The following is a 144,179-nucleotide window of genomic DNA, read 5'->3' as shown; positions in this document are numbered from 1 at the left end:
GAAAACCAAGGGCTGCCAGTAGACATTTACAAGGCAGCATCCCACAAATTGCCATTCATTATGCAAATTAACTGCTCAATTTCACTGGTGGCATTTCTCCTAAAGGCTCAATGAGGTTACTGGCTTTTAAAATTCATGGATTTACTTGGAGATTGAAAGTTGCTGGCTCTCAAAATATATTCTGAGTGTTGTCCTTTGGTTGCACTCCATTGTAGTTACTTTTATAAAGTCTGGATTTAGGATTAATACACCCTTGCATTTCTAAAATAAGAAATGCCCTCACTTAGAAATCAAAAAAAGCAATAATCAGTATGGCTAGTCATTGGTGTTTGAAAATTACTGTGGGCAATTTCCAGTTTAGTTTGGATCTAGTGCATTCTCAGTCAATCTCTATTTCCAGATCAGAGTAAACACACATGCCACTCAATGCAGCTAGAAAAATATAGCTTGAGGTTTATTTATTAGACATTAGAAAACTCCAAAAACAGTTAATTGGCAAAGCAGGACAAAAGGCAGGCAGGCAGGCAGGCAGAGGGAGGGAGGAAGGGAGGGAGGGACAGGCAAGAATCCCAGCTTTAACTCTTTTATGTACATAATGGCAGCAGAATAGGGATGGAAAGGAGAACCCCAAGAGATCTCTCCTCTATTCTTCAGCAGGAAAGAAACAATTTCGTTGATGGGAATGATGTAAACAATAAACTGGAAAAAAAGCAAATTCTGCAGAAATATAGTGTCCAAATGCAATTTGGGGGGTGTACACACACAATTTATAGGGAGTATAGATGGGAGAATTTTGATAGCAATTGGGTTGACTATTATTGGCTATTTTTGATTATTTTATTATTATTGACTATTACAAAAAAGTCATAATATATAGTTATAAGAAGATAGAGAGAGAATAGATTTTTGAATAGACTACTCATACACCTACCACTTCTACAAAAAAGTTGCTATACTCTCTTGCACTACATTATTGCAGATGGAGTATATTTCAGCATGCTTTTGTGTTTCAGATTCTCCCAGATATTTGGAGTTGGAAAACAGTTTTGCATATTATCATTCTGATGCAACAAATTTTAATCCATACCTTGCTGTAGTTATCTAAGAACGTAAGTAGTACCCTGCTGGATCAGATCCTGGCCCATCTAGTCCGTCAGTGTGTTCCCAAGTGGCCAACCAACTGCACAAGGAAGCCCACTATTCTCCTAGCAGATGGCCTTCAGAGGCAGTCACACTGCCATCAAGGCTAATAGCCTCCCTCATTATAAAAGCAGAAATACATATGCTGATATCAGCATGTGGCTACATGTGGCACTGAAACCAAAAGGAGTGAGTTGGGAACCAATGGTGCTTTTTTTGGCCTTATTACATTTCCAGCACTCCTCTACCTTTGTTCACTAAAATATTAGCTGGTTGTCTTAGGGGTGATCTTTCTACAAATAATATAGACAGAACAATTATTATTATTATTATTACTTCTTTTCTTGCCTACAATGCAGTGATCATTGTGATACGGGAACTACTCTGTGGTTTGGCATTTAGATTGTTGGGTCATTTTAGCCTGGTGCATATAGTAAATTATCAGATGTGGGTATTACTGGCATCTCTCAGACATCCTTATAAGGAAAGGCAGTTCCAAAGACACACTACTTAGGCTCGTAGGTAAATATTGTTTGCCATTGGGCTTTCCTATGTTATTCACCTCTAGCCGTGAGATTGCACAAATGGGTATCTCATAAAGGCTCCCCTACATACTGTATTGTGCAGGCTTGAGTTTCTGTACAAACATTACTATACATTGTTATCATAAATAAATACAGTCCTCTACTTAACTGTATCTCAACTCATCATTCCAAAGTATGCTCACCATAAACTCCCAAGTGCTTCACAAACCTTTGCAAATAACTATCATTTGGGGAAAAGTTAACTTTTGCCCCAATAGACCTGTTATATTAGGACTCTCTCAACTCAACACTTGGGTGGACCCAAACTCCAGGAAAGCTTGAGAACAAAGTGAACCACCTTTTCAATTGTATTCCAGATTGCAGCTTGCTTGCATATTCCCCACAGCCCTCTACCTTCATAAAAGCATAGCTTGGATTTCACAAGAATGATTTCTAGATGGTAACAGCATCCTGGAAACTGGTGTTTCATATATATGTAGATTGATAGATAGTTACTTATATCATGTATATGTTATGTAGAGTTGCTCAAGTGGGTATTTTTGGATGTTCATAACCCACAAATGAACAAAACTTAAAGGGAACTTAAGGAACCAAATCAAGTGCAGTTATCATTGACTATAACCCCCATCCTTTTCACAGTTTTACTGAATTTAAAATAACCTTAGCATAACAGAAAACAAAACATTTTTATGTGACAAAATAAAAGCAGAATTAAATTATCCTTTTCCAAGTAAATTATATTGGTCATACTTCCTTCTCAACCTTTTGTTAGAATCCATTTTTTGTAATGTCAGTATGTGCTCTTTTATAGCATCCAGTCCAAGAAATGTTTCAAAGGTCAACTTTGTCAACAGTTACTTGAAGTAGCTCAGCTCAGAATTATTTGTGATATAGCATTTAAGCTGGGCTTCAGAATAAAAAGACTAATCTTTTAGATGGCAATTGAATTATGTATTTATAACAATGTTCCACATTATTCTTAATTAGCAACAATTCTCACAGACAATATGGATTGGAAATTTAGGTATACTCATATATCACCTCAATTATCATACTTCAGACACATTATGCAAAGATCTAGCTCTCTGGAAAAGACTATAATGCTAGGAAAGGTGGAAGGAAATAGAAGACAAGGATGACCAGTAGCAAGGTAGATGAGTTCAGTTACAGTGGCAATGTAACTGTGTCGGAAGTGTACTGTTGGAAGACCTGAAGGACCAAGTTGGGGACAGATCCTTCTGAAGAAAATCCATCTATGTAGTCCCTAAGAGTTGCCACCAACTTGATAGTACATAATCAAAATATGTCATCTCAGGGCACCAATTTACTATTTACTATTTTCCAGATATCTGTACCAGCAGTACATTTCTGATAGATATTAACCACCAGGTTTCCTTCTCTCATCTCCAACTTCCCAGCGAAGGACAGGTTGAGTTAGACTTTTATTCAATGTATAAATCTTGTTGTTGTTGCTGTTGAAAAGCCAAATACTTAACAGACATATCAGAATGGAGTTAATGTGCTAAACTCTGATGGCCACAGAATCCAAATGGGCTGGCAATTATGAGAGTCGAAACCTTCAAATCTCAAGAGCACCCAGGTTGGAAAACTCTGGAATAGAATGTTCCAAATGAAAATTAAATTCACTTGTGGGGTGCTGGAAATCATATTCATAATAGAATATTTTGTTGTAAGTCCCATTTATTATTCCCTAATCAATTTAGCAGTTTACCTTTTTTTTACTATCTCCCTCCATTAACATAGAATTCCATTTTCTTCACCAGTTGTTTTGAACCTTTGTACTCTCCTTTAAGAAAGCATGCTTTTTTCAAATCTGTATTCATAGTATAAAGTTCTGGATTATATCCACACAGAATATACTTTACATTAGTGAATAGGATTATACAGGACAGATTTGGGTAGATAACACTGAATTGAATTTTTGTACTGTATCATCATTCTGCCAAGTGTCCAAGCAGTGATCAGGTGCTCAGGCAATTGGTTCTTTTAGATCCAGAGACAATAAGCATGCCAGTGGATAAAGAAACTTTAAGGTTTATTATAAACTTAAGCAAACAGAGTTAAACAGAAACACAGTTTACACCAGAAACACAGTTTAGGCAGATTAAGGTAAAAGTAAAGGTTTCCCTTGACATTACGTCCAGCTGTGTCCAACTCTAGGGGGCGGTGCTCATCTCCGTTTCAAAGCTGAAGAGCTGGCGTTTGTCCATAGACACCTCCACGGTCATGACTAAATGGAACGCCGTTACCTGCCCGCCGAAGCGGTACCTATTAATCTGCTCATATCTGCATGTTTTCGAATTGCTAAGTTGGCAGGAGCTGGGACTAGTAATGGGAGCTCACCCCATCACGTGGATTTGAACCGCCGACCTTCCAATCGGCAAGCTTAGCAGCTCAGCAGTTTAACCTGCAGCGCCACTGCGTCCCTTTTTAGGGACAGATTAAATTTTTAGGCAGATTAAACCAAAGCATAAAAAGCATAGCATAAAGAATGAAATCATAACATACCTAAGCAAGTTGATACTCAATCCCTTTTATGTTGCCAGGAGCCTCCTGACCAAGGCAACAGGGATGCCCCCAGGGTGGCAAAATGTTCTACAGCACCCAGTGCACTGGATCTGTACAGAAGCTCCCAAACCCCAAAAGCGAGCGCAGGAGTTTTTATCAAAGTCTGGCCCTTAAACCTCGTGACCACGTTTCCATGGTTGCAGGCTATGAGATCTGACCTTGACTAGGAAGCTTCCCAAGGCCCAAAAACACCTGTCTATGACATCATCCAAGAGCCTGGGAAGTCTTACAGATCTTAACAAAACAACCTGGGGGGTTTCCCTTATGTCTCTCCCCACTCCAAACAAAGATATGTTCTGGAGGGCTGTTGGGGGAGTGGACTTACAAACTTTCAGTCTTGTGGTTTTATCTCCCCCCTCCTCATGCCAAGCAGAAATAAAAACAAGCCAATTAAACATCAGCATAACTCAACCTAAACTCTAATCTCCTTTGTGTGAGGGAGAAAATCAACATATGTCACTTAACTCCTCGAAATAACAGTCTTCCTCATTGCCACTACAATCATGTACCTGCTAGTTGTAGTCTCAATTCAGTTTGATTTTTTTTCTTCACTCTCAGAGTTTTCTTCAACACTTTGTATTGACTCTTTAGATTTGGATTTAAATATTTGGCTAAGTATAGTATGGGTTTTTCTAAATTTTGCTAACCTGTAGTAGGACTTGTTCTGTTCAAATATGTGAACTCAGAAGTTGTTTGCAAAATGATCCATGGCTTAGCATGATGAATGAACCCAGTCAATGTAGAATCCTGCATAGTATTTGAATAAAATTAATGCATGGGAAGTTATTGGCATTGTGGGGGCAATCTCCATCCACTGCTATACACATTTATTTGAATGTCAGAAGAGACCTACATGTGTAATCTTCAACAATGCACAAATTCCCTCCCCTAAAGGGCAGATTTCTCTCTCTCTCCCCCCCTCTCTTTCTCTCTGCCCTCAGAAAAGACTGGTACTCTCATAGGATTGCAGTTTAAGTGTATAGCCTCATAAGTAGTGAAAACATGTGTCAGAATTGGTCACAGTACATCTTCAGCTGGGAGCCTATTTCTTATAGCCACATAACTTCCTGGATGGCTACATCCCCAAAGCAATAAATCCATAAATCAATGAAGGACATGGAATATCAGCTTCTCAATAATGGTCTTCCAGAGTGCATCATCTAGACTATCTTTCTCAAAAACGAATGTTATGGTACTCAATCGCCGTCAGCCTATTTAATACATTAATGACTCTATGCTCCACAGACTGGTTGCTGTATCTTATCAGAAGCTTTCTAAGAAATTAATCCTCTCTCATTTCCCCTCTGTTTTTAAACAGCACCAGATAAGGCTGTCCATGACCTTGGAGTACCCTTGCGGTATATCTATATTGCCAAAAAGCTCTTAATTCTTTGTTTTGAAAATACCAGACATAGGGGTGCACATTTAATTGGCATGTATAATTTATCACAAGTAAAATTTGCTGAATTAACACTGTGTAAGTTCCATAGTTACAACCAAAGGGATATCTACATAGGAAATTAAACCAGTGTGAAAGGTTTAAGTGCTTTTTCAAGAAAGAAAGAGAGAAAGTATAATTCAGATTAAAGGCCTAAGATTACCAACAAAGAAACATTTGTACTCCCACAGAGCAAGAATTCCCAAGTTCTCAGGACAATTCATAGCCCTAAACTGTTCTAGGATCAGCAGTAAATATTACATTCTCTAGAAAGTCTGTGTATGGAAGATGAAGCTACCAAATCCTGTTTCCATAACAAGCTGAAGTATGTCACAAAGGAAACTCAGACTTACCAAAATAGCCTATTTTGTTTTATTTTAAACTACCATATCTCACTTGCAAAAATCCCATTGACTACTAAATGCTACTTTCCTATATCTCTTTGCTTCCATCTGGCAGATATCCAGATTGTTGCAGCCCAAATCTGTTATCTCTAGGCAGATTGTTATGGAAATAATCTTCACTGTACATCCTGGCTGTATTTCTATAATGCGTCACTGAGTTAGCCCATTATCTGAATTCACACAATATGTTGAACCATAAATTAAATGAACGGGCTGGGTCTGCACTGTACACTAAGCCGAAAACAACAAACACCAAGCTTAACAAGCTACTAAGGTTAGCAGATCATAGAAATAGGTGTTTAACCTGGATAAGTGAGTTGTGTGATCACATTCCCTGAAACGTTTAGATAAACATGTACATACTATGTAAATATATTTACATATTTATCTGCAAACATTATCCTATGGCAAGTCTGAATGTTTTCAATGAATGCATCATGGTTATGAAGAAAATAAGTTATTTTTCTGCAGCGAAACAATATTTCATGGGGAAGACCTGTTGTTAAAGGTCCCTGGTTCTGTCCTTAACATGTTCAAGTTGCACTGAGAAGCTTGGAGAGCCACTGTCAAAAATGGGATCTCGTATAAAATTATGGGTCATATTTCATCTTCATACCAGGGCTTGCTGTCTTGTAGTGAGACTACAAGATCTGTATGGCCACCCATCTTAAATACATCTCTGGGTGGATCACAAGAATAAAACCAATAACTATAAATTCATAAACCATAAAACCATAAAATCCAAAAACAAAAACTCAGCACCTTAATCATGCCCCACAACCAGCTCCAGATATCCTCATTCTATCCCCTGGTAAAAAGCCAGGTCTTACTGGCCTTCCGAAAGGCCAAAAGGGTGGGGGCTTGCTGAATCACTGGGGGGAGGGTGTTCCATAAGGTTGGGGCAACCACGGAAAAGGCATGCTTCCAAGGCATGCTACCATTCTTTGTTGTGGTTTGTGGGACTGACAAAATTTCAGGGAAGGGACCTAGAGCATGCCTATCCTATCTGATTTGGTAAGATGGGCAGATACTCTCAGGGAGAGGCAGTCCCACAAATAACCTGGTCCCGTGCCATATAGAGCTTTAAGGGGATAACCAGCACCTTGAACTGCACCTGGAAGGAAACTGGGAGCCAGGGCAGCTCGTGCAACAGAGGTGTTACATGGGCGAACCTAGGAACATCCAGTGCTGTCTGCGCTGCTGTGTTCTGGACCAGTTATAGCTAGTTATTCCGAGTGGTCTTCAAGGGCAGCCCCATGTAAAGTTTGTTGAACACAGTGTTCACAGTCATATTGAACACTAACTGGGTTAGAATGTTACACTAAGCTAAAATGTGGATGGTTACTTTGTGACTCAGTGTATCATGCAAATACATTCAATTTGGACCAATAGTGCATCGGAAATTTTGAGAGTCCATAGTAGATCCTCTTACAAAATTACTTCCATGGAGAGGATGGCCAATCACAAAACACATATTTACAAGGTATGCTATGGGGTAGGGTCACTTTACAGCCCCTGAGCATCACACTTCCACTGGCAAAGTCAGAGAACTTGTCTGGAATTAGAAGCCAGGAAAGCAGTCTGTGATGTCACTTCAGTATTGTAATCTGAATTCCTAAATAGAGCTACATGCTTGGTTTTGAAAGGTTTTCCTTATTCTTTTGCTTAAAGTCTGAAGCAACGCAAGGCTAGCTGACTATAGGAAAGGATGGTAATAGTACATTCTCATTTGAGTTCCAGGAGAGAAGTTGCGTGGGTCCAGGGGTCCTGGTAGTGTAGAATCTCCTGTACGGCCTCCTGAGTTATCCTTACAGTCAGACTATTAGGTAGATACTGAACAGTAATACAGCAATATTATTGAGTCCAGGAAAATCAACTTCTCCCAATAAGGATAATCCTCCTCCTCCTCCTCCTCCTCCTCCACCACCACCTTCCAACATTTTTCAAAGATGTGCCAAATTCATGATTAATATCAACAATAGCAACAAAGAATGGTATGATCTTCATCATCCTTCCTGTTATTCCTTCTCTGGGCTAGGGGGTGGAGGACTTCCACTGTGAGCAATTAGGAAAACAAAGACATTTTGATCATTCCAGAACCAGACATGTAAATCGAGACCTATCCTATTAACTATGATCAATCTATTCTATTTCCCTAATCCACTCCTAATTCTTCTGGCATTGGACTTCTACTGTCAGAGAGATAAAGGTCATGGAGCTTTCCATAGGACCAGGAAGGGGATTTCCAAAATTGGTTTTCTCCTGTGGCCTCTGGGAAACATTGTATAGAAATGTATTGTGTGACCGCTGATTTCAGTACATATTTGTGATGCAAAGTGTGTAAGACTTGAATTATAAAATGCAAACAAGGATTGCTGCTGTATGTTACCATAAAGCAGTGTAAATGCCATCCAGTTTGAAGAAAAAGAGGCCAGCTATATCTCAGCTAGAGTGTGAATGCAGTACAAAGTATTAAAGCAAATCTTGAAGATTCCTGTCTTGAACTTTGGAGACTGATAAGACCCAAAGTGATCTATGTGGTTTTCCAAGGCTCCTGTTTAGTCTACCACAAAAGAAAAATTCTGCCTTTAATTTTATGTGTCCCTTTTGTTATTTATAATGAAGTGGTGATACTGAGTTTCAAGACTTGATTCCAACAAAAACAAATAAGCAAAAAGAAATTTGGAATAGAAAATGTGGCTTGGGGCTTGGGTCAGATCAACATTTTTGTAGAAACACTGAAGCCATCTCTTCTCCTTAGATACGATTTATCTTGTGTTCTGTTGGGTTAAATGATTAATGAAGAAACAAGCACAGGAATGAGATAAAAAGAACAGAACAGGTAGGAACAGGTGGTGTGCACTTCTGATGACTATGCAGCAAATTAAAAAACATTTAAAAAACAGATTGAATTTCTTCTAATTTATGATGAAACAGTACATCCATTCTAATATCTTAAATTTAGATCTGAGAAACAGGATTTAGCAATTTGCATGGAACTATTCGGTATAACAGCTTTAAGCAAATTTTGGTTGTGTGGAGAAAGTCTTAGCTTCCTACACTTGATCTTAGCTACAAGGTGGAGAAGCAATTTACATATGCTTCCTACTTTTGAATATATGTTCAAAATTAAATTGCTATGTGTGGGAGAAATCAGTATTTAAACTTTGGGATGTGTGTGTATTAAAGGAGAGAGAGGGGGAGAGAGGGGGAGAGAGAGAGAGATGTCTTGCTCAATTTTCTGATGCACATTCCACATTAAAACTCTAGCTTTCTCAGCCAAATGATTTGGATATCAACTACTGTACACTGGAAGTAAAAGAAGCCAATTCCACTGGTCATTTCTGTGAGCAACAAAAGCAAGGACCTAACAAAATATGTCATTATTTACCAGCTGTTTAAGCTTACAGAACTGGATCGCATTTGGATTCCCTTAATGGTATTTTATGGGAGCCAGTTTGATGTAGTGGTTAAGGCATCAGGCTAGATACCAGAGACCCTGAGTTCTAGCCCTGCCTTAGGCACAAAGCCAGCTGAGTGACTGTGGGCCAGTCACTCTCTCTCAGCCTTAGGAAGGAGGCAATGGCAAATCACTTCTGAAAAGCCTTGCCAAGAAAACTGCAGGGACTTGTCCAGGTGGTCACTAGGAGCTGACATTGACTCAAAGGCACGCGCACACACACACACGTGCACACGGATGCACACACACACAGGCACACAGGCACACATGGTGTTTTAGGTTGCTTTGTAAGCTATATCTAATATTCATACTAGTTAAAATAAAATGTTTGAAGTTAGGAATAATTAGAGAAGACTCTGAGTTTGCAAATAATTGAGATCCAGAGCATATTGTAAAGAAGTGAAAGGGGGGTCCCTCATTTGTCATTTGGGAAACCAAGTAAGTGATATGGGGCATATTGGAAAAACAATTTTTTTTTGCACATGCTAATGGAGTCTATATTGGCTGTGATTGCTAATGAAATATACTCTAGGGTTGTAGTGAAGACAAAAACATCACATTTTTGTAAACTGTCAATAAAATAAGATAATATTTAATGTCCCAAATGTAATTTTAAATGTTCAGGCAAGGATATTTTATTGTTAGAGAACTCAAGTGAGCATTCTCCTGTAATTTACTAATCATGGCCATACAATTTCTATAATCCTGCTAAATTTTACATGAGAAGTATGTGCATGTGCACACACCCACATTCACTGCCCTGCTAGTAGCCTCTAGCTCAAATTTGTGACCAGAAATTTTATGACATAGATTACTGATTTTCAAAATGTGCCCACAACCAAAAGTGCTGAGTATCTGAAGCTCCTGGTGAGCCACAGTGTTATATCAGTGCAAGTGAATGTACAAACCATTAGCTACAACTGAAAAACACAAGTTACGCCTTGACAGAAGTAAAAGGGTTTCAGCTCTAAAAGGCATGTTACCTGAAAATAAATAAAAATGATTGCCGTGATCTGAACTCATCAAAATGTTAGGGGGGAAGGTGTGCTAGAATCTCTTTAAAGCATCATTTTAGCCTTAAAATTGAATGTTAGTGTGCATGAATTGGGAAAGATTTAAATCTAGTGTGAGAAAAAGTGAAAAAGTAAGCTTAGTAATCAGCCTCTCAGGAGCACAGCAATTTTTGTCTAAAGGCGCCAGTGACATATTTCCGTTTGATTCTGAATTTATAGAAAGAAGCTGTAAAAATAAATGATTTTGACTCTCCATCACAGAGGCAGGGTCATGACGTCTGTACCTTCCACACATTCTAGCCACAAGATCAATAAAATGCATTACATGAATTACTTCCCCACACCATATCGAGACAGAATGGCTCCACCATATTTGACTGCATAATGGACAATGCAATCTAGCCATCAAATGAAGGGTGGGGGGGATTTGACTCAGAATTTCCATCCTTAAAAAGGGAGAGGGTAAACGAAAGTAAAAACATAAGGTGTAAAAACTACAAAATTGATGGATTTAGATGTAGTGTTCATTGTTAAAGTGATAATAATCAAAGTGTCAAAGCATGTTAGTAACAAAGTGGCAATGAACAAAAAACAGTTTACTTTAAATTAGTATTGTGTTTTATATAATATGGTAGTGTTTTTTTGCTTTGTCTTTTTTTCTTTTTGAAAGTATTTTTGTATGTACAGCAATAAAATAATACTTTAAAAAAAGAACTAATCTCTTTTTTAGAAAACATAAATATTTCATCTCCCATAAAGAGATCTGTCTGTGCTAGCACTACTCAGGATGGCAGTGAGGTCAAATGCACATATCAAGAACAATGACAGTAACAGCACAAAAACATTTGCTTTAAGAAAATACATTTTACAGGGGAAATAAAAGACCAAATATAGAAGTATATACTACAATATTAGGAAATGAAACCATTTTACCTGAATATTCTGCTAAACGCGTGTGTTTATTGTTCACTGAATTCTATTTGGGGACTCCTCTCATCTCTTAATCATTTCTATTAATCTAATAGTCTATCTTGACAATAATTGTCCTTTAATAAATTACAAATCTCTTTCCTCTTGGCCACCAACTCCCACATATTGATGTGTAAGTGCCTAAAAAAGAGGGTTGTAGAAATGGAAGAGCAATAGATTTGGGGAAGTTACTAGAATTTCTCCCTATTGTTTCCTAATATAAGGCAAAATTGTTCAGAAACAGATTTTCTCCCTTGTGCATGTCAGGGTAAACAAAGGGACGTCTTGAGTGGCTCATATTATTATTATGGTTTATTATGATGGGAGAAAGATACAGTGAACCTCACACGTAAGTCTTGTCTTTATCCTTCCCACTCCTACGTTGATTAACCACCATTTTTAATTTTTATTAATCCTGATGCAGAATGGTTAATGCCTCAGCTATGGTTTCTAGCACACCATCTTCAAATTACAGGTTATGATATGGCTTCCTTTTAACCATTCCTAGTTAAGACTGAATATATTTTAAGGCTTGGGTGTACTACTAAACCATGAGTGATGAAAAAGAGTTTTTAATTTCTTCCCTGGGTGGGGAAGGGGTGAAAGCTTTCTACCTCAAGTGACTGGAAAAATGATGAAACAGCACACAGCTAGTTTTATTAAGAAAACATGCCCAGGGAAAAGTAGTAACTTAGGGAAATAAAATAGTAATTAAAAAAAGTTTCTGCCAGACTTCGAGGCAGCAAATTTCCATTTAGAAGGCAAGTGTCATAACCAACGTATTATTACAGCATTCCTGGTAAAGGGAGAAGACATTAGAAACTATGCTCACCATTGTCTCTGTTGAGAGGATTCCTTTCTCTGCAAAGTAGCCCAATTTACTGTGGAGTCAGCCTGTAATGAAGTAAAATAGACAGGAGTATGTGATGGGGAATAAGGGGAAAGAGTAGTTTAAAACCACAGCAGGAAAATGCATCCAGAGATCACATTTGCAATGGGAAGGGATACAGCAAATGCAAAACAATGTCTTCTATTCCAACTCTCCCAAAATGGTTGCTAGCCCATTCTGACAATGGGTCAACTGGGCAGTGCAATAAGTCCATAGTCACATAGATGAGCCCAGAGATGCCATTGTGAATAATACTTACTAGTTAACTGCTAATTATTACTGTTATAATTAATTCTCTGACCCTTGGATAACTGTGACTTGGGGGTCTTTCCTGCTGCTAAAATCAAGGTCGCTAAGACCACAGGTTTTCACTCTCTTGCACCCAACTGAATTATGAAAAAGCCCAGCATTTAAAATTGGCACAGAATCCTTTTACTTGCTAAATAATGTAGCAACTAAACTACCCTTTAAGTAGGCAAAAAGCTTTAGAATTTGAAGTGCCAAGAAAAATGAGATGAGCATTCTGTCTAGAGTGAGCTTGCTGTTACCTAAACTTTCAGGGGTGTGTGAGCTGAGACCTGTTCTTCAGCAACATAAAAAGGAACATTTCCTTTTCAGGCTTGATGCCTGTGAGTTACATGTTAATTGGACAAAAGTAACTTTTTAATGTTAGTCCTTCATTTTTTGAAAGTTATTGCAGTAAAGGCAGTGCTGAAACAATAACAGCATAATTCAGCCAAACTTTAGCATTAAAGTTCATGAGACTTTTCAGTGTCTGTCTCTAATAGTTCTGTGCTTGCAAATGAACAGCTATAATTTACATGTGTGACATCAAAACACATCTACCTGCTCTCTCACATTAATAGTCTTTTTGTAAGTGTGTGTTAGTTACTCATTTATCGTAGCTCTTTTCTCTTTAAAGAGCATTGTAACAGGAGAACTGATTCTTGGCTTGAGCCAAACAGATCACTTGACAAAGATGAGAACAGTGGCTTTGTAAACAACTCATTTCTATAAAACTCCTTATATATCACTATAACACTACAGTTGCCAAAACGTTTTTGTAGCACTAGACCTTACAAGATAAATCAGAGAGCCACTGAGTATTATTCAAGAAAGGACATAAATATCTGCATGTCATTCTAGAGATATATTGAGGATGTTATAGATGATATAATATTTGCTTGCTGATTTTCTTCCAACTCAATACCCAATATTATCTGAATGATCACAGGAAGGGAGGGAAGAAGAGAGGAAAGAAGGATTAAAATAATAGTACTTAGCACAGGAAGAAAGCACAATATAAATTGTATCAAAGTCACTATCCCAACATAATATGACCGCCCAGAATTCTTCAAATCTAAAATGCCTGTAAGAAAATGAATATCCGTGTAGGTGCCAGGTAAGTTTTTTGGGGGAGGACATTAGCAATTGAGAAGGCTCTATACCTTCCTTGTAGCCCCATCTAATCCCATTCACTGAAGGCATCTGCAGTAGGTACCCTCAGCCATGGAAGCTCAATGGCTGACTTTGGACCAAGTTACCTTGAAGAGTAGTTGAAATGGGGAAAAATAGGAGGTGGGAGGACTATGTGTGCTTCCTTGAGCTCTTGAATGAAAAGCTGCTATAAATTAAATAAATTGAAGTCTGAGGGCATATTTTTTTGGGGGGAGGGCAGGCTCTGTCATGGCACCTGGGTTGTAGAACAGCTTCCCCCCAGGTTATAGAGAGCCCTGACCCTGAACAGAAGGCTATGAAGAGCTGGCTGTTCCCCAGGCGTTGGGGCCAGGATGTTGATGAAAGTCTGGTATAGATGTGGTTTGTTTGAAAAGCTGATAATGTGATGGTGGGGGGAAGGAGTTGACCAAGTTTCTTTTTAATGGAACTAAACAGTTGGTTTGTTTCAGTTTTTGTTTGCTGCCTAGAATTCCTTGGGTAGATGGGTGGCTATATAAATGGGTTAAATAATAAATAAACATTTCTGAAGTAGCAAGAGAGGTATGTTTCTCCCTTCCTCCCCCCCCCCCCCCAAAAAGAGAAAGGATCCAGGGGAAAAAAATATCCCAACTTCTTTCCAGGAAACAGGAATAAATAAGTGAATAAATATATAGGGACAAAGATAACTTAAAGAATGTAAAGTTCTGGGTGTATTCATAAGGTATTTACATAATAAGAATGTATTCATAAGGTATTTACATAACAAGAATGTATAACAAGCGTGTATACAACAACTTCTGCTTGAATATACAAAGTTGGCAAACGTTGGGAAAATAAGTACTTCTTGTATATGAAATCTAGGGTCTGGGATTCAGCTTCTTAAAGCCCTCACATTTGTCCATTTATATTCATCCTTGCTACCAAGAAAGGCCATATTGGCAGGCCACTAATTGCTTAATGGGAAAAAAAATCAAGAAATAAGAGGAAAAGCGGAAGCTGAATAGGGCAGTATTACAAAATTCCATAGAGCTACTACTCAATTTCTTGCTGCGTCCCTAAAAAACCTATAATCGGAAAGACTTAGAAAGATGGAGAAGGGCATAAGAATGAATGGAGGAACAGGCAGTCATATAATTATAGTGATTTGTGAATTGGCTACAACATAATTCTTTCTGTCATCTCTCAGCAGTAAGATAAAAGCAAAGTGTCCTTTGTGTTGAGCTTGACATCTAAGAACTACACGGACACATCCATAGTGCTTTCTTGGCAGCATATGGAAGTGGTCTGCCATTGCTTTCCCAGGATGGTTCTTGTCTACAAAAACCTGAGATTTCCTGGTAGCCTTCTATCCAACTTGGACTCTTCCAAGCTCTTTTGAGATCAGCCAAGATTGGCTATCTACTGCCACCTGCTGTAAACTTCAGAAATAAAGTTGTACAACAACAGTCACTAAAAGAAATTCTAAAGCACCCTTAGATTTTCCTTCTTGAGTGCTTATCCATGGCCCTGATCATGAATTTATCATGGCCCACAAATTCATCTCTCTCTCTCTCTCTGTGTTTGTGTGTGTATGTATATGTGTATGTATATGTATGTATATGTATATAAAGCTAGATCATTTAATCTTTATGACACTGCTTTTCCTCATGGCAACTCTAAAAAGAATGCTACTTGCCTTTTTCCAATCCTGTCAGCTGTTTAAGGCTCAAATACTGGTTTTTCACTCTGAATTCCTGAATTAGATTTGGACAGGATGCTACCTCACGAAAAGGTGTTCAGCAAGATAATTATAGCAGCTAATTGCCCAGCTAATTAAATAAATAAAACACCCCCAAGTCCCTCCCTATCCATTCTGAACTGGTCATTCAAAAGAGGATTGCTTTTCATGGATTGTCATTAATACCAATTGCAGCAGTTGATGAAGAGACCCAAGCACTAGTGATCCACAGTCCAAAATGCAACATCGTCTCTTGGCTGAAATCAACCCTGCAGTCAGAATTCTCATCCTAGAGCGAGAAAATGTGAGAAGGCAGGTTCCCAGAAAGAGAGAGCAGCAGTACCATGCTGACGAAGTCAACCTTCTCAGTCTCCTTCAAAGTAAAAATGCTCACCATTAATTTAACATTGAATTTAATGTGACATCAACTGGACATAGCCTTTGTTCTTTTCCTTCCTATTTGTTAATCAAATATGTACTGATAACACAGGCAAGGGTCCCTGAAGTTTTGAGACAAGGAGGCACATTTGGACATTTGAAACCAACACTGTTGGGACTGATGAAAACAGTTTCTCTGGTCATTAAAAAGGCACCCAATCTCAAAATATCTATTTATCTGAGCACAAACTGGGGAAGGTTCCTCCATAACCCCCTGGAATGCTGGCTCTAGCTTTCTTTTGTTGTTGTTTTAATTCTTGGCAGATGCCATCATTCTGAAAGCATTGGGCAAAGAGCCACCTGTAATTTTATTTCCTAACAAGGCCTATGAACCTTTATGGGTCCAGGGCATTGAAGGAAATATATGACAATGCGGAAACCTGGTGTTTTGTTTCTCTTTACTTTTGTTTTTGTTTAATTTAAAAAAACAAAATTAAAGCCACATGGGGCATGGCAGGCCTCATGGCTGATATTCATGAGCAGCAGTGTTCACACTGGGAAATATAAATTACAATTTTATTTAATGGCTCTATACTTCACGTTTTGCTTATGTAAGCTTTCCAGGCCACTTATAGCAATAACAAAAAATACAAAATATAAACCATGACATTCAAATCAATACAATTAACATTAAAACAAACTGAAATCAATTAACAGTTAAAAGCTTGGCAAAAGTTATGTATTTTTTCCATTTTAAATATGAAGATGTGGGGCCAAGCTCATTAAGGAGAGCATTCCATAGACTGGGATCTTCATAGAAGTGGTTTAGTTTAGGTTAATTACAACGAAAAACAACTCTCAGCAGTTGACATGATCTAAGACACCCCTTAAACATGCACAGTACAGTTAAAACATCTAAAACAGTTATATTATGAACATTCAAAATTGATCAATAAAAATAAAGTGATGGCAAGGTCTCAGCGAGGACAGTTCATGAAATTACTCAGTTTTTGGAATTGTTCTGAATATAAACAGGGAGGGATCCAATCTGATTTTAACTGGGAGACTATGCCTAGGGCTGGCATTGCTACCAAAAAAGCACTGCCTTCTAACGTAGACTCCTTTACTTCCCAGAAGTGGGAGGGTATAAAGTTTCTGCCATGATGATCTTACAGTTTGAACCTATTCTGGTTGGAGTATGTGGTCCTGCATACCAGATAGCTCCAATTCTGGCAGTGGGATGTCTGCAGAAGGGCTTCTGCTGATCTAAGTAACTGGCAAATTCACAGCAGGAAAGGCAATCCCTCCTCATACAATCAGGCCTTAAGCTACTGAAAGCTTTAAAAGTCAAGGTCAAAGTCAACTTCATAAAGTCTGCCCAGTAGGCAATTGGCAGACAATGTAGATTTTTCAGAACAGATTTCATAAGCTCCTTACACTTTGCAGCAGTTGGCAACCTAGCAATCAGGTGGCCTACTAATCTGAATTTTATCATCTTAGGGCACAAGTTCTCAAAATGTTGGTCGCAATCCCCCAGGGGATTGGGAGTAAATTTAGGAGTTGCTTTCTGCATGCAAAGTTTGACTAAGAAAAGCTCAGATGAATTCCAACAGGCCTATTGTTTTGCATGTGCTTGCCCCATGGTCCTATCTCTCTGCACTATATTGTCTAGGGTAAATACCTTCTAGGGAGGACCTGTAAGGTTTGACATACTCTGTGTGCTCCAAAGCAGGAGGTTTTAAAGGCGCAAGTTCCCATTTGTCTGCTTCTCTTTGCTTGTTGCATTAGTAGCTGTGCAGAAATGCAGAGAAGAATGGTGATTCCCAGAAGCAAATCCACTTGGCAACAGAATGAAAGAAAGCTGTTTGAAGCAGTAGCGAAGCCTTCAAGCAGGCTGGAGGAAGAAAGGCAGGCAGGCACGACATTGGCCCAGTGGCATACAGCTCACTTCCCATTCTGGGACCTTGATTTCCTCCCCTTAAGTGTTAAAACAAGTTCCTGTTGTCAGCATGGTTTCCTAGGGAATATCAAACATCTACCACTTGGTGGAGGAATAACCCCATGCTTATAATAATGCCTGGTGCTCTGAGCAATATCCTTCAATCTCAGATCAAAGTCCTGCAGAAAGAGTGCCCCCACGCCACATTCCTGCATCAAAGGAGGTATGTTGCCCAACATAACTGTCAATTATGAAATGGGGGGGGGGGAGAGGAGGATTTAAGCAATGCAGTTTTGTCTTTGTTCAATGGCCAATTGTGGATTTCGTCTCCTAAATTAGAAGATGGTTCGCTCTCATTTTTTCCAGGCACAGACACACACCTTATAAGGCTGTTCAAAGTAGGACTGCCAGAACAAATATCTGAGGTAATGTTTTAGTGTCAATTTGTGCCTTTTTTTCCCATTGGAAGTTGCTGCTGCAAACAATTCAACGAAGGAGAATAGGCAGCGGCCCTTGATTGGCACAGAATAGTGGCTGTAACTGCAGAAGGATGAGCTCTAAATCATACTGTTTGCAGCACTCCCTTAATTTGTGTCTGTGTGGGAGAAAGGAAAAGTAGATTTTCCCCAGCACAATCCTCCAAAGAGGTAAGCTTAGTTAAGATTAATCTAAAATGAAACCCACTGGGGCTTTGGGAAAGGCCCTTAGTGGCAGGCTGGCCTACCTTTTTAAGGCATGCTTTGTAATCCTTCTGCATCCATGGTTTACACTGAATGTACAGTATATAGACAGAGGCCACATTCCCATACATTTTCTGATTTGCAGATTTCTTTGTTTCTAGAATAATGGCAACAACTTGCTCAAACAGGGTAACCTATTAAAGCACTATTTGGAAATGATTATCCAAAATGTAAGAGATCATTCTGATTTCCCCTCTCCAGACAAGAAACCTGACAGGGCTGTCCTGAGCCTGTGCAAACTTCATGGCTTGGTCAGGCAAAAGTACTATCAGAGCAAATGTTTATGCAAGCAAATGCTAGAGTGAGTTCTGATGGGGCTCTAGCTTTTCATGTGCGAGCCTCACAATTTGCACACCCAAAGCTGAATCACTATCAGAATTTGTCCTCCCCTGCCTGGATGAGCTGACTTGTTCAAGCAGAGCAGAGAGCAAAGCCCCAGCTGTAGCCCAGTGGCTTGCTTAAGCAAACCTGGCTTGCTGGCAGGGCTGCCTCCTGCTCTGCCTCCAGAAGCCAGCAGCTGGCTTGTCTGAGCTAGCCCTGAGCTAGGTTTGACAGGGCTCCAGCTTTAGGTTCGCAAGCCTTGTTCGCTTCCAAAACAGGACTGATGTCAGAATTGTTTCCCATTCTGTGAGGACAAACCCACAGCAAATGTGGGATTTTCTACACTGATCAGCAAATACTGATCCTACATAAATGTGAAATAAGAAATGAGAATGGCTGTTTTAAAATAAAACTCAGATTTCAGGAATTACACAGACCTATGCAAGTTCATCCTTCCCATTTAAAAAAGAGAATTTTAGATTTGATAATTTTATTTTTATTACCAGTGAAAAAGATTTATTTTTATAAAATTGCAAGGCTCTATAGTTTTATTTCATACATAGATTAAAAATTAATCATTAAAAGAGAGATACTTATTTCTTACCCAACCCTAATTCATTTACCTGTTTTGGGGGCCACAACCTGCTAAATTTGAAAAACCTTGTCTTAGGATTCGCTCATGAATGAATTTGGGTATATATGGCATATACATATTAAATTTATTAATGCCAAACTGGAGTGCTGATTCATTTAGTCCAGCAACGACCCATTTGATGGTACCTTTTCAAGTTCTCAGATGGAGTTCTCTCCCAGCTGCATTTCCTGAGATCCTTTCACAGGAAATTACTAGTGGGTTTTCTGCATGCAATGAATGTGCTCTTCCACTGAACTTGAATCTCATGCAGTCCTGAACATCATCTGGTGCTCAGTCATATGAAGAAATGGAATGGGTGACCCTGACAATAATGGATAGGTCTGGCAGATGTTTTGCTATGATTATCACAGCACTTTTTTTTTTCCAACTGCCACGACTGCAGGAATTGCTGCCAACGATGATAGTTTCATTGACACATTATTTCTGTTTTTTGCACATATATGCCCAGATGCAAGATTTATATTTTTCTAATAAGCATATTGTTTGAACTATCCCAACAAAGTAAAGTATTTGGCTGATATTATTAGGAAATCTAAATGCATTTTAATGTGTTTGCTTTCATAAATCAAAATAATACGTTTATGTTTGTCTTTTTGATTCTGTTGTGCTCATTTGTGGATCAGGTATTATGCACATCTGGAGTATTTATGAATTGGAGAAGGTATTGCTTCTCATGTGGTTCACTATTCATACCATCTTGCTGGGGGATGCAGAAGAAATGCTGGCAGGCCACAATATTTGTACCCTTGCTTTAAGACAATTGAACACAATATTCTCCAGGAATGGCAACAAACTTTAGAGGAGCCTTATCTTGCAAAACTTACTGGGGATAATTTCTAGTTTAATTTGCATTCAGCCAAGTCCCAGGAACCCCTACATCCAAATCAGAGCAAACACACAGGCCAATCAGTTCAGCTAGCCAAAAAAAAAAAAAGCCCCCTTAACTGCAAAGTGACATAAAAATCAGGTAAAAGCAGGGAGAGAGAGAGACATAAACAACAGGCATGAATTTATGTTAGCTCTGTGTGAAAAGTTTCCAGAGCCACTGTAAACAATTAGTACGAAAGGAAGTGGCCTTTGGTTATCCCAGCCTTAACCCTTTTAAGACAGCAGAATAGAAATATAAAATAAGATACCAAGTGATCTCTCCTCTATTCTGCACATAAAGGGAACAATTTAATGGATGGGGATGATGAATCCAACAAGCATGGTGCTGGTAGTGTTTTCCTTCCATAATTAAATTCTGTCCTACTAGACTGCCCACTATTGTCCAGCTGTGACATGTACCCTACCCCATTCTGATCTGTTATTGCCACACACATCACTAACCTCACTCCAATCAATTTCCCATGCAGCCAGCAATGGCATTTTTAATTGGGAACCAAGAGAGATTTTAGCTCTTTAAGCAGCAGCTTCCACCCACATTGTTTAGCTAAACACAATACTCCATGGTCAAGCATTACTCTGGAGAGAATCAGACACACTTACTGGTTACTTTGAGTCAGAGGTAAAAGCTAATCTGGCTCTCATTTAAAATCACAGCCAGTGCTTCCTATTCAGAAAAACCTGTTTTGCATTAGGAGGGTGAAGTGAGCGTCTGTGGTGACAGGCAGCATTGTGCGTGGATGATAGATCAGATGTTGTAGTTGGATTACATTGACCCAACAGGCAGCTGTTGTGGATGAGAGCCAATTACTGGCCCAGCTCCTATCAAGAGGGTTAGCCTGCCACCTCAGACAAGTTTTTTGGGGGTAGGGGGGATGGAAGCAGTGTTGGGACTAGCCCTTTAGCCAGAGATGTAGTCTTTTCAGGTGAAGGGCTCTGAGTGGCAAGCCAGGGGCTACACACCAAGCAGCAGATGGGGCCAGGACAAGATCTAAATTTGAGTTAAATGAAGTATTCCCAGATTCTGAGAAAATGTCAGGAAAAAAAAAATCAGATTAAGATCAGTTTGCCAGTGGAACCAATTTTTGAAAGAGATGTGAGCTCTTTGCTGGATGCATAGAAACAGAGGCTTGATTGCCATTTGCTAGGGATACTTTAATTTGGATTTAGCGCTAGTAGGGGGTTGGGCTTGAATGCCTACATGGCCCTTTCCTACTCTGGTTTCTGTGACTGCTGCTAGCATTTGGGTCTGCTAGTTTTGCGCTGCACTTGCTTCAGTTCACATATCACTGAAGCTATCAATGCATGATGCAACAAGGGGTTTTGTTTTTCAACTGGCTTGTCACTAAGCCCAATGCTGACGAGAGCTGAAAGGGAGTGACAGGCCCAAAATCATCCAGCCAGCTTCTGTGCCTAAGGGAGGACTAGCACCAAGTAATTACTTTTACATATACATTACTTACTTACGCAAATATATTTTGTGTATTATTCTATTATTTGCTGACTAATTAGAAGATCGTGTGTTTATTTAAAGTTATGAAGTATTATGGTTTGAATAGTTTTGATTACTCTGCTGGGAATAATGGCCATAAAAGAATGAACAATGCTTGTTTGAGTAACCTCATTACTGGGGGGAAAAAATGACAAATTGCATCTGTAAGGAACTAGATCTTCTTGGTGAAAGTGCCAAAAGAAAAGATCCTAACAAGAAAAAAATAAATGGTATTGTCCATCGTATTTTGGGATTGTATTCACTGATTTCAGAATTGCTGTATAATCCATAATCAAACTATCTTAGTTAATTATGTGTCACTGACTTATTTAAGTTGTTTAGTCTTCTGTTTTGCATATCATTTCTATAAACATGACAATGAAATTAATTTAGTAAATCCTAGGACTTTAAAAATTCATTCAATTAAGAAATAGGCCCCCAAATGTGCAATGAATACCCAGTTATACATTTCACCCTTTAAAATAATCATTTATTATTCTTTAAAGAAAATACTATTCTTTTATTGTCATGACTGATAAATTTCTTCTTAAGGTTTATAACTATAATATGTTGTGTTGTTTTGCACTACCTGCTTTTTTTAATTATTAATATCTTTGTTTATTACATGGCTTACTTACTGTTTTTAATTTAAAAGCAATATGTGAATTGAAATTCAGTAATGCTGGAAAATTGGAAAATGTTTAGATGTCTTATTGGAAAATGCCTAGATGACCAAGTGACTTATAAATTACTCACATTACTCACAACACAAACTTATGCAATAATATATCCATTATGGAAGAAATTGCCAGGCAGGGAGAGTGATTTCCATCTAATGTTACTTCTTTCGGACAAGGACCCAAAAAAATCCTCCCAGGTTGCCTAGTTTTGTGCTACCATCTGCACAATATGCTGCACCATCACTTAGATATTGAATTTCTTAACATAGTATTTTATTTCAATTCATTTTAGTAGATTCATTCTTAATTAATTTTGGATTGTATATTAATTGCTTTTGTTTTTGTGTATGTGTGTGTGTGTGTGTGTATATATATATATATTAATGTAAGATTGTTACTATTGTATAGTTTTATTGTGTCTGGCCTTAGGGCTGTAATAAACGTGATGATGAAACTTATGCATGTTGTCATGACCTCGTTGCAAGGCACAAAGAGCCTCACAACGTGGATCATGATCATTAAGGAAAAGGGGGAAGAAGATAATCCAATCAGGGATTAAAACAAGCACCCAAAGACACCCACACCCATGATCCCATCAAAAACTGAAAAGAGAGACGTCAGAGGAGTGAAGATAAGGAGCACATGGTGCCCCGGAGAACTCAACCGTTGCAGGAAGACAAAGAGGACACCGGGGAAAACGCCCACGCAGCCATCAAGGATCCCATCAAGAGGGATCGGGGCATTGAGGGGTGGGGAAGCCCGGGGCAATACAGGAGGGTATAAAAGGGGCACCCCCACACTACCTACCCCGTTCCCGTTTTTCGATCTGTCAGCTATCATTCCAATAAACCAGAAATCCTTAATACCCATTAAGTGAGTCTGTGTCTTATTGCGAAGCGAGGCTGGCCTTGACATAAAAACGGGAACCGCAAAAAAATTTTTTTCCACCTGGTACCTATCCAACACGTTTGTGAGGGACCCAGCCAGGCATGGAGAACCAGGAACCGAGGAGGCGCAACCCTTCGGCGCCCGGCGACGAAGCCCCGCTCTCGCAGGGCGGGATGCAGCTGAGGTCCAGGCGATGCAACGCCCCGGTAAGTATGGGACCCAGCTGGGGGGAAGCAGCGGGGGAGGGACCCACCCCGGCGCCCCGGAGCCCGCGAGGCACCGGGGGCGAGACGAGGGGACCCTCTCCAAGCCTACAGGCAACCCCGGAGGAAGCGCGAGACGAACCGCCACCCTGGGCGCTCGAAGGCGAGGGCGCGCCTGGCACCGCGACGGGATCGAGGGACGATCCGTCCTCTACCACGGCCAACGGCGAGGGCGAGCGGAGCGGCGAAAACCTCGGCGGGAAGCCGGGGACGGCGGAGAGGCTCGACGCGTTGGAGGAAGGGATGCAGGCGGTGCGGCAGATGCTCCAACAGCTGACGGCGGCACAGGGACTCCGCGACGGAGGCGGCGCAGAGGCACCCCCGGTCGAAAGGAGGCAGGGCGAGCGGGGCGGCGGTGACGGCGGAACCCGACCCAAGGAGCCCAACCGACGACCTGAGGCGCACCGGGAGGCGAGACGGGGTGGAGACCCAGCGGACGGCGGCGACCACGGCGGGACCCGACCCCAGGAGGCCACCCAACGAGCGGAGGCACGCCCGGACGTGAGACGGCGGGACAACGGCGGCGGCGGCGTCCGGCCCCAGGAGCCCACCCCACGACGGGAGATGCGCCAGGCTGAGAGGTGGAGGGACGACCCGGCGGGCGGCGACGGCGACGGCAGAGCCTGGATCCAGGAGCCCGACCGAGGGAGAACACCCCGCCCTCCCCCCCGAGCGACGGGACGACGACCTTGCGAGGAGCCCCAGAGAGAGGCACCAATGCCGCAAGAGAACCGGAGACACCCTGACCCGCAGCAGCTCCTGCAGAGCCCGAGGCACGACGCAGAGGGGGCCAGGAGCCAGACCAGGACACCCGCCAAAGACTTTGGCATAAAGTTCGATGGGGACCCCTCGAAACTCTCCTTCTTTTTGACTAACGCGAGGTACTACCTCGAAGAATGGGGTCCCTGCTTCAGAACTGAGCGGGGCAAAATCAATGCCCTGGCCATAAAATTAAAAGGACGGGCCGCCGATTGGTACGTCCAATTGTGCCAATCAGGCGCCCGGGCGCTGCAGGACAGCACTGAATTCCTGCAGGCACTAGAAAGGCACTTCAGGGACCCCCTGGAGCAAGAAAAGGCAAAAAGGGCGCTAGAGACACTTAGACAAAGCCCGCGCTCCGTGGCTGAGTATGCCATGAAGTTCCAAGCCCTAGCCGGAAAAGTGGACACTTGGTCTCAATCGACACTGATTGAGAAGTTCAAACATGGACTCAACTTAAATGTCCTCCGGTGGGCACTTGGCCGCGACAACCCCAGCTCCCTCACGGGGTGGATCCAGCTGGCAGCGGAAGCGGAGAACGCCCACGACACGTTCCTCCACGCAAGGAGGGAAACGCAACAGATGGAGACAGTGAGACCCCCACGCACCAACGCAAGGCAGGTGAGGGCGAGACCCCAACCTTGGAAGGAGGAACGGGACAGACGCTTCGCTAAAGGGCAATGCTTCACGTGCGGCAGGGAAGATCACAAAGCAGCCGCATGCCCCAAAACGACGCCCAGAGAGAGCCCAAGGAGGGCACAAACAGCACCAACCCCAGCGCCAAGAAAGCGACCAGCAGCAAAGGGGGAGTACCGACGCAGACACGGCCCCTACAGTTCAGAGGAGGAGGAAAGCAACCCCGATGAGGCGGCGGGAAACGACAACCACCTGGCCTAAGGGGCGCCGAAGGACAGGTGGAGGACACTGACAGGCGCTTCGACAAAGGGGTGAGTGAGGAATGCCCCACCCTCTACGTCCGTGTCACCCTCACCCATAGAAATAAAACCGAAACGGTCTGGGCACTCATTGATTCGGGTTGCTCCAAAAGCCTCATGCACCCTGACCTGGTAGCCGCACTCGACCTCCGCTGCTATCCACTTCAGCACCACCTGGTGTTCTCGCAGCTCGATGGATCTGCAGCGGGAGGGGGCCCGGTCACCCAATACACCGGAGAAACCACGCTACGGCTCGGCAGCCACGAGGAAAAATTGGCTTTCATCGTGGCACCGGTGGGGCAACCCCGACTCATATTGGGGATCCCATGGCTCGTGCAGCAAAACCCAGTCATCAACTGGAGAACCAGAGAGATTAAGTTTGCTGACGGGCGTTACCAAGCACCTTCAGGGAACAGGGTTCCCCGAGCAGCCATGGGGGGGGCGACGACGACTGTGGAACACAGAGAGACAGCACTGCCAGAGGGACTGCCGACCAAATACGGGGATTTCGCCGACGTTTTCGGTGAGAAAGAGGCGGACAAACTCCCCCCCCCACAGAAAGACGGACTGCACCATTGAACTGGTCCCGGGGGTACCCCTACCCAAACCAAAAATATATGCTATGACCCAGCGAGAGCTAGCTGCATTAAGGGACTTCATAGACAAAAACCTGGCGAGAGGTTTTATCGAGCCAGCAAACTCTCCAGTGGGAGCGCCAGTCCTCTTTTGCGAGAAAAAGGACGGGTCATTGCGGCTCTGTACAGACTACCGCGGATTAAACGCAGCAAGCATTTCAAATAAATACCCCTTACCCTTAATAAAGGACATTTTGTCCCACTTGGTAAAGGGTAAGGTATTCTCCAAACTGGACATAAGGGAAGCCTACTACCGCATACGGATACGGGAGGGGGATGAGTGGAAGACTGCTTTTAATTGCCCATTGGGGGCGTTTCAATATAAAGTACTCCCATTCGGATTGGCAGGAGCACCGGGGGTATTCATGCAGTTAATTAATGAGGTCCTGCGTGACCACCTTTTTAAGGGGGTTTTGGTTTACCTGGATGATGTATTGATCTACACAGAAACAGAACGTGAGCACGAACGCTTGGTAAAAGACGTGCTCAAGAAACTTCGCAAGGCAGAGCTGTTTGTAAAGCTCTCCAAGTGCGAGTTTCACAAAAAACAAATTGACTACCTAGGGTATAGGATTTCTGCTAAAGGGATAGAAATGGACCCCAGCAAGGTCCAAGCCATCCTGGCGTGGGAACGCCCACGCACGAGGAGACAGCTGCAAAGCCTCCTGGGATTCACTAATTTCTACAGGGGGTTCACGCCCAGGCTGGCAGAGACTATATTGCCCCTAACTAACCTGCTAAAGACTAAGGGCTTGGGGGACACGCGCAAATCGAGGAACCCGGGGGCGCTACTGAATTGGACAGCTGACTGTCAAACGGCTTTCGAGAGACTGAAAACCCTCTTCACAGCTGAGCCAGTGTTACAACACCCCGACCCCACCAAGCCTTTTGTGGTGCAGGCAGATGCCTCCGACTTTTCCATCGGAGCCATCCTGCTCCAAAAGGACTCCGACAACCACCTAAAGCCCTGCGCCTACCTTTCCCGCAAATTCTCCGAAACGGAGCGGAGATGGCACGTATGGGAAAAGGAGGCGTTTGCAGTGAAGACAGCCTTGGAAACGTGGCGACACCTGCTGGAGGGGGCCTCCTGCCCCTTCGAGGTCTGGACGGACCACAAGAACCTGGAGGCACTCAGCACACCAAAACGACTCAGCCCGAAGCAGGTGCGATGGGCTCAGTTTTTCAGCCGGTTCAATTTCACGCTGAAATTCATACCGGGCAAGAAAAACTTCTTGGCAGACGCCCTTTCCCGACGGCCACAGGACGACACGCAAGCCTCCGACATCGTAGGAACAGTATGGACCGAGAAACAGCTCGGCTGCCCAGCTGTCACGCGGAGCCAGACAAGGAATCAGCGCACGCCAGCACGAACGGCGGGGAGCGATCGGAGCCGACGCTCAAATTCACCGAACTGGCAACAAAGACTCACACAAGCACTACAGCAAGATACATGGTTGCAGAATAACCAACAACATGTATCTTTCAAAGACAACATCGCCTGGAAAGAGAAAGCCTTGTACGTGCCCGAATCACTGCGGGGGGAAATCTTACACAGAGCGCACGATGACAAATCTGCAGGGCATTTTGGGTTTGTAAAAACCCTCCACCTAACAAGGAGGCAATTTTGGTGGCCAAACCTCAGAAAGGACGTAAAAGACTACGTAGGCAACTGCCCCATATGTGCCACCACCAAACGTAAAGGAGGGAAACCCCACGGGCTGCTACAGGCGGTAGCCAGCCCCTCCCGGCCATGGGAAGAAATTTCCATGGATTTCATTGTGGACCTCCCACCCAGCCAAAGAAAAACTGTGATATGGGTGGTAAAAGACTATTTCTCGAAACAAGCACACTTCATCCCGTGCGCGACTATCCCCTCCGCACAACAGCTGGCACGTTTATTCCTAACACACATATACAGGATCCACGGCGCCCCCTACAGGTTGGTGACCGACAGAGGCACACAATTCACGTCAAAGTTTTGGCGGGAATTTTTAAAACTAATCGGAACCAAGCAAGCACTGTCCACTGCGTGGCATCCAAACACGGACGGATCAACAGAGATCCTAAACTCAACACTTGAACAGTTCCTGAGGGCATTCATAAATTATCAACAGGACAACTGGGTAGACCTACTACCTTTTGCAGAGGTGGCCTATAATAACGCGGTACACCAGAGCACTGGCCACACCCCTTTTAAGGTGGTCTATGGAAGGGACTTTGTACCGATACCAGAATTGCCGCAACCTGAAACCCTGCCCTGCTCACCAGACGATTGGGCGGCACAGCTGGCAACAACCTGGCCAATCATCCAAACGGCCCTAGCAGACGCACAAACAACGTACAAAAAATATGCGGACAACCACAGGGCGGAGGCACCGAACTACAAAGTGGGAGATAGGGTCTACCTCTCCACTAAGTTCATAAAGACCTCGCAACCCTCGAAGAAATTGGCACCGAAATTCATCGGACCTTTTAAAATCATACAGGTAATCAACCCAGTTACGTTCAAACTGGAACTGCCTTACAATTTGAGACGGGTCCACCCAGTGTTTCATTGTGCACTACTGAAACCAACGAGCACATCCAAATGGCATACGGAAGAACCTCCACCCCCACCCATAATGATAGACAACCAACAACATTTTGAAGTAAAAGAAATACTGGACTCAAGAAAGCAAAGAGGAACACTACAATACCTCGTGAGATGGAAACATTTCTCACACCCAGAGTGGGTCCAGGCACGACACGTCATGGCTAGACAACTAACAAGACAGTTCCATGAGGCATACCCAGAGAAACCAGCACCATAGAACATCTTTGGGGGGGCAGCATGTCATGACCTCGTTGCAAGGCACAAAGAGCCTCACAACGTGGATCATGATCATTAAGGAAAAGGGGGAAGAAGATAATCCAATCAGGGATTAAAACAAGCACCCAAAGACACCCACACCCATGATCCCATCAAAAACTGAAAAGAGAGACGTCAGAGGAGTGAAGATAAGGAGCACATGGTGCCCCGGAGAACTCAACCGTTGCAGGAAGACAAAGAGGACACCGGGGAAAACGCCCACGCAGCCATCAAGGATCCCATCAAGAGGGATCGGGGCATTGAGGGGTGGGGAAGCCCGGGGCAATACAGGAGGGTATAAAAGGGGCACCCCCACACTACCTACCCCGTTCCCGTTTTTCGATCTGTCAGCTATCATTCCAATAAACCAGAAATCCTTAATACCCATTAAGTGAGTCTGTGTCTTATTGCGAAGCGAGGCTGGCCTTGACACATGTCTTGTCAGAAGTAAAGGCATCAGAGATCAGTGGGCAACTGTATATACTGTAGGTCTGACCTGCAGCCAAAGATACTCATTTATCAAGATGTTTGCTTCAAACACAAACAGGAAATAAAGCTGCCCATTTGGGGATTCTGTCAGCCCTCACTTGTTAAGTGTAGACAACCATACTGTGAGATGATTGGAGATAGAACTTGTCTATTATGTCCTTGAATTAACTGTGCATAGATCATTCATTCTTCTCCAGCACTATGTTAACAAATGAGGAGCCTCCATTGGAGTCTTATGGGTGCACTGGGTGGAGAAATGCTTGTTTTGGATTTCATAAATTCAAAGGCATCTCTTAAAAAATCCATTGGCTGTCACATTTTCAGTCTAGGTAGCAGTTATCAATGTACATATGTGTTTCTGTCTATAAATATATCTGTTGAAATGCTGGTATCTCTTGATGTTGATCTCTGACAGCCATTCACAAAACCAAACTAGCTTTAATTACTACTTGATAAAATAGGCTTCAGTAAAATGACTCAGGCTTGTAATTAGAGCCCTCTCCACGGAATCACACACAGGGAAGGTATTTAGGGCACAGCCATTCATAAAATTAGCAGTTTATGAAAATATAGGGGAAGCTTCAACTGTAGATAGCAACTGAGAAAGAAACTGATGTGGACAAGGAATCAACTTGAAAACAAAGCCCATGGTCTTAATTTCTTCCCCCCACCTTTTTACATTGTTAATGAGAAATTTCTATTGGGCAAATCATGTTACAGTTGTCATATTTAGTTCCACAGGTTTTTTTTTTCCTTTGTTGTTTGTTTTTTTCCCCAGAAGCCAAAGAAACTGAGTGGCTGATTACCCCAACTTACCCAAAGCTCCTGCATTTTTTGCACAAAACTCTAGGCAGCACAGGGTTTATGAGATTTAACCAAGGAAAAAAGACAATTGTTTTCCCACTTTCTTTTTGTTCCTTTTTCTCATTTAATCAACCTTTCTTTTGTAGATTTTTTAAAAATGAAATACACTATTTCAAACATCTGAATCTGACAGTATAAACATAGCAGCACACTGTGCAATTTGAAAAGCTCTTAGTCTGAGCTGAAAAGAGCTGATAACTTTGGAGCCTGCTTTCTTTTTAAGGCCACAGCTTCAGGCTCTGTCACTTTGTGTCTTTGCTGTCAAATGCAATCCCAAAGCAAGCCATTTCCTCTTGTATATTTCTGAAATTTCTTTGCCTCTGCTTTGCTGCAATCACAGTCTATTACAACTGATGTGATCTAACATGACACATCACTTAAAAAACATTGAACAGAGCTCTTTTTTATTAAAAGACACAGTTTTAAAGCTAGTCATTCTTTTTTTGAAGTAACAAATCCATCAGCAAGCAACATAAATCATGGAGCGATGGTGCTGAGGAATCAGGGTCTACAGTTAAGCTAACTTCGTGCTAGATAATGGTATCTTATTCCATTGACTCATAAGGATATCAATCAAAGGACGGAATTCAGTTTGTCCTAGGTGCTAAATATATATGGGCAAAATAAATAAATAAATAAATAAATACACACAGAGAGAGACACACACACACAACTCTATTTTTGTATGTAAGCAATCATGGTGGATTGATCATTGATTGATCAAGTGCTGTCAATTTGGTTTCAGCTGTTAGCTACCACATAAACAGGCTTTCTCCCAAATGTTCTGTCTTCAACCTGGGCTTTTAGGTCTCTCAGTGGTGCATTCATTGCTACTGTAATTGAGTCCATCCCCTTTGCTGCTGATCACCATCTTTTTTTTTTTCCTTTCTTCCATTTGTTCCAGCATTATGGACTGCTCAAGGGAACTGGGTTTTCATATAATATGTCCAAAATATGAGCCTGGTCACTATGCCTCAAGTGGGAACTCTGGATTAATTTGTTCTCTGATCCATTTGTTTGTTTTTCTGGATACCCATGGAATTCACAAGAGTCTTCCCCAGTATCAAAGTTCAAAAGCATCCATGTTCTTTTCATCCTTCCTTGAAGTCCAGCTTTTGCAACCATGACTATCACAGGGAAAACCATTGTCTGCATGAGTCTAATCTTTATAGATATAAACATGTTACAGCATCTGAATATATTTTCTGAGACTTTTCTTGTTGGCCTACCAAGTGCTAGTCTGTAGCATATTTTCTGACTCTTGGTTCCTTTACTGTTGATAGTCAATCCTAAAAAACAGAAGCTAACTACCACTTCAGAATCTTCATTGTCAGTTCTAAGGTTGGTTGCTTTACCTTTTGTCATTAGTTTGGTCTTCTCTAAACTTAACTGTAGTCCCTTTTTTTTCACTGTAGCCTTGACTTTCATGACTAGAGCTTCCAGATCATTTGCATTTTCAACTATCAGAGTAGTGTCATTAACATAGCACAGGTTATTAATATTTCTTCCTCCAATTTTAAAACTATGCTTATCTTCTTCCAATCCAGCTTCTCTCAATATATATTTAGCATATAGACTGAGCAAATGAGGAGAGTACACAGCCGATCACTACCTTTTGGAAGCATTTTGGAACCAAAAGGCTAATATCACTGAGCAGAATATGCCCAGGGACACAAGAAACAGTCCTCAGTATGGAATGCTCATATGTAATTATATCTGCAAATTGTAAGTTTTACACCAAGAAAAAGGCTAGACTGGAAGTTCCTTCTTTAATATGCCTTCTAAAATATAATGTGCATGTTAAAACATTTAGATTTTGTTAATTGCTGGGAATTTTTTTCTGGGGTGTTTGTGCTTTGTTAACATTACACTATAGGTATCAGGGCATTTCAAAAATCATCTCCTAGTTACTTGAAAATGACATAAAACTGGAAAAGAGTAAACAAAAATCTCATGAGATCTTATTTGACACTATAAAATTATATGAGATCTCATGTGAAATGTCACAATAATTCATGATCTTGCCAAAATCTCATTCAATTTAGCTGGTCTCATATGAGAAATGTCAGGGTTTTTTTTATTGATTTTTGATCATGATAGTGTGCAAGTTCTGTAATGCTAACCAATCCTAGGTTTAATTTCTGCTTGCTTTCTCCCTTCTGCCCTAGTCTACTTGAGGCATTGGTTAGATAACAGTGCCTCCTGAAATCAATTTTAAAAATATATAAATGTTTGGAAAAACAGCAATTAACAAGTTCTAAATGTTTGAACATGCAGATTATACCCTAAAAGGCTTGGAGAACTAATGGACAAGCCGTTATGTGTCATTTCGTGGTTCAACACCTGTGTATTATATTTGGATCTAATGTTGGCAGCAATGACCTTGGTTGTTTGCATAAACTTAGTGCAAGAGATACGCAGTGGCTAAAACCTATCCAAAATATGTGTGTGTGGTTTTTTTTAAGCTAGGTCTTAGGTGGTAAACAGATGATCTGCAATCAAAAAGGGAAGCAGAGAATTCTCAAGTTACCTTTGTGAAATATATAGTCCTATTTGGGCTTGATGAGGGCTCTGGACTTAGCAGGGATAAATCCACCTTCTTGGGTATCAGATGCTGGCTGGGGAATTCTGGGAGTTGAAGTCCACTCAGCTTAAAGTAGCCAAGGTTGAGAAAGGCTGCTCTAGACAAACAAAGCCACAGAGTGATTCAAGGGAAATATGGGCATTGTGGTCCTGAAAAGATGGACTAAGGACTGGGCTGGAGCTGAGGCAGGATTAGGATAGGACAGGGAGTAGTCTTTATTTTATCTCCAGTACTGCTTAAAATTGAGTAAAAAATCATGCTGTTCTTGTGGACAGAGAAAGATGACATGAAACCAAAATTAGAAGAACTGTAAGGTAGAGCTAGGACAGAGGCAAAAGTAAGAAGCACCTAACAAGTAACAAGAGCAAAACTTCTTAGTTGATCAGGCAAATAAATAAGTGATTCTTGAACTTTCAGGAATTAGGGAGTCACCTGGTCTCTCGCTATAGAAAAAGTTTCCATGGCTTGTTCCTCTGACCTTAACTGAGAGTTTTTCCATAGGCTGAATTATACCTTCCTACCATTACTCAAATTGCCAGAAAGAGAGGCATAATCCATTGGACAGAAGATTTCTGGATTACAGTAAGAGAGTTGTTTTTTAAATAAAATATCAGCAAACTAAGCTTCTAAGTTTTCTCAGTGTGAAAACATATGCATGTTTTCTCTGGGGGTGGGGGGGATAATCCAAAAAATTTGACAATTTGATATTCACATTACTAGTTTTTAATGCACAAAAAATCATGAAGAATTTTCTTTGAATCTGAAAACAAAAGAAGACCTCAAAATACAGTTTGAATGGATATATCAAATAGAAAAATATCTCTTTCTGAAGAATCTTCTGGTAGTTGCTTAATATTCCAGAGGAGGAAGTAACCACCTGTGAAATTAAGAGATGGTGTGACGTTTTTGATGAGCTTGCATGAAAGCTGTGGGGATGTTCATTTTATAGTTCCTGTTTATTAATATCAAATCAAATTGCTATAGGTCCAGTTACTGTGGCCTGCTGAAATGAGGTTTAAATTAGCCAGAGGCGGAGGTTATATGTGTTTCTTTTTCAAGCATTCAATCACACTGATATACCAGAACCACAAGAGCAATTTCATTCTTGGCATAATCAGAGGCATTTGTGGCATCCAGGAATCTACCAAGGTAGCAATTTTCTAGATAATCAACTTAATGTCTTCATTCTAAGTGCATTTATACGTGTAAGTTAATTAGGGAAGTTAATTTTCACAAATGGCAGAAAATCTACATTTTCCAGCAGGGCTTTGTCACCGTGCCAATTGCAAGTTCAAGGTAGACAAAGCAACTTGACTTCCCATATATGTTGTAGGAATTTCATCCTAGAATGTAGTTGGAGCACATTAGAGCAATTTAAAAATGTTCAGTTAATACATGGGGAGTGAGAAATTAGAGACCTAGCTTGTTCTACCACCCAACTTCATGCATTAAATTGAATATCTTAGCATAACCTGCATACATAGAGATAGTGGACCAAGTTACCTGGACATATTTCATGTGATGGTAGTCTGTTTATAGATCCAGATAAAACCTGTAAAGTCTAACTTTTTGATGTTGGAAAGCCTGAAAAAACAGAGTGCCATTTACTTGTATGCATCTAAACCTTGATCAGACTCTTAGCTAGCTAGCTAGCTGCATGTGTGGACACCAGGGTATTCTAGTTAGTTAGAATATCTGTGCAGTGCTTAGTTTATTTGACCAGTTTCTGCTTGCTAGCAAAATGGTTTCTTTAGGCTGGTACTTAAACAAAAGACTGCTCTTCCCGCATTAAGCCATATGCATATATGAACTAACAACCCCTGTAAAAGGTATCTCATGCACATTTGTTCTTCAATAGCTCTTCACCAAAATCCATGCTTTTAATTAACTCAATACCAAATGATAATTAAACCCCAAATTGTGTATGTCTGTTTTGTTCCACAAAATCACACAATTGCACTTCACTTGCACTTCTGAAAAGAAAGTGAATTGGGAGGGGGACAGCACAGAGATGGGGCAGTAGTTGGTCCCTACTGCGCATGATCTTAAAATTCTAGATAGTGAATGGAGGGGTTGTCCTATCACCTTTAAGTTTTCTGCAGGTGTTCACAGATGATGCACTCAATATCTGTTCTACTAAATAACTATTGTATCCCTAGACATAAAGCTACCATTGCTCCCCAAATGCTTCTTTTTTGCCCTGTTCAAACTATGAGACAGCCAGGCAGAGCTACTAATAAAATCCTTTATTGAACAAACTATTTACAATCATAAAAGTTCTTGCAATAGATTAGAGCATGTAATTCAGTCAAATCCACCCAGGTGGCAAAGGACATCCAGGCAACACTGCAGAATCAAATGGAGACAAGGCAGCAAGGCAGAACTTGGACAATCCTTGGTTCAAAGTTGCAAGACTGGAAGGAGCTGTGGTGCATGACAAAGGAGGACAGGACAGTCAGGTAGGTGCCCTGGCACACAGGCTAGATCCAGCTGGCGCACAAAAGCTAGAGAATGCTTGGCTGAAGTATCTAGGCAGAGCTTGGTTCTGGAAGCAAGACTGGACTGGACTGGAGCGTTCAAGCAAGGCTGCAAACTGGAGGCAAGGCTGGACTGGACTGGAGCTTTCAAGCAAGGCTGAGGTCTGGAGGCATGCCAGAACGAAGCGATGAGGCTTGGAGCTGGACGCGAAGCTGTGCTCAGCAGGGACGGCAGAGAGAGGCTCTATTGGAGTGACCCATGCAGAAGGAGGTTCCACGAAGGCAGACGGCGCTGGCACTGGTTCCATGCTGGCTATAGGCAAGGCTTCTGAGGCTGGTAAGGATTTTCCCAGGTGCTATGAACTCAAAGGAGCGGTTGTCTCTGGCAGCTTGCTCTTGGTGCACCTGCCTTTTTATTTGCTCCTTTTCGCACTGTTTTCCCTTACTGGCCAATTGCACTTCCTTTTCTTTTGCAAGCTTTTCTGCTCTCCTCTCTTGAGCACTGATTGGAGGCTTCAAATCTCCCTCTGGAGTTTGTCCAATCTTCTCCTGCAATTTCTCCTGCTCTGCTGAGTCACTTCCTGGATTAGATTCCTCAAGTCCTTGCTGATAAGTTTTGTTTTCCCCTTCTGACTCCAAATAAGTTTCATTTTCGAAGTCAGAAGCAGGCTGAAACATCACATTTTTATTGCGATATATTTTTTAAGTAAAGTCTTCCTCAAGATGACTACATGGATATATCCATATTGTTTTTTCTAGGCAACAATCCAGACACAATCCTGATGTTTTTTACTTCCCAATCTAAGCTTCAGTCCTGGTATTTCCCATTCAAGCACTAATTAAGCCCAGTATGGTACTCCCACCTGCTGAGTTGACTCTTTGGTTTTTTTGTTTCTGTTTTGTTTTAAAAAACCTTCCTGGTTCCAAAGCAATCTGTATATTCTGCACTGATTCAGTATTGCTTAACAGCAAATGCATAGCCAAAGGCTTGGCTCAGACAGCCCATCTCATAACCACACTTGGTAATGTCATTACTGTACACCTGCCTTATTCAGGGTACATCACAAAATGCAAAATAAATTCTGGTTTGGATATTACCCAGTTCTAGTTCAGGTTTGAACTAGAGCATACCAATTGCCCTGGAGGAGTGCTAAGCTTACTGTAATTTCTGTCATCTTATAAAACAGACCTTCCCTCACATACAAGTCTTCACTTGAAAGTGATGATATCAGGATAGTCATGAGTGAACATTCAAACCATTCACCAAGAAGGTGAAATGGGCTGTCTAATCATCTCTGTCATCTAGGGCTTTGGAATCTTGCAGACCGACAGGCTGAGAGTTTTGTGGCCATCAAGAGGGATATAATCTACCATAGCTTTCCTGAGGATCAGAAATGGTATGGCCAGTTGGGGACAAATACTCAACACACTGCTTGTAATTCTAACCAGGGTCAGGTTTGCTCTTGGATAAGTAAGAAGAGGCAGTCACTTTGCTTTGCCAGCATTTTCCTATAAAGCCTCTGTGTTTCATTGCAGAGCTGTTTCTTAAGAATAAAGTTGTGGCCTTGGTTAACTCAAAGGCAAATCTCTCTTTTTTTTTTAGATTTTGTTATCCCACCTTTATTATTTTTATAAATAACTCAAGGTGGCGAACATAGCTAATACTCCTTCTTCCTCCTATTTTCCCCACAACAACCACCCTGTGAGGTGAGTTGGGCTGAGAGAGAGTGACTGGCCCAGGGTCACCCAGCCAGCTTTCAAGCCTAAGGAAGGACTGGAACTCTCAGTCTCCTGGTTCCTTAGCCATTAGACCAAACTGAAATCTCTTTCCTCTTCATTCTGAAAGAGAGCACAGTTGAACTTTAGAAGCAGATGCTCACACTGTAATAGCAGGGGAAAATGAAACAGGTACATAAATTGATTAATAAATTATGTTGAGAAATTAGCCATATAGATATATACACACTCACTAAAAAAATATTCTTGTCTGTAAGTTGAGTGAGTATAGGAATATTCTGAAACAAAATACTAAATATGCTATTATACAATATTTTCATAAACCCATCCTTCTCATTCTATGTAAAATGAATCCTTGAAATAACTTCATTTGGCAGTGGAATCAAAGCAGGCTATTCTTTGGTAAAAAAAAACCTTTGGCTCATTGTTACATTGTTTTTGTTTTTGTTTTTTTGCCTTCCTACAATTGACACCAGGGAATATCTCAGTAAGAGTTGATGATCTATTTTCTCTGGCCAGGCAATGTCTTTCAAAGTCCAAGACAAATGTTTGATGTCAAAAAGAAAAATGCCCTGGAAATTAGAAATATAGAATGTGGAGCTGAACCTGCAATGCTGTGCAATATTATGGAAGGAGATGGAAAAGGCTCAGATACTCTTAAACATCTTTTACTATACCTGTGCATTTGAAAGGATTTTTTCCGACAAAGCAGATGATACCATCACTTCCTTGCAAAGGTTTTGAAAAAGTAGATATGCGATAAATGTCAATTGCATGTTGCCCAATGACTAAATCCCTTGGGTTACTTTCAAACCTTTCATTAGACTCATGGAATCATTGAATTGGAAAAAAACTAAAATGTTTAGTTAACATTCTTTTTTATTATAATATTTTAACCCATTGGTTTGCATTCTAGCATCCAAAACCACAAGAAACAAATTTGCTCTGTCATCAGACTGAACTTGAGGAAGGAGCATAGCTCTGTTCATTTCCATGATCCAGGAAGATAACCAGATATACAGCTCAGACTGTTATATGTATCAGTAACAGCTCCCATTCAAGGTGAGCTCACTATTTTTGAGCTTCTGCTTTAATAATTATCATGAAAATAGGAAACAACAACAACCAACCTGAGTTATTGGTACAAAGGGAAAGCTGACGGATCCTCATCATTTTTCCTGCTTATAAAGTCTAGGAAAAGTGATGATAATGGCACACTTTCCCAATGCTGTGACTATGACCGTAGGCTACAGTGTAGAGTACTACATATGTATGGATGTCGTGAGTCCAAGACGTGTAGAAGAATGAAAAACTGGTTGGTTTTTTACAGGGATTAGAAAAGACCAAAACCTACTCTGAAGTTCTAACTTTGGGCAGTAAAACATGGGGTAGGGCAAGAGGAAGGTGTTCACCTTCAAGCAGAACAGAGCTCCAACACTGCCATTTGCAAAGCAGAATCTTCATAATCCCAAATTGCAAATTTGACCTGCACCACAGCTGAGCTAAAAGAAAATTGGTTTGTCTATCCAAGGAAGAAGTATGTGTTCAGAGGGATCCCACGACCATGGTGCCAAATCTCATGATTCTGCCAAATCAAAAATTCAGGCAAAAAATCAAGGTAAGCCTTTTCTGGGAGTTATAAATAGATCTGTGGAAAGCTCTGGATTCAGGTCCCGAAAGTGCTTCAGGGTATGAAGGGGCATGAACATAGACACTTGTCAGTAACTCTTTAAAGCAGCCATGAGTTTCCCTCCCCAGGTTCAGATGGCAGATATGAGGGGAAACTGGATAGACTAAGGAAAAGATGTGACTACTTCTAAAGAGTTGCAGACAGGTGCTAAGTTTGCACTCCTTCATCCTCCCAATCACCTTCTCTAAATCTTTTCCAAAGCACTGCATAACCCTAAGCATATTTCACTGAAATATATCAGCCTGCTCTATGGTTGATAAGAGCAGTGAAGCATATGTATGTTTTCAGTTTTTGCATCTGTGGAATGCCGCAAGGTGGCCTTGTTTAAAATGTCCCAGATCCTATTGGGGAGGACAGGCAGGAAGAATAGTGAACGCAGATGTTTATGAGAGAGTTTCTAGGCATCTGAAGGTTACAATAAGAGCAAGCAATTCCTTGGTCCTCCTGGATGATGCTTCCTCCAAATGTGCCTTGAAGGGTGGGGAAGAGGGAGGAGGTCCACCAAACCTCTTGAGCAGGTGGCTTCAGAGAGAGGAGAGGAGAGGAGAGGACCCTCAGTGTATTAGCAGAAATCTCCCTTTGCAACACTGAATTCCATCCTATAGAATGTGTATTTGAAATGTTCATGTCTTAAAATTGTGATTAGCTTTAGTGCTTTAAAAAAAATGTTAGTACAATTTATCAGTTAAATTTTAAATGAATTTATCAAAACAACAAAGCAGTGTGTGAACTCACTAAATGAGAATAGTTCTAATAATTTTAATGCCGTAAAACATAAAATGCAAGCACAGGAGGCTTCCTGGGAATTTGATGTGATTGTCCTAGAGCAGCTTCTCTTTAAAGAATGAGCAATATATCTTTGTGATTTATCAAAAAACTCAGAGATGAAATTCCAGGAGCAATGCCTGGAACGCTAGCAGAAGCAGACAAACAGTGAACTGACTGACCAGAGATACAAGCCCATGCTGTGAACAAGAAAGCTCAGAGTGTTTCTGATAGCTCTTTTAAATAGTTCAGAAACAACAACTTGTCCTCATTCTATCCTGCTAACTCTCCTACAACAAACAACTTCCTCACAAAAAGGGGAAGAATAAATGACATGAAGAGTTGGCTGGTAACCAGATGACTCATCCAAAAGGCCTATTAATCTCTGAGCATTTGGGGTCAATGGCCCAGAAGATAAGTCCGCTTGTCCTTTGAAAAACAGAGGGCTTTCTCCTTATTGCATCTGCTACAATTGTTCTATCTGGAGGAATTCCATTTAACTGAAGATACGTGAATCACTGGCTTTGTAGGTATAGAGATGAAATCCAAGCATGTATGAAAGCATGCTGTTCGTTTGTTTTCCCAAATGCCTGACTTTATCAATGACTTTGATCCCTCTATTTTTTGTCTGTCACTGTCGTCATCATCATCATCATCATCTGATATGCATGCTGGACATCACAGTAGTTGGAAAAAAAAAATTCACTTATGGATGTGGCAATACCAAATAACTCAAAGTAGCTCAAAAAGAATTGGATTGTAAAATATTGTCAGACCCTCTAGGTAGACCAGACCAGAAAATCAACTCCACAGGAAGACCAGAGCTACACTTTATTGAGAATCTTCCCCTCCTTCTTATTCTGGAGTTAATCAGGGAGACATTTGCCTAAGCCACTTGAGAATATTATCTTGTTTCCCAGGACTTAAAGAATGTTTCAGCCCCCTTTGCCTAGGTAATGGTTCTTGCATGTTTCTGCCAAGGTCACCATCCTAACTCTCTACAGATACTTGAAATACAGCATTTACGGAATAAACTGGCAAAAATCATCATCATCATCTTCCATTAAACTTGTATGCTGCCCGACTCCCAATGTTGTTGGCAGCTCACGACAATCAAAGAAATCATAATAAAATCAATAAAAGATAACATATGGCAAGTGCGACAGACCAGTTGGAATGAAGCGAGGGCTCTCACTGCCTGTTGCCAAAGGCCTGGATGAAAAGCCAGGTATTCACCACTGTTCTGAACAACAGCAGATTGGGAGCCATCTGGACCTCTGGGGGAACCTTATTCCAGTGGGCAGGCATTGTTACAGGCACACTTCTGGGGTCCTGCTAGATGACATTGTTTAACAGAAGGAACCTGGAGGACGGCAACCCTGCTATATCAAAGTGGTCAGGCAGATATTATGAGAGATAGGCAGTCCCTCCAGCAACCAGGCCCTATGCCATGTAGGGTATACTTTATAGGTAACCAGCATCTTGAATCACACCTGGAAGCAAACTGGTAACCAGTGCAGCTTGCAAAGCAGAGGTGTTACATGGGCGTACCAAGGCGTGCCCATTACTGTCCATGCTGCTGCATTCTGAACTAGTTGAAGCTTCCAGATGGTCTTCAGGGGCATCCCCATGTAAAGTGCATTGCAGTAATCAAACCATAAGGTGATTAGGGCATGAGTGAATGTAAAAAGGGCCCCCTGATCTAGGAAATTATTGGAGCATTATGAGCTATAATTTAAAGTTTATAGTTTATGAGTACATTTTGTCAAAACATCCAGAAAAAATATTTGGTTTATAAAAAACTTTTTTGCTCTGAACGATATCTATCATCCATGCATCCATGCATCCATCCATCCATCCATATCTATCTATCTATCTATCTATCTATCTATCTATCTATCAATCTATCAATCTATCAAAGCATTATCCTTAGGTTTGAGATAAAGATTGAATAAAAATTCAAATTACCAGCATTTGCTTAGCATTTCTCAGAAGAATATATATAAAAGCATATACAGTCTACAGGTAGTCCATGCTTAAAGTCTACTCATTCAGCAAGCGTTCAATGTTATGATGGCACTGAACAAGGAGGACTTATGATGGGCCCTCATAGTTGTGGCTGTTGCAGCATCCCCGCAGTCACATAATTATGATTCAGGCACTTGGCAACTAGCTTACAATTCTAACATCACAATGTCCTGCAGTCACATGATTGCCATTTGCAACACTGCCAGCTTCCGACATGCGAAGTCAGCGGGGAAGCTGGTAGGAAGTCGCAAATGGCAATCACATGACTGTGGGAGGCTGTGGCCATGTGGGATTCGCCTAACATTGGCAACTGGGACTGCCATTGTAAGTTGGTGTGGTCACGTGATGTCACACCTCACGATTGCATTGCCTAGTGATGGAGTTCTCAGTCCCAATTACAGTAAGCAAGGACTACCTGTATATGCTTTTAAGATTGCTCATAGAAATGTTTTGAATAGGACTGCTGTAAGAAGTAAGAAGGCTGGGCAAAAAGAACTTCTTGATGTAGAAGACAGATCTTGTCTTCAAGTTCTTCTCTCAATAATACCTCCCCAGAATTCAATTCCCCCTGCTGGAGAGAAGAAAACTGTAACCCTTAGCACCATGAGAGTCAAAACTGTAAGACCTGATGGTAAAAAAGAGTATTAAGCATTCCGTTTCTGCAGTATCCTCTTTATTTATTTAATTTGCAATTTAGGACTTCATTCTTTAATCCAAGCTAGATTACAAGAGTGGTTTATGAGGCAATTAAAATCTCATAAAATGGGGAACCAATAAAATAATTAAAAAAGGAATTAAAGCAGCGCAGCAGAGAATGTATCAGCAGAAGGCAGAAGTAGAATCAACGGAATGGAAAGGACTTGGACAAATCAAGAAAGCTTTTCATTTCAGATGTTAGAATACCTGGAAATCCTCTTCATTTCTTCATAGTGAGTTAGGTAAGTTTTGCAGAAAACAGTCCTTAAGGTATGTCAGTCCTGAACCATTTTAGGACTAATCTTTTGAATTACATCTAGAAATAAACCAGAAGTCTGTGCAGCTGCTTTAAGACTGGAAATACCTATGTTGTCCATCCCCAATCAAGCATCTAACTGCTATAGTTTGAACTGCACATTGTGAATAGTTCTTAACAGTTTACAACTCATTGGAAGAAATTCACAAGGGCGTAGATAATGGTAGTCAGACTGTTCATGAAGAACTTCAGCAAATTAGCTTCTATTTTGTATATTTGGAACTTTAGAAAGATTATGAACCCAGCTGGATAGAAGTGTCTGCAATAGGTGCAACTGAAGCTCAAAGCCCCACCACTTTCTAATATGTCAATATTGTACACATGTGCAAAGGATCATGGCTCCAACCCATGGCTGTGCCCACCAATTTGGCTCCCTGCTTTCCCCCCACTGTGGAAATTCAGCTTGCCTGCTGAAAGCAATTGAACACATTCTTTTAGAAGACGACAACACTGCTTCAACCCACAGAAATTCGGTCTTGTTTTTAGCTTTTTTAATTATTTAACATGTTTTCTTGATCCTGAATATCATTGAGGTATCTTCACAGCTCCACCTAAATTTGGTAAAAAGGAATGGTTTAGATGCCTTTCATAGAATCATAGAATTATGGACCTGGTAGGGATCACAAGGATAAGTGTATCTCCACCTTGGCAACTTTTAGATGGGTAGACTTCAACTCCCAGAATTCTCCAGCCAGCATGCTGGCTAGAGAATTCTGGCAGCTGAAGTTCACCCATCTTCAAGTTACCAAGGTTGAGAAACAATGATCTAGTCTAACTCTTTATAATATGCAGAAAAACCAGTTGAACCATCTTCAAAAGGGGGCTGCCCAAACTTTTTTAAAAACCTCCAGGGTTGGAGAACCCAGAACCTTCATAGTTAGACTGTTCTACTGTTGTACAGTTCTTATTGTTGGGAAGTTGTTGTTTTTTTCCCCCCATTATATTTAAATAAAATCTAGATAGCTGAAACTGACTACCTGAGTTGGTTGGGGTCAGGAGGCATCAAAATTGAATTAAATTATATTATTTCTAGTCCTAGTTTCCCTGGCAATGAAAAATAGTACTTAACCATCTTTTCTATGGCACCATTTCACATATTTGAATATTGATACCATGTCTCACCTCAGTCTACTTCTCTCCTGTTTGAAAATCCCAAGTTCCTTCAGCCTGTGCTTCAGCAAGTCCTTAAGTCTCTGTATCATATTTGTCACCATCCTCTGAACCTGTTCTAATTTGTCAATATCCCTTTGGAAATGTGGTGCCCAGAATCATACACATTCCTCCAGATGTGGTCTCACCAGTGCACAATAGAGGGGAATAAGGACTACATGTGCCTTTGATACAAAGCTTCTGATGCAGCCCCGAATGATATTAGCCTTTCTAGCAGATCTCACACTGCTAATTCACACTTAGCTTATCAATGACCACATCCAGATCCTTCTCAAATATAGTGTTTCCAAGCTATGAATCCCACACCTTGTATGTATCACCGATATTTTTCCTCCATAAACATAATTCCTTACATTTCTCCCTGTTGAAGGACTTCTTGTTCTTCTCAGGCTAGTCTTCCAACTTGTCCTTTAGACTGCAATCTCATTTTGTCTTCCTGGGTATTGAGTAGACCTCCCAATTTTGTGTCATCTGCAAATTTTATAAGCAGCCCATCAACCCTGTTATCTAGGTCATTAATAAATAATACTGGCCCCAAGACAGATTCGCATGGGATCCCACTGGTGACTGTTCTCCAATTTGATGTAGAGGCATTAATGCTGAGTGTGGTTAGCCAGTCAGTTGTGTATTCCCCTTACTCTAGTACCAGTCAAACCATGCTTTAACAATTGTCAGTGAGATGTCATGTCAAAGGCTTTGCTGAAACCAACAGAAACTATCTACACAGCATTCCCCCATCAGCAAAGTAATCATCTTGTCAGAGGAGATGAAATTTGTCTTACATGACCTGTTTTTGATTAAGCCATGCTGACTCTTAGCAATCATGCCAGTGTTGTCTTCAAGATGCTTACAAATAGCCTGCTTTGTTATCTCCTCTAACATCTGTCCAGGTATTGATGTTAGACTCACTAGTCAATGATTACTGGGATCCTCTCCCCCCCCCCCCTCTCCTGAAGAGGGAGATCATATTTGCTGTTCTTCAATCCTCTGGCACTTCCCCAGTTCTCTAGGGGTCCTCAGAGAAAATTTGCAGAGGTCCAAATAATTCTTCATCACATTCTAAATTTTCAGCTAATTTTCATTAGCTTCACTGAAGACAAAATAGAATCCTGCTATGTAGTATGCATGAAGCAGAGCTTCCATATGTAACTAGGACCATAGAATTAGTCAATGACCCTAGTCCCTACCTTGGACAGACAATCTAGAAGGATGCTATCGCTTATTGTAATCTCAGAGTTAGCCTGCTTATTGCTGAGGGATTTATGGATCCATTTAACTCAAAATCATTTACACTGACTTCTGGGATTCAAACAGTAGAATCTTTCCCAACCTTTTCTAGAGATGACATGGATTAAAACTGGAATTACGTTTCAGATAAGGCTTGTGCTCCGCCACTTTGTTATGCTCCTTTTCTGAGAAGACAAGCGGTAGGATGTTCTCTCCAAATATCTTATTCATATGCATAGCAGCTATAAAAGGTAAAGGTTTCCCTTGACGTAAAGTCCAGTCGAATCCGACTCTAGGGGGCGGTGCTCATCTCCGTTTCTAAGCCTTGGAGCCGGCGTTGTCATAGACACTTCCGGGTCATGTGGCCAGCATGACGACTCGGAACGCCGTTACCTTCCCGCCGAAGCGGTACCTATTGATCTACTCACATTTGCATGTTTTCGAACTGCTAGGTGAGCAGGAGCTGGGACGAACAACGGGAGCTCACCCCGCTGCGCGGTTTCGAACCGCCGACCTTCCGATCAGCAGCTCAGCGGTTTAACCCGCAGCGCCACCGCGTCCCTAATAGCTGAACGTTATTCAATTCATATGTTTCAGTGCTTTTTTTTTTTTTTTTTCACCTGCAGTAAACTATAGTTCTCTATTATGGCCATACTGGGAAACTCTTAATGTCATTTCAGATATCATGTGGAATTAGCTTCTTACAAGCCAGAAATAATGCATTGATATGGCTTAGGAGAAGTGAAGGGTAAGGCTGAACAACTGCTCAGCCTTAACACTTTTTTTCATCTTCATAAATCATAACAGTAAACTAGAGTTATTGTTGGAATTGTGCCATTCCCTTGGTTCAAAAGTGGTATCTAATTTTTCATAAACAATTGTCAAACTATCTGAAACCAAATTAGATTGGGGTGTGTGTGTGTACACATGTGTTATTTCAGTCTTTTCCCCTTTTTATTTCCTCTAAAACATCAACAATTCAGTAATCATAAGATTTATAGTGTTCACAATAACTTAACATTAAAAGCCCAATAAAACATAGTAATTACTATAACATTTTTTGCCATAAAACCATGCATTAGAAACAACTATAACAAGTTGTACAAAGATTACAAAATCAACAAAAAATAAAATCATGTAATGAGAATTTCATCCTATATCAAGAAGAGAACTCTGCAAAACAATGTTTGAGGGATTTGGATATTGATAAATGAATATTTTGCTACTGGCAATCCAATACACAAAGGTTGAATCTGTGCTACAAAAGAATGATGGGGAAATTCTGTGAACAAAAGATTATAGCATTTATAACTGAAATAGATGTCTTGTCTTACCAAGTTTTATGGTAGTTATTTGGGGACAGTAACAAAGAAAGAGAACGTATAGCTTCATAAATATCTGCATAACTACCTCCAGTGTTTGTGCCCTCAATTATCCCATTGAACATAAAATGTTTTTGCTAGCAGACAGCCTCAATGTAGCAATCAAAATAGTGTGTCAAACCTGACAATTGAAAAATAGAACTGCTCAAAATGTTAATTATCATTGCCTTGCAGAGAATCCTTTTCTTCATTAACAAAATTACTTTTCTATTGGTTTTTCTTTAAAATGTCTACCTTCAAAAAAGAAAATAAAAATAAATGGGGATTGATTGGTTACTACTCATACTTAACATGGAGAATGGGAGAAGTTATATAATTTCAACAAGTCATAAAGCAGGAAAACACACACAGACACACACACACAGACAGGTCTTTGCCTGAAATTTGACAATAGCCTTGTTGTTGTTATTTCAACTTGTATCTCTCCAATATAGTAAGACAGCAGCTTAGGACAATATAGAAATGCAGTTAAACTATCCAGATAAAGTAAAAGCATGCAAAATGTTTACATAACCAAAACCATAAAGAGTATATAATACCAATGATTCACTTTTCTTTTCCTCCCCATCCTGAAACATGATGACCATTATGGTAGCAAGAAAGGAGAGACAAGTTATTCCCTCACATCCTACTCATTTTCTGCAGCTCTCAGTATATCAAGGAATTATCTTTTGCAGCACAGTGCTTTTTTTTTTTTTGAGCCAAATCTTTTTTGATTTAGAACCCTGATTTTCCAGTACATTTTCTAAAACGTTTAAAGGAGGTCTAAGATAATTTCAATTTTGTATATATATTTTGGAAAGAGAAGGATGGCCAAGAGCAAGATGGGTGGACTCAGTTACAGTGGCAATGGGTGCACCATTGGAAGACCTGAAAGACCAAGCTAGCAACAGGTTGTCATGGAGGAAGTCTTTGAGGTCACTAAGAGTCAACACTGACTTAATGGCATGCGCGCGCGCACACACACACAAACATATATATTAGGAAAGCAAAAAGCAAACCACTAGACACATACTGTACATATATGTATTATACACATTATCCTGGAATGTTTTAATGCAATATTTATTTAAATGGAGTCAGCTTTTTACATCTAGAAAGGGAATTTGAGAGAGTTTTGCTGTGAAAATAAGTAACATGGCAGTGTGAACCTGGACTAAAAGCAAACTTATGTTTCCTAGCATCAAATTGTCAGCTGACTCAGCTAAGAAAGATTACAGATGCTAATAAGCAGTGGTTACAACAGTCAGTGGCATCTGATTAAATATATATTTTTAAAATGCCCTAGGTTACCTTTTAGGAGTGTGCAATGTAACAGGTACAAATTCACAAAGGTGCTTGTGATTCACATGTCTGCTTCAGTCTGAGACAGTACTGGTGAGAAGTGAAAAATAGGCAGAAAAGTGAAATTATTAGACTACAACCTAGTGTTTCATCTTTTTAAGAGAAAAAGTAAGTTATTAATGAACAAGGGCTATATGTATGTATGTATGATTTCCAAATTAAAATGTTTTGGGTTGAGCACTACATTTAATGCAAGATCATTTCTGTGATGAGGAATGGAAATATTTTAGTTAGTATTATTCCATCAGGGCTGCAAAATTCATACGCCCACTAGATGGCAGATAGAAAGAAACTGAAAATAGTAAAATTTTGCTGCTGTCTAGTGGTCTTGGATATTTCTGCAGCCCAGATGTGGTAACCCTAATTTTAGTAAGTGGGAGACTTAACCTTTGTTCCCCATTTCTTATGAGTATTCTCAGCATGCTGAAAAATATTTTTCCAGGTTTTATCATTTCTTTGTGATCATGCTTATTTGTATTGTTTTACACGCTTTTATTTTCTTATTTCAGTTATGTGATGCCATATTCAATCTCCCTCTTTTTTTAAGAAATTGATAGATTTGCCTACATAACTAATCTAATGTAGGAGAAAGTACTGGAACAGCAGAAGCCAGGAAGAGCAATGATTTCAACAGGTTACAAAAAGTGTTATGTCATCAACACTCAGAAGCTGAACTAAGAGTTTTTTATATAAAATTGCAAATTCCTGTTTCCAAAATTATATTCTCTCTTTTCTTTCCAGAACTCAAAGTGATATATTTAGCCCCTACCCATTTTAGTTTCCCACCAATGCTCTGAAATAGGTTAGGTTGAGAAATACTGACCATCCCCAAATCACCCAGGGAGTTTCATGGCTCAATGTGGATTTGTTCACAGGTCTCACCAGTCTTATCCCAATACAGCACATTCACTCTTACAGCACTGTTGAACACTTCAGATCAAGGGTATTAAAAAGGGTATTTAAATTTAGGAAAGGTTGCACTCTTTATATCATGCAGTTCGCAAACTATTTATTCCTACCCACGCTTAAATAGTCTTTGACCAGCTATCATCAACTATACTCAATTTTCCATAGTTGCCTTGAACCTCTGCCTGACAAGAGCTGTCTGTTATGTTCAGTAATTCATGAAGCCAGAAACCAAATGTAGTTTTTTCAGTTGGGGTACACTGCATTGCCTGAGGGATTTTCACCCATTCTTTGTAGTGATGTGTTATCTAATGGATTCTGCCTCCACTTTCTCTTCTGTTTTTCCAGTTTCCAAATTGTGTGGGTGCATGTGTTTATGTCCCTTAGGTTAAGGCTATCCTAACCATCATATGTGGACATATGATGGGAACAAATGTTTCTTTTGTTGGCATAGCCCAATTAATTTAACAGTTAGTTTAGTAATTGCATTGGCCTGGCATTTCCAAAGATCTGTAATCTAATTTAGCTCTGAGAGTTAATGATTTTAATGATTTGTTGTGATCTCAAAACAACTATTAGAAGATAAATCTACATCATTAAACCTATTATAGTGTTTTGCTTCATTTAGCATTTTGTTGTTGTTGTTGTTGCTGTTCAGAAGACACCCACATTTTAAACAAGCAAAGATATTGGTTGCTTAGTGGAAAGGAGCAATTTGTTCCCAACTCTCCTGGAGATTTCAATACATGATATCCTAGGGAAAAGGAACCAAACAGGAAAAAAAAAAACACATCTCATCTTAAATATTCTTTATGGGTTTATAAACATTGTTTACTTTTGAGATCACATCAAATAAAATTTCTGTGAATGCCAAAAGAATCAGGGCTCAGTGAAAGCGAACACTCAGTTGAAGGTAAAGTTCCTTTGATTTACAAACAATGTTCCCAAGCCTGACTCATTTATTGTAGAGTTGGGTGGAAATACCTGGTGTCACACCAGAAGAAATAGGTTCTGAAGGACCTATGGCCCATAAGTCCAGGAGCAAGACCACATTAAAATGCACATTGAATGAACTTCTCCTTCATTCACAACCATATGTTTAAACATATTTGCAATGTGACTCCTGCCTACTTTGTGTCTTGTCCAACCCACTATGTCCCTCATTTGTCTTCAGAAGTGACACATCCCTAAACATTCAGTTTCTCATTCCTGATCTCATATATATGAAGTTGTGAAAATGGTCCTTGGTTGAATTGTTATTAAGCATCTGTTGATGAATGTTTGGCATCTGGGTCACATTGGTATAAAGAAGACTCTAACATTTCTTACTTTTTAGTAAATATATCTTCGGTTAACTAGGTGTGGCAATGGTTAAATTCAGAAATAAACATGTTAAGAAGACTCACTGGAAACGAGTGAAATTTAAATTACATATAATTCACTTAAGTCTATTGATTTTGGTAGGTCTACTAACCTTCATATAACTAAATCTGGATCCAATTGCATGCATGTTGTATCATAGCATAGGGCCTGGTTACCTGAAAGGTTACCTGCCTTTCTCCAACCTTCTCCCATTGTCTCTGCCTAAGATCTGGCAGAATGGGCAAGCTGCAGGTCCTGTCTTTGAAACAATGTCATCTAATGGGTCCAGAGAAGTGTGCCTTCTCTTTTGTGGCACTTGCCCTCTGGAATGGTATTCCCCTAGAAATTTGCATCCCCTGACCAAGTTGTCCTCGAAGACCTAGCTCTTCTTTTAGGGCATCGAATGAGATGTTTTTGTTGAATGTTTTTCATTATCATGTCTTGTGTGTGTAATATTTATTTATTTATTTTCTGGTTTGGCCATCTTGTTATTTTTATCAGTCATATTGGGCACCTCTACAAATTTCATAAAATAATCTTTGTTTTTAGGATGTGATGAAATATCTCTTTCCAGTTGGCCCTGTATACTTGGGAAAAATTGCTTGCTGACCTACATTTTGAGGATTTTATGTCAATGGCTACCACAAAACCGTAAAGAAGGATGTGAAGAGAAGTGAGTGAGGAAGATGGTGTTCTCAGATACCAGGTGATGAAAGATAATAAAATAACCAAAGTTGTTATGGCTGGCAAGAAAGATGACAAGAGTGACAACAGTGAGAAAAAAACCCTGCCAACTTCTCAAATCAAGTTGTCAGCAAGAGCATTTATTGATTCTTCATCTGATCCTGAAGTCTAGCCTTGTCGTTACAATTTCTGCATTTGGGGGGAGATGTTTCTGAGGCACAATTAAAATTGGACATTTTCTTCAAACCAGCTGGATATCCAAAATGATCAGCACCTGAACTCAATACTTCTTCGGTGGATAACACCTGCCCCTCTTCTGGTTCTCTCATTCTCTTGTGGTGGTTACAGTAAAGTATTATTTTATACAATAATCTTATGTATGGGTGAGGTGAATCCATCTGGATTTAACCAGTACCCTTTCCCCCTTCAATAGTTCATTGATTCAAGGGTTTACTGTACATCTACCACAGATAATGCTATTCATCTTGTGAAGTAGCTTCTTGCCTATAGAAGTTATTGCTGTGATAAAGTAGTTATCCTTTAGGGATGCTTTATTTCCTTTACTTCTATAGACTAATAGAGATATACTCCTTTCAGAAGAATAGATGTTAGCCTGTTGCTGTATTTGTTCATTCCAAGAACTTTCATTTAGCGAAAGACAACTTGGAAAGATAAATACCTTCAGACACACAACAATGGTTTCTCAAGTTAGACAAATCATGTATTTTGCAGCTGTAGCATTTTCCTCTATTTTCAGCGCAACATAACAGATCCAACCATTCTTAATGTATCTCTATGAAATTAATAGAAAGGCTGAATCTAGAAATGTGTATCAATACACTGAACTAAACGTGCTGTTATATTCTTCATATAATTGCATGTAATCAAGGGAGATACATATTTTGAATAAAAAAAGGTTAAATAATTTATAGTAACTTCTTGGACTTATCTGATGTATACATTGGTTTCACTATTGCTTCAAGTAGCTTTGATAGTATATTCGGTACTTTTCTCTGTGGCATATCTATTTGTGAATAGGGTTGTGTATGTAAATATACATTGATCATAATTTTGATATATTGACATAGCTCAGAGGTGGAGAACATATTTCATCCCAAAGATTGGGTGTTGAGCTACCATCATCAAGTGAATATAGGCATGGTGCAAAGAAGGTGGGGCACCCAGCTGAAGGCATGGAGTCCCCAAAGGTCTTGTTGCCCAAGCTATCATACACTCACACATTCATATAAAAGTATCCCTCTCTATCAAGGCATACATATATTCATCCCATTTTTAACTACATTGACTTATGGATGCACACACATCAATTACATGGCATGGGACCAGGATATCTGAGAGACCGTCTCATCCCGATTGCATCGATCCACCCCACCCAGTCCTGCAGGGAGGGCGTGTTACGGGCCCCATCTGTAAACGAATTCCATCTAGTGGGGTCTCGGAAGCATGCCTTCTCTGCTGTAGCTCCCACCCTTTGGAACATCCTTCCCCCAGAGGTGAGACAGGCCCCCCACTCCTGGGCTTTTGAAAAAGATTAAAGACCTGGTTTTGTCAGCAGGCTTGGAATGGAAGGGGGAATAGCTGTACTTGGGGATGGCTAGCGCCCTAGAGTGACTTTGGATGGACCTACTACACTCACAGTCTGATAAAGAACTTTTGCCCATCTTGATTCCATTACCTTATTTTTATTGTATTTATAATTGTTTTGGTTTTTAACTCTCTTTTATTGTAAACCACCCAGAGTCCCTCCTTGCGAGGGAGATGGGCAGTGATAAAATTTGATAAATAAATAAAATTTACACATAGTTTCACATACACATACGGTGAAGCTAACTTTTTGGGGAGCTATCACTTCCAGATGCTGAGAATCAAGGATTTGTCGTTACATATTCAACTATACTGTATTTGTCACACACACACACACACACACACACACACACACACACACAGACACACAAAGGATTGATAATCAGCAAAAGAATGAATCATTATTCCTTTGTGAATGCTGAGGCTCAGGATATGGTTCACATTTTAATACTGGATTTGCCTATTCTGAGTGAATATGTGAACCAGAAGAAAAATTATTTGATTTTCATACTTCTCTGAATTGCAGTGCATCCAAAGACAAATTTGTTCATTTCTAAATGAGACCAAATTCTCAGTTTAGTCCAGCATTCTCGTTCAATCAGCACTGCTGTTTCCTGTTGCTCGTTCAGAGTTTATTGGATATACTGGCAGCCTGAGTTATGTTTGCGCATGTTGAATATCATGCTATACACATGCACAAATATGCAGCTGCCATTTTTGGCACAAAACATAATGGCTGCCATTATTTTACCCCTTGATACCAAGTTCCATAGATCTATCAACAGAATGTCTATCTTCAAAGACAATAAGACCTGACTTACATAAATCAGCAACTAGGAGATATTCTACTGATAGATACATCTAGAGATGTTGGAGATACGTTCAGTCTGCATGTTTAAACAAAGTGGCCTATTTTCAGATGAAGATATGAATTGGAACACATTCTATAGATCACACACTTCCCCAAATTGCCATTGTTTGCTTAGAGGTTATATGTGCTTGTAAGAGAGAGAGAAAGAGTGAGAAAATGCATATAGAATTTGCATTTTTCTGCCATCTGACTTTTTATATTTCCAAGCAGGCTCTGATGACTGCCAATGTCTTAAAATTTCTACTGTAGAATGTTAAAGAACATTACTCTGGCTTCTAACCATGTTCTGGGATAGCTCTGAATATCTGTTAATAACGTAGACATTTGGACTGAAATACTTTTCCAGGTTCAGAATCTCGTAACTTTCCTCATTGCCTGTAGATCGGCTCCTGTGTCTGTAAGTTGGTCCTGTTCTCCATGATATGCTCAGTGATACTGCCTACCATATCATGCTACTCACTATAGCCATTCTCTGTTTCAGGTTGCTTCTTCTCAAATATTTTACAATATCTCAGAAAATCTAACTTGACTAGAAAATACAGAAGGTATGAAGATGTTGCTCTGATTTTTAGGATCATTGTACAAAACACTGCATTACAATTCTGTATACAAAAACTAAGCTGAAGGAGAATGGCAAGAATAGAAGGGAAGTTTCAATTCCCCCTACGTATATGTTATGCTATGCGGACTGGAATATAATTGGCACAAAAGCCCACTTCATTAGCTTCTGTCCATTTTCTGTTTACCACCCTCTCCAATTAGTATCGTTCCTTCCCACCACACAGTTACCACACAGTTTCCACTCACCCAACTGGAGGTGAAAAATAGTGGCAGCAAAAAGTTTGTACCAGTTCACCACAGTCTGTGGCTACTCTTCCCATTACAGATTAAACAATAACCAAAAGAAGAGCTGGAGTAACTGAATCATAAACACTTAATATGTTTATAGTTTCATGGAAAAACAATGGCTATTTGAAAAGTCAACTCTGAGTGTGTCTGTCAAATGCCATTTGTTTCACCACATCAGCCTTAGCCACTATGTCTTAGCGTATTGAGATCAGGCATTTGTTAGGTTACAGAAAATCCATCTCGCCTTTCTGTGCTGGAATTCAGTCCAATAAGAAATACAGTATGCTTGTATTTAATGAGAGCTGAACAGTCAAATATTAGTATTCAAGAAAAGCAATACCAAACACAACCAGGCTGCATTCAATGTTTAGGTGAAGGTTCAAGGCAAGCACCAGCTTGTACAAGCCAATTTCTCATTATCAGAGTATTTTTCACAGATCACTATACACAATTCCAGACAAAACACAGCTGGCACTATGGAGTGAGTCCACAGACTAATCAGTACAAAGGCATTGGAAGCAAACACTGTGATTGCTTGAGGACTCTAAATGGATGCAGTGGATTCATGTAGAGATCTAGCTATGTACACTTGTTTACCGTCTGCAAATATATGAGTTATCTCCATTGATTGTTCATTTCAAGATGGGCTAAACTGCTGTGTTTATTTGTTTCTGGCAAAAAAAAAGTATTAAATTCCTTTATACTTTCTGAAAGAAAGGAAAGGAAAGGAAGCTAACTTCCATAATAATTGATAAAAGGTCTTCAGGCCTGAAAGTCTAGGACTCTCTCTAACTGAATTCAACTGAATTTCTTTAATCTTGAGCAGAGTTGGAAAATATGTTGACCTTCTGCTGTTGCCTAACTACATGCCCGGCATTCCTCACTAATGACAGGATCTGCTGGGAGGAAATATATTTCATAATAGGGCTGTGCAGCAATTGAGAAATATTTTGAAAAAAGAGCTTCAGAGCACATGGGAACATAAACTTAGCACCTCTCTGCAATTCTACAAAACAGCTGCATCTTTTCTAGGATCATGCAGCTGTTGCCCTTCACAGCTGCTGCATGTTGCCAGGAAAAATGATGTGACTTCTTTAAAAAGTTGCAGACAGGTGCTACATGTATGCCTTACAAAGTCCAATGCACCTTCTTTAAAAAAAAAAAAAAAAAACAAGGCCAAAGCAATGTACTACCCTACTTTGTAATATATAAAAAGTGGCAGAGAAAATCAACTGAAGCCCCTTCTTTAATTTCTGGGGACTTTTGGCATTTGGTGCCGCACAATAATATATTGATATCTGTCTTCCAGTTTCCTTTCTTGTTTGAAAAGAAGATGCTCCTCCTCCTCCATGTTCAGAGTATTTTAAATTTTTCTTAACTTTTCTTTTGGATTTTGAGTTTACATTATTGCTGCAAAATAGCATGGGCTGTGGCTTTGGGATTTTTCTGTACATATCCAGTCATCACTGTGCAGCCCTGCTGGCTGCCCAGGCTCTCTGATCTGAGAGGAGGGAGAAACCTGGGAGAAGTTCCTCATGATGCAGTCCCCTGGATTTAAGTCAATGGTGGGAAGCCAAATAGGCTGGAGTCATATTATAACAGTGAAAAACAAGATGCCCAACAGACTAACCATATCCTCACCAGTGTAAATGGAAGTACAATGCACCCACCTAGAATTTTTCCAACATCTCTCCATTTGGAAAAAAAAGTGCTGAAGTGCTTTCTTTTCTATGAAAAGGAATGAGAACCAGTTTAACAAATGCAGAGGAAATTTTCAGCATAGCACTAGATGCAATACTCAGGAGGGTCGCTATTTACAGCTCATTAAATGCATGCAAATTTATTCTTTAGTTTATATATTTTTATACTGCCTTCTGTGCAGTCATATCTCAAAGTGGATAACAAAAATAACAGTGTTAAAATACAATCATAAAAGGCAAAAGCTTATAAAAATATATTCCTTTTTAAAAGATGGAAGGAAAATGGAAAGAGAAAAACAAAACAATTCAATTCATCTTTAAGGCCTGTGGGGGGAAAAAAAAATAAATGTCCAACCGGAACATAAAGGATATGAGGTGCTAATGTGATGAGATGTGCTAGAGAGAAATGTTAATTAACTTTGATTTTATTTATTTCATCAAGTTATGAATCCTATTTCAGGACTGAAGATATAGCCAAGGTCTTTCCCCCCATTTTTAACCTTATAACAACTCTGCAGGATAGATTAGATTGCAAGACACTGATTAACCCATGATCAGTGAGCATCGTGTTACAGTGGGTTGGCCTCATCCAAATTTCCACGCTCTAAACCACACTGTCTTTTTGGCAGTGTGATATCTACTGCACAATAGATGATACTTAAGTAAAATTGAAACCCCTCTGAATGCAAGTCTTGTGAATATTGTTCCAGGCACAAGAAATATTCATGAGAACTTACCCATCCTGAGAAAATGTTTCACTATTATGCAGTTCACAGTTCTACTCTCAGCACACTCAGATTTTGACACTCAAAATAGGGATATAATAAAAAACAAAATTTTCCTGACCATTTCATACAGTTAGTTTCCCATACAAGTGCCTCACCAACTCAGCTCGTATAGTACAGGGACCCTCTGTGCAATAAAGGATAAAAAATGAGTATTGTATCTATCTCCAGCCTATAAAGTGGATTTAGTTATAATCTTGGATCCAAAAGATTCTACTTTACAGAGGCTCAGGAAATGCATCTATCTCAGAAACATAAAAGTGCATGTATGATCAGTCTGCTTTCTTTATTACATCTTTCCATATCCCAGAGCTAAGGCAACGAATGAGGTTGCTCTTCATTGTTTAGCAGCTCAGAACATTTGCTTCTGGGCCTTTAAATATGTACTCTAGTTTGGTAAGTATACTTATGCCTCCACGCAGTGAAGTTCAGTAACTTTGCCATTGCAATAAAAAGTTTGATGAAAAGAAATATTTCTATTTGTGAAATACACTGTTTCCTCCCACTCCAGTTCAGAATAGCTTTTGATGCTTATATCCCTAAAATTAGATGCAGTGTCTTCCAGTAGAAAAGCTTGGGAATTTTGCTTTTAACATACTTTTGTTTTCTTAAATGCAAAGCTTTCTTTCTCTGTACTCCAGTGTATAGGAGCTTGCAAGGAGCTTGCTTACTGCTGCGAATTCAGCTCCACTGCATACAGAACTATGTTTTGGAGCACTGCAGAGACATTATTAATCTATAGATTTTGACATTTACTGTGAGCTGCAGCCCTAGGTGTTCCTTATTTGACAATTACATATGGGCTTTCTTAAGAAGTGGGAAAACATATAATAAAAGACCATTTTCTAAAGCTTCTTTTCAAATGACATTTGATTAATTTCAGTGATGGATTTCTAGTTATGTTAAGAGTTCTAAATGTTCTCTCATTTTATAACAGAGAGTAGAGGAGGGAACAAAACCTCCTTTTTCCTGTTCATTTTACACTTTCTTTCCCTAACTGAAATCTTGCAGAATGCAAATGAAGGAACTGAAAATGGAGTCATTCCAGGTTGTAAATGTTTTGCATAATTCTGAGCCACTGTTCAAAGCTCATGTCTAGACATGTCCATTTGGTTAGCCTTGGGACTTGATTACACTTCTCTATACAACCTTACATGTCAGAAAAATAATTCAATCTCCACTGATCCTATTTGATATCTTAAAGGGAAAACGTCATAACCATAAAATAAAATACTCTAAATATAGACCTTTTAAAATTTGTTTTAAATAAATTGGAATAGATCACTATATTTGTATTTATTCACTGAGTGAACTAGCAATTGGACCTGAGGTTCATGTACTTGGAAATTGAAACCCATTATGTTTTATTGTAACCTGGTTCTAAAAGAAAAATGTAACGTTAGAAGAACTCAGCTCCAGGAAAATAGGGATAAAATAAAAAAAAAAATCCTGGCCATTTCATAGAGTTAATTTTCCATACATTTAAGAAGAAGTAGATGGAGAAGGAGACCAATTATGTGTATAGCTCTTAATTTGAGATTTGGACTATCCTGCACAAGAATAGGTCCCTACACTAATTAGATACCCTTAATATTATTGAATGTATTGAATGCAGTTGAACATAATTCATAATGTCCTTGGGATCAGATGGAATTGCTGTTTATGCAACAGCTTCCTGCTGCACTCCTACCTGCACTGCTCAATCCCATGGCCAGGTCAACAATGGAGTTATCCTGGTTTATGGTTCTGGGGGACTTCAGTCTGCAGTCACCAGGCCCAGAGTTAGAGACCACTCAGGACTTCATAGCCACCATGGCAACCCTTGATCTTTTCCATGTTATTGACTGCTTAACTCATTTAGCAAACCAGCAATTGGACTAATTGGGGGAGGGGGGTTTCTCACACATTAGAGCTGTTTTTCCTCTCAGGCCTGGTGACCTGATCTGGAGTTGGGGGATGTCATCAGTCCCCTGCCTTTCAATCAGCCTGCCCATGGACCTGATCAGATTCCAGAGGGAACCTGGGTTAGTGTCAGGGTCAGTCTCGCTTCGCAATAAGTCACGGACTCACTTAATAGGTATTAAGGATTTCCGGTTTATTGGAATGGTGGCTGACAGAACGAAAAACGGGAATGGGGGTGCTGTGGTGATGTGCCCCGTTTATACCCCCTTGCGAGGTCCCGTGCTTCCCCACCCTTCATTGTCCCCATTCCCCTTGATGGGATTATTGATGGCTGTGTGGGCATTTTCCCGGTTGCTGTCCTTGTCTTCTTGGTTCCGGTGTGTCCTCCCAGTCACCAGGTGCGGTTTATCTCTGCTTATCTGAAGTCCTTCTATTCAGCTGCATGTGTGTCCCTGGGTGTGATTGCTTTGGGTGCTTGGATTCAGCTCTGATTTCCTTATCTCTTTCCTCTTTTCTTTAGTGATAATGATCCACTTTGTGAGGCCCTTTGTGCCTTGCAACGGGGTCATGACATGCTGCCCCTCGATGATGTTTTTAGGGTGGTCTCTCTGGGTATGCCTCGTGGAACCTTCTAGTTAGTTGTGTTGCTCTGACATGTTGTGCCTGGACCCACTCTGGGTGTGGGAAATGTTTCCACTTGACGAGGTATTGCATCTTACCTCTTTGCTTTCTTGAGTCCAGTATCTCTTGTACTTCAAAATGCTGTTGGTCGTCTATCATTATGGGTGTGGGCGGGGGTTCTTCTGTATGCCATTTGGATGTGTTTGTCGGTTTCAGTAGGGCGCAATGGAATACCGGGTGGACCCGTCACAAGTTGTGAGGCAGTTCCAGTTTGAATGTGACTGGATTGATTACCTCTGTGATTTTAAAGGGTCCGATGAATTTAGGTGCCAGCTTCTTCGAGGGTTGCGAGGTTTTTATGAACTTAGTGGAGAGGTAGACCCTATCTCCCACTTTGTAGTTCGGTGCCTCCGCCCTGTGGTTGTCTGTGTATTTTTTGTGCGTCGTTTGTGCGTCTGCTAGGGCCGTTTGGATGATTGGCCAGGTTGTTGCCAGCTGTGCTGCCCAGTCGTCTGGTGAGCAGGGGGGGCATCTGGTTGTGGCAGTTCTGGTATCGGTACAAAGTCCCTTCCGTAGACCACCTTAAATGGGGTGTAGCCAGTGCTTTGATGTACCGCGTTATTATAGGCTACCTCTGCAAACGGTAGTAGGTCCACCCAGTTATCCTGTTGGTAATTTATGAATGCCCTCAGGAACTGTTCAAGTGTTGAGTTTAGGATCTCTGTAGATCCGTCCGTGTGTGGATGCCATGCAGTGGACAGTGCTTTAGTCCCGATTAGTTTTAAAAATTCCCTCCAAAACTTTGACATGAACTGTGTGCCCCTATCGGTCACCAACCTGCAGGGGGCGCCGTGGATCCTGTATATGTGTGTCAGGAACAGGTGTGCCAGTTGTTGTGCGAAGGGGATGGTTGCGCACGGAATGAAATGTGCCTGCTTTGAAAAGTAGTCTTTTATCACCCAGATTACTGTTTTTCTTTGGCTGGGTGGGAGGTCCACAATAAAATCCATTGAAATTTCTTCCCATGGGCAGGAGGGACTGGCTACTGGTCGCAGTAGCCCTTGGGGTTTCCCCCTTTCCGTTTGGAGGCTGTGCATGTGGGGCATGTGGCAACATAGTCTTTCACGTCTTTTCTCATGTTTGGCCACCAAAATTGCCTCCTTGTTAGATGAAGGGTTTTTACGAACCCAAAATGTCCCGCAGTTTTGTCATTGTGTGATCTGTTTAAAATTTCCCCCCTCAGTGATTCTGGCACGTACAAGACTTTATCTTTCCAGGCGAGGCTGTCCTTGATAGATACGTGGTGTCGGTTGTTTTGCAACCATGTGTCTGTTTGTAGTGCCTGTGCGAGTCTTTGTTGCCAGTTAGGTGAAATTGAACAGCGGCTCCGTTCGTTCCCTGGCGTTCGTGCTGGCGTGCGCTGGTTCCGTGTCTGGCTGTGCCTGACCGCTGGGCAGCCCAGCTGTTTGTTGGTCCACACCATCCCCACGATGTCTGAGGCTTGCGTGTCGTCCTGTGGCCGTCGGGAGAGGGCATCCGGCAGGAAGTTCTTCCTGCCCGGTATAAATTTCAGCGTGAAATTGAACCAGCTGAAGAACTGAGCCCAGCACACCTGCTTCAGGCTGAGGCGTTTCGGCATGCTGAGTGCCTCCAAGTTCTTGTGGTCCGTCCAGACTTCGAAGGGGCAGGTGGCCCCTTCCAGCAGGTGCCTCCACGTTTCCAGAGCTGCTTTCACTGCGAACGCCTCCTTTTCCCATACATGCCATCTCCGCTCCATTTCGGAGAATTTGCGGGAAAGGTAGGCACAGGGTTTTAGCTGGTTGTCAGAGTCCCTTTGGGGCAGGATAGCTCCGATGGAAAAGTCGGAGGCATCTGCTTGCACCACGAAAGGCTTGGTGGGGTCGGGGTGTTGTAGCACTGGCTCAGCTGTAAAGAGGTTTTTTAGTCTCTCGAATGCCGTTTGACAATCAGCTGTCCAGTTTAATAGCGCCCCCGGGTTTCTTGATTCGCGCGTGTCCCCCAAGCCCTTAGTCTTAAGTAGGTTAGTTAGGGGTAATACGATCTCCGCCAATCCCGGTGTGAACCCCCTGTAAAAATTCGTGAATCCGAGGAGACTTTGGAGTTGTCTCCTCATGCGTGGGCGCTCCCACGCCAGTATGGCTTGGACCTTGCTTGGGTCCATTTCTATTCCTTTAGCGGAAATCCTATATCCTAGGTAGTCAATTTGTTTCTTGTGAAACTCGCACTTGAAGAGTTTGGCAAACAGCTCTGCCTTGCGAAGTTTCTTGAGCACTTCTTTTAACACGCGTTCGTGCTCACGTTCCATTTCAGTGTAGATTAATACATCGTCAAGGTAAACCAAAACCCCCTTAAAATGGTGGCCACGCAGGACCGGTTGCTGTCCTTGTCTTCTTGGTTCCAGTGTGTCCTTCCCGTCACCAGGTGCAGTTTATCTCTGCTTATCTGAAGTCCTTCTATTCAGCTGCATATGTGTCCCTGGGTGTGATTGCTTTGGGTGCTTGGATTCAGCTCTGATTTCCTTATCTCTTTCCTCTTTTCTTTAGTGATAATGATCCACTTTGTGAGGCCCTTTGTGCCTTGCAACGGGGTCATGACAGTTAGTTCCTGAAGCTTTGGTGAATAATCCAACCAAGGCTAAGGCTGCTACTTAGAATGAGGAAGCAATGGTGGCCTTGGATCAGACCACACTTGTGCAGACTCTCTATGCCCTTGGATCCCAGAAAATGGTTTTCAGAGGAACTCCAGCAGATAAAGTGACCTAAGAGGTGCCTCGGTATTGCTGGAGGAATATGAAGAGTGAATCTGATTAAGCACAGCTAAGAGCCTATATTAAGGATTACCGTGTGGTGATAAAGGTAGAAAGATGCACTGATTTCTCCACCCTTATTCCATCTGTGGATACTGCCTGGCAACCCTGTTTCGGTTGACTCAGTCTCTCTTCAATAAGGAGGGCCCAGGGGAACCCTTACTGGGTTCTTGGGAGGAGTTCAAAATGGAGGAGGAGGATTGTGTGTGCATCTGTAAAGAACTGGCAGCTCTTTTTTCATCTTTTATTCTTGTAAATTGTCCCTTTCTTTTCCTTGCTGTGGTGCACACCTATAGATGCGAGGGGAGGAGATTAGAGAACCAAGAAAGAGGTCAGGAAGGGAAAAAATGCCTCCCCCATTTCTCACTGCATTGGGTGATGTGCCTCAATTTTTCCCATCTTAGCACCCATAATTCACCTTTATTCAGCCAGCAGGCTCTTTGGACATGAAATTATGTGCTGAAGTCCAATATATCTGGAGGGCATTAACCTGGTTTTCACATACAGCAGAATAAGATGGTAGAATTATGTTATCATTCAGAGAATGGATAGTATATCACATTTCAGTGTTTCTCTGCATAATTAACTACTTGTAAGCTGGAAGAAAACTGGGGTAGCCTAGTAGATAATTGTTGTTGTTTATTCGTTTAGTCGCTTCCGACTCTTCGTGACTTCATGGACCAGCCCACGCCAGAGCTTCCTGTCGGTCAACACCCCCAGCTCCCCCAGGGACGAGTCCGTCACCTCTAGAATATCATCCATCCATCTTGCCCTTGGTCGGCCCCTCTTCCTTTTGCCCTCCACTCTCCCTAGCATCAGCATCTTCTCCAGGGTGTCCTGTCTTCTCATTATGTGGCCAAAGTATTTCAGTTTTGCCTTTAATATCATTCCCTCAAGTGAGCAGTCTGGCTTTATTTCCTGGAGGATGGACTGGTTTGATCTTCTTGCAGTCCAAGGCACTCTCAGAATTTTCCTCCAACACCACAGTTCAAAAGCATCGATCTTCCTTCGCTCAGCCTTCCTTATGGTCCAGCTCTCGCAGCCATATGTTACTACAGGGAACACCATTGCTTTAACCATGCGGACCTTTGTTGTCAGTGTGATGTCTCTGCTCTTCACTATTTTATCGAGATTTGTCATTGCTCTTCTTCCAAGGATTAAGCGTCTTCTGATTTCCTGACTGCAGTCAGCATCTGCAGTAATCTTTGCACCTAGGAATACAAAGTCTTTCACTGCTTCTACATTTTCTCCCTCTATTTGCCAGTTATCAATCAAGCTGGTTGCCATAATCTTGGTTTTTTTGAGGTTTAGCTGCAAGCCAGCTTTTGCACTTTCTTCTTTCACCTTCATCATAAGGCTCCTCAGTTCCTCTTCGCTTTCAGCCATCAAAGTGGTATCATCTGCATATCTGAGATTGTTAATGTTTCTTCCAGAGATTTTAACTCCAGCCTTGGATTCCTCAAGGCCAGCTTGTCGCATGATGTGTTCTGCATACAAGTTGAATAGGTAGGGTGAGAGTATACAGCCCTGCCGTACTCCTTTCCCAATCTTAAACCAGTCCGTTGTTCCGTGGTCTGTTCTTACTGTTGCTACTTGGTCGTTATACAGATTCTTCAGGAGGCAGACAAGATGACTTGGTATCCCCATACCACTAAGAACTTGCCACAATTTGTTATGGTCCACACAGTCAAAGGCTTTAGAATAGTCAATAAAACAGAAATAGATGTTTTTCTGAAACTCCCTGGCTTTTTCCATTATCCAGCGGATATTGGCAATTTGGTCTCTAGTTCCTCTGCCTTTTCTAAACCCAGCTTGTACATCTGGCAATTCTCGCTCCATGAATTGCTGAAGTCTACCTTGCAGGATCTTGAGCATTACCTTACTGGCATGTGAAATGAGTGCCACTGTTCGATAGTTTGAACATTCTTTAGTGTTTCCCTTTTTTGGTATGGGGATATAAGTTGATTTTTTTCCAGTCTGATGGCCATTCTTGTGTTTTCCAAATTTGCTGGCATATAGCATGCATTACCTTGACAGCATCATCTTGCAAGATTTTGAACAGTTCAGCTGGGATGCCGTCGTCTCCTGTTGCCTTGTTATTAGCAATGCTTCTTAAGGCCCACTCAACCTCACTCTTCAGGATGTCTGGCTCTAGCTCACCGACCACACCGTCAAAGCTATCCCCGATATTGTTATCCTTCCTATACAGGTCTTCTGTATATTCTTGCCACCTTTTCTTGATCTCTTCTTCTTCTGTTAGGTCCTTGCCATCTTTGTTTTTGATCATACCCATTTTGGCCTGGAATTTACCTCCAATGTTTCTAATTTTCTGGAAGAGGTCTCTTGTCCTTCCTATTCTATTGTCTTCTTCCACTTCCGCGCATTGCTTGTTTAAAAATAATTCCTTATCTCTTCTGGCTAACCTCTGGAATTTTGCATTTAATTGGGCATATCTCCCCCTATCACTGTTGCCTTTTGCTTTCCTTCTTTCTTGGGCTACTTCTAGTGTCTCAGCAGACAGCCATTTTGCCTTCTTGGTTTTCTCTTTCTTTGGGATGTATTTTGTTGCCGCCTCCTGAACAATGCTGCCAACTTCTGTCCAGAGTTCTTCCGGGACCCTATCTACTAAGTCCAGTCCCTTAAATCGATTCTTCACCTCCACTGCATATTCCTTAGGAATATTAGTGAGCTCATATCTAGCTGATCTGTGGGTCTTCCCTAATCTCTTTAGTCTGATCCTAAATTGTGCAAGAAGAAGTTCGTGATCTGAACTACAGTCAGCTCCAGGCCTTGTTTTTACCGACTGTACAGATGTCCGCCACCTTTGGCTGCAAAGGATGTAATCAATCTGATTTCGGTGTTGTCCATCTGGTGAAGTCCATGTATAAAGCCGTCTCTTAGGTTGTTGGAAGAGAGTGTTTGTTATGCAGAGTGAATTGTCTTGGCAAAATTCTATCCGCCTGTGTCCTGCTTCGTTTTGTTCTCCCAGGCCATACTTACCTGTAATTCGAGGTGTCATTTGACTGCCCACCTTAGCATTCCAGTCTCCTGTGATGAAAATAACATCTCTTTTAGGCGTGTTGTCCAGTAGTTGCTGCAGATCCTCATAGAACTGCTCTACTTCAGCTTCTTCAGCATTTGTGGTTGGGGCGTATATTTGGATCACTGTGATGTTAGATGGCTTGCCCTGAATTCGAATTGAGATCATTCTGTCATTTTTTGGGTTGTATCCAAGCACTGCTTTAGCCACTTTACTATTAATTATGAAGGCTACTCCATTTCTTCTGTGGTCCTCTTGTCCACAGTAGTAGATCTGGTGGTCATTTGATGTGAAGTGGCCCATTCCAGTCCATTTCAGTTCACTGACGCCCAGAATGTCTATCTTTAATCTTGACATCTCACCAATAACCACATCCAATTTGCCCTGGCTCATAGATCTTACATTCCAGTTTCCAATGGTGTGTTGATCCTTAGAACATCGGATTCGCCGTTCACCACCAGCACCGTCGGCCGCTAGCCGTCCTTTCGGCTTTGAGCTAGCTGCGTCATCACGTCTGGGGCTAGTTGAGCTCATCCTCTGTTCCTCCCCAGTAGCATTTTGACCATCTTCCGACCTGGGGGTCTCATCTTCCGATGGTATACCGACATATCTCTGGTTGTACTGATCCATTTAGTTTTCACGGCAAGAATACTGAGGTGGGTTGCCATTACCTTCCCCAGGGATCGCATTTAGTCTGACCTCTCTGTCATGACCTTCCCGTCTTGGGTGGCCCTTCACGGTTTAGCTTATGGCATCATTGAGGTGCTCAAGCTCCAGCACCACGACAAGGTAACGATCCTTTGCTGAAGAGTAGATAATACATACACCCATTTTTACTGAGAGTATCAGTAAAATGATAATCTCTCACCCATAATTGCAGTGATCATTATGCCTGGTAGAGCAGGTTTATTCTGCATGCATTAGACTTGTGCACTACAGAACTACAGTGTAGGACTAGTGATATTATTTCTTTGGAGAGCTGATTTATCAGAAACAAAATCACAGTGTCCCATAATACTCCCAGGTGAGTATTTTCTCAGAGATCAGTATAAAGAGGAAAAGAAACAACAGAATTGACAAAAGGAACTTCATTTGTGCATAAGGTATGCCTATTACTGAGGGGCAATTGAAACAAATCCCAATGCAAAACCAACAAAGGGGAACTAATTGTCATTCCATAAGCTTGTGCAGCATCCAATTGCAAGGATAATTAAATTACTTTGTATTTTTCTCTTTGTTTAACAAAAGAAGGTGTGTCAAAGAAAGGTCCTTTTCCCCCCTCCTTACAAGCTCTTTGTGTTAAGGACATCCTGCTTTACTGCATTATCTTTGAGAAAACTGCTTCAGTGTATTTCTCTGATTTTCCCAATAGATTGTTTACTTATTGGAATTGAAGTGGCTTGCTTTTCAAGGAAGCCCTGGGTTTCTAATAAATATGTAAATAATACATTTCTCAGCTGTTGCCTGCAGCAGCACTCTGCTTCTGCATTCCCCTCTGCAACAGTTAGTCTGCTGTGAACACACACTCGTTTTAGTTGAAAGAAATGTACATGGTCCCAGCAGAGCCATAGGATGAAATCATCATACTTAACTGGTTTTATGGCTGCTTTTCACCAACAGCTTTATTTAATGCAGCTTTCTTGAACTTGGCTGACTAGATGGCAAGAAAGAGGGAGAAAAAGACTCAGAGTTTTCCCAGAACTAAGAGGATGGGACATTGTGGTCTAATTACTATATGTTTGCATACTTATCAGTGTGTTCAAAACAAAGGAGGTACCATGAATGCCACAAGCTTAATTTTTTCCCATCCTCATGAAGAGTGAAGTATTTCCTATTAATGGGAATGGTCCCAAGCCATGAATTGCTGTAGGCAAATGTTCCATCAGCCTAAGGTTGCAATGCCTTTATAACAATTCATAAATGCTCTTGATAAATGAATCAGTAAATGAAGGAGAGGCCTTCTCTTCCACAATATTCAGTCATCTAGTGAAATTTATTGGTTTGCCTCTCAGCTTTGGCAAGTGAGGCCTCCCTCAAATCTCCTGAAAAATGTGGTGATACTCCTGTTCAGAATACTCCATTCCAGTCCAATTTCCCTCAGCCCATCAGCCAGAGTTTGTTAAAATATAGTTTGCTGCAGCTTCTGGTGAGGATTCATGGTGAACTAGATGTCCCTGAAGGAGCGGGGATGGCATTATGGCAGAGATCAGCAGCCAGATGGCAAGTTCTGGCTGGCAAAGTCTCTCTGGAAAAAGGAGAGATTGTGAGATCACCCACTTGCACTCCAATTGCTGCTCCTCATGAGGAGACTGCAGGAACTGAAGTTTTTGTGGCCTGCTTGTGCGTTGAATGGCTGGGAGTCAAGGGATTTCAGTCAAGCTCACAGCCATAATGCAACCTTGAAACAGGTGGGGGAGAAGGAGGGGAAGGGCAGAGATGTGAATTCGAAGCTCTGCAGTAGCAACAAACAGAGAAAGCAGCCAAATAAAAGGAAGAGGTTATTTTTCACAGAGACTGAAGGGTCCAGAGGAAAGATGAAAAGGCACAGCAAAGCATAGCCCAACGTTGGGAAGGTGCAAATGCTTCAACATGCTGCCCATTAATAAAGAAGAAAAGCTGTAGAAGAAATCCCAGAGAGAGAGAGGATTTAAAATCAGACCAGGGTCTATAATGGTAAAACACTGTTGTATACTAGTAATAGTATTATACTAGTAATAGTAGTAGAAAAGTAATAGTATAGTATAGAAGTAATAGTATAGAGTGTAGTATAGTGATAGTAGTATAACATTGTAAGGTTTCCTTAGTAATAGAGATATAGGATTAGATAATAGCTATAGAAAACATATATATTTGTAAGTTTCATTTTTATATCTTGGATATTTTTTCAAAATAAAATATCTCCCCAACCTTATAGGGACATATAAAAATCCAGCTGTCGAAGGTCCAGTGTTTTGGGGGGATCTTTTGAGTCTGATGCAATTAAAGTGGATATAGTTTTTTAAAAACCCATGACAGGATAGTTATTTTGAAAGATTTGTTTTTGTGTGTGTAAAAGTGCTTTTGAATAAATTGAAATTAAAATAGACAAACCAGACCTTCATGGGAATATTTTTAGTTAGTTAACTGAATCACTTTTTACTAAATTGACAGCTTTTGAAAAAAAATGGATGAAACACTTCTAAAATGAAAGAGGAAATGAAAGAAGAAATTAAGAAGATGGCAGGCTCCATAGGACAAGTGTCTGGAGATGTAAAATAAATTAATGACAAAGTGGAAATTTTGGAGAGTAAGACAGAAGTTATAGGCAAGGAGTTGGAAAGAGAATTAATCTGGCTCTATTGGAATTGAGTGTGAAGGAATTTTGTTCGAGATTTAGAGCAATCCCAGAGGATTCTGGTGAAGATATTAGAGAAAAGATTATTAAAATTTTAGCAATTTTTTGGGATTGGGATGAGGAGGATACAGAGGCAGAAACTAATGTAGTATCAATTGATACTATAAGTAAATGGATAAAGTATATAGAATAAATGCAAGATTAGCAAAAATAAGAAAAGTTCCAAGGGATGTTTTGGTGCACTTTGTCAGGAAGAAGACAAAGGATCAAGTTTTGCAGCAGCATTTTAGTACAAGACGGAAGATTGATAATACAGATGTAATTGTTCTTAAAGCAATTCCTATTGGAATTTTGCATAAGTGAAAAGAGTATTCTTTTTTGACTGAAAGATCAGAAAAGGATCCCATTTGGATGGGATAAATTGAAAGGGGTGATTTTTACTTTTAAACAGCAGAGGTTTTGATTGAATTCTGTCCAGAAGGTAAGGGAATTTCTAGAAAAATCTGAAGAGGAATTGGAGGAGATTCAAATGGAGGTGTCAGAGGAGACTACACAAAAACGCCTACAGGTGTAACAGGAAACAAAGGGTTGATACTGAACTAGCTGCTACAGGTATTGATTTTTTTTTTTCTAAATTTTTGGCCTGATTATGGATTACAAATGCTTCTTACCTATAAATGAAGCAAATGCTCCTCAAAAGAGGAAAAAAAATTGAAAGCATTTTATAGATGAGAAATAATAGGCAAACACAAATGGCTATACATTGTGAGATACTAGAATTTTGTCAAAGGGCATGTAAAATAAAATCAAGAGAAGAACTGGTGGCAGAGGTATATAGTTGTCAATGGTCCTTTTATTTACAATTATTAGATTTAAAGTAGACAAAGTACTTGTGGTTTTGAATGTTGTAAGACTGAGTTTGAAACAGAATTGTATACAAACGATGAACATGTAATTGCTAAAATGTATAAACTTCTATTGAAATTTGAAACAGGAGAAGAACAAGTGAAAGAATGTATGATAAAGTGGGCTAAAAGTTTTGGTTATAATATATGGATGGAACAATGAGAAAATATGTGGTTGAAAGAACTGAAATGTTAGGATCTTAAAGAGAATTTTTTATAAAATATACCATTGGTATATGTCACCAGAGAAATGGTCTAGAATGTATAAAAGTACTTCAAATACATGTTGGACATGTGAACAGCAAGAAGGGACATTTTATCATGTTTGGTGGACATGTAAACAAGCAAGAAAATTCTGTATTCAAATAGACACACTGATTCAAAGGATTTTAAAGATTAATATACAACTGAGATTTTTCTTTTGGGACTGATAGACAAACAGTTGGAAAAAAGTCATGGAACTTTGTTTTTGTACATGATAACTGCAGCAAGATTATTGTACACATAAAGAAGAAAAAAAATGGCACTGTCCTGCTTCAGGTTTCAATCACGCTCACTCAAACATGGTTGCTATGGAGTTTGGCAAATTTACTCCAAGCTGAAGAGATAACAGCAAACAAAGGAATATAAACAAAACAGGCTTGCCTGAAGAGCTTGCTTTTTAAATAGGAGCATGGAGAAGAATAGTCCAAATCCAATCCAGGGTTCTGATAACTAGGTCAAGGTTGTCAGCCATTCCATAGGTCAGAGATTCAAGGTTTCAAACATGAACAGGATTTGCAGGACTCAAGAGCCAGAGATAAGACATTGTTTCCAGCAAAGAGAGCATGGGTTAGAGCTGCTTCTTAAATAAGGCTGCAGCCAGCTGTCACTAATCAGGAGATTTACTCCCTTGCTTGGTGAGGAGTCTAATAGACTTTCACTGCTCTGCTCTCTTCTCTACTTGTTGGGTGCAGGGGCTGGAAGGCCTTACGTCATCCTCACCTGACTTTTCCAGCTGTTCAGGTGGTGCCTGTGTTTGATCATCCTCGTGTGATTCCTGGCTTTGTCTCTCCTGAGGCTGACCTATTCCACAGGCTTAGCTGGAGTAGCTTCTTCAGATTCAGAATCTGAGTCCTGAGCCTGGGCCATGATGGGCACTACCCACAATGGAGGCATGGTTGGTGAAGATGATGCAACTTGCTGAGATGGCTAAATTGACTTTGATCAGAGAAATGTCAATATCTACATTTATTGCTGACTGGAAACCCCTTATGGACTTTTTGCATAAAACAGAAGAAAATGAGCTTATGATTTATGGTTTTGATGATTAGACAGGATAGATTATAGAAAGAAGAGAATTAAGTTGTAACCGTAAGAGTAAGAGGTAAATTTATAATAGGACTTATAACTGCTATAAAGAAGATCAGAAGCTACTTTGTATCTTCTTGTTCTTTTCTATTTTTCTTTTACTTTTTTTCCCTTTTTTCCCTTTTAGCTTTCTTTTTGATTTCTTTCTTTTTCTTTTCTTTTTTGTACTTTAAATTAGTTTTTATCTTCCTTTTTATAAAAGAAATTAATAAAAATTACTCTTATTTGTTGAATATTGGGTTCATACAACATGCTTATTGCCACCTCAGTGTGCTAGGTACTACTGCCTGTACCACCCATCACTGCTTTAAAAAAAATTTTAAATGCACAAACTACTGTGTCTATTCCAATCTACATTATTAATAAATGAAATACTTTATGAAACAAAGATGTGATCACTGACTTCTATCTCCCAGAATCCAAAGTATTATCATTCTTCTAATGATATGAGCTTGCACTTAAAATAATAACAACAATAACAAACACAATAATTTTTTTTCAGGTTTAGTGATAATTGATTTGTTTCATCATTTCATTAATCACATGATGCTTTGACCTTCCAAACAGAAGAACTGGGTCAGAGGTGGAAGAATTATAGCATTCCAGATGTGCTTGAACTAGGATTCTCATGGTCCTTCCCCACTCACTCTGCAGTAAGGATAAATACTGCAATAGAACTTTGAATCAGGCAGATTTTATAGAGTCCCAAACTCTTTTTGATGTGCATGGGTCACATTTACTGAAAGCAGCCAGGAAACCGAAAAGCAAAACAAAAAACTGCCAATAAATCTACCCCTACTTTAGGATAGGATATATCTGAATGGTAAAGCACATGCTTAAAATGCATATGGCTCTTAGTACCAGAATCCCCAAATGCTGCTTCCCAACCATTGTTCCAAATTTTATATAATGCTCTATGCCTGGGGTGTGCATGTGTGTGGGGGGAAAAAATCAAGGAAAAATGCTGAATAAATACTCTTTAAACTTAGAAACACTTTTGGGTTTGGTTACTGGTTATTTATTTGTTTGTTTATTTGGTTGGTTGGCTCTGCTTTGTTTGCTTTCTTTGCTTTCAGTTGGTTTTCTATATAAGCTTATTTCTATAAATATTGACAGCTTGAATATTCTAACAGGCAAACATAGTTGCTGACAGCCCTGGAGATCGGGGTGGTGACTCAGGAATTTAAATGTATGTTTGCCGAGAATCAAGCATTATTTAACTCCATTGCATGTTAGGTGTATACATCAAATTATACCTATATAAAATCATGGAATCATAGGTTTGGAAGAAGATGTTTAAGTTGAATCCAATTTCCTACTGACTGCAGAACTCTACATTAAGGCATCCATAACAGACAACTGTCTAACTTATGCTTGAACATATCTAGTGAACCTCCAACCCAGCAAATAATTAATACTCTCAGACTACTCAGCTGAAATCTGCCTCCCCATGATTTAAGAATTTATTCCATATCCTAAATTCTACAATAGAGACTAAAACAAAATTTACCCTGAATTCTGCTGGAAGAAAATAGGAGGCTTATAAATACATATGTGCTTACCTCCCTACCTCTCAAAAGATTTTGGCTCAGAAAGATCCCAGACCGAAAAGGAGGAGTTTACTATATGAGCTAACTAAGCCTGAGATTTACTTTATTTCACTTTTTTTTTTAAAGCTTGAAAATAATCTGGCAAGTTTATAGTAGCTCCTAGATCTTTAAAGAGCACTGAGGCTTCTGTTCCAGTAGTTTCTGAAATCAGTCTGGAAACAGTTCCTACAATCAAATATCCCTACTGCAGGTTGATAAAAACAGCCCATGACCTTATCTCTGGCCACACTTCAAGTTCTTAGAGAACGTTGTCTACTAAAACAGCAGAAGCAATGGATTTGTTGCACCGTTTAATATTTGTTGCTCCAGTGTAATACTTGCTCATTGTTCTAACTGATTCAAATGGCAGCTGACTGATAAATGTGACGGTAATTTGATAAATGAAGAATTATGCTTCATACATGGCTGCAAGAAGGAAGCAGTGCCAACAAATCTAAAGTATTTGCATTTCAGACATTTAAGTTTTAGTATCATGTGCAAAATGAGAATTTGGATGTTGGAAGTGTAATTTCTCTTTTATATTGTCACATGTTAAATATTATAGTTGAATTCCTTTTATTTTGAAATAAACGTTTCATTTTATTTTAATCTGCGTTCAGCCAAGCTGGAAATAGAAACTCTAAAAGATGAGTGCAAACACAAACTGCAAAAGATTTCTCATACTAGGAATATACAACACTAAAATTAAATTATACTCTTTCCCTCTCTCTCTCTTTCTCTTTCATATAATGTAATTTTAGGTTTGTCTGGGGCTAAATTAAACAAAAACAGGCAGCAGGCAAGTATCTTTGTTTGTTTAATCATAGAAATAATAGGATTGTTATTTTGCCTCACAAAATGCAATGGTTTCATTGTTCCTCAGAAAAATAACTAAATCTGCTCAAACAAGCATACACACGAGTGGGAAAATATTCTGTAGTTGTGGTGCTTTATCAACAAAACGGCCTGCTAAGTTCCTTGGCCTTTGGTGATTATTTTCTCCAAGAAGCTGTCAGAAGAGGCTGATTAATTACTCTAATAATCATAATTTTTCCTAATAATAAACCCCTTTCCTCATTTGTTAGGTACATTGCAGGTAGGTGACAATGGCAATTATTCTCTGGAAATACTTCTGTATTATCTTTCCTAATCCAGCCTGGACTGACATTTTTGAGAAAGAAAAAAGAAGAAGAAAGATTTTGTGTTTCTTTTATGAGAATGATGACATTTAAATATGCAAACAGTGTCAAAGGATGCCCTCCGGATGTTTTCTTGCACCATGATTTATGAGCTGTGGCTATTGTATTTGCCATCACAGAATGAGAAAGGTCATTAGACAAAGTGGCTTCCCCTGCAGGGGTTCTCTTGAAGCTTTCATGTTATGATATTTTAATTTTTGCTGGAATGTGAAAACAGTGGCTTGCATGACCAGGCATATTCTGTTGCCATCATTTTTTTTTCTCTGCATGCTTAGAATTGCACAGTTAGTGCTGTAAGTCTGATTACATATTCATGCTAACTAAGAGTGAAATAGCCACCAGACTTGTTCACATGGGTGCTTTTTAATGGGAAAGAATTGTCTGTGTGTGTTTTCTTTTTCCTGAACTGGCCTGAAAATGTAACTTATATGGCCATGATATAAGCAGTATAACTGTCCACAGACCAGAAAATCATGTGCCAATGTTCCAGATGAACTTTGAACGAAGATTTCAGTGCTCCTAAACGTAGAAGCTTTTCATGAGGAAACTGGAAACCGAGGGTCAATGGGGGTGGGAGTGGGGTGATATATACTGCATATAATGTGGAAGCACTTATATTAGAGAACTTTTAAATACAGATTTGTGCTGAATTTGAAAGAATCCTGAATCCCTAGCAGAATTGAGCTGATCTGAATAAATTGATTTCTCTGAAGTGAAAGAAGTATTCTCCAATTTATTCTCACCTAAATAGGCATATTTTTGAAATTTCATGGGCAATTCTCTCACTGCATTTTGTAACAGTGTATCTGTGTCAGCCAAGATAGCAGCAGCCCTCCATAATTCAAAGCCAGCAAGAACTGGAATATTGCTGTAAATGTGTCTGCCTGTTGAATGAGTGGCTGCTCAGACATCCCTACCACAACAGGTATATGGAGATTCATCAGTCCTTCTAATGTGAGCTGGGCTTTCCAAGCACTTTCTGGCTGATGGTACAGATAGAGGAGAGTATCCCCTTTGGGCTAAGCCAATGCTTACTGGAAATTTATGATGAGAGTCTGTATACCAGCACCAGGCAACCAGGGAGTGTTGATGGATGGGAGAAGAAGGAAATGGCTTGCCAAGACTTTTTCTGTTGCTTAATGCAAAGCCTTATCATCAGCAAGTCAAAAGCATGCATGGGAGATGAGACAACTTGGTGTCTCATGGATGTTTTCAACCAGCTTCTGTCCACCACATTCATAGCCTAGCTAACGATCAAGGATTGTGAGAATAATAATTCACAATATCTGAATAGCTTGCATGGGCATCTTCAGGGGTAGGTAGAAAATAGTGCATGACAACAACATCACACAAATGCTGCAACTAATCTACTTGCCCTGGATGTCAGTATGCAAGTATGTAAGGTCAGCATTTACAGTGTGTGATGATGTTACTATGGATATGTCAGAATTCTGTCATTATTGCAGCTAACAGTAGTGCTACTGACTTGACATTGCCTACTCCAGTATGGAGGCAAGACTATGCATAAATCCTCACATCATATGTTCCCAAGCATGTCTGGCCTCAGTCACTCAGTTCCTGATTTTGAAAGGGCATTTGGCTCATACAGATCTGAGCACAAATAAAGCACTCTGACCTGTTCTTACACTGCATTCTAGCAGGTTGATTGAAGGCTTATGGCTTCACTTCACATAAAATACTACGTTTGGTTAATGTTAAACTTGGTTTAATTTCTGGTGACTAAACATGTGAAAACATAGGTCATTTGATTGGCTTATTGTATAGTGTGTGAATCCAACACATTGTATCCATTTATTAACCAGGTTACGATGTTCTGTGAGCACAGCCATTGTGGTTCTGGTCTCTGGTAAGGGGGAGTCTGTGATCATACAGGGAGATCTGTTTGCTCTCTTGTGAACCTAAATAGAACTCTCCTCCCAATTTTACCACCCACTGAGAGGATGGAGACTGGAGTTGAGATCAGCATCTGTTGTGCAGCCCCCTACAAGTTCAGCATGTACAAATTCAGACGAATGCGGGGAGCAGTACGTATAAGCATAAGCCCTGTGCAGGCATGGGCTTGCACATGCAAAGGCTGAAATGATCCCAGCCAGGGATCAAGCTGGTTGTAGTTCCTGCTTATGGAGAAGTTTGTAAGTACTTCCAGCAAAACATAACCTACACATCTTCTATGACCTTCATGCTTAATGTACTGTATGTAGGGCTGCCTGGCATAGGGAACAGTGCAGGTAGCTTTCATGTGTACTACGCATTGCCCCAATGCATATTTAACCTTCTTATATGCAGACTGAGTGCCTGCAGAGGCTTCTTTGATTCTTAATTTCCAGTGGCATAGATACACATTAGCTGAATCTCATCATATGTATTTGTTATGTACTGTATATTAACATACTTTTCCTTGACCAGGGTCCTTCCTTGCAGCCATTTAGGAGAGCTTGAAAACATATTCTTATTTTTGGTTTTTGTTGCCATTTTTTCCCAGTTCCTGAAAGTGAAATGCACTTGGTGGAATTCCCTACTGAAATAATAACAGTAACAATAATCATCCTCCAGATACAAAACGGGTAAGTAGATGGCAATTATATGTATTTATGGCATTTAGTTGTCTTCGTTCTTCACTAGGACAGTATTCTGAATGGCAGTTTTTTAAAAAGAGAGAGAAGTCTATAATCACTCTCAAAAAGACTTTCCTTGAGCTCTGAGACTTCTATGATAGGATCAGCAAATGGAACGTGATTGTATATGTAAAGAGAATGGATTGAGAAGAGGAAACATGATTTAAAAAGACAGTTCTTTTGTTAGAGGTTACTGATCCACTGGAAAAGAAAGGGGGATTTCATTAGTCAGAAGAAAAGATGCTTCAGAGAGTTTACTACTTGGCTGATCCTCTTTCATGCAATGTGATCATGTTGGCTTCTGCCAGTCCATTGTTTTAAAGCATTACACTTTGTATTTGAATCATTTCAGCTCAGTCACTATGTTCACAGCAGAGATTGTGATAATGGATCAATAGATGATTCCTCTCTGAAATTAATTGTAGATTAAAAAGAGGAATGGATGAGATGAAGTACAATTCTGTCTGAAATTGGGTGAAGGAATTACACTGGATTCATCTAACCCCCAAACCAAATCAGGCCATTTCTGAGAAATGCTGTGACTCTCCAAGGTCAGGTACAATTCTTTCCAAAGTCTGGATATTTTGTGAGTGATTTGGCATTTTGTAGGGCTGAAGAAGAAGAGACTCTTCATTTGCAGACACTGCAAATTGCTTTTCCGTATTCCATATTTGAACAATGCCAGAATGCAGAAGTTGCTTAAAGGAGAAAATCTGAGTGACTGACAAATTTGCCTTTTTTATGGTCAATATTTCCTTGTTAGATCCTACCCTCTCCATAGTTACAGAGTACAACATTTGTACACTATATACATCAACTAATTGTCAGGCTTTGTGTTGCATACAGCTATAATTCTCAACTCTCCAGACATTTAACCCCTTATTCAGAAACCTCTATTACACCTAGATTAGCTATTTTATTTTTGAAGCCATGTATATATGTATGTAGTATATGAGGGATTGCCAGTTGGCAGGGTCCAGGAGGAGGGCCTTCTCTGCCATCACGCCCACCCTTTGGAATAAGCTACCTCTGGAGGTAAGACAGGCCCCCACTCCCCTGGCCTTCAGGAAGGGGTTAAAACCTGGTTATGCCACCTGGCTTGGAGTGGGAGGGGTGATAGCTATACATGGAGGTGGTTGGCACCATGATGGTGCCAACAGTAAGACCTTGATTTGCCATCTTATATTTATATTTTATATTTGTATTTTTATATTTATTTTCTTTATTTATTTAGCACATTTTTCCACCGCTCATCTCAAATGCGACTCAGCTTACAATATATTAAAACAACAATGGTTCATATCAGTTAAAAACATTATAAAATACAAATATACGATATAAAAACTCTAAAAATATGTAAGTATTATAAAATATATAAGGTAAAAAGCTAAAATCCAAGATGGAAGATGTTCAAATTCCCCAGGGCCATATTATGGCGCCAGCCACCCCCACAACGAACTATGCCATCTTCTGCCCCAAGTGAGGTGGCACAGCCACATCTTAAGCCCCTTCTAGAAGGCCGGGAGGTCTTGCCTTATCTCTGGGGGTAGCTTATTCCAAAGGGCGAGAACTATGGCAGAGAAGGCCCTCCTACTGGACCCTGCCATTCGACACTCTCTCATGGACATGGTCCGCAATTATTTATATTTATTGCATTGTATTTTTAGTGATATGCTATTCTTATTGTTGTAAACTGCCCAGAGTCATTGTTGGGCAGTTGAGAAGTTCGATCAATCAATCAATCAATCAATCGTGTATCTGCCTACTGCAGAACCCAGGATTCATATACAAACACCGGCCTTCTCAAGCTATTGAGCAACCTGGCATTTTCTTCTTGCCCTTGTAATTGGGAGGCATCTGCTCAGGACAGGCATTATGGTTCTCTCTGGCTTGAGAACTACTGGTGCCTGCCTTACCAGCATCACTTCTGACATTAATTGCTCTAACTGCCCAGAGTCCCCTTTTTAGGAGAGATGGGCGGTGATAGAAATTTGAAAAATAAATAAATAAATAATATATTTGCCGAGAAGTCTGTAATTACTGTATCACAATCAGTTGATGGAGATATTGGAAAATGGCATTTTTTTCCCTTAGTTTTACCAGTACAAATACTTGTGCATGGTCCAAATGTTACCTTGAGACTTAGAACATGAGAAATTTGAAAGGGAAAAATGTCACCATATAATCAAGAAGCTATAGTTTGGTAATCATATGGGGGCGGGGTGTGCATCTATGCACTATAAACTAAAACAATCCCTGTCGCTGTATTGGCAAGCTGGATTATAAAATCAAAGTCACAAAATAAACACCTAATCACAGCCCTCAAAACAGCTGGAATACTCAGAACAGTGCAGCTCAAAATGGTCAAGTTTTATTCTGAGTATAAAACACGCACATTTTGTGTGGAATGTTTGGCAGCCTTAAATAGCAGAAGGCAAAGAGGCTTCAGGCTACTGACAAGTAGCTATTAGGATCTGTGGCTCACAGTCTGCTGTTATACCTTACGATCAGTTTTGGGTAGGTTTGGGTGCCTCTCTCTTCCACTGCTCTTTCCCTTTTGAAATCTCTGCAACTTCTTGGGAGTAAGTTTCCCTTGTGCTGACTATGTGACTCAACTCTTGTAACTCCCCTGAGGGACCAGCAGTGATACTTTTGCAAGAGAACCTCTGTTTCCCTGGGAATCTCCCAGGAGCAAAAGCTCATGAACTTGTGTCTAGTAAGGAGCAAACTATATGGTCTGTGAAATGCTTTCTGTACTGCAGGCTTTCTAATGTTATTTTGACCTGAATGGAAGCATCTGGTGGACTGATCCAAGTAAAGGACCATGATGATGGGCAGGGTTGATTTAACCCTTCTTCTTAGCTTCTTTGTTTAGAGAAATGTCATCTCTTGTGCCAAAGGCATGCATTTTTTAAAACATTGCACTGCTGCTAAGAGAGTTGTTTTTAAACCTCTATATATCCATAGGTGTTGATAGTAGTGGGATTTTTATTTTAAAAATGTGAGGGTCTCCTTGCACATGGTTCATGATTTCTAACAATATGTCCATCACTGATAGTATGGGAAGAATCCATGTCATACAGATGATGATGATGATGATGATGATTCAATTTGCATCTCACCATTCTGTCCAGAAGCCACAAGGATATGTTTGCAAGGATGATACAAGGGGATTGGATTTTAAAAGGCTTATCATTTATTAACAAAAAACAACAAAATATGACTAACCAAAACTCTTTTCCCATAGCAATCTTTGTTCCAGAAAAGAAAAATGAATTATAAATAAATTCAAGCCAAGTTCATTTTTCAACTTATTTCTGTGGACAGAGATAAGTTTCCAGTTCTAATATTTGATTTTTGATGGAAGGATATTAAAAGAGCAGGGAGAAGCTGAAATAGTTATATATATATATATATCACAGCAATATTGCATCACATTAGTTGGATTTGCAGCTTTGGCATATTACTTGGTCTATCAGTGAGGTATATTACTAGAATCCATCAATATATAGTGCTTTTTTTCTGTATAAACTGCTCAGGACCCAGACTTAATTCTGGTAAACTTCAGTGAGACGCATGAGCGGCTGCAGAGACAATTAAGAAAAGATAAAGATGGGAAAAAAATCAAGTGAAGAATAGGATCAGTGCAGACAGTCAATAGAAATTCATCTCAAAAAATCCTTAAATATTCAGTCTCTCTCCCTCCCTCCCTCCCTCCCTCCCTCCCTCCCTCCCTTCCTTCCTTCCTTCCTTCCTTCCTTCCTTCCTTTCCTGGATTAGGTTGATCTGGCATGCTTTCAGCATGCTAGAACCAAAATGAAATGGTGTTAACTGTAATATTCCAGAATTTATTTGAAGAAAATTAATACTGGTATATGCTGCATTATTTCTTGAATAAATATATGATCTATTAAGGTTCAAAATCCTAAGGGCCTGACAATAATCAGATCAGTTGAACAGCGGAATTTCACTGAATCTATAGAATTGTTCAAGTTATATTTTACCTACAGTATATCCTCATGTCCCACTTGCCCCACCATAACTTCCATATTACTTCCATCTAGAAAATCTGATGAAATCTGTGCTATACGGGGCCATAACTCAATAGCAGAGCACATGCTTAGGTGTCGGCATCATTCACACTTTTGGACTGATATTTGGTTTAGTTGAATCTTGTGCTTGGGGCTCCTTTGTAATTATTGGACTGTTGGAATTAAGCATCTCCACTACAAACAGGTGGTATTGTGGAACCAATTCACAGAGGACTCAGAATTCATAGCTTGCTATTGTAGTTGTAGCTGTTTTTCTTGTGTTTGTTCCACATGGTTGTAGTGTGTGCCTGATTTTTCACTGCATTTTCCTAATTCTTACAACCAAACTATTAATGTATTATGCGTCAAGTAGCTTCATTTATTCGTTCATAAGGTAACAGCGTTCGATGTAGTCATGCCGGCCACATGACCATGGAACTGTCTATGGACAAACGCCGGCTCTTCGGCTTTGAAACGGAGATGAGCACCGCCCCCTAGAGTCGGACTCGACTGGACTTAATGTCAAGGGAAACCTTTACCTTTACCTTTAGCTTTGTTTATTAGTCATCTTGTTGTAAACCTGATACCAGTTAGGGTTGGAAGGGAGTGACTAAATCAAGGTCCCCCAGTTGACTTCCATGCTTAAGGGAAGAGTAGAAACTGGGTTTCTCCACTTATAGTCTAGCACCTTAGGCACTACACCATGCTGGGTCTCCTAAGCTTACTATTGTGGTAAATATCTTAAAATCTCCTACTTTGTAATTTAGCTAGGGTGATATAAGAGGCTTTAAGACTGCATAGACTGTATGGCTGTGTTCATATAGTACAGTGAACTATTTAATTTCTAGTAGCTGCATGTACACAATGGGCTAGTTTTAACCTGGGCATATTGTTTAGTTTTGTTTGCTGTGGCTTATGGTGGGTATGTAAACCCATGGTCTGCAGTTTAATTTATTGTGTAAATTAACCAAAATGGGTTAATTCAGAAATTGGGAGTGTGAAAGCAGTCACTGCATCTTATATCAATGGCAGTAGATTGTCTTGAACAGTAAATGGGAGCACATAAAGATAGGGTAAGAAACATTGGCCATAACAACCTAAGCACACTCCCCTCCCCTCACTTAAATCTTACATCTGACTTTACTGAGAAAGCTAATGGGAATGGGCACCATCTGAGATACTTCCTTTGGATAGCACCTCTCTCCGTACAGGTAGGCAATCAGTCCACACGGTAGACCACTGCTGGTTTGTAATTGAATTAATTAATTAATTAATATAGCCACCCATCTCAAACCAGTGACTGGGCAGCTAACAGTCATGCCATGGAAGCATTTGTACCCAGTGCTAAGAGCCATGAGATAATTTGTATTAATGCTGCACATAAAAGTCCCGTATCTTTTTTCACCATGTCTCATTTAATTTGATGAAAGAGAGCTTTAGAGGAATTCCTATGAATGGGGAGTAGCCTTCCAGCACATATTTAGTTCAAGGTGGTCAAGTTGTGCGTGTGAATGTCCTGATTTTCACTGTCCAGTTCTTTTCCCTGGGGCTGGCAATCTCTTTGTTTTCCCATGCAAGGCATGGGGATCAATAAGCATAAGTTCTAGGAAATTTTATCTTATCCACCCTGTGTCAATGTGCTGGAAGAAACTTAACGATGTTTTTTGGTTGCCACTAATAGACTGGAATATTCCCGGTATGGGAATAAAATATTCCCAGTATGGACTGTTGTTTATTATCCAGAATGGAGTGGACAATAGGTAATCAGTGAGAAGAATGCTTGAGTGGTAGCTCATTTAAATGTGATTGTGTCTATCAATAGGAAAAACTCTGATTTATGAGCCAGAAATCTGTCACCAGAATATGTTAATCAGTCAGTTTTTCTTCATCTCAAAATCAGATCTCTAAATTGTCTGTCTTCTTGAGACCCATGCTGGGCAGTTGTTTTATTCTTACAATCTCCATCAGCACAAGTAATTTCTTTGTGCCTGGTATATTTGCCACATGATGCTTCCCACAACAGGCAAACTATTAAACTGGCACATTCATTGGCAGCAGCACTGGGAATAATCTTCTTGGGCATTTTCAAAACCACATGGAGCATATTGTACTGGGAGGGGTATTTCTTTTTACTCTAAAGTTCAGGAAAAATGGTAGCAGAAAAGTAAATGAACCAGCAAATTGTTATCTCAACAAGGGTGCTACAAGGTGACATTTTCACAAAAGCCCCATTTTGAATCAAATGTGACCTTTTAATGCTGCAGTGACCCAATTCAAGTTTTAAGACATACTTACAACTAGCAAACATTCTACAAAGTCACATCTTACTGGCCAGAGCAATCTAATTTATAGATTTCTTGGAGACCTCCCATAAAGCAACGTCATCATCTGAAAAGGCCTGGCTCACAAAAATCTAAAGGAAAAAGGATTACAATTGATTTTCAGCATTCAGGCTTTGTCTAAGAGCCATGTCCCTTCAGTAGCATTTTTATGTCTAGGAGACCTTATTTATTGGAGCATGTCAGAATCAGTAATTCATCAGATAAGTAATGCATAAGAATAACTAATAAATTAATGGCCCATTCATTGGGAATACAATCAGCAGATACAACGTGTTTAGCAATAGAGTGTTTTAAAATAAAGTGCAATTGAACTATCTCACTGACATAGGAAGGACCTTATGGGCACATGTCATTCATCTTAAAATAGTTAAAACAGACAATAAAAAAAGTACTCATATGTTTCAGATGGCCTGCCTAAGTTACTCATGGTTTACATGTCCATGTACAGCAGGAAACATAGATACTTGATGATTGCATTATAATGGATTACAGGAGGCAGGGAGAGAGAGAGTAATAGCCGAATCTTTCTTCATGCTCAAACCATATGAAGTCCCAAGTAACATCTGCATGAATAAAATAAATTATCATGTACTTCTTTCATATATCAGAACCCATTCCTGCACATCTCTCAATTTTCTCTTTCTAATCTTTCCCTTTAGAACAAATATATCATTGCATAAATACATGGTCTCAAAATGTTCTGCAGGCTTTTTAGAAATGACAGGACCTAGCAAAATATCCATTTCCCTTGCCACTCAGCATAAGGATAAGGTGAAAAATATTAACACAACTATTTTGGACATGCTGTCAGGTCTGTGGACAAAGCAACTGGATGGTGAAATCAATCAAATGCAACATCAACCTAAATATGCTTTGTTATTCTGCAGTTTGTGTATGGCAATATCTTGCACAAGTTGAGATTTACCCAGCAGGAAAATAAAGTAGTGGATGACAAATTACCTGCTGCTGGTTTACTGCCCATCTCTGCCAAGAAATCATTTAACTATGATTCACTCAGTCCTCTACAAAATGAAGACTGGAATAATTTCTCTCTGTCATCTTTCGAGTAAAGACTTCCTTATGAAGTTGATCTGTCAGAATTTATCTTTAGATATTGCAAACAAAACTATTTCATTTACAGACTGAAAAAAAAGTCTATAAAAACATACTATCCACCTGGTTGATGGCTTCAAAAAATGACTTCAAAAACCAGTGGTCTAAGTCAGAACAGTACATAGAAATTGTGGGGCGGGGAGGAGTTAATAAAACAATCTGAAATTGTACAAGTAACAACCTGAGGTGACCTCTGATCGCTCTACAAAGTCACTTCTTTTTTTCTCCTCCTTTTAACTTTGGTAAAACTATAGAAGAAAATTAGAAGCTAGATATGCTGAATTTTTCCATTATTATTTGAGCAAACGTACTCTTGACATGCACTGATGAACTTTAACTTAGTAGTGAATAATTAGAGATATACAGGCCAATAAGAAACTCCATTTAACTATATAAAGGTGAATGATAGATTAGTAAGATTTGTTCTCTGATCAACCCTCTGAAAAGAAAGGAGGGTTAAAAACTGTCTGGGCTTCTGGTAATTATAACCTTGATTCATTTAATATGCTCAGTTTTTATGTAAGTTTAAATTCTTACAATATATCCCAAATAAGAAGATAATAAAAAGAATGAGATTTACTGATCCTTCAAAACGCAGGATAGGATAGATTCTTCCTAATCAGGAAGCTTTATGTGGGGGATTTATTATCTTTCCACAGCAAATCTTGAGATATCAATCTCAGACACATTTGGGAAGATTTAAATTTTTCAAGAAATAATGCAGCATATACCAGTATTAATTAGTGATATTAGCTTCAGAAGAAAAGTTGTCCATGCTATCAACTCCTTCTTTTAATCTGATTAAGAGTATCATCTTGATTCAAATGCCTTCCCCATGACACCAAACTGGAAACAAGAAGGAAGACCTCCAGGCATCTGTCCTAAGTTGCAGATGAAAACAAATTCTCTCCTTCCCTGATTTCTTCACCTCTTTGTGGTTACATGTGCCTTTTCAATGAGCAAGTAATATATTTTGACTTTGCTCAGCAGTTTCATGGCAACTAATAATAGTTCACCATTAGGAGCTGGGCTGAGCCAAGCAGGGCAAGAGCTCAGCTTGCTTGCAGAGACAACAGGTAATTTTCCAGCAAGGTCAGAATCTGAGAACATGGATTGCTAGGCAAGGGCAAATGACTAGAGAGTTTGACTCTACAGAGGGTGAGTCTAACTGTTGAATGGCCTCCTTTAGGGCTCCACACCTTTCCCAGTGGGGTTTGGTTTGTGCAATTCGACCAGACACAAAGGGTTTGGACTGCCTGTTCCACATCTAGATGTCGTCAGATTTCTATCCTTTCTTCAAGCAGAGTGTGTTAAGGGTGGGAATTTCATATTTGCAGGCTTGCAGCTTTAAACTATTTCTAGCTACATAAATAGAAAGACTGCCTAGCTGGTTTCTTTCCTCCAGTCAAGGAGTCTTTATCCTACAGAGGATGGAAATAGCTGTGACTTTTAACAATTGAAATTTGTATTTTCAGAAATCACTGATTTAAAATCCTGCTGATCTCTAAGAAGATAACATGGTCCAATGTGGTCTAAATCTCAGGCACATTCTCCTGCCTCACCCAACTTTTGCCTGGCTTTTAACAACCCTGGCTGATAATTTCTGAGAAACTCAAAAGCTTGTATGTACTGTAAAACTTCAGTTAGACAGATACTGTAAAGGCATTGTTTATTTTATTTTTTAGATTGTATTATGGTTTTTAACCATTTGCTCATCGTATTGCTTTCTACCTCCTATTCTTAGAAATTATAAAAACTTATTTGTCTGTACGCTAGCACACAAAATTCTGAATCCAGCCCACAACACCACTGCATAGCCCTACTGAATAGAATCACCATAGAACAGACAAGTGGAACTTCTGAGTAGAAATTACAGGATTTAATTGTGGATATTTAATGCTGAGGACAAATAATAGGATGACCATCACTTCCAGGTTCTCACTGTGGCATTCTAGAACATGTGGAGCAGGTATTAGAAGCTAAAACCACAAGCACATTGGCCTTACAGTGGTCCAGCAAGGCACCAAACATGTTTATTATACACAATAAAGGGTTTTTGTTGTTAATTTGTTTTTGTCTAATACTAACAGGAACCATGCATTTATTTTGAAAACTCGTATTTTGGGTACTTTGGTTCATATATGGTGCACTTCATGGGATGTTAATATGACATACTTTATGACTATTTTGGTTCTAACATGCATGGTGCCAGGATGAACATCACAATAATTTGTGCTGGCTGTTTTTGCTAACTACTACTACTAGATACTTTCTCAGTTACAAAGCAATTACAACAGGCATCACAAGCCCTTTAGCATGTGACTTTATGAACTGGATTTGGATAACATTCCTTGCACAATAGTATCTATAGAATTTCAGTAACTGAGGATGTAAGCACAATCAAAATTCCTTGTATAAAATTGTCATTTTCTACCACAGTTTAAAAAACAGACTAGAATCATTTGGTAACTTATAAAAGAGTGAGCATTTTGCCTCAGTGCCATGGAAAAGAAATTTGTGTTGTGCTAATATGGTTCATTTGGTATGGTTCTCTGTCCATATTATTAAAGCATTATTTATTGATTTTAATATTTTGACCAAGCAAAATTGTAATGACTCACCAGCCATCATTAAAAATACATTTGAGAGCAGTGCCTGTGTATTTTTGCAATATAAAATAAGGATTTAATATATATTCAGTGAGGTCTAATAATATTTCTTTGAACAAAATCAGTGATTACTGTGTGTGTGTATGCGTTTGTGTTTATCTGTATGACACACACAGCAGTCACTCCACTTTGATGCCTGCAAGTTAATTCAAAATATAAAATGTTAGGACAAAGCTAATCATAGTATAAAAATTATATAAATAAAATAACACCAGGATATTAGATGTTCAAGATTTTCCCTGTTCTTCCTAACAAGTGAAAGAGTTCTTCAGACCAAGTTGGAGAAGTGCAAGTACAATTTCTCTCTTCTATTAATTAAAGCAATTTCTACATGAGCCTGAAAAAAAAAATGGTGCTGCTGCTTTAACAGGTTGGTTCATTGAAGCTTCCTTAAAGCAGCAGTAGCTTTTTTCAGGCTTTTGCAGAAGTCTCTGAAAAGGGGTAGCCTCTTTAATGTACAGCAGATACGTATGCGTGATGCTGGCATGAGGTCCAAAACATTGCTTCCAAATCCATTTTGGAAGCATGAATAGCGCTAATATCAGTACTGGGGAAAAAATATAGAATTCTGTACTATAATTGGCTAACACTGTTTTCAGGAATTGGCTAAAGATATTTTCTGGTTTACTTTCCCCAAGCAACATAAAGAGGGAAATCGGACTCCAGTACTTGCATTTCTATGAAGCATTTGAAGTTTAAATAAGTGGCACAGCAATAAAATGATGGAATTTAGAATATCAGCAAGTGACAAAAAGCTTCAATTAAGAGTTGCTGAAACACCAGTGACTTACAAAAATAGTACATTCATTTTCTGTTGTTGGCTTCCTTTGCACTCTAGGAAACAAACATGGGAACATATGACACACAAACAGCAGAGAATTCAACGATCCCATCTGCAAGTCACCTAGCATCCATGACAACAAAAGGGACTTGGACGTGCTTTGCTGAGGTGAGCTTAGTGAGTATTACCTAGTCAGCACATCACTCAGTTTTGCACATTTCTAACATACAGTCCATCAGAGACAAAAGACAAAAACATCTGCAGTGTACAACTCACTGTGATGAAGGCAACTAGGAGCAAAGAACTTCTAGGAATTCCTGCACACAAGGATTCCAATTTGTTTATGTCATTAACAGACATAGACTACTAACAAATGCTCACCTGTTTATGAGACAACCCACATTGACAGAAGGACTGGCACAAAGAGTATAGCGAAACCATCTTGATAAGCTTTGTTGGAAAAAGGCTTATGTAATGAACTCTGATCCCCTCTGATATGGAGAGCTCTATGCACAGCTTTTGGTAATATGTGGACCCTTTCCATGTGTAGAGGCTGTACTGATTTTCTGCCTTGTGCAGAAATCCTGAGATTTCCCTTCTTCTAGGAGGTGACAAGGCACTGCTACAACCTGACCCAGACTCCCCCATTCTCCATGAATGCACCGAGGGATGGCTTTGCCATTCCCCCTGCACATCCCCTTTGGTGGTGACTGAGGCAATACCACTCCCATTAGGCCATTCTCCAAGAAGAATATTGGCACACTGCTGTTCTTCACTGTAGCTTCACCACTTCTTAAAGCAGCACCATAGCTTATTTCAACAGTACCAAGGAAGATAGTCTGCAGCTGCTCACTGCTTTGTATTTATCATGGTAGGTCTCCCTGGAAAAATGCCAGACATTGCTGCCAACCTGTCAAGACTACAAAAGATCAGGGATAATTTTCATTTCCTGCTGAAAATTGCTGAAAATAATTTGTTGAAAATGAACCGGGCCAAATACTTTTGCCCCTGTCTATTGTTATGTTAGTAGTCCTGATGATGGCATATTTCCAAGAGATGCTACAGCAGAAGATTTCCTCTAAACTTTATCGTTCTCCAGCTAGTGTAAGTTGAGCACAGCTACACCTGCAGATTACTGAAAAGATTAATAATAGAATTATTATTTTTCATGTTAAACAAGTAAAATCCAGATTTCTCCCAGACTGAAACATTTTTCCACAAGCAATGTCCTCTACCAGATCTTGAGAGATCCAGATTCCAGTTACCATCCAATACTAATGCATGTAGCATTTAGTGCTACTTTCTGTATTGTTCATTTGTTGTTTATTCATTTAGTTGCTTCCGACTCTTCGTGACTTCATGGACCAGCCCACGCCAGAGCTTCCTGTCGGTCGTCAACACCCCCAGCTCCCCCAGGGACGAGTCCGTCACCTCTAGAATATCATCCATCCACCTTGCCCTTGGTCGTCCCCTCTTCCTTTTGCCCTCCACTCTCCCTAGCATCAGCATCTTCTCCAGGGTGTCCTGTCTTCTCATTATGTGGCCAAAGTATTTCAGTTTTGCCTTTAATATCATTCCCTCAAGTGAGCAGTCTGGCTTTATTTCCTGGAGGATGGACTGATTTGATCTTCTTGCAGTCCAAGGCACTCTCAGAATTTTCCTCCAACCCACAGTTCAAAAGCATCGATCTTCCTTCGCTCAGCCTTCCTTATGGTCCAGTATTGTTCATACTGTCTGTCAAATCTGGTGACATATTTCTGGCACATGAGCCAAGTCATTTGTTAAGATCACAGCATCGGGGACTGTTTTTTTAATTTAGTATATGATGTTTACTACCTTTGTCTCACAACTGTTTTTAGATTATTATGCCTGTTGGCAGAAATTTCTCCAAACTCTTTGGGGGTCTTGAAGAAGAGTGAATGGTTTTTGTCCCTCTATTTGTGCAGCAGAATATATGCTTTCTCTTTTTCCAGTTCAGAGCTGAAAAACTTATTTCTATTGCACATCTCACAGATGTAGCAAGTCCAGTCCCCAAGGAAGAAATTGATCTCAATTGACTGACAAAGAAGCAGAAATCAAATGCCTTGGGAGGAGGCTGGGACCTCAGCAGCTCCATGCTCCTTCTGACAGAAGGGAAAAATAATGAACTGGGATGTGTCTGTGAAGGGAGTGTAGGAGGGGTTGAAGAAATAGATACAAATTTAAAAGGTGAAACAGACCCTCACCCATCCTGCCCCACCCCCCAGTCACTTCCTTCCTATAAGTCTAGTGTTATTTTCAGGGTCATTGCTGAGAACATTGTTCTGCTTAGGTGGTTTCCATAGAGGTATTGATTTGTGTGAGTGAAGCACTGAGTGACAGACTCTTAAAAGACAACTCTACGTGTCTTACGTGAGAATCTAAGCTTGAGTTCTGTATTACATTGTAGCTGCAACCCAGTCATTACAGTCATCAGCATCATATAACCCTTGCTGCTTGGTTATAGATTTACAATAAGACAGCATTGTGGTCACAGGGATATCGCAAATGAGAAACTCCCTGGCATTCAAGTACATGACCTTGTTCAGCTTTATTTCTCTAATATGCCAGAAGCGATCTTAGCTTCACTTAATTCAAAGAGAAATGGGAACTTTCTCCACTATGGGGGAAATCACCATTTGAAGACAGATATTAATATTACACAACAGATGGAGATTTGTGAGGGTTTTAATTGACTCTGGACTTTTCTGCTTTACTGAGCTGGTGTGGTAGTAGATTTGCTTCCTCAAAGTCCAAAGGTTGTCTCTTGTGCTAAAAGAATGCAGCCATTAAAAAAAATGCACCTAAATGTTACAATGAATGGGAAAGGCCAAATTCCTTATGTTTATTTCTGCAAATCAGTTCTGAAGGTGATAAAAAGCAGGATAAATTGATAGAGAGATGCTCTTTATAAATAAAAAAAATGAAGACGTGTTATTGGAAGGATGTACTCTCCTCTTTGGATCACAGACTATTGATATTGTTTTCAGCTTCTACCGCTTGTCAAAAACTTCGAGTTTATAAAAAAAAATCAGTTGAGTTTATGAGATTGCCTTTTAGGAATGTTTTAAGTATTGCAGCACAACTGAGACACACAAAAAGCCTTTTGTGCTGTGCTATTCTCACCTTGGAAAACACAAAGGGAAAGAAAGATAGGAAATGGCAACATGCATCATATTTTTTTGGACTTGCCTAGGCAGCAATATCTGCAGAGCATGGCCCAAAAAATTAAGACAGCAGCCGCAGTGGTACAATCAAAGCTCTGCCTGTTTTTTGTGTGTGTTGTGTGGGGAGAGAATGAGCAAATTTGGAAGGGTGTCATCCTGACTTCTGTTTTGCCAATCGTGTGCTCAATCCTACATTACCCTGATCTGAACAAGTATGTATTTTTGGCATATACATTTGTTGAAATACTGAAAGTGACTCTTCAGTTCTTAACAGACCCATTTTTACTGAGAGCAGATCTTCACCAGAAAACAGAAAGAAGATACATAGCTGCCACTGCTAATGTTGAATTAAACTCAGAAGCAACTGCTGAGATTGGGCAATAGTGATAGGCCACTGGCACAGACTTCTGCATGTAGGGGAGTGAAATCATTATTATAATCTGTAACTCAGCCTACCTAATGATAGCCTGTCTGATCAAAATCCACTAGGCGTTTTTCTCTATATATAGATGGAAGGCTGCCTAAGAGGAATGATGAAGGTTTCACATTTGCTGCCGGGCTAGCATTGCAAGACGGAAGAAATAATGTACAGAATGTTGTGAACTCTTGCCTTCCTCTCTGTGAATATAGAGTTTCCCATTTCTCACTGAAATACTGTTGCAATTTGAAATGCATGCCAAAACTGTTTACATTTGAAATACAACACTTTTATCTGCCCCCACCACTAAAGACTGGAGAATGAAAACCAGTAGCAAAAAAAAAAAGAATTCCATAAAGTGGAAAGTATATTATAAGCCAGTGATTGGAGTGCAGTGTTTGGAGGAGCAACTGCAACCTTACCATTTAAACAGACTAAAATCCTTCCAATCTCTCTGTAATTGTTCTGCAAGCATGCTACTGTATTTCAAGCTGTCAGGATAAATGTAGACGGTTTTCCATCTCATCAGGGGAGGGGGAGCTGAATGCACACCTGGTCAAGCACAATAGGACAAGAAAGTAACATTTGCCTGTTGTTTTGTTCGGCTAACACCCTGTCCTGTTCTTTTGTGCAGAAAATAAATATGGTTCAGCAAATTTTAAGGCACACTCAGTGTGTGTTGTGTAACATCAGTCAAACCCTATTGACTCCACAGCACCAAGTGCATTTCTTAAAAACTAGCAGCTTCATGCAAACCACACTTATTTATAAATAAGTCCCACTGGATTCAATAGGATTTACCTCTGAGCACAAAGCAAGCAACTGCAATTTAATATAAGAATATAGAATATTCAGAATTATGTAGATGAGGTGATTATATGTAATGGAAATATGCAAAACTGGAATCTTTATTCAAAATATGGCAGACCTAATTTGAATCCATATCAGTTCCCTGAAGAATGGAATTGAAATTAGACTTTCAGTGCACCCTTTCCTGCTCTATCCATTCCCCTTCTGCCAGAGGAAATACCAAACCAGACATAGTTCCAGCATTGGAGCTCAGCCCCACAATTCCTGGTTAAAAAAGGTGCCCTGTATACTATTTGCAGCCAAAGAGGAAAATCCTTTGGAGCACATCATTAGCTGCGCATGATGTACAAAGTATAATTTCTTGCCAGGATTTAGCCTTTTAGTAAAGTGTCATTATCTCATAATTCCATACTAGAAAGAGATTCTAAGACAACCAAAACTAAGATTCTTCTTGATTTTTGAAGTGTTCTTTGCTACTCTCCAATAATACTGCCTTAAAAGTAAATTGAATTTTTTGAGGTGAACAATTCAAATGAAAAGTCCTCACCAGGAACCATCAAGTCAGCACCAACTTCTGAACAATACCAATTGGGCAAATTATTATATAAAATAAAGTTAAATGTTAGCAATATTTCTATAATGATACAGTTGCTGAGTATGCTTGCCAATAGTTAGCCTAATAACTTGAAAATACTTTTCTGCCTTTGGAAGATGACATTTATAAGGTAATGGAAAGGACCAAGAAGTAATGTGGCAGTTTTCACAGTCTTAACCAGGAGCCACATTCAGAGAGAGCACTGAGGGGTTTTGAAACTGGGATTTAACTTGATTAAAAACAAATAGGTAGGCTGCTGTAGTCTAAGGAAGCATAGTAGATTTCCATGACTATTTCTATTCAGCTTTTAGAAGAAAAAAATAAAGTACATTATTTTGACTGAACTTTACTATAACGCTGGTTTGAATTGCACTGTAAATCATCTATGATTTACATGTTTTATGAAGAATGGCATCAAATAATTAATTAAATCCATCCAAGGATTTGATGTCTCCACTGGATATGAGTTTGAACATTCATTCCTCTTCCCACATGTACACTTAAAAGACCTGTGAGGTGAAATTGTAGAATTTGTGGGCCCCAGCAAAATGTGTGAAGTGCTAAATGATAAGGTAAGATCATGGTACTGTTAATGGAGTACCATGAGCTGGACAAATGGAGAAACTTGGAATTACAGAACCATTTGGATTGGAAAAATGCAATAATGAAGGAGACAGACTAATCAAGTTGTACAAACAGAATTCTTCATTCATTTTCACCACCTGTTTCAAGCAATATACATTATACATAGACATTACCAGATGGATAATAACGGAATCAAATCCACTACACAATAGGAAACAGAAAATGGAGAAATATAATCCATTCAGCCAGTTCATTTCCAGGTGAAAGTTGTGGAACAGATCATACATTACTGGTATCAAATATTTGGGTTAAACACAGAACATTAAAGAGAACAGATGTGTCAACAAGAACTGACCTGAATAATATACAGGCAGAATATAAGATCAGGAAGACAGATATAATGCCAATCAGCATGTTTAATAAACTGGCAACTGATAGCAAAAAAGTGAAGTTTGTAGAAAGTTTTGTATTCTTGGGCTCAAGGCTAGATGAAAGTGGAAATTCTGCTAGATAAGTAAAGAAAAGATTGATCCTATGGAGGAAGGTAACAACAAACTTAGATTTAAAAGATGAAGGATAAGAGTATTTGTATTAAACCTATGTGCAGCAAGTCAGCTTCACTTTAATGTGAAAGACAACCTAATTCACTTTACCAAAGAGGCTACTCAATTCATCTGAACATTGTAGAAGAATAGTCCTCTCACTGCCAGCTTCTGTCACTCGGAATTACAGGATTATCTATGGAGAAAAGAATTGGAATATCCCATTTTGGAGAATCAATCAATCAATCCAGTTGTTAAGAAACATGAAATGTAATTTAAAATAAAATCAGTTCTTCAGAAAATGTTACTTCATGTTTATTGGACCCCTCAAAGAATGTTTAAAAGGGGATGGACATTTGATTTAGTATGTTGATATTATAATAAACTTTAAGGTTCTTTAACTATATCTGGTCTTGTCCATCTAAGACCTTGTTTTGGTTTAAAATCACTAAATATTAAGGATCTGAATGTTGAACTATATTCAACAAACAGAATTTGTCATCTCATGAAGAGCTTTGGTTCAGCCAAGCTTGCGGCAAGGCAAAGAAGATAATTTTACATAACTGGAAAGAAACTATCCTGATTTTAAGAAATGGATCCAGCATAAGAGTTTGTTACCTAATTTTAATAGATGTGTTCTAAAAATGGGAAGATAACACAATGTATTTTTTATGATCCAGATTTAATAAGCTCAGTGATTGAGTTAATTTTATATAAATCTTTTTTTTCTGTTAATTAGTTTTCTTTTTCTATTTTTGGCACATTTACTTTATTTTAATCCCTATAATATATCTAGGGTTTTTTTCCTCACTGTATAATCAGTCCTGATCTTTTTTTCCTATTACTGGAGCAGGTTTTTGTTTTTTTGTTTTTGTAATCTCACCATTTATAAAAATAATAATAAAAACCACAGAATTGTCTGAAGCATGACCATATATGGCTAGCTTGAAATAAGTTTGGCATGTACAAGAGGTATTCATGCTGACCAGCTTTGTTACCCATCTGCTACAGGTAATTCAAGGCATTTATCTAAACAATCCACTCTGGAATAAATTCACCAAATGGGTGCAAGTGGGTGCAAACAGAATGGGAAAGGGGGCCGGGGGCACTTACCAACTGGCCACCTTCTCTGGGTAACATTCTTACTCAGTCAACCCTGGGGGATGCAGTGACTTTGCCCAGTCATTTCCCAACAGCACCAGGTGGCCAAAAGTCCTAGTCAACAAATTGTGAGGAAAACTGGCAGAAGGATGTTGTGGCCAGGAATTTTGGCCAGCCAGGACCAGAGTGAGGGAAATGTAACATATCTAGTTTATATTCTCCCAGAACATGCTCTGGGATATTCCTTGGACATGCTGGAGTCATCCAGCCTAGGAGATCCCTCAACCAGCACTGCAGAAGGCTTTCCTTAAGCTTTTCATAAATTCTATGAAAGAAAGCTGAAGCAAAGAGAGGATGTCATTTTGTTTTGTCACGGAAGTGCATAAACCTCTATTGTTTCTCAAAGCAAGTTCAAATGGATGTTTTATTGTAAGTTTTATCAAAGTGAACCATTCCTTCAAAACTTCACATGGCCCTCTGACCACAAACAACAGAACAGTTAAAGTAATCATCTTACCTCTTTTTTTTGCAATAATTTTATTGAAGAATATATTATACAAATAAAACTAATACAATCTACATAATATAAAATGATATAAAAAAGGAAAAAAAAGATTTTTTTAAAAATTAAAAAGGGCAGAAAAGGAAGAAAAATGAGGAAAAAAGAGAAAAAGAACCTCCCTTCATCCCCAGCAAGTATAATCAACATATAACAACTTATCACTATCTCTTAAAATAGAACCAACCATCTCTTCATCCCATATCTTACCCCATTCTTTGTAAACCAATCTTTAAAACCTCATCTCTCCATCTTAATCAGCAAAAGCCCATTAAAAGTTATCAGAAATAACAACATAACTATTACAAACTATATCTACTAATCCCACTTTGAATCCTTCCTTTTATATTTATATTTCCTTTTCTATTTAATATCCCACTATTTCCTCTCTTCAGATAAACAAAATTGTCATCCAGTCCTGATCAGCAAAAACATTACCAAAAATAGAAACCCCTTTATTTTAACCTTGATCAAATAAACAATTTTTGTATTCTTTGTTCTTTCTCCCTATGGCCTTTAGATTCCTCAAAGAAAGTTCTAAGAATTGCAAGCTGACCGCAGAAACGTTGGTTCCTGCCATCTGATCACAAAAAACAGCTGTCCAGAGTACATGTACATGTACAGTCTTGAGATCTCTCCTTTCTCTGGAAGGATTTCAGTGGTCCAGAAGTGTCCTGACTTAAACAAAAAACCATGCTGAGACAAGGAATTAGTCTCTAGTGTTTATTATCTGCTCTAGTAGACAGAAAATCCTATCAAACTGAAGGAGCATGGGAAACCCACACAGATAAACCCTAAAACTCAAGGTGGGTCTGCTCTGAGTTTCTTTGAAGGACAGTTCAAAGCCTCTAAACTACACATGTGTTTTCCCCCCTGGATAGGGGTCCCCTCCTGCTCACCATCCGTACTCATGACAAGATCCAGAATTTGGACACCATTTTCAGCCGCAATGTTCTCCCTCTATTTAGGATGTCAGTTCACCATGGCGCTCACTGGAAGTCTCCAAACCAATCATCTTTTCAATGGTAGTATGTGGCTGAAAAGTTGGACACTGAGAAAGAGCAAGAGAAAGAAGACAGATGCTGTAGAGCCAGCTCCTAAGACTATCATAGACCATAAGAAGAAACAGCCAGTCAATCCTGGATCAGATAAAGACTGCCATGATCAGAAAGCAGAAAATCACCTATGATGGGTAGATAATGCAAGCAGAAGAAATATTAGAAAAAACAACTATGTTTGGCAAGCTTAGGGGAAGCTTAAGGCAGGAAGACAACAAATAAATGGATGGACAAGATAAATTACAGGACTGTCCTTGGATAAGCTAGAGATTATTACTAGGCCCAGGTCAAAATGGGGAATATTTGCCCATGCAGACATCAGAAGTCAAACCCAACTTGATCACACTTAACTAATTCACATAGGAGAAGGACAAAATTTAAAAGGGAGAGAAACAAATGTAAAGGGAAAGCAGGAGACAAGTAATAAGACATATCTTATTACATGCAGGAGGTGACCAAAACTATACTTGATCATTGCAGGAACTGTAGTTGTAGGAAGGATGAAAGCCTCATGATTACATGGGGGACAACAATTATTTAAGTGAAAGAAAGTAAGAAAGAGCCACATAGCCTTCCTAAATATAAAATGTAGGGCAACCTTTCTACCTAAATGCAAGGTGCAAGATTAGATACAGAATTACTATTTATATTTTACTTATATTGATTGAAAAGTTACTAAATATTCATCTTGAAATGTGTTAGCATTATTTCATGTCACCAGTGGGATATGTGAAGATTAGTGATGATGAACTCCTTAAGATGCAGTCTGGGGCTACTGAATCTAGGCTTCCAATTTCTCTTTCTGCACAGATACAGCCATCACTTTTTAAAATTTTCTTTCATCTTTAAATTCTGCTAGATTAAAGTAATAGTTTTGAGATCTTGATTTCCTACCAGCAAAAAAAATAAATAAAATCCAGATATTCTAGTAACACTCAACAAATTATTAAACCACTGCTTTATTATTAAACCAGTGCTTGGAGAACCAGGGTCCTAGAACTGCTACTGGATGCTAACCATCACAGACAACAAGCATTATGGCCAACTGCCAGAGATAGGGGGAGCCATATATTTTAAAACTCCTCTTCTATTAAACTATAAAAAGCCATTCTAGTTAATAATTTAAGAGCGCTGTGGGCACCCAAATTTAAATATTTAAATTTAACCCATGAAGCCCATTTGATGATCACATACCACATCAATCCATGGATTCATTGCTCTGGGATTCCCACACCTGGGTCTTGTATCTCTTCAAATTGATGGCAGAACCCAATGCAATATGGACAGGTTGTTTTGGATTTGGAGGGGTCTGTCTCTGACTTTAATTCCATGCATCTCTCAGATATGTTCTACAGAAGATCAATATGTTGGATGGAGGGACAATGCTGTGCACCAAATAGAAGCTCAGGTAATGTTTTGGTAGAGTGGCAAAAATGGGGCTAACAAATTTATACTTGAAACAGAGGACGCTAATCCTGTCTTTTGAATGGGTGGCAAGATTACGGGGAGATAAGTAAAAAGAAAGGGAGAAGGCATGTTTGGTACAATATAACCACTGCACTGTTATCGCATCTTACTGTTGTTCAGTGAGTGGGTTGTATGTATGATAACGCTTCCTCAAAATGAACACATTGATTTATTGTTATTATTATTATTTAATTCATCATCATTATTCTGATTCAATGGTTTATTCACTCTTACTAAATCTGTTATTCAACTTCCCATTCCTCTCCTTTCCTATCTCTTCCTCCCTTTATTTCATAATGTATTCTTCTCCCTCACTCAGTCCTTAATTACTTTAATTTCTATTCTTTCATTTAAATATTTTGCAAACATTGTTTGTTTGTTTATCTGTCAGATTTATATAGCTTCCCATCTCACATACAAGTGACTTTGGGTGCTGTAAAAGAAAGCTAAAAAAACAATTAGTTAATAAATGCCAAACAATTGTTGTTGGTATTATTGTTATTATTATTTAAAAAAACATTAAATCTATAAAAACAAAACTAAAAGGAAAGGAATATTGGGCAAAGAAATGTTAATAATAATGGAGCCACCTCAATAATTCACCAGACCCCTGGGGTCCCCAGGCCTGATGGCACAACCAGGTTTTGAAGGACCTCTAGAAAGTCAAAAGTGATGAAGCCAGCCTGACTTTGCAGGGGAGGATATTTGATAAAGCAGGTGCCACAGCAGAAAGGGCCCACCACCTAGGACCTGCCAAATATAGCTCCCTAGCCGATGAGACTCACAGCATGCTCTGTTATGTTTATATATTGTATCTGTCTTGTATATTCTTGCAAATAATGTCCACTTTCTTATTTTGTCCATACCAATAAGTGTATATGCACTACAATGTAGGAAGAACATTGACGAACTGGAGAGGAACCAAACTGATAAAGGGCCTGGAAAAGAGGGAACAAAATGAAAAACAGTTTGAAGTGTTGGATACGTTTAGCCTGGAGAAAAGAAGACTGCAGGGAGACATGAAATTGTGTTCAAGTATCTGAAGAGCTGACAGATAGAAGATGTGGCAGAATTCTTCAGAAGACCAAGCAAAGCGAAGAAACTTCAAAATTAAGTATAAGTCAGTTGAAAGAAACAAGTCTTTACGATAAAAGCCATTCAACAATTCAACAGACTGCCTTGGAACGTGGTGGACACTCTGCTGACAGTTCTTACACCGAGGCTGGATGGCCATCTTTCAAAATGCTGTAGTAGTGAATTCCTGCATTAGGCTGGGGATTAGATTAGATGTTCTCCAAGATACCCTACAATCTTTACATTCTATCATTCTATACACTGTGATAATATTAAACAGTGATACCCACCATCCAGGTCACTTGACCCTATTCACAATCCTACAAAGGATTTTTTTAAATGCTAATGGCAGAGCTCCGAGTTTTTTTTTAATAACATATAGGATTTGGGAATGAGTTAGGATGACATACCTCTAGACATGCACAAGGCACTTAAAGCCCCTTTCTGCACTGTGGGATCCAGCCTTGAAATAGCCTTGAAGAGCCTGAATTTAAATGATGGCTTACAAACTAGAATATATGGTTCACAAAAGACATTGCCAAAACAAAGTACACCAGTTTCGGAGTGATGTACGTTCTAGCTTCACCTCTCAACCAACTTAACTCACAAGTCTGTTAGAGGAATAAAAGGAAGAATTATGTACACTCTTTGGAGGAAAGGTGGGGTACAAATGGAAAGAAAAGCACAGTGAAAATATGGATATTTTAATAATACAATCACTGACAATTCCATACCCATCCAGCAGTTCTAGAGACATACTGTTTTACCTCCCTCTCTTGTTAGAACTTCCTTGCTCAGAAAGTTGTTGAAACTGTTACGATATTTAAAATTCTAGCCATGACCTTTTGGACAGAGACTCCCTGGCTCTCATCATTTCAGTGAATTTAATGGAAAAACAGTTATAGGGCAGATCCCATTATTGCCTCTGACTCCTGACTTATTTAATGTATAATGACATTTTGTGTCACTATAGAGATTAACTTTGGAGAAAGGAAGCTCTAACATTCTGGGAAGTGCATTAACTGGATTAGGAAAGCCACTTAAATGCTTTTCTAAACCATGCTACAATTGAGACAAGAAAATAAGTGGGAAAATAATGAAAAAGCCGGAGAGTTTACAGGCAAGTGAGCTGAAGAGATATGGTCAGTGCAGGAAATAGTGTCAACATGCTTCAGACAAGGAGATATTTGTTCCAGTGATTCTATTTTTGATTATCATGATCAAATTTTTGCACGGTGCCAAATACATATGTATATATGTACACACACACACATACACACACACACATCACACTGCTGTGACTGATGGTTCAACACTCATTTTGAACATAACAAATGCTTATTACTGTGGTTCAGAAGAGATGCACCCTGCATTTAGCTAATGCTTTTTGTGTCCAAAATCATACTTGACTTGCCAGAGCTATTTTTCTTCAGGGACATTATTCTGAGGATCAAACTGTACATGTGGCATTGTTCATTGTTTGAATAACGGTTTGCCCTTGAACATGATTTTTTTCTTTGACAAACAGTCTCTGGTGTAAGGGAGGGTGAGAAGGGAGGGACACTAGACTGTGAAAAGGATGTCCATAGAAGAGTTGTGACTGCTTTCTTCAGTGGGCAAAAAGTTCACATTGGAGAAAATCAGACTTCTGGTCCTTGAAAATAAAAGATGCAAAGAGAGGAGTAGTAGGCATCAGGACCATAGCAGGAGGTAGATAATTAAAGCACTTTTCTCTGTGCCCCTTCTTTATCATTGGACTATTCTAGGCCAGTCCCTTACCCTAATTTTAAAAGAAAAGCATTATAGCTTGCTTTCCATTGATGAAAAATTCCACAGCAGGGATCCTATTCAGAAACAACTGAATATTGTTGGGTCTGAGGAAGTGGACAGGGTCTTTAGGTTCTGTGGGCTTAGCTACATGTTCTTTAGATCCATGCCCCTCCTGGCTTATTAAAGTGGCCCAGGGGGTATCTTGTGAGTGGGCTCAAATGGTGATGAATTCTTCTTTGAGTGAGTGGGTTGTTCCTTTACCTCTTAAGGAGGACTTGGTTTACCCTCTCCTCAAGAAGCCATCACTGGATCCCACTATACTGGACAATTCTTGTGCAACAATTTCAGAGGGCCTTGGTTAAAGCAGATTATCTGGATCCCTTTCAGTCAGGATTCAGTCATGGAAACAGCATTGGTCATGCTTTTTGATGATCTCTGGCAAGGGCGGAATGGGGGTTGTGCATCCCTCCTTGACCTCTCTGCAGCTTTCGATACCATTGACCATGTATCCTTCTGGATTGGCTCAAAGTATTGGGGATGAGTGGCACTGTGTTGTGCTGGTTTGCCTCCTTTCTCTGGGGTTGATTCCACAAAGGTTCGGTGGTGATTGGGGTGGGAGATTCTGGCCTCGGCCCCTACTGTGTGGGGTGCTGCAGGGTTCGGTGCTCTCTCTGCTCCTATTCAACATCTACATGAGGCTGCTGGGTAAGCTCATTCATCACCCTGGGGTGAGGTATCATCAGTTCGCTGATGATACCCAGTTATATATCTCTGTCCCTGGTGAATTAAGCAATGCTGTAGATGTCTCATCCTGGTGCCTGGAGGCTGTGAGAGAACAACAGGCTTCAGCTGAACCCTGGCAAGACTGAGTGGCTTTGGGTTTTTGGGCCTGCTGGTTCTAGGACTATGCCATCTTTGACTATGCCAAACAGACCCATTGCGCAACTTGGGGTCCTCCTGGACTCTGGCTCAAAGAGCAGCTGACAGTCATGGCTAGGAGGGCCTTTGCACAGCTTCATATTGTGAGCCAGTTGTACCTATTGCTAGATCAGGGGGATCTGCTCACAGCCACTTACGCCCTAGTCACCTCCAGATTGGACTACTGAACTGCACTCTACATGGCGCTGCCCTTCAAAAGTATCCAGAAGCTTCAGCTGGTGCCAAATGGAGTGGCACAGGCAGTTATGTATGCCTATAGAATATCACATGTTACACCTCTGCTCTGTGAGCTGCACTGGTTGCCAGTCTGCTTCCAGGGTACAGTTTTCCTCCTTGGTGGTTCCTTGATTAGAGTATTGTTTTCTGCCTGTTTGTTTGTCTGATGCTGATCACTGCTTATCTGGATGTTGGCCACTCTAGGGGATATGTTCTAGTCTTTTTGTTTCCTTCCTAGGTTTTTTATTGTCTCTTTTGAATGGTGTATAAATGTTGTTTATCTCTATGTGTCTAAGCCAAGCTTCCAGGAATTCCCTAGCATTTCTGGATTTGGAACAGGCATAAAACAATACTTTAATCAAGGAACCACCAAGGAGGAAACCACACCCCCATAAAACTGGCAGAGCAAGATATGGCATATAAAGAGGTAGCAACCCCCACACTCACTTGCTCTGATGATGTAACCTAGTTGGGTAATGAAACATCTGAAAGCAGACAACCAAGCTCAGAGAGTACTAAGAACTCTCTCTATATATATCATCTGTAGTTTGCTTAATAGTTGCACTTGAACACTATTTCAGCATATGGTTATCTGCACTATGAAAATAATGCCAGAACAGGTCAGGGAGGGGGAATTCCAGTAATCTGTACATCCTGTCTATTCAAGTTTCATGCTAGAGTGTTTATACCTTCTGTTAGCCATTTGGGCCAGACTGGGATTCTACTGATTTATGCTCACCTTGATGCCAACAATCTCCCTACATTAGATGACAGGGATAGTCTCAGATTTGCTTTGAGGACTCTTAAAATGTTAATTCTGAGAGACTTCAACATTCATGGTGCAAAGGAGGATTGAGAGTAACAGTTGTCTTCCTGTTATTATTTTTGTATTAAATATGAAGATACTAGCATTTTCCTATACATTGAATTGGCTGATTTGAACCTTCAGCTTTCTGTTTCTACTTTCCCTTGGGAGCTGTCTGCTTATCATTCTTTCACTTGTGTAAATACACTCTGGAACTTTTCCATATCTTCAACTTGCACTGGTTAATCTCTTGGGGGTGCCATAATCTCCTGCATGAGACATGGAAGATTTTAAACAGATTTTTTCTGACTTCCACCAAGATTTTAAACAGATTTCTTCTGACTTCTACCAAGCTTTTATGCAAGTTATTCAGGACATTGTGGAAAATATGAGAACCAAAATCTGCCATCAGCTTGGGGATGTGGTGGATGAAACTGAGGAATTCAACAGTGACAGAAATGTTTCTTCTAAGAGTGAGATTGGGAATTCTATTCAGATGCTGGATAGTGGAGTTGAAGAAATTTAAGGGAGAGAGAGGTCTGCAAGCAAAAAGTGAAATGGACTTCCTGGTGGAATGCCATGAAGAAGAAGGGGTCATTATGTATGGGAGGTTTTCTGAGGAGAAGCTGGAATTTTTGAGGGGGGCAGTTGGGCTGTTTGATTTTTTTCAAGAGAAAACTCTGTGCATTTTGGAGATATGTAAATGCTCTGGTTTATTTTGAACTGGGATAAGGGTTAAAGAATGTTTATCTGATTTGCTTTAAGTGCTTGAGTGATGTTAAGTATTAAGTATAATGGCAGACAAGTTATGTGCTTTTTAATTTGATTTTTATTATAGTAGACAGAAATGTATAGAATAGTAGTAGGTAAAGGTAAAGGTTTCCCTTGACATTATGTCCAGTCGTGTCCAACTCTAGGGGGCGGTGCTCATCTCTGTTTCAAAGCCGAAGAGCCAGCGTTTGTCCGTAGACACTTCTGTGGTCATGTGGCCAGCATGACACGGAATGCCATTACCTGCCCGCCGAAGTGGTACCTATTAATCTACTCACATTTGCATGTTTTTCGAACTGCTAGGTTGGCAGGAGCTGGGACTAGCAATGGGAGCTCACCCCGTCACGCGGATTCGAACCACAGACCTTCCAATCGGCAAGCTCAGCAGCTCAGCGGTTTAACCCACAGTGCCACTGTGTCCCTTAGAATAGTAGTAGGAAGGGAATAATTAAATATGTGTTATCCTTTGGGGAGGAAAAGTTGTTTAGGAGGTCCATATGAATTATTGTTTTAATATAAGGGGGAGGAGTAAGTGTACTTAGTGATTTTTATCATGTGCTAAAGTGGAATGACTTATAGGAATAATGTGGTTTTGGTTTAATACACAGTAAGAGATTGATTATGGACATTTTTGTACATCCTTGTTGTTAAAAGTCGGAAGCCACATCTTTTTGTAATTTTGAAAAAAAAAAATCTCTCTTGTGTTTTCATACCTTTTTAGTTTCTTTTTCTTTTTTGTAGTTTTTTGTTTTTTCATAGCAATGGTGAAGGCAGAAAAACATTGTGCCCTCTGAGTGCCATCCAGTAGAGGTTTTCTAAGCAGTTTGGGACCTTTTGGAATGTGATCCAACTACAAGCTGGTCAACATGAAGTACTGAAGACAGAGAAGTACTGAAACTTCTATATGATTTCATGTTGGCCAGATCTTTGAGGGCAAAATTTGTTAAGTTTGTCATTATTTCAAATCTACAGTTTAGCAGTTCAATCTGTAGGATTGTCCAGGGCCCTGTCTAAGATGTATTCAATCCAATCAATTCTTAATATTAAAATATTTTTAAAACTTCATAAATGTCTGTCTTAGGTCAGAGACTTATTTCTCACTCTGGAAATGTCAGTTAAATATGTCTATTAAGGATGAAATAAATATCATTTGGAATAGGCAGGCAATTTTCCCAGATTGCATTTACATATGTTACAAAGCCTGTGGGTTTGAAGCCTTCATCACATTTTCTAAATCACATATTAACATCAGTGAGCTTTGACAATTTGAGATTTGTTATTGGAGCTGAGCAGAGATAAGCTGATCAGGCTTGGAAACTTGATTCAGAGCTTTGGAAGCAGACAAATCCATAGTTCTGGAAACATCCTGATCTGATCTGGAGTCAATGCCCAGATTGAGAGTTAGATTAGAAATAACATATTTTGTTTTTATGATCTAGCATGAGAAAAACACAAATGGCTGTAAAGTTTGTCAGAAAGGATCTTTTGAAGGAGAAATCAGTGCTGGAATTTTCAAAGTATGTTTTTCTAAAATATAGCGTATGTTGAAGAAAAAAACGTTTTTCCATACTTTTGTTGTTTTGGGTCAGGATATGACTAAATTTATGGTGACCATGGGCCTGCAGAAACATTTGAGCCAAATTAAACAGATAAAGAACAGCAAATTTTATGTAAGAAAATGATATTAATAGGAAATAATGATGTCCTTCCTTGCATGAATGAAAGGTGGTATGAAAAATTAACTTGCTAATCTTTACCTAAAATAAATTGGTCTCTTGACCCTGTCATCTCAATAGTGAAACTCAAGAAACACACACACACACACAAACAAAGAATTTTAAGATTACATAGAAAGATGACTTCCAACTTTCAACAGGAAGAATATACAATTTCCTTAATCAAACCCTTACTCTTTATCAAACCAACATCACATCATTTCTATAAATCATTTCATTAACACATAGAAATCACTAATACAATTGCTTTTTCCCCGTTTACAAAAGTATATTATATATAAATTTCTAAATCATCATCCCCCCCCCTTAAAGCAACACCCATGTAATTACTTCCTTCCTACCACTATTCTATATATTTCTGTCCACTATAGAAACATATAAGCTGTCTACTTCTATAATTAATAATACTACAACAGATTTAAGCCTATTAAGTTTAAAAGCCAAATATTATCATATCTTATCAATACTCTTCAAATCACACAAATCAAAATCCTGTAAATCTTAGTCCAAATCATTAAGAAAATGAAATCATAATAACCTCATTATCCATCCATTTACACATGTTTAATTGTTCTACCCCACCTCAAAGTATACCAGGGCATTTACATATCTCCCTATTAAACATAAGGCATTAAAAAAAAAAAAAACATCAAACAGTCCCACTGGCACCTTCAAAAACTCAGACTTCTCAGCAAAGAAAGGACTCCCATAAAACATATTCTCTCCTTTCCCAAAATACTGGTTCAGATAGTCATAACATTGTCCCAACAGAGTAACTCCATGTACAAGCTGAAACTCAGACTGTTGCTTTAACCCATTCAGCACCAAACTATAGCCCTGCCCTAATATTACTTTAATTTCACTAACAGAAAATTCCTCGTCTTTTCCAAAATCAACAACATCCATCATAACATTTTCATTCAGATGACACAATTTAGCAACAATGTCTTCTCCAATGTCCCGAATACTCTGGAAGATAGCTTGACAGCACTCTTTTAAGTCCTGATGGAATTCTAAGAGCTCTTCCTTAAACAGCTCCATGCTTCAAATGATAGATTCAAACAGTAGATTATGGTGCCCTCTAGGCACTTGACTCACATGAAAAAAAAAGAGTTAAGGAGTTAATAGAAAAACTTTCGTCTAAAATTAGCAAAAGAAAATATACTAGCAGACAAGTCCCAAAAGAAATTAGCAGAAAACTTAAAATTCAAAACAGCAATCCCAATGTGTAGGAAGATATTCCTCCTTCAAATTCAGTAGCAAAAATAGTAACAGGAAGCCATTTATATATTTTCAATCTTTGCTGCACGTTAGATGGGAAAACAAGCCAAAACTGTAAAAAAAATTAAAATATACTTCAGAAATAATGATAAGCACCAAGAGATTTGATTTCTTCTTACTGTAGAAAGCTTCTCTTAGGGTACATAACTTAAAAATAATTTGGTGTTTTAGAAATGGGAAGGCGGGACTTATTGTCCCTTTAAAAGGCTGCAAGTGTGGCACAGAAGAGATGAAATCCCAGCCTCTCGGTGAAGTCTTGCTGATCCATCATGCACACCGTCCACAGTCTCCTGGCTACAGCTCCTTGTCCGGAAGACAAATGGGTTGATTCCAGCATTTTCCTTTCTTGGAAACATGCTCTGGGCTACAGGAGAAACTAGACTGTGCCCTCCCAAAAAGCCTCTCTGCATGGAACTCCCTGCAGGGACAGCTGATCAGTCCGTCATTTCCCACCAGAAGTCCCCTAAATCTTTGTGTGTGAGTGTGTTTCACACCTTTTTTAGTTTCTTTTCTTTTTTTATATTTTTTGTAGTTTTTTTATCTTTGCTGTAAACTATATATATATATCTTCAGCAAAGGATCGTTACCTTGTCATGGTGCTGGAGCTTGAGCACCTCAATGATGCCATGAGCTAAACCGTGAAGGGCCACCCAAGACCGGAAGGTCATGACAGAGAGGTCACACTAAATGTGATCCCTGGGGAAGGTAATGGCAACCCACCCCAGTATTCTTGCCATGGAAACTAAATGGATCAGTACAACCAGAGATATGTTGGTATACCATTGGAAGATGAGACTCCCAGGTCAGAAGATGGTCAAAATGCTACTGGGGAGGAACAGAGGATGAGTTCAACTAGCCCCAGACGTGATGACGCAGCTAGCTCAAAGCCGAAAGGACGGCTAGCGGCCGACGATGCTGGTGGTGAATGACGAATCCGATGTTCTAAGGATCAACACACCATTGGAACTTGGAATGTAAGATCTATGAGCCAGGGCAAATTGGATGTGGTTATTGGTGAGACGTCAAGATTAAAGATAGATATATTGGGCAATGATTCAAATATACATCCCAACCACAGATGCTGAAGAAGCTGAAGTAGAGCAGTTCTATGAGGATCTGCAGCACCTACTGGACAACACGCCTAAAAGAGATGTTATTTTCATCACAGGAGACTGGAATGCCAAGGTGGGCAGTCAAATGACACCTGGAATTACAGGTAAGCATGGCCTGGGAGAACAAAATGAAGCAGGCCATAGGCTGATGGAATTTTGCCAAGACAACTCACTCTGCATAACAAACACTCTCTTCCAACAACCTAAGAGATGGCTTTATACATGGACTTCACCAGATGGACAACACTGAAATCAGATTGACTACATCCTTTGCAGCCAAAGGTGGCAGACATCTATACAGTCGGTAAAAACAAGACCCGGAGCTGATTGTAGTTCAGATCATGAACTTCTTATTGCACAATTCAGACTAAAGAGATTAGGGAAGACCCACAGATCAGCTAGATACGAGCTCACTAATATTCCTAAGGAATATGCAGTGGAGGTGAAGAATACATTTAAGGGACTGGACTTAGTAGATAGGGTCCCGGAAGAACTCTGGACAGAAGTTCGCAACATTGTTCAGGAGGCGGCAACAAAATACATCCCAAAGAAAGAGAAAACCAAGAAGGCAAAATGGCTGTCTGCTGAGACACTAGAAGTAGCCCAAGAAAGAAGGAAAGCAAAAGGCAACAGTGATAGGGGGAGAATATGCCCAATTAAATGCAAAATTCCAGAGGTTAGCCAGAAGAGATAAGGAATTATTTTTAAACAAGCAATGCATGGAAGTGGAAGAAGACAATAGAATAGGAAGGACAAGAGACCTCTTCCAGAAAATTAGAAACATTGGAGGTAAATTCCAGGCAAAAATGGGTATGATCAAAAACAAAGATAGCAAGCACCTAATGGGAGAAGAGATCAAGAAAAGGTGGCAAGAATATACGGAAGACCCGTATAGGAAGGATAACAATATCAGGGATAGCGTTGACGGTGTGGTCAGTGAACTAGAGCCAGACATCCTGAAGAGTGAGGTTGAATGGGCCTTAAGAAGCATTGCTAACAACAAGGCAGCAGGAGACGATGGCATCCCAGCTGAACTGTTCAAAATCTTGCGAGATGATGCTGTCAAGGTAATGCATGCTATATGCCAGCAAATTTGGAAAACACAAGAATGGCCATCAGATTGGAAAAAATCAACTTATATCCCCATACCAAAAAAGGGAAACACTAAAGAATGTTCAAACTATCGAACAGTGGCACTCATTTCACATGCCAGTAAGGTAATGCTCAAGATCCTGCAAGGTAGACTTCAGCAATTCATGGAGCGAGAATTGCCAGATGTACAAGCTGGGTTTAGAAAAGGCAGAAGAACTAGGGACCAAATTGCCAATATCCGCTGGATAATGGAAAAAGCCAGGGAGTTTCAGAAAAACATCTATTTCTGTTTTATTGACTATTCTAAAGCCTTTGACTGTGTGCACCATAACAAATTGTGGCAAGTTCTTAGTGGTATGGGGATACCAAGTCATCTTGTCTGCCTCCTGAAGAATCTGTATAACGACCAAGTAGCAACAGTAAGAACAGACCACGGAACAACGGACTGGTTTAAGATTGGGAAAGGAGTACGGCAGGGCTGTATACTCTCACCCTACCTATTCAACTTGTACGCAGAATACATCATGCGACATGCTGGGCTTGAGGAATCCAAGGCTGGAGTTAAAATCGCTGGAAGAAACATGACCAATCTCAGATATGCAGATGATACCACTTTGATGGCTGAAAGCGAAGAGGAACTGGGGAGCCTTATGATGAAGGTGAAAGAAGAAAGTGCAAAAGCTGGCTTGCAGCTAAACCTCAAAAAAACCAAGATTATGGCAACCAGCTTGATTGATAACTGGCAAATAGAGGGAGAAAATGTAGAAGCAGTGAAAGACTTTGTATTTCTAGGTGTGAAGATTACTGCAGATGCTGGCTGCAGTCAGGAAATCAGAAGACGCTTAATCCTTGGGAGAAGAGCAATGACAAATCTCGATAAAATAGTTAAGAGCAGAGACATCACACTGACAACAAAGGTCTGCATAGTTAAAGCAATGGTGTTCCCCATAGTAACATATGGCTGTGAGAGCTGGACCATAAGGAAGGCTGAGAGAAGGAAGATCGATGCTTTTGAACTGTGATGTTGGAGGAAAATTCTGAGAGTGCCTTGGACTGCAAGAAGATCAAACCAGTCCATCCTCCAGGAAATAAAGCCAGACTGCTCACTTGAGGGAATGATATTAAAGGCCAAACTGAAATACTTTGGCCACATAATGAGAAGACAGGACACCCTGGAGAAGATGCTGATGCTAGGGAGAGTGGAAGGCAAAAGGAAGAGGGGCTGACCAAGGGCAAGGTGAATAGATGATATTCTAGAGGTAATGGACTCATCTCTGGGGGAGCTGGGGGTATTGACGACCGACAGGAAGCTCTGGTGTGGGCTGGTCCATGAAGTCACGAAGAGTTCGAAGTGACTAAACAAATAAACAACAAATATATATATATATATATATATATTAAAACTCAAGAAAGATTGTCAGACAGCAACTCAGGATGAGAGACTAAAAGTTTGGAAAAATTCATGTCACAAAACAGTAGCATCTGCAGTGTGTGTGTGTCAAAACTGGCAAGATGATGGTCTGCCACAACTGAAGTCCTACTCTTTCTGAATGTGTGTGCAATGTCAACCTGTTTACATAAATGGGAGGGCCTGAAATCTTACAAATGTTGACACCCTCCTCCAGATGCAACTGTTGTGGAACAAATTGTAACTCTGAGTATCTGTTGATTCATGCATTCAGTCCTGGTCTATAACTCTACCCAAATGTTGTGATTTGGGTGACTATAACATTGGATTTTGGGGAGTAGGGAATGGGTTCAGCATTCTTTATAGCAGCTTGGAGATCAGAACTGGAAGGAAAAAAAAATCATATACTCAAGGCTCTCGTGTACTAAACCATTGCTTGGGAAGTACTGGAAACTGAGTTGGGGAATTAACCCTTCTTTTTTTTTCTAGGAAAGGTAGTTAGAGGCATGAATAACTTAGTAATGGTAGGTTCAAAAAGAGCCTTCAAAAATACAAATGTGTGTGTATGTGTGTGTGTTGAGACATCTTTTTGAATGTACTATTACTATGTTTTCCGTGCCTCTCTATATATGAATTTATAGAATGAGCTGAAAAACACACTAAGAACTCTTCCATTCTCCCTGTACAAATTTTCGGGGGGTGGGGGGGGGGATTAATGCTTCCTTGCCATTTTTCTGTTTGTACTTTGTGTGCTGTGCTATCTGGCTGGACTATTTTTGTTTGTGTGCAGTCACCAGGCCATTCTGACAGATGGAGAAGAACATCAACAAATAAGCCCACATGTATATGCATTAATTATGTTAAAGGTTTGATTCCCAGATGAACCTATTAAAGCAACCATCTGAGCTGAGTTTTACTAGTCCATAACCAAGGGGATTTTATTACTAGTAACACTGTTTTGGAATAGATTAATGCTGAACAAAAAACAAACAAAAACTTCTTAGTTTGCAATAGAGGAAATCAAATACATTAAATTAAATTAACGTTAGTGTAATAGATCCCCCTGGTCTTTCTGATTTCTTGATCCTATTGATTCACTTCTAATTCCCCAAACAAAGTAATCCATGGCAATGCTACTCTTACTGGTCTTTATTCATGAGGAATCAATGTAATGAAAGGATAAATTCAGTATGACATAGATACATTTTACCTGTGGCCGCCTAGAAAGTATAGCCAATGTATTTAGCAGTAATGCCAGAAAAGACTTACTTACTTACTTACTTACTTACTTACTTACTTACTTACTTATTTATTTATTTATTTATTTATTTCTCAAATATATAAAGCTGCCCATCTCACACAAAGCATCTCTGGGTGGCGTACAACAATTGATTTATATAGGATTATGTGTGAGGCACAATGGAACAGGTCAGTTCAAGGCAGCTAGATTTTATTGAGGCAATTTTCACCACAGAGGTAGTAAGATGTGCCTCATCAAGGCACGGGGCAACAGAATTCTCCTTGGCAGGAAGGATATCCCATTTGCTTCATTCTGGAACTTTGGTGCTTCCAACAGCCAGAAAACGTTTCTGCGCTCCCAATTGTTCAAGCCTCTTCCAGCCCTCACAGGACTTCCAGAGAAGCATGTATGGAAACTCTCAAATGAGGCTTTGGAATAATGCAAAGGAAAAGTGAGAGGAAGTGTTGCTTTACTTTTGGAAACAAAGAGGCCCTGTTGTTTTGCAGATCAGCTTTGAAGAGGTTCTTCACATAAATCTGTATTAAAATGAAGCACCGTTTGAAGTGCTGCACTGATGCGGTGTGTCTTCTGCCACAGACACACACAAGACCTGTTTTCTCTACTCAACATTAAGGGGATCATTTTTACCTACTGAGCTACTTTTTGAGGTTTTTTTTTTTCATTATATGAAATGGAATGTGGGTATCATGCATCTCAACATTCTTTTCAAGTAAAAAGAAGATGAGATTGATTAGCAAAGAGATTTCAGAAACTTCTTGATGAATATAAATAACTTTGAACATAAAAAAATAGGTTATTGCAGGAAGAAAAATGAATTTAGACTTAACAATTAGATGTAATGTCTAATGGCTTTGTGATCATGAAACAAGGGGAAAAGAAACAAAAAGGAAGATGCCAGTTCAGAGGGATTTTATCTAATTTTATTTTAATTAGATCCTTCTTCGAACTGAGTTTCTAATTTTTCAATTAGCAATTAGCAGCTGCAACTCATTCAGAGCATCGTAAGGTGCCAAAGACACTAATTACACTACAGGAGTAGGAGCTGGAGAACAAGAAATAAAATTATCCATGAATGCTATTAGAGAAAAGGAATGATTGCATTCTGTAATAATAAGCTGATGCGAATCTAATTAGATTGAAAAATTGGGGATCATCAGATGAGATTTAAAAATGGATTACATCCTGGAGGTCATGATTTTATCATAAATATTGCCTTTTGAATATATGGCTGCAAAATATGAAAACATTTTGCAAATGATAGTTGAACGCCAAATTATCCTATAAATGGGCAGGATATTACTGCAGTGCAATTTCATAAGTAGAAGAATGGACTCGAATTTCAGATACCTTGGACTTCTTCCTAACCTGTAATTTTTCTTTTTATTGCCACACGTATTTTTATAGACTTAGGAGAGAAATCATTTCTATACTGTATGCAAGTACATTATCTGTGCAAATGTATGAATGTAATCAGTAAATAAATCCAAATAATGTTCTGAATTATAGAACTGAAATTCAAAGAAAGTAATCCACAGAAGCACAATATACACTGCCTATAGCACTGTCATCTCCATCCATGGTGGGACTGGACTTTGCAGGTCCCCCAGTCTGAGATGGTTGTGGACTGAAATCCATAGGTATAGGATGGTAGTACCTGTCATAGTGGCAAGACATGTGAAAAGAATCTTAGAATTGTAGTTCATCACAGCATGAATATGAGAGAGAAATACCATGTGGCTGCAAGGTTTAGGATATATCAATAGACAAGACTAAGAGATATGATACTGCTCTTCAGGTAGTTCAAGAAGTAATCTACTAAAAAGGATCACAAACTGTTCCAGAGCACAGATTAATGTTCTTAAATTACTGGAAGGAGATTCAGGTTGAATTATAGAAAAGTCTTCTGGGCAGTAGGAGCCATTTGACAGTTAACCCAAGTACTGCTCTCTTTTGCTGAATCCTCAGTAGAATTTAAATTAAAGGAGCAGAAGGTTGGGCTCAGTGATATACCCTTCTAACTTTAAGAAGCTATGGACATCAGCGCAGCACATAGTTAAATATTTATTTAACATTTTTTTTATATTGTTTTCACAAAATAACTCCTGATGATGTACAGTGTAAAAATATCAACAGAACAATCCAGCCTCAAAATAATCAAACTCTTCAACCTCTCTACACAAAAATTAACATAAAAAAACCATAGCTGAAAGTTATCTAGCCGCCCTCAGACTAAGTGCTGAAACCCCACTTCAAAGGAAGTGTCTTTCATGCCTAAAATGCCAAGTGCAAAGAGGTCAAATACCCTTATGGGGCAGTATATTCTACAACAAGGGTGAACACAGAGAAGCCTGTCTTCTGGTCCATGTCCCTCTCACCTCTTATGGAGACAGACCTTAAACAGACCCTCTCCAGGTGATGGAGAATGGTCAAAATCAGCTGGGATAAACATCTCCTAATATAATCCAGCACTGTACTATATAGGACTTTATAAGTAAAAACCAGGTGTTTATAGGCATGTCACCACAAAATGTAGTAATGGATACAAATTTAGATGGCTTTTTAAGAGTTTAGACAACCTCAGGGGAGATAAGACTATGGATGATAGCATGATGGATATATGCTACATCCAGAATTAGAAACAACCTTCAAGTATCATCTTGAATTCACATTGTGTGAGTTGGGCAGCCTTATAAATCTGTTTAATAAATAAAAGTAAATAAATCTGCTATGAAACAATAGAAAATTGCTATTATTTCTGCTGAGTTTCTAGTAAGCTTTGGTTGGTCACTACAGGAAACTTTATTTATTTATTTATCAGTGGCTTGCCATTTTTCTATAGATATTCCATTAATTCCTGTAGCCTTCTGAGTGCTGATCTAACTTCAGTGTGTGTTTGTTTGTGTAATGTTTGCCTATTCTAAAATACTATCAGACTCATGAGCAGGAATTCAAAGATATCTGATTTATTAAAGAATAGTGTGCAGGATCACAAAGAAAGCTGAGAATGATGAAAGCGTGCCAAATTCAAACTAAAACCCTCGGTGCAAATAAAATCCCTCCCCCTGTAGAATCTTCTCAAGTTCACAAACCCAGGTGCTTTTAAGGATTCCTGATGGTCTGTGAGAAAAGGCCTTGAACAGATAACATAACCCAAACACATTCCGTTGTACTGATTTCACATACAGAGCTTGGTACAAGGTTTCACAGCAGCTCTCTCCCAAACAGAAACGCGTGCCAGTGCCATAGCATGTGAAACGTTACGATGTATAAATTACATTGAATCAGTGAACATGACATACTGCCCCCCCCAAAATAAAGATTACATTAAGCAGCAGGCTTTAAAGGATAAGCAAGGTGGAAATGGTTAACTAAGTCAGGAGCGTTAACATGGTGAGCAGACAACCATTCAGGATGAGGAAAATGTTTCCATCAGACAAGGTACTGTAGGGTGCCTCGAAGTTTGCAGGAATCAATGATGTCCTTGACTTCAAAGTGTTGTTGGCTGTCAATCATGATCGGAGCAGGAGGAGGAGGTTGAGGATGCCAGCATGAGGAGAGGTGCATAGGCTTAAGCAAGCTGCAATGGAAAACTGGGTGCAAGCGTTTCAAATTGTGAGGCAGGTCCAATTTAACAGTAACTGGATTGACAAGACCAACAATAGGGAAAGGACCAATGAATTTGGGAGCAAGTTTTTTAGAGGGTTGTGGCGACTTGATAAATTTAGTAGATAGATACACCAGATCCCCAACTTTGAAGTCCTGTTGTAAGGAATGATGCTTATCGGCTTGAAACTTGTAAGCAGCCTGGGCATCAGCCAAAGCTTGTTGAATTACCAGCCAGGAATCAGACAGCTTAACAGCCCAGTCAGAGACAGAACATGTTTGGGAAGGGGGCTGTGGCAGTTCAGGGTTGGGAACAAAGTCGTGACCAGAAACTATGCGAAAAGGGGTTTGTCTGGTACTTTGATGGACAGCATTGTTGTAAGCCACTTCAGCAAAAGGTAATAACTCCACCCAATCATCCTGATGGTAGTTAATGTATGCTCTAAGAAATTGTTCAAGAGTGGAGTTCAAAATCTCAGTAGAACCATCAGTCTGAGGATGGGAAGAAGTGGACAGCGCTTGTTTGGTGCCAATCAATTTTAAAATTAATGATTTCCAAAACTGGGAAGTAAACTGTGTCCCGCTGTCACTGACCAAACAGGAGAGGCTACCATGGAGGCAGTAGATATGGAGGAGAAATAGGCGCACCAGTTGTGGGGCTGACGGGATGGAGGCACAGGGAATGAAATGCGCTTGCTTGGAGAAAAAATCTTTTACAACCCAAATAACAGTTTTTTTCTGACTGGGAGGAAGATCCACAATAAAATCCATAGAAAACTTGTCCCAAGGATGGGTAGGACTGGCCACTGGCTGTAAAAGCCCCTGTGCTTTCCCTTCTTTCCATTTTGACATGGCACAAACAGGACAGGAAGCAACATAGTCTTTTACGTCACATCTCAATGTTGGCCACCAAAATTGGTGGCAAACTAAATGTAAAGTTTTGACAAAACCAAAGTGTCCAGCCAGTTTATCAACATGGGAACGCTGCAAAACATCAGCTCTTAAAGTTTCAGGCACATAAAGGCGGTGTTTCACCCATGCCAGACCATTTTCAAAAGAAACATTGTCTCTATTAGCTAGCAACCAAGTGTCAGATTTCAGTGCCTGGAGAAAGTCCCTCTGTAACTGAGAAGGAACTTGCACTTTCTGCTTTTCAGGCTGGGCTGGGGGTGGGGTTGCCTGTGCACGGGTCTGGCTCCGAGTGACAGCAGCCAAACCCAGCTGTGGTTCAGTGAGAACAGTCCCAACCACATCTGGCCCCTGGTCAAAGTCCTGAGGTAAATGCGACAAAGCATTGGCCAGAAAGTTTTTCTTTCCCAGGATAAATTTTAACTGGAAATTGAAATGACTGAAAAACTGAGCCCAGCAAATTTGTTTAGGACTGAGACGCCGGGGGATGCGGAGGGCTTCCAAATTTCTGTGATCGGTCCAAACCTCAAAAGGGCATTGAGCGCCTTCAAGGAGATGACGCCAGGTCTCCAAAGCGGATTGTACAGCAAACGCCTCCTTTTCCCAAACATGCCAACAGTGTTCAGTTTCAGAAAATTTCCTGGACAGATAAGTGCAAGGTTTTAAGTGATTTTCAGAATCACTCTGTAACAAAATAGCCCCAACTGAGGAGTCAGAAGCATCAGCTTGGACCATAAAGGGGTGTTCAGGATCGGGGTGCTGTAGAATAGGCTCAGCAGTGAAAAGGGATATCAGTTTTTCAAATGCTGCCTGGCATTCAGGCGTCCAATTCAGCATGGCTCCAGGGTGTTTTACTTTGAGTGTTCCACCAAACCCTTGGTATGGAGTAAATCAGTGAGGGGCAAAGCAATCTCAGCGAACCTCTGGATAAATTGGCGATAATAATTACTAAACCCTAGGAAACTTTGCAATTGCCTCCAGGTGTGGGGACGTTCCCAACTTAGAATCACCTGAATTTTTGCAGGGTCCATCTCAATGCCCTTGTCAGACACCCAATAGCCCAGATAGTCAAGTTGGGTCTTGTGAAATTCACATTTGGAAAGTTTGGCATAGAGTTTGGCATCTCTAAGCTTGCATAACACCTGTTTGAGGAGGCGTTCATGTTCCTCCTCAGTTTCAGTGTAAATGAGAACATCATCTAAGTAAACCCGGACCCCTTTAAACAAATAATCATGTAATACTTCATTAATCAACTGCATGAAGACTCCGGGTGCACCTGCTAACCCAAAAGGAAGGACTTTGTACTGAAACGATCCTAGTGGGCAATTAAAAGCAGTTTTCCACTCATCCCCAGCTCTTATGCGAATGAGGAAATAGGCTTTGCGAAGATCGAGCTTGGAGAAAATCTTGCCCTTTGACAAATGAGCTAACATGTCCTTCATGAGAGGGAGAGGGTACTTGTTGACAATAGAGATGGAATTTAACCCTCGAAAGTCCGTACAGAGTCGAAGCGTGCCATCTTTCTTTTCCCGGAATAACACAGGGACCCCAACTGGGGAATTAGCAGGTTCAATAAATCCCCTTGACAGATTTTTGTCAATGAAGTCCTGTAATGCCTCAAGCTCCTTCTGAGTCATCAGATAAATTTTTGGCTTGGGCAATTGAGCATTGGGAACCAACTCTATTGCACAGTCAGTTTTCCGGTGGGGGGGTAGCTGATCTGCTTCCATTTCCCCAAATACATCTGCAAAGTCTTGGTATTGATCAGGCAGGCCTTCTAAATGTGCCAAGTTAGGTCATGGCATGGCGATCGCAGCCCTTCCAACCCCCGCATGTGCAACTATCTCCTCTGTAGGAGCTTGGTAAAATCCATCTTTAAAAGTCACAGTTCTGTGCTCCCAAGTTTATATAGGGGTTTTGATAGGTCAACCAGGGGATCCCCAGGATTACCAAGGGGTTGCCAACAGGTGCCACCACGAATTTCAAAGTCTCACGGTGGCTGCCCATTTGCATTGCCACAGTTCCAGTGAAATGGGTTGCCGCCACCCCCACCGCCCCCACTGTTGAACCATCCAACTGTGTGAAGATCAAAGGCTGCTGGAGGTGAAAGCTAGGCAGGTCCAAAGCAGCAACCAGATCAGGGTGAATTAAACACCTGGAACACCCAGAGTCAACTAAAGCTCATACCTCTGTAGTTTTTGTGCGGGAACCCAATTTCACTTTTACTGTTAAAGTGGGACAGTCAGCACTCACCATAGTATCTTCACGCCCATCCTCCTCCACCTGCCCGCAGACGCTGTTCATGGCAGGTGGCTGGCATTTCCCACCGGCTCCTTAGAGTTGACTTCAGCCTCTCCCAAGAAGTAGATTACTTCCTCAGCATCGGCTGCACCCTTGGCTGCTGTCATCTGCCACAAGGGGGGTGCGATTTGGCCGGCAGCTTCCCCGCTCGATCTCCAGCTTTGGCTTTTGGGCAATCAGCTGCTCAATGTCCTTCCTTTCTGTGTCGGAGACACTGACCCCTCACGTAGCGCCAATCTCTCTCCTCATCCCAGGCTCTATACCTTGGCTGGGCAGCAGTCGCAGCACTTCGGGGTCCCCTCATGGTGGTGGGTGCTCTTTCAGATTTTCTAGTTTGCATGTAGGTATGCAGAGCGTGCTCAGCCTTGCCGGCCAGACAGATCCAGTCATACAATGACTCTGGGTCGTCTCTACACAACGCCCACCATAGGACATCCCAGTTGAGTCCCTCTTTAAACTGTTCTATTAGGGTTGACTGAGACCAGTCAGGGATTTTCCCAGCTAGAGCCTTAAACTCTAGGGCGTAATCAGCTATGGGCATTTGGCCCTGGGTAAGATCCTTCAGCGCCTTCTTAGCTCTTGCCTTGGCCAGAGGATCCTCAAAATGCAGCTTTAATGCACACATGAATTCGTCGAAATAATCAAGTGCAGGGGAGTCAGCATCACTTAATTGAACATACCAGTCAGCCACTCGACCCTTCAACTTGGTGGCAATGGCAGTTATCTTAGCCTCTTCGGAAGGGAAGTATGCTCCAAACTGCCTCATGTAACTTTTAGCATTAGTTAAAAAGAAAGATAACTTTGTTGGATCCCCATCAAACTTGACAGAAAAGTCTCTCACCCCCACTCCGGTTGGAGCGGAATCGGCAGCTACTTGAGTGGTTGGGCCCCAGGTTACATTAGTCTTCCCTCTTCGGGGTGGGGACACTGGTGATCAAGCCCTGTGGGGTGGAGATTCATCCTGGAGCCGTCTCCGGCCCCACTCCTCTGGCAGCCCAGATGGGAGGATGGGGGATGGTTGCAGGAAGCTGGGATCTCCTCCGCGCCTCCCCTGCCCCTCCAGTGACAGAGACAGGTTTCTTAGCATGTACTCTATAGGTTCTATTTTGGCTTCCATCACTCTTAGTCTCTCAGGGGTTTGAGAATCCTCTCTCCCTTGCGTGTTCGGTTTTCTCTCTGTGGACACTGTAGTAGATCCTTTGTCTGGGGTTAGCGGGAACCAATACTTCCAGGATGCCCAGGACGTCCCTGACTGGGGTTCCCCTACTTCATCCAAGGTGATCAACTCTGCGAGCAATTCGCTGGGTGACAGTTGCTCTGGCTCTTCCCCATTGTCAGATTCCTCCCCATCAGAATTGGAACTCGATTCATCCCAGGAGTCTGAAGGTTCTGGGGTGAAGCTCAGTTCTCTGCTCTTGACCATTGACTCAGGCATCAAGCTAGCCATCTCCTCAAGTCCCCCAGTCGTGAGCTTGGACTCAGCCATTGTTAACTATTTTCCCTCACAAGAAACTAATCTTGGTAGGAGCTAACGGTACAACTTTGGTGATTCTCAGCTTTATGTAATGTTTGCCTATTCTAAAATACTATCAGACTCATGAGCAGGAATTCAAAGATATCTGATTTATTAAAGAATAGTGTGCAGGATCACAAAGAAAGCTGAGAATGATGAAAGTGCGCCAAATTCAAACTAAAACCCTCGGTGCAAATGAAATCCCTCCCCCTGTAGAATCTTCTCAAGTTCACAAACCCAGGTGCTTTTAATGATTCCTGATGGTCTGTGGGAAAAGGCCTTGAACAGATAACATAACCCAAACACATTCCGTTGTACTGATTTCACATACAGAGCTTGGTACAAGGTTTCACAGCAGCTCCCTCCCAAACAGAAATGCGCATCAGCGCCATGGCATGTAAAATGTTACGATGTATAAATTACATTGAATCAGTGAACATGACAGTTTGTTTGTTTGTTTGTTCATTCAATTTAAATGGCCACCCATCTCAAATACATGACTCTGGGCAGCTAACTATACTTACAAATGAAATAAAAACCATATAACAAGATCATAAATAACATATACAGCAGCCAAGAAACAACCAACAGCAGTTAACACAGCCATGGTATGGACTCAGCAGAACCAAGTCTTCAAGGCCTTACAAAAGGCCAGCAGGGGCAAGTCTGCTCTCCAGGGGAATAATGTTCTAGAGGACAAGCACCACAACAGAAAAGGCTAGGGTGTATGGCAAGGCAGAAGCTGAAACTATGCAATGAGGCTTGGAGCTGGACGCGAGACTGTGCTCAGCAGGGACAGCAAGGAGAGGCTCAACTGGAGTGGCTTGTGCAGGAATTGAGTCTGCGATGGCAGAAGGCGCTGGCACTGGTTCCACTCTGGCTACAGGCAAGGCTTCTGAAGCTGGTAGACTCTTCCATAAGTGCTGTGAGCTTGAAGGATTGGTTGTCTCTGGCAGCTTGCTCCTTGCGCGCCTGCCTTTTAAAGCAATCCCTTCCATGCCTTTTCTCTCCTGCAGCCAATCGAGCTGCCTTCTCATTCCCACGCTTCTCTGCTCTCCTGTCTCGAGTGCTGATTGGAGGATTCAATCCTCCAATTTGCCCAATCCGCATCTGCAAGTTCTCCCACTCTGCTGAGTCACTTCCTGGTTCAGCTTCTCCAAGTCCCTCCTGATGAGTTTCGTTTCCCCCTTCTGACTCTGGATAAGTTTCATTTTTGGAGTCAGAAGTGGGCTCAAACCTCAAATTATTCAACCTATATGAGGAATATATATTGAGGGAAACTGGATTGGAAGAAGATGAGCGCAGTTTCAAAATTGGAAGAAGAAACATCAATAAACTGTGTTATGTTGAAAATACTACTTTGATAGCTGAAAATACAAATGAATTGTACACACAAATAATGAAAAGTCAAGGACCATAGTGTAAAAAGTGGGACTAAGATATAAAGAAGACCAGACTAAAGACAACAGGTACAGCAACCAGCCTTAGAAGTGACTGTGAAGATTCTGAAGTGGTGGATAGCTTCTCTCTTCTAGCAATAACTGTCAAGAGTAAAGGAACCAGCAGTAAAGAAATATGCCGCAGACTAGCACTTAGTAGAGTAGCCATGAAGGCATTGGAAAAGATATTCAGATGCCAGGATGTATCTATACCTACCAAGAACAGAATCATGTAGGGATTTTTTTTCCCATTGACACTCTAGGGAAGTGAAAGTTGGACTTTCTAGAAGCAGGATAGAAAGACTATTGATCCTTTTGAACTTCGGTGTTGGAGAAGACTCCTAATAATAATACCATGGATAGCCAAGAAAACAAACAAATAAAACACTGAACAAATCAACTGAGAGTTTTCACTTGAGATATAAATTACTAGGCTCAAATGATCATACTTTGGATACATTGTGCAAAGACCTAGCTTTCTGGAGAAGACTATAATGCTGGGAAAGGTATAAGGAAAGAAAAGAAGAGGGCAAAAAGCAGCAAGGTGGATGGCCTAAATTACAGTGGCAATAGGTACACTGTTGGAAGACCTGAAGGAGCAGGTTGGGGAGAGATCATTCTGGTGAAAATCTATCTATGTGTTCTCTAAGAATCAACACTGACTTGATGGCAGATAATCAATCAATAACAGGACTAAGCACATATTAGGGAACATAATGAAAAAGTATGTATTAGCATATTCATCAAACATATAAAATATGAATTACTGTATAATAATTGCATTCATATATTTCCTCTCAGACAGCTCAAGAGGGTTAAAGTAATACACCTCTGTCAATAGTGACTTGGATTGTATTTCTATTGATTTACAAATCCTACTCATGATGTTCAGTTGGTGAATATCTAGAATCATCAGATTCTACCGCTGTCTTAATTGTAACAATAGTCTAATTCTGTTCCTTTTATGCTTAAAGAAATAGTGACTATTTTCTTTCAATGAACCTTCAATTTCTACTGATGTTTCTTTCTATTTTACAATTTTTTAGTTTATAGATGGCCTTTGGCTGTAGCTGACTATGTTTATACTTCAGTTTCCAATTGCTTTAATTCTAAATTATGTTCCATTACTTTGAGGATCACTTCAGACTAAGAGTGGATATATATATTTTATCACCCTGAATTTGGAGACATGGGCATCCTCAGGGGAGAGGAATACAGGGGCAAGTGATATCATGTGCTTCTGGATATAATTGTGGCTTATATTGGACATCTACAGTTAGAGACAGATCTTCATCTGTAGTTACTTCCCTCCTTCAAGCTCCACATTAGCCTTCACAGCTTTCTGTTTCCAGATTCAAGAAATCCTCACCTTGACCTTATAAGGAATCCTATCACTGAAGTGCTCCAACCAAAACTGAGATTTGTTCCATAGACAAAGCCAAGATGAAACCTATCTTCTAAGATTCATTATCATTGTTGTACTGAACCAGCAGTAGCAATAAATCAAGGCCAATTGAATTCAACTATGTCAAATATACACAAACCAAAGCCAATTGGGAATCCATCCAAAAGGTCAGAAGTAGCAAACACTAAACAGCAGTCTGGATGTAATGCCAACATGTTTACAAGTCCTCTCTATTAGAATAGCCAAGGCAGAGGGAACACAGAAGCTAAAATAGTCATATTCATTCCCAATATGTTTATCTCTTCAATGTTTTTATCTTTGGCCTAGCATTGGAAGGGAGAACCAACGTGCATAAAGCAGTACAACCCTAACTAGCAAGGCCAATAGAAAGAAATGATGGAATTGTAATCCAACATGTGACAGGTATTAAGAATATATATGTGACAATCTCGATTCCTCTTTTAGGCAATACATTCAGAAATATATTGTTTAGTTTATTTGATTACCACTTTTTGAAGAACTGGGAAATAACAGCCTGTATTGCTCTGTAGCAGAAACTAAATAAATACTTATCACTTCTAGGTCGATCCCCCATACTGAAAATAGGCAGTGGGGAAAGAGAGCCAGCTGCTTTATGAAAGCTCATGGAACCTGGTACTCATGATTGTCTTTTTTTTCCCCAGAAGGTGCTTTGACAGAAATTATGAGCATTGCAAAAATGGAGCTTGGGACAGTGTCTCAGTGAGATATCTATGAAAAGCTCAGTCCATTTATTCCCATTTTAAAGCCTGCTGATTTTTCTTTGTGAATCAATAACCCTTTCTTTCAGCATAGCAAGCAATCTCTTTCCCAGTTCTGCATATGCTATATATCTTTGATAATCACTTTGAGAGACCCCAGTTAGTAAATTACTACATCCAAATATATAGTTCTTAGCAAAATGCATGAGCTCCTATTCATCCCTCGCCCTATTTGTCTTTATATATCTCACAGCATTTGCTAGTAATTATATCCCTCTTTATAATCTGTGCTCCCCAGTTAAGGTAGGTAATTGATAGCTCCTGGAAAAAAAATCATTAATCCCAAAGTGGGTCCCACATGTTTTGCCATACTGAGCTATTTCATTGTGTGCATAGGGTGTATGTATGTCTCTCTGTGTGCATAGTTAGTTTTTCCTCCTTCATAATTTGAGTGCTCCAATTATTGTACATCTCATGGTTCACAAGAGAACTACCTGCAAATAAAGGACAGAAATTCAAATGGAATCAATCCACTCCAATCTTTTGTTACCAGAGGATATATAATACCTACTGTAGAGGTGACTATTGCTTAAAAGTGATCTATTGTAATCAAGAATTTTGATTTTCCTTGCTAAATTATGATGAGTTTTCACTATGTTAGAAAATTAGAGGGAGTCTTAGAGTCATGTAGGTCAGGTTCTGTCTTTTTAAAAAAATGTTATTTTCTTATTGTCATAGACACAACTGTAGAGAAGAAGTAAGCAACAAACAGTGCTGCTCAGCAAAGTGCTATATTAATGCTATTAATATATTAATTATGGAGTAACAACCAAGGGGCAAAAAGAGAGTTAAAATTAAGAAATTAAGAAGCGATAAGAATAGAGGCTAACATGTGACTGAACAGGGCTCTGTTAATGATATTTGGGAAAGTAGGGAATGAGGATAAAAAAATTGTATAAAAATATTCAGTCAAGGAATAAAGGGGAGGGAATATATTGTAATAAAGGAGATTAAATAATTAAACAGCAGTGAATAATAAAAATAATAATAATTTTAAAAATAAGGAGGAGAAAAATGTCAATTTTACAGATGGAATGACAATATAATTAACCCTTATGGGACACTGAGGGCCTCATGTACGTCAGAATGTTGTAGCATGGACCCTATAAAGTACTGATATTGACTGTGGCAAAGCTGCAAAGCCAACTTTTCTTCTGTTGCAGCTTTTTCTTCTGCACCTGCTCAAGGCTCAGGTTTGGGAGATTCTAGGAATGAGACCTTTGGTGGCTTCTAAGGGTAATCTTGGAACACGGTGCCCCAGTTGAAAATTCCTTTCCAAAGTTCTGAGTTGGCAGTATTGTAACAGCTCAACACTCAGCTGTTTTAAGTGTCCCTTACTCTGTTGGAACAAACTCAAAACATTTCACATGTTCTGATAATTGAAAACATGGATAAGTCATAAGAATCCCCTTGCTTCTGTGTTCACCTGGTGCTGCAAAAGTTGTCAGGCAGCAGTCCACGCTGAGTGTTACTGACAGGCAGAAAGATTGGCAAAAGCAGTTTAAAAAAGAAAGTAGCATTTTAAAAAGCCAGTTAGAGCAAACAAACAGAATATAAATGTTTCTGTTCTTACCTTAAGGAACTGGAGAGTCCATCAATATTCTTCAATCAGTTAGCACCTCCTAGTTTAAACATTCCATATCAGCCAGCCAGGCACTACATGCAATTACATTTCCATTCCTATGATATATGATTAAAGTTATATGATTTCTTTAAATAATTGCATACTTGCATAGGGTGGCTGTGCTGGCTACAAAAAAAGTGGGGAAGGGGAACTATTTAATTGCATAGTTAACATCTAATAGAAAAAAAAATTTCCCACCAAAATAATCAGGCCTTCTTGGGGAAGAGTACTGAACTGAACTGAACTGAACTGAATGGAATGGCTGGGAACATGTGAATGGGGAATCCCTCTTTTCCTTTTATTATGATCATCCAATTGTGCTGCTTAAAACTAAAACTCAAAACTGAAAAAGAAGCAAAGTGGAACTAAAATGAGATGAGGCTATGTGGGTGTTTTCTTGGAAGCAGGCAGAGACATACCCTCATTGGCTCCAGCAGTAGTGAGTCTAAAATGATTTACTCCAGTATCTCAACCATCCTAAGCCCAAGGTAGCACAGGCGTAACTCATCCTGCTATTGTACTAGCCCAGGGCATGTCCATCTGAACTGGATGCAAAGGGGGCAAGTAATGACACACTTGTGATGACACCATCATGCAGAGTTCAGCTAACATATTTGCATCAGGATCACGTATGTAATGATATTTACATGATGACATCCTCATGAACATTTCCATTTTGACACCATTGCTGGCCCAGGCAAGATTTTTTTTTAAAACAATGCAACTGTCCAATGCCAAGATGCAAGGCTGTGTTCAAAAAACCCAGAACAACTTGGAACAGAGTCATTCAAAACAGACATAATTTCTTCCAAGTTCAGAACAAAACACTGTGCACTGATTCATTCTAGAAATAAGCTCTCAGAACATTGCTGATTTATTTCAAGAACAGAATGCTTGAAACAACTTGTATTCAAACCATTTACACTGGAGGTTAGCCTGTGTATTTAAAAAACTTCTCAGAAGTCAATGGCAAACCATTTCCATACTGTTGCCAAGAAAACTACAGGGATGTCAAACACCAGGTGCAAAGCTTGACTTGAAGAAGTCTTTCTCTTTCAATATAACTTTACACTTACAAACCAACAGTTCAACTGAAATTTAGCTATTTGCAAAATTGATGCTCCTCTAGATGTTATGATGTGGGTCTTCAGTTGAAAGAAAAAGTATATAAAAATTCACATTAAGAAAAAGTGCAAACAAATAATGTGCAAGATGGCTTGGGGAACTTTAGGGAATTTGATTGCAAAAATGTATAATTAGGAAAATCCACACATATATGCATACACATTTTTATGCATTTTTAAAAATCAAATTGTTTTGGAAATGGGACAAAGTAAACGAATTATCTGAAAAAAAAGAAACAAAAAAAAAATTAACTGAGTCATCCATCCTTTTATTTGGATCTATATTTTAGCAAATACATTCAACAAGGTTGTTATTTAATATTGCATTTATAAAATGTTTTAAGGTCTGAAATGGAAAGTCAAGGGCAATTATTTCAACGGTTACACAGAATAAAGATAAATCAGTAGCAACATTCGGTTTCTAGGGCTACATTGTTCACACACAGAACGGTGAACCCTATGCATTAGTGTTCTTTTGTTTTGTTTTTACACACTTTTAATTTCAGTGCCATAAACATTTAAGAATTAAGGAATATGCTGTATGGGAGAGATGTTTCTTTAGTTCATCTTCCTAGCTTGCAAATACGTTTCTAAAGTGCCTGAATGAACTATATCAGCCAATAACCATTCCAAAAGTTTGCTCCCATTCTGTTGCAATTGCAGCTACAAATTTCTCACTTTGCTTAGCTGTCAAGAAAGGATCTAGGGGACAGCCAGCACACTGCTTTAACTGGCAGGCAACTTGATCCCCTTTTATGTTTTGTATCTTTATCTTTCATTTAAGAGTGCTGTTGAATAAATAGGGCTTTCCTGCAAAATCTTCACATTCAGCAACAGCAAGGTTATGTTCTGGGATATGGCTGTGTTATATGGGAAGAGGTGTTAGGCTGATCAAAACCCAGTATGTTAGTTGCAGCCAGTGTTAAAAACATACTGGTGACTCACTATCCCTGGTCTGCATATCCAGTTCATAAACCAACTTAGATAAAATCAATTTCTTAGAGGAATATTTGATGGTCACCCAGAATTAGTCAAGATATTTTTCATGACCCAGTTAAAAAATTATGTACCTGAATATACCTGATCTATGCAGCCTTCAAAGGTTTTAAACTCTGGGAGTTGATGGCCTTTGAAATGTGATCATTTCAAATCCTGTAAAAACCTGCCTTCCACATTCTGTAATATTAATTACAAAATATTAATTCTGTTGCTTTCCAAAATGCCACATTAAATAGTAATCCATTTTAGGCCCTTCTCAGAGTGGAACTCCAACTGGGGAATGTTCAGAAACTTAGCTTTTATTAACTTTTGACATCAAACACAGATTGATTTATTTCCCTAAGACAAATTCTTAATTCTGACTATTTCTGATTTTACTAGTACCTTTTTTAGTAGTTTGCTTTATTTTTATTTTAATCTGGCTGGTGCACTTTTTTTAGAGTGCCTGAAAAAGTGAGGTGAGAAATGCAGGAAGTGAATCAAATGACTCTAACTTTTCATAATGTTCTTTCAGCACAAGTGAGAAATGGCTTGTTTTTATCTTCATGGTTTCCATAGTGACAGTGGTAGACTTTTTCTTTGCTGCTGAAGCCAGAAGGTTTCTGGGACAGGTCACCCTTTCCATTCACCAAGAGGGAGGGCTCAAGAATCAAATGACAACAGGTACTGTCCTTGGAAATAGCTTTTCTTACAAAAATGAGCTTATGACTTTTCATTAAAAGATTTTATTCCCATCTAAATGAACGAGAAATAGCAACAAAGTGCTTCTGCTATCTGTATTTATGCAGTCAATTAAAAAAAGGCATTGACATCAATATATCCATATTTGTGGTATATTGTAGATATATCCATAAAGTATTCTAGAATATATTTTAGAATGAAATCTCTGATTGATAAGAAACTGGATGAATCCAATTTAAGACTGGAAAAACCAGAATCTCGAAGACACTGAAATTGACAGATTTGTTCATCCCTACTTTTTTCCTGACTTATGAAGATGGGAGGGTGCTTATTAAAGGAGAAATGGAAACTTGTATGTATCTGAAATTCAAATTGGGTTGGGCAGGGAATATAATACATCATACCAAGAATAATTGGCATTCTTTTCCTCTTTAGGGAATAGATTTCTAGAAAAGTATATTTTCTACAGATATTGGGGACTTTAGAGAGTAATAATTTTATACTCAGAGATTTAAAACAGCTGATGTCAGTACCAATATGAATTATTTACTCAGCACTTAACATTCAAATATCAGATTCAAGGTTGATGAAATCTTTGGAAAAATTGTTCTCACTGGGTAGAGAAAAAGATAACAAAGAATGCATTTTGAGAGGCATAAATGTAGGATGAATATTAGGAAGAACAGAACTGTAAAGAGAGATGAGTAACATTAGGAGATGAGCTGAACCACAGAATTATAGCTGATCTCCATATTTGGAAAACGTATGCAGCATAGCTTTTTTCCGATTGTAACCCTTTATCTTTTAGGTACAGAATCTTTATAGGAAAGTTTTCCCACCATTGGATTAATCAACACTTTCCAGGTAATGCATTCAAACTAAGTTTATGATCACACATTTGCATTCTGGACTTTTACAGTCCCAGTAGGGCTGTATGGCATTCTCTGTGTATCATATTCAACTTGAAACAAAAGATAAGTAAACTAACACTATGCTGAGATTACTTCTCCAGTTCCAAAAAGTGTTCTTTCAGTCTGACAAAGGCTTGGGCTTTGTTCTTCATTTTCAGGATGTTTTAGAATGTCTTTAGACTTTCTTCAGCTGTTGTTTTCATCTTTATTGCAAGATGGTGAAATGTGCTGTTGCTATTTGTGGGAGGGGATCTTTTTGTGGAGGTTTTGGGGGCGGGGGTAAAACAACCTGTCACTTTGCAGCCTCTCTAACTATTCGTATTTCCTGAACTGGTAAAGCCCCATGGGAGAAGTTCCCTCAGTGTCTTCCACTGGGATTTAATTAAAACATGAAGAATCAAGAGGATTGCAAACCACTGGAGAAATGATTGTATGATGGAAGGCAGGACACATACATACCCTTTGGCCATCTAAGGTAAACATATAAACACCATACCCCATCTCTGAGAATTTCACTGCATTGTCCTACTTTGTAGGGGGCAATGGAAGGCAATTTCTTTTTCATCAGATTGAAAGCAAAAGGCAGGAGAAAATGCAGTAATCCAACCTCAGATGCAAAACAGGGCTGCCCATAGAATGAGTTTCTTCAGGGCAAATCTTTCCAAATGATTAAACAATGTATATGTTTGTTTGAGATTCTGTTCTGTCACATAAACCAAAGGTACACAGTCTGAGTCTGCAAGGCTGAGCGTAGCCCTCCAAAACCTAATTGTCAATGTGGTTCCTGAGGAAAACCTTATGAAATCTAAGATTGCATAGTCATCATAATGGGATTCAATTTATATTACACTGAAATCTAAGTGAAAGCAAATCAAACTTTATTTTTTGTCCTGCTCTCCCAATATTTAATATTTTGGAATGTGGCCCTTAACCTGAAACAAAAAACGTGCATCATTTGTTTTGAATGATCATTCTCTACCCTAGGCCCCTGCACACATGTTGTTGTACTACAATTCCTATCAACCCCATCCAATATGAGTCTATAAATAGGATATTATAGTTCCAACACCTGCAAATCCTCATCTAGTGGATCATACTGTAAGGTCTTGAATATCTTTACTTATAGAGTATTCCCTATTTGTTTTCTAGGGAAATTATTAAATTATTAAAATTAATTGACAGTCTATTACAGAATCAGAGATTTTGTGTGACTTTGAATAGAAAGAACAGTAGATGGAGGTTACAGAAGAATGGACAGCGTACTGTCCCCAATATTATATAATGTATATACAAATGATCAACCAGTTCCCGACAACACACGACTGTTTATCTACACAGATGATACAGCAGTGGCTCCACAAGAATCAAGTCTTGGTGAGATAGCTGGAAGACTCACTGTAGCACTTGAAACATTAGCACAATATTACACTACTAATCATTTGAGGCCTAATCCAAGTAAGACCCAAGTGTGTGCTTTTCATCTTCAAAATCGAGACACCAGGGCTGAACTGAATGTTATATGGCAAGGGAACCAATTACAGAATTGTCCTACACCAAAGCAGGACAATTATCTTGGTGTGACACTTGATTGAACGCTTTCCTTTAAACAGTACTGCCTGAATATTAAGGCCAAGGTTAGTGCAAGGAATAACATTATTAGGAAATTGACAAATTATACATGGGGAGCCTGGCCATCCATGTTACGAGCATCAGCTTTGGCCTTGAGTGTTGCTGCAGCAGAGTACGCCGCTCCAGTATGGAGTGTGTCTCCACATGTGAAACATGTTGACATCACCATAAATGAAGCAGCATGAATAGTGACAGGATGTCTGAAACCTACATCAGTTGAGAAAATGTACCCCCTTGTTGGTATTGTACCACCCAAGATCAGGAGAGAAGTAGCAGCAGATGTTGAGAGAACAAAACAAGAAAAGGATCCCCGGCACCCTCTGGATGGGTACGAGCCTCAAACTCGTCAACTAAAACCTAGGAAGAGTTTCTTGGCAAGAACAAACATTCTTGAGGGCCCGCAAGAGCAGAACTGAATTGGAAGATGGAGGAGAGAAATCACTGCCCAAGGAATAGTCCCAGAGGAGAATGTGGCTGAAGGATTTGACCTCCCTTATGTTATTCAGAGGACTCTGAATAGGTTAAGGGTTGGAGTGCCTAAGTATGACTATGCTCAGATGGGGGTTGCTGACAGATAATAACATGCTATGTGAATGTGGAGAGATACAGAATTCGGCCTGCCTGCTGACCTGCCGATTATTACCAATACCGTGCACTGAAAATGACTTGTTTTTGGCCAATGACAAAGCCAAGAAGGTGGTGTCATATTGGCAGCTTAAGGTTTGATCTGGATATGAAAGAAGAAAAAGGGAAATTATGAGATATTCCCCTTGTTACTCAATTTAGAATAAACTTGAAAATGATGCTTCCAGCTGGTTTAGGTATAGATTTTCCTGTTTAAGTGGTGGGTGTTTGGACATGAACATCACTGTTGGGGGGAAAATAACCTTGGGAAGAAGACAATATTTTCAAGAACAAATATTGTAACACAACTTGGTTGCAAAGTATGCCAGTGTTATATCTGCCCCATGGTACTAGCTGGTCCCAAAGGATCAAATGGCATGTGGAAGCATAGGAGCATGAAAAGGTTTCATTCATGCAGCATTAGCTCTGAACATTTTAAAAGAAAAATAGATGTTCGGTATGAATCAAATAACGTCCTGATATTTAAGAACTCATAGCTGCAATGCTACAATAATGTGAAGGTAAACATATGTTTCCCCTGAATAATGTTGTTTAAAAACACAATAGTTACTTCCAAACTGTGTATCATTCTGAACTTAAATGAAGTCTAATTAGTCAACAGCAGTGATGCATCCTTGTCAAGTAAATAACCAAACAACATTTCTCTCCCAGCCTCCATCCTTCCCTGTTTCCCTTTCCCATTTGACTTGCATAAAAATGGCAGGAGCTTGGCAGTTTTCCAATTATCTCTCCTTGATCTCTATCAGCAAATCCTGAGTGCATATCTGTTTCCTTTATAGTAAGAATCATGTGCTTCAGACAAATATTTCTCCCATCTCATTTGACACTGAACAAGGAGGAGAAATATGGCCCATCATGACAAATATCAGGATAATATTCCAATTTTCTACCATTTGACAGCAATCAAGTAGAGACTAATGGCTTTCCTCTGTGACTAAATCATTTAGAGACCAAGGTATTCTGTCTTCCTCTCATTAGGAAAAAAAAAATCCCAATAATCTCATTATCCCAGTGTGAATACCAGTAAAATGCAGCAAGACTAATGTATCTTTCAGCTTTCTCAGTTACCGATATCAGTGTTTTATGGATTCCTCCAAAGTAATGGAAACTGTCATGCTACCCAACACACACAGACACGCACACATCTGGGAACAGCCTTGTTTTCACTGCACTTTATGCACATTCTGTATGCTAAGGACTTTTTTGTACTATTTTTAACTAGCTACAATAGAAAGAGAGAATGTCATGGAATGTTAAACTTTATGGAATTTTTTTTGGAGAATAACACAATTTCACAGTGCATTACTCTAGTACAACTGGGTAAATGAACAATTAATTCTTAAGAGGTAACTTTTTCCACATTTTGTTGTCTTTAGCAGTCAACACGACTAGGTTTCTATGCTGCACTTCTGTACCATTCAAAACAAATTCAAAACTGCATCGTAGCTCTATAGCACTTGTCCAGAACAGGCTTTTTATTATTTCTAACTTATGAGTTTGTTTCATTTCTCAATTTTCCTTATGGTTATCATCAGACTGACTGCAATATTTCTCCATAATAATGTAAATTCAGGATACACTTTTTATACACAGGCATGGGATAACTTTGAGTATGACTTTTTCCTAAATTATTTTGCATGTCTGGGTGTGTGTGTGTGGGGGGGTGTATCTGTATGTGTGCATGTATGTGAGAGAGAGAGACTATTTGACGTAATAGAAAGAGACATACCAGCAGGAAAACTCCATATATAAGTTTTGCCAAGTTCTGGAATATGGACAATACAATACTTCCTTGTCACATGCAGGTATTGCTTGAGCTGTAAGAGGAAGTCTTTTACCAACAGTTTACTATAAGCTTGCCATTTTGAAGTTGGTTAATAAACTAGTTAATGACGACGATGATGATGATGATACATAGATAATATGTTGTTGTTGTTTATTCGTTTAGTCGCCCCCGACTCCTCGTGACTTCATGGACCAGCCCACGCCAGAGCCTCCTGTCGGTCGTCAACACCCCCAGCTCCCCCAGGGACGAGTCCGTCACCTCTAGAATATCATCCATCCATCTTGCCCTTGGTCGGCCCCTCTTCCTTTTGGCTTCCACTCTCCCTAGCATCAGCATCTTCTCCAGGGTGTCCTGTCTTCTCATTATGTGGCCAAAGTATTTCAGTTTTGCCTTTAATATCATTCCCTCAAGTGAGCAGTCTGGCTTTATTTCCTGGAGGATGGACTGGTTTGATCTTCTTGCAGTCCAAGGCACTCTCAGAATTTTCCTCCAACACCACAGTTCAAAAGCATCGATCTTCCTTCGCTCAGCCTTCCTTATGGTCCAGCTCTCGCAGCCATATGTTACTACAGGGAACACCATTGCTTTAACTATGCGGGCCTTTGTTGTCAGTGTGATGTCTCTGCTCTTAACTATTTTATCGAGATTTGTCATTGCTCTTCTTCCAAGGATTAAGCGTCTTCTGATTTCCTGACTGCAGTCAGCATCTGCAGTAATCTTTGCACCTAGGAATACAAAGTCTTTCACTGCTTCTACATTTTCTCCCTCTATTTGCCAGTTATCAATCAAGCTGGTTGCCATAATCTTGGTTTTTTTGAGGTTTAGCTGCAAACCAGCTTTTGCACTTTCTTCTTTCACCTTCATCATAAGGCTCCTCAGTTCCTCTTCACTTTCAGCCATCAAGGTGGTATCATCTGCATATCTGAGATTGTTAATGTTTCTTCCAGAGATTTTAACTCCAGCCTTGGATTCCTCAAGCCCAGCTTGTCGCATGATGTGTTCTGCATACAAGTTGAATAGGTAGGGTGAGAGTATACAGCCCTGCCGTACTCCTTTCCCAATCTTAAACCAGTCTGTTGTTCCGTGGTCTGTTCTTACTGTTGCTACTTGGTCGTTATACAGATTCTTCAGGAGGCATACAAGATGACTTGGTATCCCCATACCACTAAGAACTTGCCACAATTTGTTATGGTCCACACAGTCAAAGGCTTTAGAATAGTCAATAAAACAGAAATAGATGTTTTTCTGAAACTCCCTGGCTTTTTCCATTATCCAGCGGATATTGGCAATTTGGTCTCTAGTTCCTCTGCCTTTTCTAAACCCAGCTTGTACATCTGGCAATTCTCGCTCCATGAACTGCTGAAGTCTACCTTGCAGGATCTTGAGCATTACCTTACTGGCATGTGAAATGAGTGCCACTGTTCGATAGTTTGAACATTCTTTAGTGTTTCCCTTTTTTGGTATGGGGATATAAGTGGATTTTTTCCAGTCTGATGGCCATTCTTGTGTTTTCCAAATTTGCTGGCATATAGCATGCATTACCTTGACAGCATCATCTTGCAAGATTTTGAACAGTTCAGCTGGGATGCCGTCGTCTCCTGTTGCCTTGTTATTAGCAATGCTTCTTAAGGCCCACTCAACCTCACTCTTCAGGATGTCTGGCTCTAGCTCACCGACCACACCGTCAAAGTTATCCCCGATATTGTTATCCTTCCTATACAGGTTTTCTGTATATTCTTGCCACCTTTTCTTGATCTCTTCTTCTTCTGTTAGGTCCTTGCCATCTTTGTTTTTGATCATACCCATTTTTGCCTGGAATTTACCTCCAATGTTTCTAATTTTCTGGAAGAGGTCTCTTGTCCTTCCTATTCTATTGTCTTCTTCCACTTCCGCGCATTGCTTGTTTAAAAATAATTCCTTATCTCTTCTGGCTAACCTCTGGAATTTTGCATTTAATTGGGCATATCTGCCCCTATCACTGTTGCCTTTTGCTTTCCTTCTTTCTTGGGCTACTTCTAGTGTCTCAGCAGACAGCCATTTTGCCTTCTTGGTTTTCTCTTTCTTTGGGATGTATTTTGTTGCCGCCTCCTGAACAATGCTGCCAACTTCTGTCCAGAGTTCTTCCGGGACCCTATCTACTAAGTCCAGTCCCTTAAATCGATTCTTCACCTCCACTGCATATTCCTTAGGAATATTAGTGAGCTCATATCTAGCTGATCTGTGGGTCTTCCCTAATCTCTTTAGTCTGATCCTAAATTGTGCAAGAAGAAGTTCGTGATCTGAACTACAGTCAGCTCCAGGCCTTGTTTTTACCGACTGTACAGATGTCCGCCACCTTTGGCTGCAAAGGATGTAATCAATCTGATTTCGGTGTTGTCCATCTGGTGAAGTCCATGTATAAAGCCGTCTCTTAGGTTGTTGGAAGAGAGTGTTTGTTATGCAGAGTGAATTGTCTTGGCAAAATTCTATCAGCCTGTGTCCTGCTTCGTTTTGTTCTCCCAGGCCATACTTACCTGTAATTCGAGGTGTCATTTGACTGCCCACCTTAGCATTCCAGTCTCCTGTGATGAAAATAACATCTCTTTTAGGCGTGTTGTCCAGTAGGTGCTGCAGATCCTCATAGAACTGCTCTACTTCAGCTTCTTCAGCATTTGTGGTTGGGGCGTATATTTGGATCACTGTGATGTTAGATGGCTTGCCCTGAATTCGAATTGAGATCATTCTGTCGTTTTTTGGGTTGTATCCAAGCACTGCTTTAGCCACTTTACTATTAATTATGAAGGCTACTCCATTTCTTCTGTGGTCCTCTTGTCCGCAGTAGTAGATCTGGTGGTCATTTGATGTGAAGTGGCCCATTCCAGTCCATTTCAGTTCACTGATGCCCAGAATGTCTATCTTTAATCTTGACATCTCACCAATAACCACATCCAATTTGCCCTGGCTCATAGATCTTACATTCCAGGTTCCGATGGTGTGTTGATCCTTAGAACATCGGATTCGCCGTTCACCACCAGCACCGTCGGCCGCTAGCCGTCCTTTCGGCTTTGAGCTAGCTGCGTCATCACGTCTGGGGCTAGTTGAGCTCATCCTCTGTTCCTCCCCAGTAGCATTTTGACCATCTTCCGACCTGGGGGTCTCATCTTCTGATGGTATACCGACATATCTCTGGTTGTACTGATCCATTTAGTTTTCACGGCAAGAATACTGAGGTGGGTTGCCATTACCTTCCCCAGGGATCGCATTTAGTCTGACCTCTCTGTCATGACCTTCCCGTCTTGGGTGGCCCTTCACGGTTTAGCTCATGGCATCATTGAGGTGCTCAAGCTCCAGCACCACGACAAGGTAACGATCCTTTGCTGAAGATAGATAATATATGCTACTTCAATTTTTTAAATATTTTCTCTTACAGTTGAACTAGAGAAGCTATCATTAATGTTAATTTTAATAAGAATTATTGTTCTTTTCTAAGAAAAATTCTGAGATTATATTTTCCCCCTCACTGCAAAAAAAGAAAGAAAGAAAAGAAAAAGAAAAAGAAAAATCTGAGTACTTACCACATTATTTTTTGTGAAAGCTGGCATTTCTTCCCTGTGATGTTAGTGCCAAAGCATTGTAGAGGATGCAAATATTGATCCCCTCTCCCCAATTTGGCACTAAAGAAACAAAAGTGTAATAGGAAAGAGCTGGATGATGTATCAAACCATATAGTGGCAAAGGCTGAAGGATTTGAACACCCAACATGTTTTAAGCATGAATCCAATGCTACAATCTATTATGTGGGTAGGAAAAAACAGATGCACAGGTATAGGAGAGGTAGTACCTGAGCTGGCAATAATATTTGTGAGAAAGATCTGGGCATCCAGGTAAACCAGTTTAAAGCATGAACCAGAAGTGTGTTGCAGCTACCAAAAGAGCAAATGCAATCTTGGGCTCCATCAACAGAAATATAATGTCAGGGGAAGTGATAATTTTGCTTTGTACTGCATTGATCAGACTATACCTTCAATAATATGTCCAGTTCTGGTCACCAGGATACAAAAAGTTGCTGAAGAACTGAAAATGAATACAGAAAAGAGAAACAAAGATGGTGAAAGGCTTGGAGGCTAAATCCTATGACTAATGGTTAAAGGAACTGGGTATGTTTACCCTAAAGAATAGAAGGCTAAGGTGAGACATGAAAGGAGAAGCCCCAGCATTGCTATAAGCATGCAAGCTGGGATATATAAATGTTGAATAAAACTAGCAAATCCATACATTTTAAAAAAATAATAACAATACGCACAATTCATGACCATCCTTGAGAGATTTGGGGAAGATTTATTTGGTTTTTTTTAAAAATAGGAAAACACCAGCTTCAAACAACAGAATGAAATAGGTTTTTAAACAACTGCATATGCCTATTTCTGAGGAGTTATTACACCTCTTCCATCTTTTTCCTAAATTTCATCTGGAGAACATCACATTGGAGAAGAATATGTTAAATGAAGTTAAGATTTAGGGAAAATGGTAACTGGGGATTTATGATTGACATAAATCAACTGAATGTTATGGGGCATAATTAAGAAAAGGCAGATTTACAACTTTTCCTAGACTGTTGTGAGAAGAAGCTGTACACATGGCAATTGATAAGGAGTAGTGACATTTTTAATTGGAGGAATAAATAGTCTTATTTTCTACTGTAGTCTTGAACTAATCTTTAGCTAATGAAGCTTGTGGCTAAAATCAATCGACACAGAGAGGCTGATTTGCAGTACTCAAAGACTCCAGGGCAGACATACCTATAATACTGCCTTGCAGAATTATGCCTATAGAGACAAACCAAATGTTGCATTATATCAAACAAGGATCAGCAATTAAAGTTTTAAAATGTCACTCACTTTGATTTATATACCCCATAGAAATAAGGTGACTGAACACTACCGTTATCTAGAAATCAGGAAAACTATAGTACTTAATGGCTCCATCTGAGATTTTATGTTTGATTATATCCACGTAACTTTAAGGGGTTTGAAGTTATTTATTTATTAAATAAATTTATATGGCCGCCCAACTCACACATGGCGACTCTGGGCAGCTTACAGAATTAAAATCCATAAAAACAAAGCACACACCCTACGGCAGCAGCAAACACATTCCAATTAACCACTTGATTGGCTCTGAAGCAACCTGGGGTCCCCAGGCCCACTGACAAAACCATGTATTCAGGGTCTTCTGGAAAAGGAACAAGGATCAATTTACAGTTTATTGTCACTTTATACCATATTCATTGCCTTCAGAACTGTTATGGACATCTGTATAACTAAAAATGAACTGTTATGAACATCCAGATTTCAGCTGACCTTTTCAGCAAAAGTAACACTCATATCATTGCCAACTAAATCAATGTGCACAGAATTACATAAACACTTCAGTATTCAGACAAGCACCCTTGTATTATGAATGTTTTCCTGTCTGGACAAATTTAATAATATATACCTAATCAGGTTCTGAACTTTCAGACAAAGCAACCTTTATATCCATTTCCTAGCCACAAAGTATTGTGCAGTTTTGTTTTTCACTGTTAAATGGGTGGGAATTAACTGCATTTTTATAAAAGTAATAAGGAGATTCTTTATTGAATTAATAATATTTGTAACATATTTTAAGACTGAAGTAAACAGATGAAGTATTATAATGGAAGCCTGTTTCCCCTGCTGGAGGGCAAGTGATTGATTTCATTTATCAATTGCTTTGATTCTATTTCAAATTGTTTTAAGAACATATATGCTTATTAATATTGTCAGCACACTAACATTCTATGCTGAGTGTGTGTGTGTGTGTGTGTGTGTGCGTGTGTGCACATTCATTCATTCATTCTTTGGAGGAATCTTCCTCAGACAAACAAACCCCATCCCAATGGTTGTGGATTTAGGCTGATAGACAGGACATACACTCACAATTAAACATGTGTACACAGAACAAGCAAACATGCCCACAGAGCTGAGGGAGATGTAACTGCAGCACTATGAAGATGAAGCAAAATTTGGGACACATCAATAAATAAATCTGATGAGATTGCACAATTTCCTTCCATCACGCAAATATGTCCTTAGAATAATGTGCATACCATTCTTGGGTTACACAATCCATTGATTCTTTATGAATTGATGCCTGTATTTTTTGGTTTAAATTGTTTTTTCCTGACCCAAACTACTTACTATTCTGACATTTCAGTCTTCTGAAGTTCAATGGCTTTTACTTAACTCCAGTGATAAGATCATTTGTATGTATGAATAAGAAGAACTTACCTGAACCTTTTGTGTGTCCCATTACTAATAGTCACTAGATCTCCCTTTTATAAGCTTATAATAATTGAAACACATGAACAGTCATCAAACAACAATGGAGCTAATCTTCAAGCAATTCTGTTTTGTGTCATAGTATCTCTTCTGGGGAAAGTATTTCCCTTATACATACAATAATCATGACTTTCTTGGCAGTTTATTTCCAGCCTGAAGTCATTTCCACACCTTAGAAGTGAAGACTTAATGAGCAGGGAAATTAAAGAGTGAAATTGGTTGGCAGATTCTTCCCTAGCTGAACACAGTGGCAGGATAGCTTTGGCTTTCACAAGGGATGTAAGCACATTTCAGCTTTGTTTATTATCGCCAAGTGTTCCATAATAAAGCCATTGCTTATGGTCTGTTCTATTTTGGTCTGTTACAATTATAATTTTCAAAAACCAAGATTGTCCATCCATGAAAGGAAATGAACAGACAACAGTTCCAATGCATATTCAAATGGATAAAATTAATGTTTGTAATTCTGTCATTATTACAAATGCAGATTTGCATTGTGGAGAATATGTACATGCATGATTTCTTCTGCAACCATTCCACTTTAGTTCCACATATTGTCTCTTAATCACATACAGTGTTGATTTTATGAGGTTCCTGATAATCAATGATCCAGTTATGATTAATCCCAAATCTCTTTGGGTTCATCAGACTTATGGATTTATACACACACAGTGGGGATCTGCAAATTTTCAAAGAGATGTTTCTCTTCATCAGGACTTTTAATCAAACCTCTACTTATAGCAAACCTATGATGCAAAACTGCACCCCATTTTCTTCATGACAGCAGAGTGAACACATTACATCTCTTCATGAGGTAGCCAAAACTTCTGTGCATGATTATGCAAAAGTTGCCTTTAGTTAAAAGGAATAAGAATCAAAGAACAGCTCCATCTTGGCTTTTGTTGCCCTTAATATGTAGTATAGAACATGCAAAACTGCAAAGAAGTACTTTGTTTCAACGAAGTTACATGCAATGCCTCCCTTTGAAACTTCTTTGCAAAAGAATAGAAACACACACATACACACATCTAAAAACAAAGCAAAATGAGACACATTGTTTCATTTTTGCATTACTTCTGGGCCATGAAAAGACAAAGTACATCTCTAAGCCACAAAGTGTCCCACTGAGACAAAGCTAGAATACAAAGGTAGTCCTTGCTTAACTACCATTTGTTTGGCAACCATTCAAAGTTACAGCAGTGCTGAATGAATGGTACTTATGCCAGGTTACCAAAGTTATGGCCATTACAGCACCCACAGTCATGTGATCAAAATTTGGGTGTTTGGCAGCCTGCCCACATTTATGACTTCAAGGGTGCTTCAACTCCCCCACTCACTCCATTTCTGTTCTGCGCAGTGGCACTCCTTGGCAGTGGTGGTGCCAGTGGCACTGGGGCTGAAGTAGAGGCCCGGGCCCTTCAGCAGTCTCAGATGGCTGCCGCAGCTCCCAGGCATCTACTTCAGCCCTAGCACCACCAGCGCCACCACTGCCACTGAGGGATGCTGCCTCAAGCCCCATACCACAGCCAGCCACCCCAGTGCCACAACACAAAGCCCCAGCAACCCCTGCCACCCACAGCTAACCTTTGCTGTTTTCTTACTACTGCTGCTAATGAAGCATGCCTGGCCTGCCCAATGTGAGGCAGCTGCTGGTCATGCCAGGTCTACTTCCGGAGGCCATGCCCACCCGTCTCCAAATCGTATGCTGCCTTCTGGTGATGCTTTTGATGCCTATCAAAAACATCACAAGAAGGCAGTGCATGGTTTTCAGAATTTTGCAACATGATTTTCAATTCAGCAAATACAAACAAAAATATAAAAATTAGAGAAAAATATGCATCTACTAGAGTAAATGCATTTCTCTAAAAAAAAAAAAAAGTTTGCAAAAACTTCACGATAGACAATCCTTAACCTTTTTTTTCCTTTCAGAAAACTTTAGAGCAATTCAGTCTATAAAATATCCATAGTTAAGCTAACAGTAGGACTGTCATGAGTGCCGATGAGCTGAAGACATCAGCACATCGGCACACATGACAAAGACAAGGAAGCAGAAGGAAGGGATACAAAATAAGCATAGCACGCAAAGCCATCATGACACAAAGAGAAGGAAAAGAAGACAAAGACAAGGCGAATCACGAGGCACACCCAAGCTATTAGCAGGAGCGCCACGGAGATCGCCCAGCGGACAGCAATCATCGGCTGAAGGAGGAGACCGATGATGGGCGATCCCGGGGCACCCGCAGGGGCCCCGCAACCCTACACCTACCGGCACGAAAGAATGCAGGACAAAGGGCAGGTGACGTAACCTAAGGAGAGGGGGCGCTGACCGGCGCGGGGTATTTAAACCCCGCACCGGCGCGCTCCCTTCACTCTCAGCTTTTTTCTACAACTGACACTACGTGATGAATAAAACAGAACCTGCTTCAACTGAACCAGTGTCTGTGCTTTACTCAGCGGTAGGCAGTGCATGACAAGGACTTAACTCAAGATATTTATGGTAAAGAACTCATAATACTCCAACTCTTCTCTCCCACATCCACATCTTTTATACTTAAAACAATATTTATTTTGCCATCGTGCTATAAAAAGCGATGACCACTGCATGCCTTAACATGCCAGAACATGTGCTAAACCAGCTTATTAGTAAAATTGGAGTCAGAGCAGGGAAGTTGGAAAAGGTAGATTGTATCTAGTAGTTGGAAGAACATTAAAGGATCATCTGAATAGTCCTCCTAGTTTGTTCAGATAGTTGATAGTGATTCCTGATGTAGTGTGATGACTTCATTGCCTTCAAGTCTACAAACAGCAATAGCTTTAATTACTACATAACATTTAATATACAATAATACTTCATAGATAGCTATCACTGTATTATGTATTCACATTTTCCAATGAAGATAATGAAATATGTAGTGCAATCTTAAAATGAAAGTCTCAATGAATTCAGCATAATTCATAGCAAACTTGGGCTGAGTGTATACCCTGCACATCAAAGCCTGATTCTATATCCATTAGAGATTACTATCCCAAAATGCCACATTGGGAGAAAATTGAACTGCCACTTTAACATGCATTAAAATTCATAAAAGTATAGGGCATCAGTTTAGAAACATTTTGTTTATTCGTTCAGTCACTTCCTATTCTTTGTGACTTCATGGACCAGCCCACACCAGAGCTTCCTGTCAGTTGTCGCCAACCCCAGCTCCCCCAAGGTCAAATCCGTCACCTCTAGAATGTCATCCAACCATCTTGCCCTTGGACGGCCCCTCTTCCTTTTGCCCTCCACTCTCCCTAGCATCAGCACCTTCTCCAGGGTGTCCTGTCTTCTCATTATGTGGCCAAAGTACTTCAGTTTTGCCTTTAATATCATTCTCTCAAGTGAGCAGTCTGGCTTTATTTCCTGGAGGATGGACTGGTTTGATCTTCTTGCAGTCCAAGGCACTCTCAGAATTTTCCTCCAACACCACAGTTCCAAAGCATCTATCTTCCTTCTCTCAGCCTTCCTTATGGTCCAGCTCTCGCAGCCATATGTTACTATGGGGAACACCATTGCTTTAACTATGCGGACCTTTGTTGTCAGTGTGATGTCTCTGCTCTTAACTATTTTATCAAGTTTTGTCTTTGCTCTCCTCCCAAGAATTAAACAACTTCTGATTTCCTGGCTGCAGTCAGTGTCTGCAAGTAATCTTCGCACCTAGAAATACAAGGTCTGTCACTGCCTCTACATTTTCTCCCTCTATTTGCCAGTTATCAATCAAGCTGGTTGCCATAATCTTGGGGTTTTTTGAGGTTTAGCTGCAACCCAGCTTTTGCGCTTTCTTCTTTTGCCTTCGTCATAAGGCTCCTCAGTTCCTCCTTGCTTTCAGCCATCAAAGTGGTATCATCTGCATATCTGAGATTGTTAATGTTTCTTCCAGCAATTTTAACCCCAGCCTTGGATTCATCAAGCTCAGCACATTGCATGATGTGTTCTGTGTACAAGTTGAATAGGTAGTTCAATAAGTTCAAGGTGAATAGGTAGAAACATAGCTTCTCTTTTTATAGAAATGCTCATGTGCCTGTGTGTTCGTGTGTGCATCTCTCTCTCTCTCTGTGTATTTATGCATGTTAATAGAAGACATGGATACTATATGAAGAATTAAAACCATACCTAGTGCAATGCTGTTATAGCCAGAAAAGCCCATTAATAACCAGGAATTTCCATTTTTTCCTCCATTTCCTGCCATATGCTCTTATTATGTGCAACATTTCCAGTATGTATAGATTTAGCATTATGCAAAATGATAATCAAATTGCCACATTTTTCAGATGAGTGCCTAAGGTCACATCATTACTTTGTACTCAGCTCAAGGGATTTGTTTCTTTTGCCTTTTAGAGGAAAATCTGAGATGAGAATTAAGCTATAGTTTATTGTCTCATCAAACCACAGTGGACAAATAAGTTGCACTGATTAGAAGAGTTGAAAATGGCAAAAAAGCTGTAATTTACTGTGTAGTTCTGGCATTTCATAACTGTCACTGGTATTAAATTATACATTGTAAAATCTTTTGTATTTTTGACTCATTTTGTGCTGGGAATCATTTACTGTAGAATTTAACTGCTAATGCTTTTACACCAAATACAAAATATAAATCAAAATTAAAGAAAAATTACTGGATCACTCTAATTCAGGCTGAGTTCATATAGTGGTTTTTCCCTCTATTACATCGGCACAGCAGCTGTTCAGTTACAATATTTTGTAGATGTCTGGTTGTCATTGTGGCAGATCCTTTTGCAAAACGTACTGCTTAACCAATTATTCTCTTAGCCATATAAAAAAGAACAACAATATTTAAAGTCAAGAGAAGAACTGGTGGCAGACGGATATAATTTTCAATGTTTTCTTTATTTACAGTTATTAGAAAGATTTAAAGGAGACAAACTTGCAAGATGATGCTGTCAAGGTAATGCATGCTATATGCTAGCAAATTTGGAAAACACAAGAATGGCCATCAGACTGGAAAAAATCAACTTATATCCCCATACCAAAAAAGGGAAACACTAAAGAATGTTCAAACTATCGAACAGTGGCACTCATTTCACATGCCAGTAAGGTAATGCTCAAGATCCTGCAAGGTAGACTTCAGCAATTCATGGAGCGAGAATTGCCAGATGTACAAGCTGGGTTTAGAAAAGGCAGAGGAACTAGGGACCAAATTGCCAATATCCGCTGGATAATGGAAAAAGCCAGGGAGTTTCAGAAAAAACATCTATTTCTGTTTTATTGACTATTCTAAAGCCTTTGACTGTGTGGACCATAACAAATTGTGGCAAGTTCTTAGTGGTATGGGGACACCAAGTCATCTTGTCTGCCTCCTGAAGAATCTGTATAACGACCAGGTAGCGACAGTAAGAACAGACCACGGAACAACGGACTGGTTTAAGATTGGGAAAGGAGTACGGCAGGGCTGTATACTCTCACCCTACCTATTCAACTTGTATGCAGAACACATCATGCGACAAGCTGGGCTTGAGGAATCCAAGGCTGGAGTTAAAATCTCTGGAAGAAACATTAACAATCTCAGTTATGCAGACGATACCACTTTGATGGCTGAAAGCGAAGAGGAACTGAGGAGCCTTATGATGAAGGTGAAAGAAGAAAGTGCAAAAGCTGGCTTGCAGCTAAACCTCAAAAAAACCAAGAATATGGCAACCAGCTTGATTGATAACTGGCAAATAGAGGGAGAAAATGTAGAAGCAGTGAAAGACTTTGTATTTCTAGGTGCGAAGATTACTGCAGATGCTGACTGCAGTCAGGA

Source organism: Candoia aspera, chromosome 3 (assembly GCF_035149785.1).
Source record: "Candoia aspera isolate rCanAsp1 chromosome 3, rCanAsp1.hap2, whole genome shotgun sequence".
NCBI lineage: Eukaryota > Metazoa > Chordata > Lepidosauria > Squamata > Boidae > Candoia > Candoia aspera.
This window is presented reverse-complemented; position numbering follows the sequence as displayed.